Source organism: Mesoplodon mirus, assembly GCF_964341445.2.
Source record: "Mesoplodon mirus genome assembly, chromosome: 20".
Taxonomy (NCBI): Eukaryota; Metazoa; Chordata; class Mammalia; order Artiodactyla; family Ziphiidae; genus Mesoplodon; species Mesoplodon mirus.
Window position 1 is genome coordinate 18461 of NC_138996.1, and position 144179 is coordinate 162639.

Sequence of the window (144179 nt, forward strand, 5' to 3'; positions counted from 1 at the left end):
CCCCTTTATCATTATCTCCTTCTTTGTCTCTTATTACAGTCTTTGTTTTAAAGACTATAATATTTTGTCTGATAAGTACAGGTAACTCAGCTTTCTTTTCGTTTCTGTTGCATGAAATATCTTTTTTTATCCCTTCACTTTCAGTCTGTGTTCTTACAGATGGAGTGTCTTGTGAGCAGCATAGATGGGTCTTAGTTTTTATGTGTGTTTTTTAATGCATTTAGCCACTCTTTGTCTTTTGATTGGAAAATTTAGTTCATTTACATTTAAAGTAATTATTGATAGATATGTATTTATTGCCATTTTGTTAATTGTTTTCTGGCTGTTTTGTACTTCTTCTCTGTTCCTTTCTTCTCTTGATCTCTTCCTTTGTGGATTGGTGACTTCCTTTAGTGGTATACTTAGATTCCTTTCTCATTATCTTTTGTGTATCTACCATAGGTTTTTGCATTGTGGCTACCATGAGGCTTATATATAACAACTTATAACAGTCAATAAGTTGATAATAAGTTTGAACATATTTTTAAGTTCTACCTTTTTATGCACCCCCAACGTTTTATATTTTTGATGTCACATTTTACATCTTTTAATCTTATGTATCCCTTAACTAATTATTATAGTTATTTTTACTACTTTTTTTCTTTTTAGTTTTATAAGTGAATGATCCACTACATTTACCAGTGAGATTTATACTTTCATATGTTTTTCTGTTACTAATTAGTGCCCTTCATTTTCAGCTTAAAGAAATCCCTTTAACATTTCTTTTAAGGCTGGCTTCATGGTAATGTTTCCCTTTAGTTTTTGCTTGCTTGGAAAACTCTTCATCTCTCCTTCAATTCTGAATAATAATTTTTCCAGGTAGAGTATTCTTGGTTGGAACATTTTTTTTTCTTTTAACACTTTAAATATATTGTGTCACTACCTTCTAGCCTGTGAAGTTTCTGCTGAAAAATCTGTTCAGAGTCTTATGGGAGGGTTCCCTTGTATGTAAAAATCTGTTTTTCTCTTGCTGTTTTTAAGATTTTTTCATTGTCTTTCACTTTTGAAATTTTAATTGTAATGCGTTTCAGTGTGGATCTCTTTGGGTTCATCTTTTTTGGAACTCCCTAGGCTTTCTGGATCTGGATGTCTATTTCCTTTCCCATGTTAGGGAAGTTTTAAGCGATTATTTCTGCAAATAAGTTTCCTGCCCTTTTCTCTCTCTCTTTTCCTTCTGGGACCCCTTTAATGTGAATGTTAATATGCTTGATGTCCCATAAGTCGCTTAGGCCAGCTTAACTTTTTTCATTCTTTTTCTTTTTGCTGCTCTGATTGGGTGAGTTCCATTGCCTGGCCTTTGAGTTGATTGATCTTTCTTCTGCTTCATCTACTCTGCTGTTGAAACCCTTTAGTGTATTTTTCAGTTCTGTTACTGTGTTCTTCAGTTTTGTGACTTCTATTTGGTACTTTCTTATATTTTTCATCTCTTTATTAAAGTTCTCACTAGGTTCATCCATTGTTCTCCCCAGTTTGGTGAGCCTTTTTATTACCATTATTGAACTCTTTATCAGCTAAATTACTTATCTCTGTTTCATAGGTTTTATCTTCTTCCTTTATTTGGAACATATTCCTCAATTTCTTCATTTTATGTGACTCTGTTGGTTTCTATATAGTAGATGAAACAACTACCTCTCTGTCTTGAAGGAGTGACCTTGTGTAGGAGATGAACCTTATCATTCAAACCTGCCCCAGCTCTTCGTTGTCTCTCAATCCTTTGTGACTGTCCATACGGCCTATTTTATTTTTAATAGTTCCCAGTAGTTGAGGGTGTGCCAAGACCTGTCAGTGTTCCAAAGAGGGGTATTTCAGTCAGCACCTTGATTCAGGAAGATTTAGAATCCAGACCTTCAGGCAGCAGCTTTTAAAGCATGCAAATATATACAGTCCTGTGGAACTGCAAGCATAAATCCTGCTGGCCCCTAGAGCCAGGTGATCTGGAGGTGTTCCCTGGGCAACAGCTGCAAAAATCAAGGCTCCAGAGGAGTGTATAAGTTCCTTTTCTGGGAGTGAGGCAGAGGGAGAGAGTGTAGCTGGTGTCCTCTTGCCCATATTTCTTGAGAGCACCTCCACATGCCTCTAAATGCATGCTATACCTGAATCCTGTCCCTTAGGCCAAAGCTCCAGGATAAGTAAATACTTCTTTCACAGAAAGACCAAAGGTGTGTTTCAGGCTTCTGTCTGTGCAGTGCCCTGGGGGTGGCAGTCTGCCAAGAATTCTCTCTTCTATTGTTACAGTCCTGTGGAACCCAGGAAGGTGAGCCCCTGTGGCTACCAGAGCCAGATGATAAAGGGATGTTTCCTGGGTGGCAGCCACAGAAACCAGGGCACCAGAGGTAAAAACTGGGGCGCTAGACATGTGTAAGAGCTCCTGCCCAAGCAATACTGGCATTCTGGAGTGCAAGTCCCTGCTCTGGAGGGAGAGCATGAAGGCTGTGCCTGCCCTCTGCAGTCTCTAGAAAGGTTTACAGTCAGCCCTTGGTGTGTTTTTAATTAGAAGCCTTGCCCCTATGCTGAATCAGTGATGCTAACCTTTTAGGCCTCTTTCATAAGAAGACTGAGCTCCTGGCTCTCCTGAGCTACTTGCCTCTTGCTGTGCCCTAAGGGTGGTAGCTGTTTAAGAATTCTTTCTCCTGGCTATAGTTCTGTGGGACCCATAGTGTAAGCCACCAGAGCCAGAAAATGTAGAGGTGTTCCCTGGTGGCAGCTGCAAAAATTGGGGCACCAAACAAGGGTATAAGCTCCTTTCTGGAATATACCAGCAAGCTGGAGTGAAGCAGGGGGAGAGCACAAAGATTGTGCCCTCCAGCCTGTCTTACCCAAGGTCACCTCCTAGAAGCATGCCAGACCAGAAAAGCCTGCCGCTCAGGTCAGAGCTCCTGGACGAGCAAATAGGCCTCTTTCTCAGAAACACTGTGAGTATGTTTTAGTAGGCTATCTTTGCAGTGCCCTGGGGGTAGTAGTCTGCCAAGAACTGTCTCTGATTGTTACAGTCCTCTGGCACCCAGGAATGTAAGCCCCCAGGCCTCCAGAGCCAAGTGATCAAGGGGCATCCTGTGGGCGGCACCCACAAAAACCAGGCACCAGATGCATATAAAACCTCCCCTCTGGGAGATGCTGACACTCTGGAGCACAGTAGAGAGAGAGCACAAAGATGGAGCCCACCCCAAGAAGAGAAAACAAAGGTCTAGAGTGGGGAAAAAAGATGGCACCTCTAGGTTTAACAAAATTAAAGTTTTAGTGAGGATGGCATTCCCTGGTTGGAGGGTAGAGATGACACCTGCCAAGGGGTGAGAAAAAAAGGCACCCACTGGCTTTAGCAATGCAGAGGGAGAGTGTGAAAATGGTGCCCCCCATCCTCCGTCCCTGGAGAGTATTGCAGTGCATCCCACCCTTCTGATGGATGCTTTAAGATTAGCAGTTGAATCTCTTTCTTGTAAAGTCGAAGTGCTTTTCAAATGGCTGCTTCTGTGCTGGGCCCCGTGGTAAGTGAGTTCATGCAAGCACTTCAAGGGCCATTTCTCAGATTGTTGCAGCCCTTTGGGTCTCATGGACATGAGCCCTGTTGGATTTCAAAGCCAGATGTTCTGGAGGCTTGTCTCTCATGTGCAAATCTTAAAAGTTGGGGTGCCTTTTTTTGGGTACAAACCCTTCACTCCTCAGGGAGAAACTCTGGGTTTATGTTTCCTCCTGATTGTGGGTTGCCATGCCAGGGATGGAGTTTGTGATGAAATTGGATCTCAGCTTCTCCTACCGCTTTGATGTGGCCTTTTGCTCATTTTCCCCATGTAGAGATGCTCAGCTAATTTTCAGAGGAAATTGTTCCATATATAGCTGTAGATTCAGTGTGTCCGTAGGAGGAGGTGGGCCCAGAATCTTCTTACATCATCGTCTTGAACTGCCTCCCTTGCTTGTACTTTTTAAAAAGCTGTTAGTCCAGTTTCCTTATTTAACCTTTGGCTATCTGGCTTATCAAGTTTTTTTTTTAATCCTCTAATGCCCTCCTGTGGCCTACATAGCATTATTCTATTTTTGTATTTCCTTCTAATTTTTGCCATTTGGTAGTTGCATTTCTGCTTTGTCATAATATGTAACATTTGTACATCAGTTTTCCATTGTCATTCCGACCTTTGCTTCATATATTGCTTTATATATTTTAAAATGCTCACACCATCAGTCCTTTGCCTGAAATTTTCCGTTATCACTTGGTTGGATGAGGCTCATCTTTAATACAGAGGTTGTTCAAATAAGGCCCACAGGCCAAATATGGCCCATAGCCCATTTTTATATGGCTTATGAGCTAAGAATTTTTCTCCTTATTTTTAAAGGATTGTATAAAACACACACACACACACAAGCCAAAGAATAATGAGTGACAGAAACCGTATATGACCCTCAAAGCACATAATATCTACCATCAGGCCCTTTACAGAGAAAGTTTGCTGACCTCTGCTCTTGCAAATTCCTTAAGAAGGGCTGATGGGTACAGAATTCTCTAAGTTTTTATATGTTTCTAACCAATTTTCTTAGTCTTGCTATTTGAAGGACAATGTATCTGGATATAAAATCCTTGGTTCGGGCTTCCCTGGTGGCACAATGGTTGAGAGTCCGCCTGTCGATGCAGGGGACACGGGTTCGTGCCCCGGTCTGGGAAGATCCCACATGCTGCGGAGTGGCTGGGCCTGTGAGCCATGGCTGCTGAGCCTGCGGTCCGGAGCCTGTGCTCCGCAAGGGGAGAGGCCACAACAGTGAGGCCTGTGTACCGCAAAAAAAAAAAAAATCCTTGGTTCACACACATTCTTTGAGGGTTTTTTTTTAACACATTCTTAGAGTTTTTTAAAAAATGCTACTTGTATTAACTTTTTATTGCTGCTACCTTAAACCCTTAAAATAATACACACTTATTATTTCATAGTTTCTGTGCATCAGGAATACAGACACAGCGAGGCTAGAGTCTCACTCGGGGTTTCATAGGCTGAAAGCAAGGTATCAGCAAGGCTCTGCTTCTCTCTGGAGGTCTAGGGAAGAATTTGTTTTGAAGCTCAACCTGGTTGTTGGCAGAATTCAGGTTTTTTTTGCAGTTTTAGGACTGAGGTCAACATTTCCTTGCTGGTTTTCAGCCGGGGGCTGCTCTCAGCTCCTAGAGGACACCACCTGCATTCTTTGCCATGTGGCCTTCTCCATCTTCAAGGCAGCAAGGGCATGTGAAATCTTGTGCTTCAAATCTCTGACCTCCCCTTCTGTAACCAGGTGGGGAAAAGTTTTTAAAAGACTCACGTGATTAGACCAGGATACTCTTCCTTTCTTAAAGTCAATTGTAACATATAATTGAATCATGAGTAAAATCACCATTTTCACAGTCCCAGGGATGGTGTAGGCATGCATATCAGAGTGTAGGAAATCTCAGGGCCTTAGAATTCTGCCTACCACACTGCTGCACTGTTGCTTTGCTTGGTGTGTTGGTTTTTAAATGTCTATTGCCAGTTTCTTTTGCCTTTTAAGTCATTTGATTTTTTTGCCTGTAGACTTTGATAACATTTTGTCTTTGAAATCTAATAGTTTTATTAGAATATGTCTCAAAGTTGATCAGTTTTCCCAGGGTACCCACAGCGTCCTTATAATGTAGATTCAGATATACATTTTTTTTCTATTTTTGGAAAGTGTGCTTGGGCTGTAGGTTAAAATATTACTTCTATTCTACTGTTTTTTCTTCCTCAGGGCCTCCAATAAAACAATTATTATTCCTTCTTTGCCTATTTTCCATTCCATTTACATTTTCTCTGAACTTCTTTATACAATTTTCATTTTCTTGGTTGTTTTCCTGCCTTTCTTCAATGACTGTTATTTTCATCTGAATCTGTTCTCCCTTGAGCATCTTGTAACTTATTCCTCATTTCTGAGACAATTTTGTCTTTTTCTTCCATTTCTTTCCTGAGTTTAAACAACTCTCCTTTTACTTCTGATTTTTGTCCATTTCTGGTCTGTTTTTGAATTTGTTTCCCAGTGGTTTATCGTGTCCTCAAAAGTTTGTCTGAAATACATTTGTTTGGAATGTTCACTTTTCGTGTCCTCCTCCATGAATGCTTATTGGAAATTTTCCTCAGTTGAAATGTAGGGAATTTCACTTCCTGACTTTCTGCAGTAGCTCTGTACGGACTTAACTTTCCTCTTGTTCACACGTATGGTATTTTATGCTTGTCTTTTTTCTTACGGGCCCTAAAATTTTCCTTTTTTCTCTTTCCCCTTAACGCTTTCGAAAGAGGGCTTCTCCCTTTTGCCTTTATTACTCCTCCAGAATCTATGCATTTTGATGACTGCCCCCTTAAATCATGCCTGTACCTTTTAAATCATGTATGTACTTTGAAGTCCCTTTCCTGTAGTTCATGCTCTGCTCTGCCTGCACGCTTTTTAGTATTTCCAGATATAGGGTGCATTTAGTCTTTGTGGTGGCAGTTCCAGATCAACCTTAGACTCCTTCCCTAGTTTCCTTTTTCTGTCTTCACTGCAATTATTTTGGTCTACCTTTGTCTGCCACAGAGCCTTTTATTGAGGGAGGTGGGGCAGAAGTGTGAGAGAGCCATGCATGGGGATTTGGTGATTTTTTTTCCTCCTCATTTTACTTAATTATTTTGAAGATTTGACATTATCTGCCTTCGAGTTATATATAGTAGGGTTTTGTATAGAATTTACTTTTTCTTTCTTGTTTCATATTGCTTGTGAAGGGAATATTAGGAGGCAGACAGCTAAGTAGCTGCCATGTCTTTAGTTACCTGAAAGCCCCTATACATAGGTTACTAACAAAATAGTTTTAAAAGCTTCAGGAAGAACTTGACAGCTTGTGGCTATCCATTAGTGCTCTGGAGGAAAACGAGTGTCAGTATGAGGACCCTATCCGCTACTCAAAGCTTTCTGGCTGCAGTGTAAATGAAGTTCACTAGTGACCTTGGTGTATTTTCTCCACTTACAAACTTTTGACATCTATGGTTTTGATCTGGTCCACCTCCATTTCCCCTTTCTTCTGGAAATATCACTTAGATTTCCTTTGGGGACCACCCTCAGTTTCAGAGATGGACACATCTCACATAGAGACCTAACCAGTCAGTATACAATTCATCTTTTAAGTCACAGTGATTGTTTGAGGGTGGCATTGAACCAATCCTTCCAATGAGACTCAATCCTGATCTCTTATTAGAACTATATAAGAAAAGAAAAACACTCTGCTGGGGTTGGTAATCAGGAAATATTACAGTCTGTTTTAGTCTTCTATATATTGTTCATCGTTTCTGACCATTTAGAAAAGGGATTACATTAGCAAATGGTTTACAGAATCCCTATTGCCCAAAGAAATCCAAGGGGGAGAAAATATTATAGTGTGGTGCCACCATAGAGCCATCTCACTCAATGAAGTGAGAGATCACCAGAGATAAAAGCCCAGAATAAACACTCTTGAGAAGAGAGATGTCAAATATTATCAAATAGTCAAATTTCTTAGAAAATCTCCTCTTTTTTCGAAAGTATTCTGGGGTAGACCCCACAGCTGAAGTAAAGGAGGACTAGTCCTCCTTTTTTTTTTAACAGGCTCAAATATAAACTAGGGAAGTTATTAAGAAAAAATTGAAATGTGAAACTATTTTTAGAAAATATATAATATGTGGTCAGAAGTTTTTAGAGAGGCTTAGAGAGTAAACAAGCTATGGCTCTCTAGATAAAAATTGACCCCTGAGATAAAAACTAGACCAAAAGGTCTTCTGTTAAGAATTGGAAGCCTGTAGGTAAAGAAGCCAGGAGAATAGTGCAAGTGAAAGGAGCACTGAAATAATAATTGTTCAATTCTGGCTAAGAAGCTGAAGGACAATCCAAAATCTGTCTAATCATGGCCACTCTGAGGGAGACCTGAGTCCACAACAGTTCCTCGTCCTTCCTCTAAACTCCCAAGTGGAACAATATGGCATTCTTGTTGATATTAGTGTTCTCTATCCTTAATCCTGCTACTCTGGAACATCAGATCCTCAGAGGAGTTTTGAGGGTGTCTAAAAAGCAAAATGACTTACAGTGAGAGAGAGAGAAAGAATTTTGTCTTAATGTAAAAATGACTGACAGGATAAAAGATGATGAAGAATTTGAAAATGTAATCATAGAAGCTTGAGAAGAAATAACCTTTATTTGATTTGGTCTACTAGAACCACTCTGAAAACTGAGAATTTACAACAACTCTAAGTCTCAACCCATATCTGATACTTTGGGATCTCTGTTGGAGAAATATTCCTTTATTCTTTGTGGCACCTACAGATTTAATAGGCAGGATCTACTTCCAGAGAAAATATACTGCAGCCCTTTCATATTATCAGATTATAGCTGATGTGACATTAGATTACCTACACTAGCCTAAAGAAATGACTCAAGGAATTACCAAAGATACTTACATGTGGAATCCCCCCCAAAAAAGTCAAACTCATAGAAATAGAGGTTAGAAAAGTGATTTCCAGGGGCTGGGAGGTAGAGGAAATAGGAAGCAGTTGGGAAAAGTGTACAAACTTTCAGTTATAAGATAATGTATAACATGATGATTGTGGTTGAAAATACTGTCTTGTATAACTAAAATTTACTAACAGAGTAGAAATTAAATGCTGTCACAAATTTTTTTTAAAAAAGATGTGAGGTGATGGATGTGTTAATTAGCAAGATGAGAAGAATCTTTCACAGTGAATATCAAATTATTAAAATGTATACTTTAAATATCTTATAATTTAATGTCAGTTATACCTCAATAAAGCTGACCAAAAAATTACCAAAGAAATAGCTATGGTCTCAGAATCCCCAAGGGTAAAAGACTTTACAGACAGGCTAACTGGAACAAAGTCAATTAGAGTTCAGATGGATTCTTCCTAGATTTTCATAAATCTCTTTTTGTACTGACGTGAAAAGTTTAGGCCATGCTCTAGGGGTGTTAAAAACATGGCACTCCCTGTCCCTTAAATCAGTAGAAGCCGTGGCTTAGTCTCCTTGCTTCAGAACAATTACAGTCTTCAAGAAATTAGTCAAAGCATCTTCAGATCTTGTGTTAGGCTCACCTTTAAATCTGATGTTACCACAGGCAGTAAATCTCTATTGCTAAAGGAAATCACTCATCATTTTCTACTAGTTAACTAAATAATTATAAACTATTGCCACTTTCTTTTTCTCATATTACCATCTACTGGTATAATATTCTTTGAATATACAGAATAGTTACAATAATTGTTTTAATGTCCTTTTCTGTCAACTCTAATGTTTGTGTTAGTTCTGGGTCAATTTTGATTTTCTCATTATGGGCCCTATTTTCCTGCTTCTTTGCATGCCTGATAATTTTGCCAGAAATCGTGATTCTACCTTGATGGGTACCATATTTTTTTGTATCCTTCTAAATATTCTTAAGCTCTGTTTTGGAACACAGTTACTTGGAAATGGGTCATTTGGGGCCATGCTGTTAAAATGTGTTAGGAGAAGAGCTGTGTTGACTCCAGGGCTCACTATTCACTACTACTGAGACCAGGCTCTGTTGTATACTACCCAGTGCCCGTAAATCACAAGGTTTCCAATTCTGGCTGGTGAGAACTGGTACTGCACACTTGTGTGTGTGTGCACGTATGTGTGCGTGCATGTGCATGCTGGGCACTGTCACTTCTAACTCTTTTGGATGGCCTTTTCTCCAGCCTTAGGTAGATTCCTCAAAGGCATGTGCTGCTCAGTACTCAGCTCAGTACTCAGAGAGGACCTTGTGGGCGTCTCTGATGTGCTCTCTCTGTGCGGCTCTCTCCTCTCCCATCCTCTGTCCTGGAATGCTTGCAGCCTGTGTCTCCCTGGACTCTCAATTCTCATTCCTTAACCCAGGGAAACCATCCTGATTTCCATTCCTTGCATCACAGCCTGAACTCCCTCAAGGCTGTAAGTCGAGGCAACAATAGGGCTCACCTCACTTGTTCCCTTTCTTTCAGGGATGAGAGTGCTTTGTTGCTTGATGTCCAGTCTCTTAAAAACCATTGTTTCATATTTTGTCTGGTTTTTTTTTTTTGTTATTTCAAATGAAAGTAGAGAGTCACAATAGAAGCTAGTATATATGACAGACACTCTAAACGTACTATAGAAACACTTCTAAAGTATCATAGAAATGCTTTAACAAATCATCACACTATATAGGCTGTTTTAACTATAATCTTGACTAGAAATGATCACCAGTCTAACTCTATAATTCTCCTCTTGTTCCGGATGAGGATATTAATATTCTTGGCATGTGACTGTCACGACAACACTCATTTGCAACCCATTAAGATTGATCATCTCTCCTGTTCAATTGGGATCTTTGTTCCTATGCATAATTCAGGACAAAGGTTTTCAGTGCCACCCCAGGACCAAGGCTAATTGTTCTCTGGGGCTCTTAGTTAGGCTGTTTCAAGATTCTGACTCCCCAATACCATCAAATTGACAATACCTCCTTACCTCCAAAGGGATAAATACTATAGGAGTTAGACAACTTAAAGAGGCTTTTACCAGCCTGCCAATCAGTGAGTCCCTCACTCTTGAAAGTCAGACACAGAAATGGATGCCCTCCAGGAAACTTGCCTCCGAATGTCAATTAATCAACAATAGTCTCACTCAAGTACTACACATCTGCAGATGATGTCAACCCACTTAAACCTCTGAAACTCTTCCAGTGCTTGAACTCCATGCTTCCTCAAAACCCTATATAAGTTCAGTAGTTTGCTCTGATCAGGGAGGCCACTGTCTAACTTATCTCTCCCCTACCACAGTAAGCAATAAATTCAGCTGTGTTTTTAAATTTTTTAGTATTTTGTTCTATTTTATTTATTTATTTATTTTGGGCTGCATTGGGTATTTGTTGCTGCGTGTGGCTTTCTCTAGTTGCAGAGAGCAGGCACTACTCTTTGTTGCAGTGCGTGGGCTTCTCATTGTGGTGGCTTCTCTTGTTGCGGAGCATGGGCTCTATGTGCGCAGGCTGCAGTAGTTGCAGCATGCCGGCTCAGTAGTTGCAGCACGCAGGCCCTAGAGTGCAGGCTTCAGTAGTTGTGGCACATGGGCTTAGTTGCTCTGTGGCATGTGGGATCTTCCTGGACCAGGGATTGAACCTATGTCTCCTGCATTGGCAGGTGGACTCTTAAACACTGCACCACCAGGGAAGTCCCCAGCTGTGTTTTTTTATATTAGATATTGAGTGGTGGGCTCATCAACCTCTGAGTCTTATATTTGATATTCTAATTTTATAATTGCTCATTTGATTTAGGTCCTAATACTATTATCAGCAGCTACCATTACTTGAGCATCAATTAAGCCAGGTATTATGCCAGCTGTTTACATACTTTAAATCTGGATTACTTAATCTGAAATGAGAATATAAAGCTGAATTTATTGCTTACTATAGTAAGGGAGAGCTACATTGGTCAGGCATAATCTCCTGGAACAGAGTTGAATAAACTTCTTTGTAAATGTCCAAGGAACCTGCAAATACAACCTCTGAGATATCTTATATACGAATAGAGATATGGTCTTATAAAAGGTGTGCTAGTAATTACCCAGAATAGAAGGGTATATGTTTACTAGACAGTGGGAGAGTTTTTACCACTTTTCAGGTGATCGTATTTCCAGGGAGTATCTACTAGATGTTAGACTAGGACATTTCACTGAAATAAAGTATCATATCATTTAGTTGCCAAATCATCCAGTACCTCATTAAATGCATTTTGATAAAATTTACTTAAAACAATAGCCAGGTATCATGCAACAGCATCTCCTATCATACAACGCATTAATATAAATTTACTGGGTGGAAAATGGGGAAAGGGACAAAAAAGATGGGGTGGTTCTGTATTGATATCAAAGAGTTCATAAAAGGATAAACTCAGGTCCAAAATCTTCAGTCCACATCAAAGACTTCATGTCCTGATGACAGTGGAAACAGCCCAGCACTAGTTGCTGGGCTCAGGGAATCAGGGTGATGTAGATGTTCTAAGCGAAGAAGCTCCTCTGTCAAGGACACCACCTCTCTTTAGTTCAGAATGACACTTCTTGGGCACAAGCCTAAGATTCTGTATATTCTCCCATCGATGTAGAGCAGACTGATCAGATATGCTGCTGTGCCTTTTATCTTGGTCCTATTGGAAAGAAAACACACCCCAAAACTGTTAGAAACTAACTGCAGAGCTGAGAACCTATTTTGTCTTTATGGACGTCATTTTTTTTTTTTTCAAGATAGGTGGTTCTAAACTAGACAGCTTGGGAGAGGTAGAACTTTTAAGAAAGAAATTCAGTTCATTGGTTTTCCAAACAGTAGTTTAAAGAGATCTACAGATTAGTGGAGAGTAGCTGGATGAAGAGAGAACTTGTGTAATTAGAAATCTGAGAAGGAACAAATCCAGAATTGCTTAAGACAGACAAATATTCCACCTCTTTCCGCCACCTGTCTTCCCTCTGCAATGGGTTTTTGGTCAGCTCAAGTTGTAGGCCATCGCATTTGCACTTAAACCAGCGCCAAGCTTCTTCCAGGTTAGCTGTTATCTGCACATACAAATGTTCTCATTAAAATTTACAAGGAACACTTAATCTTTTTGTGTATTAGTTCAAGAGACTCTTTTTTTTTTTTTTTTGTGGTACACGGGCCTCTCACTGTTGTGGCCTCTCCCGTTGCAGAGTACAGGCTCAGGACACACAGGCTCAGCGGCCATGGCTCACGGGCCCAGCCACTCCGCGGCGTGTGGGATCTTCCCGGACAGGGGCACGAACCCATGTCCCCTGCATCAGCAGGCGGACTCTCAACCACTGCGCCACCAGGCAAGCCTGAGACTCTTTTTACACTGTATAATTTAAAAGCTTTATTTCCCCCCACAATTAGCAAATGGGCTTCATATTAGTTAAACTGGAAGTTTTCTTCCCATAGTCGCCAGTTCAAGAGACTTTACGTAGATATTAAAAGACTCAAATTCTAACTGCATGGTCTTTGCAACCTGTTTGCATAATAAACATCCTCCTATAGATGAGAGAATAATTTCTGAATATGGAGTTAAACAATGAATGCAAACCTGCTGATTTTCATGCATTTGTTAATATTTCCTGGATGTGAACTGAGGTGAGAGGGCTCGGGAGAAAGTTAAGATAGGAGTGAAAGTACAAGATGGCATTGAAAATTCATGTGGTAGTTCAAACCACACTTTGAGTTCTGTTCTCTAAGACTAAACACTTCTCCAAAGTCCCTGAACTGTAAAGCCTAGAATTTCCTGCTGTGCTTTATAAAGGTAATAGAATGAATTAGTAAAAACACTGGACCAGCTTAGTGAAAATGGTATTTTTTATTTCCTTTATCAAAATATTTTATACTTTAGCTCCTAAGCACAAACTTCCAAATGATCTGTTAAGACTTGAAAACAGTCCCTCTAATAGTCTGCCTTTGAAGATGATCTAGAATCAGTATTCATTTACTTGACAAATATTTATTGAGTGCCTATATGTGCCTAGCACTTTTCTATGTATTTGGGATATTTTGTTATTTTGAAGGTAGAGCCAACAGGTTTTTATTATATATAAAGGTTGCTTCAAAATAGCTGCAGAACATATCCTCTAGAATAAAAAGTAAAATGACTGGTTTTCCCCCTTTGATTATTTATGTTTCATGGACAGCATTTTCATGTTTTAACTCTGAGGTCTCAGAGACTAGTGTATTTCTCTCTTGCTTGGGAGAAGGCAAGTTCGATGAGACGAGGGGCTTCTTCTGGCTTATTCACCCTATAGCTCCGTCACCTAGCACGGCACCAGCCATATAATAGGTCCTTTATAAATTTGTGCTACTATGTACTTGTCCCATATTAACCAGGTCACAGTGTGAGTAGAAAATAGTGAGATAAGAAAATAGAGCTCTGCTTGTCATTTAACTTTTAGAAAGCTACAAAGCTAAAGTATTTTCCAGGTCTGTTTGTGCATCCTGACGACAGACACACTCCCATCCACCCCCAAACCAAACCCCACTTTTCTCTTTATCAGAAGTGGAGGGAAAGATGCTTGAAATGACATTCATTGTACAGCATGTCTCCTCTTGTATGGTGAATGAGAACGGAGCCAACATTTATTGAAACTTACTCCAAGCCATCTATCAGAGTAACAGTGGTAGGTAATAACTTCCTGACTATTATAGAAGTGGTAACTGATGAGCTACAGAAAGTAAATGTAACTTCCTTAAGGGCCCAGTAAGTGTCATTGTTGGCAAACTCACAAGAGACGAGTCCATATTCCTTTTAATTAATTACTTACTTACTTAAACATCTTTATTGGAGTATAATTGCTTTACAGTGGTGTGTTAGGTTCTGCTTTATAACAAAGTGAATCCGTTATACATATACATATGTCCCCATATCTCTTCCCTCTTGCATCACCCTCTCTCCCACCCTCCCTATCCCACCCCTCCAGGTGGTCACAAAGCACTGAGCTGATCTCCCTGTGCTATGCAGCTGCTTCCCACTGGCTATCTATTTTACGTTTGGTAGTGTGTATACGTCCAAGCCACTCTCTCACTTCATCCCAGCTTACCCTTCCCCCTCCCTGTATCCTCAAGTCCATTCTCTAGTAGGTCTGTGTCTTTAGTCCCGTCTTGCCCTTAGGTTCTTCATGACCATTTTTGTTCTTTTTTTTTAGATTCCATATATATGTGTTAGCATATGGTATCTGATTTTCTCTTTCTGACTCACTTCACTCTTTATGACAGACTCTAGGTACATCCACCTCAGTACAATAACTCAATTTCGTTTACTTTTATGGCGAGTACTATTCCATTGTATATATGTGCCACATCTTTGTCCATTCATCTGTTGATGGACACTTAGATTGCTTCCATGTCCTGGCTATTGTAAATAGAGCTGCAATGAACATTGTGGTACATGACTCTTTTTGAATTATGGTTTTCTCAGGGTATATGACCAATAGTGGGATTGCTGGGTCATATGCCAGTTCTATTTTTAGTTATTTAAGGAAACTCCATACTGTTGTCTATAGTGGCTGTATCAATTTACATTCCCACCAACAGTGCAAGAGGGTTTCCTTTTCTCCACACCCTCTCCAGCATTTATTGTTTGTAGATTTTTTTTTTTTTTTTGCAGTACGCGGGCCTCTCACTGTTGTGGCCTCTCCCATTGCAGAGCACAGGCTCTGGATGTGCAGGCTCAGTGGCCATGGCTCACGGGCCCAGCTGCTCCGTGGCATGTGAGATCTTCCCAGACCGGGGCATGAACCCATGTCCCCTGTATCGGCAGGTGGACTCTCAATCACTGCGCCACCAGGGAAGCCCAATTGTTTGTAGATTTTTTGATGATGGCTATTCAGACTGGTGTGAGGTGATACCTCATTGTAGTTTTGATTTGCATTTCTCTAATGATTAGTAATGTTGAATATCTTTTCATGTGTTTGTTCGCCATCTGTATCTTCTTAGGAGAAATGTCTCTTTAGATCTTCTACCATTTTTGGATTGGGTTTTCTGTTTTTTTGATATTGAGCTGCTTGTATATTTTGGAGATTAATCCTTTGTCAGTTGCTTCATTTGCAAATATTTTCTCCCATTCTGAGGGTGGTCTTTTCATCTTGTTTGTGGTTTCCTTTGTTGTGCAAAAGATTTTAAGTTTCATTAGGTCCCATTTGTTTTTGTTTCTATTTCCATTTCTCTAGGAGGTGGGTCAAAAAGGATCTTGCTGTGATTTATGTCATAGAGTGTCCTCTAAGAGTTTGATAGTGTCTGGCCTTACATTTAGGTCTTTAATCCATTTTGAGTTTATTTTTGTGTATGGTGTGAGGGAGTGTTCTAATTTCATTCTTTTACATGTAGCTCTCCAGTTTTCCCAGCACCACTTATTGAAGAGGCTGTCTTTTATCCAATGTATATTCTTGCCTCCTTTATCAAAGATAAGGTGACCATATGTGAGTGGATTTATCTCTGGGCTTCCTATCCTGTTCCATTGATCTATATTTCTGTTTTTCTGCCAGTACCATACTGTCTTGGTAACTGTAGCTTTGTAGTATAGTCTGAAGTCTGGGAGCCTGATTCCTCCAGCTCTGTCTTTCTTTCTCAAGATTGCTTTGGCTATTCAGGGTCTTTTGTGTTTCCATACAAATTGTGAAATTTGTAAGTTGCTTTGGGTAGTATAGTCATATTCACAAATGTTGATTCTTCCAATCCAAGAACATGGTATACCTCTCCATCTGTTTGTATCATCTTTAACTTCTTTCATCAGTGTCTTATAGTTTTCTGCATACAGGTCTTTTGTCTCCTTAGGTAGGTTTCTTCCTAGGTATTTTATTCTTTTTGTTGCAATGGTAAATGGGAGTGTTTCCTTAATTTCAATTTCAGATTTTTCATCATTAGTGTATAGGAATGCAAGAGATTTCTGTGCATTAATTTTGTATCCTGCTACACTACCAAATTCATTGATTAGCTCTAGTAGTTTTCTGGTAGCATCTTTAGGATTCTGTATGTATAGTATCATGTCATCTGCAAACAGTGAAAGTTTTACATTTTATTTCTGATTTGCATTCCCTTTATTTCTTTTTCGTCTCTGATAGCTGTGGCTAAAACTTCCAAAACTATGCTGAATAATAGTGGTAAGAGTGGGCAACCTTGTCTTCTTCCTGATCTTAGAGGAAATGGTTTCAGTTTTTCCCGATTGAGGACGATATGCCTACTTCCTGGAGGGTTTTTATCATAAATGGGTTTTGAATTTTGTCAAAAGCTTTCTCTGTATCTATTGAGATGGTCATATGGTTTTTCTCCTTCAGTTTGTTAATATGTTGTATCACATTGATTGATTTGCATATATTGAAGAATCCTTGCATTCCTGGGATAAACCACACTTGATCATGGTGTATGATCCTTTTAATGTGCTGTAGGGATTCTGTTTGCTAGTATTTTGTTGAGGATTTTTGCATCTATGTTCATGAGCGATATTGGCCTGTAGTTTTCTTTCTTTGTGACATCTTCGGTTTTGGTATCAGGGTGATGGTGGCCTCATAGAATGAGTTTGGGCGTGTTCCTCCCTCTGCTATATTTTGGAAGAGTTTCAGAAGGATAGGTGTTAGCTCTTCTCTAAATGTTTGATAGAATTCATCTGTGGATCCATCTGGTCCTGGGCTTTTGTTTGTTGGAAGATTTTTAATCACAGTTTCAATTTCAGTGCTTGTGATTGGACTGTTCATATTTTCTCTTTCTTCCTGGTTCAGTCTCGGAAGGTTGTGCGTTTCTAAGAATTTGTCCATTTCTTCCAGGTTGTCCATTTTATTGGCATAGAGTTGCTTGTAGTAATCTCTCATGATCCTTTGTATTTCTGCAGTGTCAGTTGTTACTTCTCCTTTTTCATTTCTAATTCTATTGAGTCTTGACTCTTCTTCCTTTTTTTCTTGATGAGTCTGGCTAATGGTTTATCAATTTTGTTTATCTTCTCAAAGAACCAGCTTTTAGTGATATTGATCTTTGCTATTGTTTCCTTCATTTCTTTTTCATTTATTTCCAATCTTTATGATTTCTTTCCTTCTGCTAACTTTGTGGTTATTTTGTTCTTCCTTCTCTAATTGCTTTAGGTGTAAGGTTAAGTCATTTATTTGAGATGTTTCTTGTTTCTTGAGGTAGGATTTTTTTGCTATAAACTTCCCTCTTAGCACTGCTTCTGCTGCATCCCATAGGTTTTGTGTCATTGTTTTCACTGTCATTTGTTTCTAGGTATTTTTTTGATTTACTCTTTGATTTCTTCAGTGGTCTCTTGGTTATTTAGCTGTGTATTGTTTAGCCTCCATGTATTTGTATTTCCTACAGATTTTTTCCTGTAGTTAATTGATATCCAGTCTCATAGCATTGTGGTCAGAAAAGATACTTGACATGATTTCAATTTTCTTAAATTTCCTGAGGATTGATTTGTGACACAAGACATGATCTATTCTGAGTGTTCCATGAGAACTTGAGAAGAAAGTATATTCTGTTGTTTTTGGATGGAATGTCCTATAAATGTCAATTAAGTCCATCTTGTTTAATGTATCGTTTGAAGCTTGTGTTTCCTTATTTCTTTCCAGTTTGGATGATCTGTTCATTGGTGAAAGTGGGATGTTAAAGTCCCCTGCTGTGAATGTGTTGCTGTTGATTTCGCCTTTTATGGCTGTTAGCATTTGCCTTATGTTTTGAGGTGCTCCTATGTTGGGTGCATACTTACAATTGTTATGGCTTCTTCTTGGATTGATCCCTTGATCATTATGTAGTGTCCTTGTCTCTTGTAATAGTCTTGATTTTAAAGTCTATTTTGTCTGATATGAGAATTGGTACTCCAGCTTTCTTTTTCTTTTCATTTGCATGCAATATTTTTTCTATCCCCTCACTTTCTGTCTGTATGTGTCCCTAGGTCTGAAGTGGGTCTCTTGTAGACAGCGTATATATGGGTCTTGTTTTTGTATCCATTCAGCCAGTCTGTGTCTTTTGGTTGGAGTATTTAATCCATTTATATTTAAGGTAATTATTGATATGTATGCTACTATTACCATTTTCTTAATTGTTTTGGGTTTGTTATTGTAGGTCTTTTCCTTCTCTTGTGTTTCCTGCCTAGAGAAGTTCCTTTAGCATTTGTTCTAAAGCTGGTTTGGTGGTGCTGAATTCTCTTAGCTTTTGCTTATCTGTAAAGGTTTTAATTTCTCTGTTGAATCTGAATGACATCCTTGCTGGGTAGAGTAATATTGGTTGTAGGTTTTTCCCTTTCACCACTTTAATTATGTTCTACCACTCCCTTTTGGGTTGCAGAGTTTCTGCTGAAAAAGCAGCTGTTAACCTTATGGGGATTCCCTTGTATGTTATTTGTTGCTTTTCCTTTGCTGCTTTTAACATTTTTTCCTTGTATTTAATTTTTGATAGTTTGATTAATGTGTCTCAGCATGTTTCTCTTTGGGTTTATCCTGTGTGGTACTCTCTGTGCTTCCTGGACTTGATTGACTATTTCATTTCCCATGTTAGGGAAGTTTTCAACTATAATCTCTTCAAATATTTTCTCAGTCCCTTTCTTTTTCTCTTCTTCTTCTGGGACCCGTATATTTCGAATGTTGGTGTGTTTAATGTTGTCCCAGAGGTCTCTGAGACTGCCCTCAATTCTTTTCATTCTTTTATTCTGCTCCCTGGCAGTTATTTCCACCATCTTATCTTCTAGATCACTTATCCATTCTTTTGCCTCAGTTATTCTGCTACTGATTTCTTCTAGAGTATTTCTAATTTCAGTAACTGTTTGTTTGTTTGCTCTTTAATTCTTCTAGATCCTTGTTAAATGTTTCTTGTAATTTTTCCATTCTGTTTCCGAGATTTTGGATCACCTTTACTATCATTACTCTGAATTCTTTTTCAGGTAGCTTGCCTATTTCATCTTCACTTATTTGTCTTTTAGGTTTTCACCTTGTTCCTTCATCTGTAACATTTTTTTGTCATTTCATTTTTTTTTGATGGGTGGTGCTGTATTCCTATCTATCTTACTGGTTGTCTGGCCTGAGACGTCCAGCACTGGAGTTTGCAGGCAGCTGGATAGAGCCAGGTCTTGGTGCTGAGATGAGGACCTCCAGGATGCCTCACTCCCCTTAATATACCCTGGGGTTTGAGGTTCTCTGTTAGTGCAGCAGACTTGGCGCTCCCACCACAGGAGCTCGGGCCTGACCTCTGTCCTGGGAAACAAGATCTTGCTAGTTTTGTGGCATTGTAAAAAATAAAAAGAAAAAGGAAAAAAAGGACCAGAGCAGCACAATATCAAAGAATAAAAAAATAAAATAAAATTAGAAAGATAAAAAATATATTAGGAAATATAAAACTATAATTGAAACAACTGCAACAAGGTAAAATAAAACTGCAACAGAAAAAAGAAAAAAAGGGGGGGTACAAGCCAAAAGGAGAGAACAATAACAAAGTATAAAGAATAAAATAAAATTAGAAAAATAAAAGATTAGGAAATATAAAAATATAAGAGAGTCAACAAGGTAAAACAGAACCCCAATCTAAGAGAGGGAAAAAAAAGCCTTAGCTATGGGGGGGTGGAGTTTAGGCAGGGGTGGAACTTAGGCAGGGGTGAGGTTTAAGGTGGGGCAGGACCTAGACTCAGGACCCCCATAGCAGGAAAAGGCCCTGGGGGTGGGGCCTAGGTGGGGTGATGTTCAAGTGTGGGGCAGGGCCTCTGCTTAGGACCTGGGTGGAAGGAAGGGAGGGCCTCTGCAGTGTGGAGTTCTGGAGTTTGGAGGTAAGGCCCTGAGTGAGGGTGTGTGGGTGGGGTTTAGGCCCAGTGCCTTGGAGGGGATCTCTGAGTGTAGAGGTGGGGCCCTGGGTGGGGGGCATAGGGGCAGGCCTTGGGCTCTGCATAGTAGGAGGGAGGATTCGAGGATTAGGCCCAGGAACCCAACAGGGAAAGCGCTGGCCCTGTTTCCTTCTATTCCTCTGTGCCCTCCCCCACTGTCTGCTCCAGGGTATCCCCCGTCACTGCAGGACCCCTAACCATGGGTGCATCCCGCTGGGTGTAGGAACTCCTCCCCTGCCCCAGCCACCACTCAGGGGTGCCAGTCCAACAGGTCCAGCCTTTACTTTTGCTCCCTCAGGACCCGCAGAGCTGGAGGAGGCCTCAGTGAGTAGAGGGTCAGGCCCAGGATCTCAGCAGGCTCCCAGGGGCCAAACTGGGCAGGAGAAACCTGGCCCTGGTCCCTTTTGATCCTCTGCCCTCCCAGTGGTACCAAAACTTCCCCCTTCAGGCATGCAATCCCTTCCCCTCCCCTAGCTGCCGGTCAGGTGGCAGTCCAGTCCCACCTCAGCTTCTACTCCCACATCACTCCCCCCCACGCCCCATGTCCTACCTGGCCTCTGGGGGTTCCTCCCGTCCCATTAGGTGTCCGTGGTCCCCCAGGTGCCCTCGTTGTGAGGAGACGCGAATTCCGCATCCTCCTAGTGCACCGTCTTCACCCCGCCCCGCCATATTCCTTTCAATATACCATTCTGACAGCCATATTATCATGTAACTTAATGGCTACAAAAGGGATAAACTGGCAGCAATGTCACTGAGATACCTTTAGCTTAAGAATCTCTTCTTTTTTGAATTTTATTTATTTATTATACAGCAGGTTCTTATTTGTTATCTGTTTTATACATATTAGTGTATATATGTCAATCCCAATTCCAGGGATTTCTGGAATTTCAGAGGCTTGGATTACCAAGTTAATATTAGTCAATGTCAATCAATATTTTAGCATTCTATGATGTCTCATCAAGACACAGAATTTTAATCTAAAACTATTCTTTATAACGGAGGCTGTACTAGGGTATTGGTTCTTGCCTTTTGCACTCCTGACAACTGTGTTACTGAAGGATATTACACGGACTTGTGTTTCAGGGTCATCGTGTCTGAGGAAGCTTGTCTAAGTCTTCATGTCCGTGGGTCTGGCTTACCTGTTCTGATTCCACACTAGCTTCTTTCAGTTTATCCTCTGTTGCCTCTTTACATTTCTTCAGGTGTCTGTTTCTTCCAATTCCTGAAAACGTGATACAAAGATTTTTTACTAACTCCCCATGTACTATATATGGAAGAAAAAGCTTCAATATTGTAATAAATGAGCAACCAAATTATGAAAGTATGATGGGGTACTTTCTAACTCCAGGTGCTACCAGACTATAGGATAAAAACTATTATTTTCAGTTTAACCTACAGTATACATTTGTGTATATGATTATAGATTTGGATTTACAGATTCTCCTGAGAAAAGATGATTAACATCTCTTTCCAGAACTGGGGAATACTTTTCATAGCAGACAATCTCTGTTGGAAGGCAAGAGCTTGATGGTCTCTTGAAGTCCCTTTTCCATAATAAAATGTGCTTTTCATGAGGTTGGGAGTAGATAAAAGTCCTGTAACGGCAACAGATGTATCTGAGCTACGGGGAAGAACCAAGGGGTGTAAAGTTCCTGAAAGACTATGAAGTTCACAAGTCTTACTTAGTAACTAGTACTTTGCATATGTGAGCTTTAGCCGTTCTTCAAAAATGAGTATCATTTTTATTAAGTTGAACATGAAGACGAGGTGCCATAGTCAAAGCTCCAGGCTTCATTCCTAGATATGATTCTAAGGACTTAGCTAAGATGAACGACTTGTAAGTTTGTCTTCTTCTATAGAGCCTAGAAAAGCCAGGTGCCCTCATGCTGGGTTTTGCACATGGCCTTTGCTGGTAATCTCTGAGATGAATCTTAGGAACCCTTTTACCTGGCACCGATGCTCCAGCTCCCACCTCCTCTTCTGCTCGGCCTCGAGCTGCAGCTCTTGCTGTTTATTCTGAACTGACAGATCATGTTGGCTCTTAGCCAACAGCTGTATCTCCTGATGTAGGTGAGTCATTTCAGATACACATCTCTGGATACTCAGTGACTGGTAGGGCACAAAGAGGGAGACGGTTGGTGAACCTGTCCAAGTTTGGGATTTCATGTGAATGGTAAACAGAGTGTGTGGAAATCATCTACCCGTTCATAGCTGTTTTTCTGATACTGATCCTTAATTAGCTCCATTTGCCTCAATTCTGTTTCTATTTGCTGAAAGTAAAGGTGGAAATAACATAGAAAGATGATCAGTGGAAAAACTGGCTTGCTCTTTTTGCCTATAGGCTGACAGAAAGAATCCCACATGAGATCCACAGTTACCAGTTCCTACTGGGCTCTCCTTCCCATCCAGCCCCCTGACCCCGAAAGAGCAAAGTCTTGTACAATCACTGTGGAAGAGACAGCTGGGGAGCCAGAATGTGACACTGGCAGCTAACGAGAAACCAAACATTGATGCAGCAGTATCTCTGTGGGAAAAAGTGTCTCCCCCCACCTCCCCCCAGGCAATCTGCCCACTTCCCAGGTGTAGCTGTAATTCCCAGAGAACACATGGTGGTGGTGGGGCTCTGAAACCATCTTCCCCAGACACCACTGCCTGCCTGGATCCTCATCAGATACTAAGGAGGAGAGGAGAGTTAGGCTTTCTCATACAACCTTCCTCTTCTCTATGTTCTGAGCATTATTCGCCTTAGCTGATAAGTGGAACTTAATTTGGGCCTTTTGATCCTTTATTTTCTCCTTGCTGCTGTTCAGTACCTTTTCCAACTCTGTAAGTGTCTGCCACAGCTCCCGGTTGGTCCGGGATACTTCCACTGATCTGAAGTTGCTTTCATCAAGGGCTTTCTTCAGCTGTGGGATACAAAGGGAAAATTAAAACATTTTAACCTTCCATTCAGTAAGAGAAGCTTATGTTTAGCTGTGTCCCTATATTTTGTTCTCTTTGGACCTTTCTTTTAAAAAGGAGGTTAAGTGATGGGACTTCCCTGGTGGTCCAGTGGCTAAGACTCTGTGCCCCCAATGCATGGGGGCCGGGTTTGATCCCTGGTCAGGGAACTAGATCCTGTGTGCCACAACTAAAGATCCTGTGTGCTGCAACTAAGACCTGGCACAGCCAAATAAATAGATATTTAAAAAAGGAGGGTAAGTGAGGCAATAATAATAAGGAGATTTGTGGAGAAACACTCTCAGTGATTTTCATAAATTTTAACACTAAAGAACACAATTTTTCTTAGAACAGATAATGTAAATGTATGTTCTCCATTTGCTTTCTAAGAGCATGGCTTTGGAATCAGACAGAAGTTAAAATCTCAGCTTCACCACACACTAGTCAAGTAATTTCAGATAATTAACTTCCCTAAGCTTCAGGTTCATCACTGGAAAAGTATGAGAATAGCCTACTTCATAGGATTCATGTAACAGTTAAACAAGAGGAGGCAGAGAAGGAATATAGAGCCTGGCACACACTAATTGCTCAGTGCTCATTGCTGTGCTTTAAAGGTTTTTTTGTTTTTTTGTTTTTTTTTTAAACTTAAGCTCGTCTCTTTCTGTCACTTGTGACCTCATGTATGGAGAAGCGAAAATAAATTATATGGAGTTTATGTAAATACACCTGTCAGTTATTGACTATCCTTGCATGTATTTTTATAATATTGCTTTTTGTCTATTGAGGTCTAGCTGATTTATGATATTATTAATTTTAGGTGTATGACATAGTGATTAAAAATTTTTATAGATTATACTCCAGTTATTATAAAATACTGGCTATATTCCCTGTGCTGTACAATATGTCCTTGTAGCTTATTTACATAGTAGTTTATACTTCTTATGAATATTGCTTTTGGTTTAGAAAGTTTAATAAACTTGTCTAGTGGGAAAATAACATAGTGATTACTATTCAAAACAAGACAACAGGCCCACAATGAAGTCACTTATGCTAAACCTTATGTCACCAAACTGAGACTTAATTACAGTTTTGGCTCTCCCAGAAAAGGACTCTTAAACCAGTCAATCAGGAATGGCCTGATCAGCATTAGGTTAGTAATCTGCCTGACAGACCCCTGCCATCCCTTAAAGGAAGTAACTCTGCTCCTAGTAACTAATCTACTTTTTTGCCTAGTATAACTTCCTTGTTCCTGCTCCCCTCTGCCTATAGAAGTCTTTCATTTTATACAACTCCTCAGAGTGCCTTTCTATTGCAATCGATTGCATACTGCCTGATTCAAATTGATTTTTGTTCAAATAAACTCTTAGTTTTATTATTCCTCAATTTATCTTTTAACATTACTTAAATCATTTTACAGAGTTCCCCCTCTTCCTCATATGCCCTTAAATGAGTACCACGTGATTTTTAGGAAGAAGACACGGCAGCTGAGAAGGGAGACATTAGGAGGGTGATATTCTCTGTGGCTGGTAAGTATTTAACATGTCAAAGAAAAAAGTCAAAATTATTTGTTACCTTTTCTCTTTATAGTAGCTCATTCCCTCACATCCTAACCTCACAGTACAGTGTTAGTCTTTTATTATCACCCAACTATATTTCTGTTAGATATTCCACCATTACCTCAATTAGAGCTTTGTCAAAACTGGGTAAGCCCTAAAAACTAACTCTCAAACCCACCCTCGAAAGCAGTTGTGATGATTTCCATTTTGATTGAGGAAACTGAGACTCAGATGTCAAGTCATCTGCACAGATAGTAAATTTACACATTGCTAATAAGAGGCAGAGCTGGGAGTCTTAAACAGTGCACCCTGAGCCCACCCCTGCCACTAACTGCTCAAGACATCACACTCATACTGTTCCTTGGTCTCTCCTGCACAAGTTCACCATCTTTACTGATCCCTGTTAAAAGGATTTAAACTTTTAAATATTCTGAACCTCTCTGAATAAAAGTACTTTTAATTTCAGTGCCCATTTTTGTTTCCCCCAGAAATTATTTTTATAATATTTTTAACACTTATACAGTGCTTTTTCAATTTACAAAGCACCATATAAACGGTTGAATCTGATTTTGTGACTGTGCACTATCAAGTACAATTGCTAAATACACTGAATTTGGCAAAATACAGACTGGCCACCCCAACCAAGTCTTGGGATTATTTTAATTACTCCCTCCCCTTTGCTTATGATATATTTAGTGTCTGATTTTTCTATTAATTAAAATGGATTTTTGACTTGATCGTTCTCTATTTTCAACAGAAACACTTTGCTTGGCTCTAATCATCTGAAGCCCAAAGTTACTGCTCTAGTTCCCCTTAGCCTCCATGTTTCCAGTTTCTCTTCATTCTTACCTACTCTCCACTGCTAACAGACTAACCTACCTAAAATTGTGCTCCCAGCCTCCTCAGAAACCTACAGTGCTCTACTTGTACCTAATACTTTCCATCCAACATTCTGGTAGTCAAGGCCATCTACCAGCTGGTCTCATCTAAGCTAACCCCTTTTTCTCAGAAATTTCCTAAAGTCTCTGCTCTGATCAAGAGAGGCAAATCCTTTTTCTTTGCTCACATGTCCTATTTATTTCTGTAACTAAGCTTTGTTCATCCTCTTACACAGAGTGTCACAGCCCTGTCAGCTCTGCCAGCCTCAACCCTGTATAATTTCGTCAAGCTTCCCCTCTTCTTCGATCACGCAACCAGCCTAAAACAAACTTTCCCTTACTTTTGAATTCCTTTAAAATTGTACACAGATTCTAGCTATCCAGGAAACATCTTCTGATGTCTTCCTAGTTGTCTCATGTAAAGAGTGGAGATGACAATTAAATAAGGGGTAATTTAGCACGGACCACATCTTCTTCTGTTTTTACTTGTGCCTCTCAGGAGGAGGTAGGTGCATGATGGATGCTAGTTAAGTGAATTGAGGAGACAGGTGATTTGCCATCTGTTTAGCAGATGGCGGTCTCCTTCCCACTCAGTTATTATTCTCCAATGGGAAGGCTGTCACCAAGGCATTCCTTCATTGGGCAGATAACTGTATACCAGAAACTTTTTGTGTGTTAATTTACAAACGGCATAGAGATGTGTCTGGCTTTCTGGCAAAAGGGGGATTAGAAGAACCAAAGAACAACTGTAGCCATTCTCGGAAATCCTGTGGCTGGTTCTCCTCTTCAAAGGCATTCACCTAGAGGGAGACTTTTGTCACTTGCCTCCATACCTCAGTCACTTCCCGTTGTGCTGCTTTCTTTGCAGTTTCTCTCTCAATTTGAAACTGCTTTCTTAGAGCATCTATGCGTTCAGCATGCAATTCTGCTTCTATTTTGGATTCTTCACTCATCCATTCTCTGTTTTGAAAAAGAGACATGATAAATCACCTTTAGAAAACATCTTAGTAGGCGTCATTTACCAATGAGAAGCAGATCAGTCACCAGGTAAAAATCACTGATCTGGAACTCATTAACAGAAGAAGAAATAAGCATTTACCTACAGCATTAAAAAACAAAAAGTTATTCAATATAAAGAGATCCACCCAAAAGAGTGAAACACATACTCTTGTTTTAACCAATACTGAGTAGTCTTGAGCCAGCAACATTTCACCAGAATATAAAATTTGTACAGATTACAAATATGAAAAATACCTTCTTTGCTTTAGCTTATACTTGTCTGCTATATCAGTATGTTCACTACGTGAAAGGAATAAAGATCCACGTGCACAATGCATTTCCCTTGGGTGTAAATTTTCATGGGATGTTATTAATATCTAAATCCTATTTGCCTAGATAAAGTTTAACAAAAAACTTTAGTGCCTTGACCTGAACTTGATGGGTTTGACCTAACTAATCTCAGGAAAAAAGTTGAAAACAATGAATGGTTTAGCAGCTGCTTAAATGGAATTATCCCACCCCTGGAGGGATTATTCCCATCCATGCTTCTGTTTCTCCTTTTCCAAATCATTCTTTTAAAGGACACATAAGCTTCTGATAGAAAAGGTTTGGCAGAAACATGTAAGTATCCCTTCCAACTTGGTTTCAACCTTCATGTACAGAAGAAGACCGACACTAGATGAGGGAAGAGCTGAGAAGGAGCGTACCTCAGCCAGCTAATATCTGCTCTGCACAACTATGCCTGCTTCCTTCACATGGCTCTGCTGGGAGTACTAGCTCAAAGTACGGAAAAAGGGTTTAACTGGTTTATGTTAATTAGCCAAACTTTCTCTCCCAGAGGCTCTTCCCTAATTCCACTGTGACTATACTTCCCTTACATGAAGGTTTCCAAATTCCGTTGCTCAAGTTCTTTGCTTTCCAATTTCTCTTGAACAGGATCAAGCTTTGTTTGCAGCTGATGATTTGTCTGGAGAGCTTGCTCCAGGCTCATAGCCAGTTTCCTGTTTTCTTCTCTAGCTACATCTAGAGCTTTTTGTAGAGCCTCCATCTAAAAGAGAGAAGAAAGAAGATTGTTTTTAATTCCACTTCTTGTAACAGATACAAGAAGTCCATAACACTGTATATTCACTCTTTAAACTTTGAAACAATAATTATTTGGAACCAGAACCAAAGACTCCAGATGCCTGGAATATATATATGCGATAACTTATTACAGACAGTCCTTAGGTGACTCTTAGAAGGTGATGGGAAGGGTATGCTCCACTGGTCACTAGAGAGTTTTGGAAAATAGAGCCAACTTATTTATCCTAATTTCTAAGGTTTTAAACCAGTTAAACTCCCCTTCCTGATCCTATGACCCTCTGGTCTCGCTGCCTAGAGAGATAAGAACTGGTAACTGTTCCTTGTATATCCTTCTAGAAAAAGCTTTTTATAGGAAGTATCTCTATTTTATATGTGTGCATACGTGTAGATACATATTCATGTGTGTATACACCTATAAACATGTGAGTATGCCTCCTTATTAAGTGGGATCACTCTAGCTACTTCTGACTAAAGTTATGTTGTTTTCTAAGCCCTTTAACTTCACTTATGCATTAATACATGAAAAGAATGCAGACCATATAAGACAAAGAGAGTTAGGCATAACTATGGTCCTGGTTTGCCAATAAATGGTTCACTGTAAGATCACAGACCCATTTCTCATTTGGAAATATGTCACTGTTCAAAACTCAGACTTGAATGGAAAGGAAATTTACCTGATTGTTTTACTCCATTTTTCCAAAATAGCAATATCCCAATAAAATAAAAAAATATCAACATTATCATCTATAAAAACCTGGCTTCTACCTTACTGTTGTGCTGGGCATGCACGACAAGGATTCTGGTCCGCCACTGGTCCACTTCTGCTTCCAGCTTCTGTACCCGCTGTTGATTTAGAGCCCTGTAAATGAAGGGCACAGGGAGAGTGACCATAGAAAAGTACCATCTAGGAGTGATACCACTGGGAGTTACAGGGCACCTTCCAGGAAGCCCAAATGGCATATGTAGTGGGCTACAGATGCTCAGAATATCTGAGAGTTGGCAGGTGACAATTAGTAGCCTCAGCTTCAGGTTAAGAAACTAATTTTCCTATGGATTAAAAACTTGTCCCATTTATGATTCAATTTGGCTTTATATATTAAAGTATTAGCACATGTTAATGACTAACTTATGGGCTGGTAACTTTATACTATATATATATTACTAGTACAAAAATATATCACCTCTGTATGGACTGGCTTGCTGTTGAGATTTCTGCTTTTTACCCAGAATTTTATTGTGAATAGTAAACTATTTTTAATACCATCGCCTTGACTTTTTTTTAAGTTCAGAGGTAATACAGATCCATAATATGTAAAAAAAAACAAGCACAATGAAGAATATAAAACTCACTTGTTCTCCCATAACACAGAGGCAATATGCACCACTAATGTGTTACAATATGTCTTAGAGGTCTGATTAAACTCAAACCATTTGTTCATTAACCTAAAAGGAAAACTTTTATGTAATTTTTGAAACATTTAAAGGAGTTCACTTACAAAACATGGCTAAAAGTAGTTCTCAGAATGATTCATCTAAAATAAATAGGATACTAATAAATGGATAATTAATTCAAACAGAAGTAGACACTTGGCTTTAATTTTGACAATTACCATTCTGTAGACCCAAGGGCAGGTATAAATGGTGTAGAAAACAGCAAGGATAAAACAGCATATAACACATGAATTTCTAGAATACATAATTATTTACATCACTACAAAATATGAGAATTTTTGGATATCATTTTTATTTATAATTCCAGATTTTCCTGAATTTGCTAGTTCTTTAAATTCCATTTTACTACTTTATTTTCACAAGGGAATCAATAGAAAATGACTGTTTCTTGACTGCACTCTGTTCTTTACTACAAGGCAGCAGAAAAATACAAGTACAAAGACAGAAAAATAATCTCTGGTACCTTTCTTTCTTGAGGCCTGCAGTCTCTGCATCCCTCCGCCCAAGCTCTATTTGCACTTTTTCCAGAGCGCCTTGTATCTTACTGTGAGAAGCCAACACATTCTCCAACATGACTGTAACTTTGCAGTTGTCTTCTTTAACTTCTGCCAGTTGTTGCTGAAAGTTTCCCACCTAATAGAAAATGAAATAAGACAAAGATATTTGATCCTTTCTGGTTATTCTTCTGCTGAGTCCCATGACTTCTACAAGAGTATGGAAACCAGGTCTGGTAGAATGCTAAGAGGAATAATTAAAGTATATTTTATATTTATTTTGTTTCTTAAGTTATTCTGACTTTGAGAAAAAGAAAACTAGACCCTAGATCATATGGATCCTATGAACAACTCTGCAGTGCATCCTAACTATTGTCATGTCACAGAACATATATTAACTAGAGACATAAGGACCAATAGCTTCTTGGGTCTAGAGGTGGTCCCAGACTGGCCTGTGCTAGCGCTCCTCAGCTATCTTACCATGGGGTCCGAAGAAGATAACACATTTGAAGCCCATCAGAATTATCTGAGGAAAGAGGACCATAAGTGGAATCTGCTGAAGAATGATGTGACTCACAGCCCTCTTCAGAGGGGCAAAATCTAGCACCTGCTGCCAAGAATTTTGGGGGGCCCCCGGAGGAAGATGGGGGCCCCCGGAGGAAGATGGCGGAAGAGTAAGACGCGGAGATCACCTTCCTCCCCACAGATACATCAGAAATTCATCTACACGTGGAACAACTCCTACAGAACACCTACTGAACGCTGACAGAAGACCTCAGACCCCCCAAAAGGCAAGAAACTCCCCACATACCTGGGTAGGGAAAAAGAAAAAAAGAATAAACAGAGACAATAGGATAGGGATGGGACCTGCACCAGTGGGAGGGAGCCGTGAAGGAGGAAAGGTTTCCACACACTAGAAGCCCCTTCGCGGGCAGAGACTGCAGGTGACGGAGGGGGAAGCTTTGGAGTAGCGGAGGAGAGCACAGCAACAGGGGTGTGGAGGGCAAAGCGGAGAGATTCCGGCACAGAGGATCGGTGCCCTCAGGCACACACCAGCCCGAGAGGCTTGTCTGCTTGGCCGCCGGGGCGGGCGGGGATGGGAGCTGAGGCTCGGGTATCGGCTTTCAGTTGGAGAGCAGGGAGAGGACTGGGGCTGGCGGCAGGAAGAGAGCCTGAAGGGGTTAGTGCACCACGGCTAGCCCGGAGGGAGTCCGGGGAAAGGGTCTGGAGCTGCCGGAAGAGGCAAGAGACATTTTTTGCTTTTGTTTCCTGGTGCAGGAGGAGAGGGCATTAAGAGGGCTGCTTGGGCCTCCCTGGTGGCGCAGTGGATGGGAGTCCGCCTGCCGATGCAGGGGATACGGGTTCATGCCCCGGTCCGGGAGGATCCCATATGCCGCGGAGCGGCTGGGCCCGTGAGCCATGGCCGCGGAGCCTGCGCATCCGGAGCCTGTGCTCCACAACGGGAGAGGCCACAACAGTGAGAGGCCCGCATACCGCAAAAAAAAAAAAAAAAAAAAAGAGGGCTGCTTGGGGAAGTGCCGGAGACAGGCGCAGACCTCGGAGACAGGCGTGGGACGCTGGGGCTGCTGCTGCCGCCGCCGCCGCGGGGCCTGTGTGCGAGCGCGGGTCACTGTCCGCCTCGCCTTCTGGGGGGCCTGTGCACCCCGCCACTGCTGGGGTGCCGGGACCCGGGGACGGCTTTCCCAGGAAAGCGCACGGAGCGCCTCGGGCTGCTGCAACGTTACGCCGGCCTCTGCCGCCGCAGGCCCGCCCCACACTGCGCACCCCTCCCTCCCCTCTGCCTGAGTGAGCCAGAGCCCCCGAATCAGTGGCTCCTTTAAACCAGTCCTGTCTGAGCTAAGAACTGACGCCCTCCAGCGACCTACGCGCAGAGGCGGGGCCAGGTCCAAGGCTGAGACCCGGGAGCTGTGAGAGCAGAGACAGGGAAATCTCTCTGTGCAGCCTCGGAGGCAGCGGATTAAAGCTCCACGGCCCATTTGATGTGCCCTGCATCTGTGGAGTGCATAAATGGACAGCGAATCATCCCAAATTGAGGAAGTGGACTTTGAGGACAAGATTTAAGACTTTCCCCCCTTTTCCTCTTTTTACAACGAATTATCCCAAATTGAGGAGGTGGACTTGGAGAGCAAGATTTTTTATTTTCACCCCTGCTCTCTTTTTGTGAATGTGTATGTGTAATCTTCTGTGTAAGATTCTCTCTGTATAGCTTTGCTTCCACCATATGTCCCAGGGTTCTATCTGTCCGTTTTTTTTCAATAATTACTTTTTAATTTTAATAACGCTATTATATTTCATACTTTATTCTATTTTACTTTACCTGCTCTTTCTTTCTTTCCTACCTTCCCTTCCTCCCTCCCTCCCTCTGCTCCTCCTTTCCTTCTTTCTTTTTCTTTCCTCCCTCCCTCCCTCCCACCCTTCTTCTTTCCACTTTCTTTTTCTTTCCTTCCTCCCTCCCGTCTTTCTTTCTTTCTTTCCTTCCTCCCTCCATCCCTTCTTCCATTCACTCTTCCTTTTGCTTTCATTCCTCCCTCCCTCCCTCCTTTCTTTCTTTCTTTCCATCCTTCCTCCCTCTCTCCCTTTCTTTCTTTCTTCCTTCCTTTCTTCCCTTCTTCCTTTCTTTCCCTCTTTCTTTCTTCTACTAATTCTTTCTTTCTACTTTTTCTCCCTGTTATTCTGAGCCGGGTGGATGAAAGGCTCTTGGTGCTGCAGCCAGGAGCCAGTGCTGTGCCTCTGAAGTGGGAGAGCCAACTTCAGGACACGGGTCCACAAGAGACCTCCCAGCTCCACATAATATCAAGCAGCGAAAATCTCCCAGATATCTCCATCTCAACACCAGCACCCAGCTTCAGTCAACGACCAGCAAGCTACAGTGCTGGTCACCCTATGCCAAGCAACTAGCAAGGCAGGAACACAACCCCACCCATTAGCAGAGAGGCTACCTAAAAACATAGTAAGGCCACAGGCACCCCAAAACACACCACCAGACGTGGACCTGTCCACCAGAAAGACAAGATCGAGCCTCAACCACCAGAACACGGGCATTAGTTCCCCCCAACCAGGAAGCCTACACAAACTACTGAAACAACCTTAGCCACGGGGGACAGACACCAAAAACAACGAGAACTACGAACCTGCAGCCTGCAAAAACGAGACCCCAAACATAGTAACATAAGCAAAATGAGAAGGCAGAAAAACACACAGCAGGTGAAGGAGCAAGATCAAAACCTACAAGACCTAACAAATGAAGAGGTAATAGGCAGTCTACCTGAAAAAGAATTCAGAATAATGATAGTAAAGCTGATCCAAGATTCTATTTCCAAGATCCAAAATCTTGGAAATAGAATAGACAAAATGCAAGAAACAGTTAACAAGGACCTAGAAGAACTAAAGATGAATCAAGCATCAATTAAAAACACAATAAATGAAATGAAAAATACTCTAGATGGGATCAATAGCAGAATAACTGAGGCAGAAGAACGGATAAGTGAGGGGGAAGATAAAATAGTGGAAATGACTGATGCAGAGCAAAATAAAGAAAAAAGAATGAAAAGAACTGAGGACAGTCTCAGAGACCTCTGGGACAACATTAAATGCACCAACATACCAATTATAGGGGTTCCAGAAGAAGAAGAGAAAAAGAAAGGGACTGAGAAAATATTTGAAGAGATTATAGTTGAAAACTTCTCTAATATAGGAAAGGAAATAGTTAATCAAGTCCAGGAGGCACAGAGAGTCCCATACAGAATAAATCCAAGGAGAAATACGCCAAGACACATATTAATCAAACTGTCAAAAATTAAACACAAAGAAATCATATTAAAAGCAGCAAGGGAAAAACAACAAATAACACACAAGGGAATCCCCATCAGGTTAACAGCTGATCTCTCAGCAGAAACTCTACAAGCCAGAAGGGAGTGGCAGGACATAATTAAAGCGATGAAGGAGAAAAATCTGCAACCAAGATTACTCTACCCAGCAAGGATCTCATTCACATTTGATGGAGAAATTAAAACCTTTACAGACAAGCAAAAGCTGAGAGAGTTCAGCACGACCAAACCAGCTTTACAACAAATGGTAAAGGAACTTTTCTAGGCAAGAAACACAACAGAAGGAAAATACCTACAATAACGAACCCAAAACAATTAAGGAAATGGGAATAGGAACATACATATCAATAATTGCCTTAAATGTAAATGGACTAAATGTTCCCGCCAAAAGACACAGATTGGCTGAATGGATACAAAAACAAGACCCATATATATGCTGTCTACAAGAGACCCACTTCAGACCTAGAGACACATACAGATTGAAAGTAAGGGGATGGAAAAAGATATTCCATGCAAATGGAAATCACAACAAAGCTGGAGTAGCAATTCTTATATCAGACAAAATAGACTTTAAAATAAAGACTATTAGAAGAGACAAAGAAGGACACTACATAACGATAAAGGGATCGATCCAAGAAGAAGATATAACAATTGTAAATATTTATGCACCCAACATAGGAGCACCTCAATACATAAGGCAAATAATAACAGCCATAAAAGGGGAAATCGACAGTAACACAATCATAGTAGGAGAGTTTAACACCCCACTTTCACCAATGGACAGATCATCCAAAATGAAAATAAATAAGGAAACACAAGCTTTAAATGATACATTAAACAAGATGGACTTAGTTGATATTTATAGGACATTCCATCCAAAAACAACAGAATACACATTTTTCTCAAGTGCTCATGGAACATTCTCCAGGATAGATCATATCTTGGGTCACAAATCAAGCCTTGGTAAATTTAAGAAAACTGAAATTGTATCAAGTATCTTTTCTAACCACAATGCTATGAGAGTAGACATCAATTACAGGAAAAGATCTGTAAAAAATACAAACACATGGAGGCTAAACAATACACTACTCAATAACGAAGTGATCACTGAAGAAATCAAAGAGGAAATTAAAAAATACCTAGAAACAAATGACAATGGAGACACGACAACCCAAAACCTATGAGACGCAGCAAAAGCAGTTCTAAGGGGGAAGTTTATAGCAATACAATCCCACCTTAAGAAACAGGAAACATCTCGAGTAAACAACCTGACCCTGCACCTAAAGCAATTAGAGAAAGAACAAAAAACCCCCAAAGTTAGCAGAAGGAAAGAAATCATAAAGATCAGATCAGAAATAAATGAAAAAGAAATGAAGGAAACGATAGCAAAGGTCAACCAAACTAAAAGCTGGTTCTTGTAGAAGATAAACAAAATTGACAAACCATAAGCCAGACTCATCAAGAAAAGAAGGGAGAAGACTCAAATCAATAGAATTAGAAATGAAAAAGGAGAAGTAACAACTGACACTGCAGAAATACAAAAGATCATGAGAGATTACTACAAGCAACTCTATGCCAATAAAATGGACAACCTGGAAGAAATGGACAAATTCTTAGAAATGCACAACCTGCCAAGACTGAATCAGGAACAAATAGAAAATATGAATAGGCCAATCACAAGCACTGAAATTGAAACTGTGATTAAGAATCTTCCAACAAACAAAAGCTCAGGACCAGATGGCTTCACAGGCAAATTCTATCAAACATTTAGAGAAGAGCTAACACCCATCCTTCTCAAACTCTTCCAAACAATATAAGAGGAAGGAGCACTCCCAAACTCATTCTACGAGGCCACCATCACCTTGATACCAAAACCAGGCAAGGATGTCACAAAGAAAGAAAACTACAGGCCAATATCACTGATGAACATAGATGCAAAAATCCTCAACAAAATACTAGCAAACAGAATCCAACAGCACATTAAAAGGTTCATACACCATGATCAAGTGGGGTTTATTCCAGGAATGCAAGGATTCTTCAATATACGCAAATCAATCAATGTGATACACCATATTAACAAGTTGAAGGAGAAAAACCATATGAGCATCTCAATAGATGCAGAGAAAGCTTTCGACAAAATTCAACACCCATTTATGATAAAAACCCTGCACAAAGTAGGCATAGAGGGAACTTTCCTCAACATAATAAAGGCCATATGTGACAAACCCACAGCCAACACTGTCCTCAATGGTGAAAAACTGAAACCATTTCCACTAAGATCAGGAACAAGACAAGGCTGCCCACTCTCACCACTGTTACTCAACCTAGTTTTGGAAGTTTTAGCCACAGCAATCAGAGAAGAAAAGGAAATAAAAGGAATCCAAATTGGAAAAGAAGAAATAAAGCTGTCACTGTTTGCAGATGGCATGATACTATACATAGAGAATCCTAAAGATGCTACCAGAAAACTACTAGAGCTAATCAATGAATTTGGTAAAGTAGCAGGATACAAAATTAATGCACAGAAATCTCTGGCATTCCTGTACACTAATGATGAAAAATCTTTAAATGAAACCAAGAAAACACTCTCATTTACCATTGCAACAAAAAGAATAAAATATCTAGGAATAAACCTACCTAAGGAGACAAAAGACCTGTATGCAGAAAATTATAAGACACTGATGAAAGAAATTAAAGATGATACAAATAGATGGAGAGATATACCATGCTCCTGGATTGGAAGAATCAATATTGTGAAAATGACTCTACTACCCAAAGCAATCTACAGATTCAATGCAATCCCTATCAAACTACCACTGGCATTTTTCACAGAACTAGAACAAAAAATTTCAAAATTTGTTTGGAAAAACAAAAGATCCCGAATAGCCAAAGCAATCTTGAGAACGAAAAATGGAGTTGGAGGAATCAGGCTCCCTGACTTCAGACTATACTACAAAGCTACAGTAATCAAGACAGTGTGGTACTGGCATAAAAACAGAAAGATAGATCAATGGAACAGGATAGAAAGCCCAGAGATAAACCCACGCACATATGGTCAACTTACCTTTGATAAAGGAGGCAGGAATGTACAGTGGAGAAAGGATAGCCTCTTCAATAAGTGGTGCTGGGAAAACTGGACAGGGACATGTAAAAGTATGAGATTAGATCATTCCCTAACACCATACACAAAAATAAGCTCAAAATGGATTAAAGACCTAAATGTAAGGCCAGAAACTATCAAACTCTTAGAGGAAAACATAGGCAGAACACTCTATGACATAAATCACAGCAAGATCCTTTTGGACCCACATCTTAGAGAAATGGAAATAAACACAAAGATAAACAAATGGGACCTAATGAAACTTCAAAGCTTTTGCACAGCAAAGGAAACCATAAACAAGACCAAAAGACAACCCTCAGAATGGGAGAAAATATTTGCAAATGAAGCAACTGACAAAGGATTAATCTCCAAAATTTATAAACAGCTCATGCAGCTCAATAGCAAAAAAATAAACAACCCAATCCAAAAATCGGCAGAAGACTTAAATAGGCATTTCTCCAAAGAAGATATACAGACTGCCAACAAACACATGAAAGAATGCTCAACATCATTAATCATTAGAGAAATGCAAATCAAAACTACAATGAGATATCATCTCACACCAGTCAGAATGGCCATCATCAAGAAATCTAGAAACAATAAATGCTGGAGAGGGGGTGGAGAAAAGGGAACACTCTTGCACTGCTGGTGGGAATGTGAATTGGTACAGCCACTATGGAGAACAGTATGGAGGTTCCTTAAAAAACTAAAAATAGAACTACCATATGACCCAGCAACCCCACTACTAGGCATATACCCTGAGAAAACCATAATTCAAAAAGAGACATGTACCAAAATGTTCATTGCAGCTCTATTCACAATAGCCCAGAGCTGGAAACAACCTAAATGTCCATCATTGGATGAATAGATAAAGAAGATGTGGCACATATATACAATGGAATATTACTCAGCCATAAAAAGAAACGAAACTGAGCTATTTGTAATGAGGTGGATAGACCTAGAGTCTGTCATACAGAGTGAAGTAAGTCAGAAAGAGAAAGACAAATACCGTATGCTAACACATATATATGGAATTAAAAAAAAATGTCATGAAGAACCTAGGGGTAAAACGGGAATAAAGACACAGACCTACTTGAGAATGGACTTGAGCATATGGGGAGGGGGAAGTGTAAGCTGTGACAAAGCGAAAGAGAAGCATGGACATGTATATACTACCAAACGTGAGGTAGATAGATAGTGGGAAGCAGGTGCAGAGCACGGGGAGATCAGCTCGGTGCTTTGTGACCGCCTGGAGGGGTGGGATGGGGAGGGTGGGCGGGAGGGAGATGCATGAGGGAAGGGATGTGGGAACGGATATATATGTATGACTGATTCACTTTGTTATAAAGCAGAAACTAATAAAAAAAATTTTTTTTAAAAGAATTTTGGGATGTTACCTCTCTTCCCACTAAGTACACATACTGTTAAGCAGAAAGCATTTGGTAATTTGACTTAACATAAAATCTTAACAGTGTTATATCACATTAATAATACATAAGTAGGTGGTTATTATTACCAAGGTCAGATGTGTTTCAACAGAAAAAAATAGGACTTTTGATTATTTTAAGACAGGAAGAAAAAAAAAATTGGGAGTTAAATCATGTATTTTTAAAGGAAATATTTTAGAGCTCTTCTAAAGTTATCCTTTCTTTAGGAAAAAAAAATCCTCCTCTGATCAATCCTCATTCTTTTTTACTAAAGGTAACAAGAAAAGAAAGAATATGGCTCATGAAGGATTTCAGAAGCGCTTCATTTCAGTAACAGACTTCAGAAAGGATTGATGTCTTGCCTTCTTGTTCTCCCTGTCCTGCAAAGCTTCGAGGTCATGTTTCAACTTCCTACTCTCTTTCAGGGCTGCAGCCTGACCCTTCACAACTCGTGAGAGCTCCTTTTCTTTCAAGAATGGATTTCGCCTTAGTAGAAAAAAGGAAATGATAAATGATTCGCCCAAAGCACAGTCAATCAGCAATTAGAATAAGACACAGCAATTTAGAAACCAAATTTAAAATGTTTAATTAAATATGCTTACATATTATGGTAAATAAAAACTAGCTTTAGTAGCTGTTTTTCCCCTTAAAACTACAAAGCAAAAAAAAATCTGTTAATAAACATGGGCAAATCTCTAATATATGTAAATCTCAATGAAAGCACAGAATGAAGATAAGGGAGATAAGACAATGATGCTAAGATGAAAAACGGGGGAGAAATTGATTATCACAGAATTTGAAAATACAACGTAAATTAATATCATAAAAGCAAAGGTGAATAAGTACTAAATAGTGTCAAGAAAATAATGTTACAGAAGTGTTCTAAATAGTGTCCTAATCCTAATTAGAAGTATTAGAATTTTACATCTCTGAAATACTTTTAGTATATCTACACAGTTGTTTCAGATTCATCATACTATTCTAAATACTACTCTTTTAAAAAATACTTTATCTTGAAATACAGAGTCACGGGAGTTCACAAAATTAGTGCAGAGTCCCCATGCACTCTTTTCCCTGCTTCTAATGATGACATCTTATATTGTAGTTCAACATTAAAACCAGGAAATTGACTTTAATGAGATTAACTAGACTACAAAACTTACAATTTTCACTTTTTTTTTTTTTTTGCAGTACACGGGCGTCTCACTGTTGTGGCCTCTCCCGTTGCGGAACACAGGCTCCGGACGCACAGGCTTAGTGGCCATGGCTCACGGGCCCAGCCGCTCCGCGGCATGTGGGATCTTCCCAGACCGGGGCACGAACCCATGTCCCCTGCATCGGCAGGTGGACTCTTAGCCACTGCACCACCAGGGAAGCCCTTCACCATTTTTTTTAACCTGCATTCATCTGTGTATGCACACATGCACATAGCTCTATGTAATTTGACCCCATGCACATATTCCTGTGATCATGACAATCAAGATACAGAACTGCTCCACTGTCGCAAAGAACTCACTTATGCTACTTCTCTGTGTTCACACCCTCCCCCAAACTCATCCCATGTCCCCTGGCAACCAGTAATTTGTTCTCTATCGCTACTGTTTTTGTCATTTCAAGAATGTTATTTTAAACATTTAAAAATAATTAATTTTAGTATAATACATTCACATTTTTAAAAACAGCCTTACTGAGATATAGTTGAAATACAATAAGCTATGTATATTTAAAGTGTACAATTTTGATATATGTATAAACCATAATCATGATAATGAACACTTCCATTATCCCAAAGGTTCCCTTATGCCTTTTTGTAATTTCCCCCACTTCTACATCTCCCTGTTCCTACACATCCACCCAAGGCTACCACTGACCTGTTTTCTGTCACAATCAATTCACTTTTATTTCCTAGAATTTTATATAAATGAAATCATATTTTATGTACTCATTTTTGAATGATTTTCCACTCAGCACATTTATTTTGAGATTCACTCACTCTTCTTTATATATCAATACTTCGTCCTTTCTGTTGCTGAATAGTGTTCTGCTGAACACTTGAGTTTTTCCAGTTTTAAGCTATTACAAGTAGAGCTGCTCTGGGCAGTTGTATACAGATCTTTGTGTAGATATATACTTTCATTTATCTTTGGTGAATGCATAGGAGTGGAATGGCTGGGTTGTATGGTAGTAGTATGTCTCACTTTTAAAGAAACTACCAAACTATTTTCCAGACTGGCTGAGTGATTTTACATTCCCTTCAGCAATGTATGAGAGTTCCTCCACATCTTCACTAACACTTGGGGTAATCAGTTTTTCAATTTTAGACATTCTAATAGTGTGTGGTAGTATCTCACTGCAGTTTTAATTTGCATTTCCCTAATGACTGATGTCTAACATCTTTTCAGGTGCTTATTTATCATCCGTATATCTTTTTTGGTGAAACGTGTGTTCACCAAATAAATAAAATACTTTGCGCCTTTTTTTTCAGATTGTTTTTCCTTCTTAGTGAGTTTTGAGAGTTTTTAATAAACTGTGGAGACAAGACCTTTATTAGATATGTGATTTGCAAATGTTTTCTCCCCCAGCCTGTAGCTTTTCATTTTCTTAACAATGTCTTTGAAGAGCATACGTTGTCAATGTTACATTTTTTCCTTTATGGATCATGCTTTTGATGTCAAATCTAAGAAATCTTAGTGTAATCCAAGATCACAATGGTTTCATCCTATGTTTCAGAAGTTTTACAGTTTTAAGTTTTACCTTTAGGGCTTTCATCCATTTTGAGTTAATTTTTATATATGGTAAGAGGTATGGATCAAAGGTATTTTGTTTTTTGTTTCTGCATATGATACCCAATTGCTTTAGCACATTTGTTGAAAAGACCATCCTTTCTCTACTTTTACTTCTGTTGAAAATAAAATATTCATAAAATTATTCTGGATGGGTAGCACATTCACATTACTCTTAAGGTACAAAAGGATAAAGTGAAAAATCTCCCAGCCACCCAGTTTCCTTCCTCGAAAATAATGTTGCCAATTTATTACGATTCATTTTAGAGAGACTCTATTCAAAAGTGAATACATATGTATACTTCATCACCCCAACCCTTTTGCACACAAATAGTAAAATACTCTGTATACTCTTCTGAACCTTGACTGTTTTAACCTAATAATAGATATGTTATGATTAAGATAAATATATCTTCAAACAGTATTCCAAACTATGGATATACCATGATTTATTTAGCCAGCCTCTTACTGATGGAATTTTGGTTGTTTCTAGTATTTTGCTAATAACAAACAATACTTCAGAAAGTAACCTTGTAAACATGTCTTATGTACAAGCTAGTGTATCTGTAGGAAAAAGTACAACTGTGGGTGTAAAGTGATAAACAAAGCCAAATTGTCCTCCACAGGAAAAGGGCACTCCAAACAGCAGCAAAGAAGAATGCCTGTTCCCCACATCTTCCTCAGTATTATACTTCCTTATAACTTTTAACCTGTAACATTAAAAATACTTTAACGTCTTCTGTAAGGATTCAAGAATAGTACAAAAGATGCTAACTTATAAGGTTTTGAAAACCTATTGGATTTTGTTCTAGAAAAGTATATTAGGAAGAATATAGTTTTTATAATTTTACCAGTGCTTATAAAATATTTATAAAAATGAAAAGGCCACTAGCAAAAGTGCTTACAGAAAGGGTCTAAATTGTAGTTAACTCTAGAAGACAAGCTATAGTACTTTCTATTTTTAAATACCAAACAAAGATGTATGCTCTAGTAAGTTTTCTTTGGAAAGTATTTTCCAGTGTTCAAGTTCTCAGGGCTTCTATTTATGTATTTCTACTTTAAAATCAGGCTTTACCCATTTTACTGTAAATGTTAAGACTATTAGCATTAATTTTTAAGGTGAAAATTAGATTAAAAATCTCAATGGTTACTCTTAAGCCAAATATGACATTTCTGTGTCCAAAACAAAAACTAAGTATGCAATAGCCAGAATGATGGTTTTGATCTACATCATCAGTTTTTCCTGTTTGTGAAGAAGTTCTTTCCTTGTTGTTCCTCACACCTCCAAACGTTATCTTTCTAGATGTTACTACTTTTCTTCATTGTTGTATAAATCTGAAATTTCCTTATGATTTAATTTGTGGCCTTCACTTACTGAATCCCGGTGAAGAAAATTTGGTGACTCGTAATTTTTTAATGGTCTTGAGGCAAGAATGTCTATTTTACCTTCCAGTCTTCCCTCCATGGTTTTAATGGCATTAAAAAGAGTCTTTAGAGAGATCCCAGAGTCTCCGATCTTCTGAGAAGACCTCACAGAAGTTAGGGTAGGTGCAAAGGTCACATGGTGTGTAGGGTTTGGCCTAACACTGGGCAAAACAACTGATGAACTTCATTCCTTTACATTGTTGACACAGGGTCTATGGCTTTAAAGTAATTTTGAAGATGCAGGCCTCTCTGGAGATTTCCTTCTTCTTGGAAGCATCACCAATTTAAAAAGACAAAATCAACTAAACCTAGAATTATTTTTCAGTGAGTGCCCCCTTTACTATGAGAAACAACACAACATTCTAAATGAAGCTGGGATGGAAAATATACTTAAAAATGTGTTCCTTTGTTTACAGAATGAAGAAAATACTAGTGTAAAGTATGTCCTCATGAAGAAACAAAGCATATCTAATGAGGTCCCCTTTACCAGTATAGTCAGATTGTTAGAACCCTAGCAGCATTCCATTTGAAGACACATTCTAGTTGCTTGGTTACCAAGGGTATACATACACAAACGTTAGAGTTAAAGAAGTTACACATGCTTAAACTGTTAAAAATTAAAAATAAATAATGTGATAAATCTGTAAATCATTGAAATGAATCACTTTCTTTTAGTAACATATTCCTGGATTATTTTCTTCACTAAATGTTTTAGATATCTTCTTTGTCTAATTTTCTCTGTTCATGTTAAATTGTTATGTGACCTACGAACAGTTTTAGTAGTCTCAATAGTCTCAGTCTCAATAGTCACCATGCTAACAAGTAAGCACCTTCACTACTAATACCTCTTTCAAGTGCGCTATTGCAGGTATATCTTGTTGGCAACAAGTTCTGCATTCGCCTGTAATTAAAAACCCAAAGATACTTGTTCCTCACGTCTGCCAAAAGTTTTAAGGTTCAAATTAAAAAACCACTTCCTCTATGATAGAGATTCTCGATGCTTTCATCATGATGATGTTCCCTATGCATGCTCACAATACAATCTATTTTGTTTCTGAAAGGCATAACCTTCTATTCTATAATAAAGTCTGCCGAGTACATTCCTAATCCTGCAATTACAGCATGCAAGTTGAATGTCCCAATACTGCTTCAGGCATCTTTATGAATTCTTCTGTGGTTGAGTGGAACCTTGTACATCGAGGGTGTTTAAAATATTTTTGATAAATTGAGTCAAGTGAGAGAATATTCATCTTTCTGGGATCATACGGTGAGGTGGGGAGAAAGCCACCAATTTCTTAAAAGCTAATTAAAACAACATAGAAGCAATCTGTTTTATAGCTATTAATCACACCTGAGCATATTTGCCCTCTAGTGCCTTATTCAACTTGCGTAGATGGTCATTCTGTGAACTGGTTTCAGTAAAAGAATGTAGTTGTTCTTCTAGCTGCTTAACTTTTATCTAGAGGGAAAACAGAAGAATAAAAAAACAAGTCTCATTAACGAAATATATATATATACTCCAAAACAGAAAAAAAAAGATGTCACAAGTTTTGCAGAAAAAAAAAAATCACAGAAAATCCTTAAAACTTGTAAAAAGCGATCCTGTTTTTCTAATGATGCTATTTCAACTAAAATAGCTATTTCAACAAATAAAATAGGCTATAGCCCTATACATGTACTGAGATAATTCATTTGGTTTATAGCATTTATGGAAACTCCAAATTAACATGACTCATGAATATAACAGTGAGACTTTGTGGGTAAAATATTTCAATTTTAAAGAAATTGTGGTATCTAGTATTCAAAACCCTTTCTGAGTACGGATAATTAGAATTGTCAATATGTAAGGAGACAAGAGTCTTGTGTTTACCCACAGAGAATTACGAAAGTTGAATTAACAGAATTCTTATAGGCTGAATTATATTTGAAAACTAACTCATAAAGCTGACTACTCACATCTTTCACTTTAAAGAAAAGATGATTTGGGGGAATAAAATCATTAATATTTACTCACAAATCTCCAAATTGTGTGTTTGTCTACATTTTCTTCCTCTTATTCCCAACCCTCTCAATACAAATCGACAATTAACATTACTGAGCTTATCTCTGAATCAGAAAAAAATTCATCCAAAATTTTTAATTTAAATCAACTTTTTCCTCTCTCACTATCTTTTCTTGTTTCCCACCTCTGAAGGGCAAACTCCTCTTGGTTGTAGCCACTGATTGTTTTCAAGAACTGTTAAAATTTGAGTGCTAATACTTAGTTTTTTTTAGAAAGGCTACATGAAAACACGTTTTGTCTTAGGAAATCTCTCTTGTTCCATCAGCAGAATCCTTTTTCTCATCTTTGCCTGTTTCTGGTGCTCTTTTCCACAGTGTACAGTATAAAACATGTTCCATGGCTCCCCCTTAAGTGTATTCACTTAAGGTTCAGAATTAGAATGGCTGCCTCTAAAGAGAGGTATTGATGCAACACTTATTCTCATTTTAAATGTAAGCAAACTGCTGTTAACCTTAGAACTCAGTGGAAAATACTGATGAACACTCAAGAATTTTAGATTTGCCTCTCTTCAAACAAAACACAGAATATCTTTATTCCACAATATTTCTCAGGTAACTTACGCTACCCCCAGCCTCAGAGTACTCAATAAAATGCCCTGCAACTTGTCAGATGGCATGTTCTCATCTATAAAGCACTTTACTTTTTATACTGGGTTTCTTTTTTGGAAGAATTTCTAATTCAGGACACTGAAATGGGGAAGAACACAGAAGGAAATAAATCCTGCTGCCCTCAGTGATCTGATGTTTCTGTGTCATTAAAATCCAAGTAGCTTCCACAGCTAGCTTACCAGGCAGTCTCAGAAATACCAGTATTTAGGTCAAGGTCATATCCTCCTATTGTTTCAAATGATCTAAATATATATAGATACATATTTTTAAAAATTGAGGTATAGTTGATTTATAATATTATGTAAGTTTCAACTATACAACAAAGTGATTCACAATTTTTAAAGATTATATTCCATTTATAGTTATTATAAAATATTGGCTATATTCCATGTAATGTACAATATATCCTTGTAGCTTATTTTATACACAGTAGTCTGTACTTCTTAATCTCCTACCCTAATATTGCCCCTTACATATATTTTCTAATATAAAACTATAAAAACATAACACTATAGAAACTGTGAGACACCTAAGAAATGGATGAAAAGGAACTTTTTTTGTGTGTGTGTGTGTGTTACACAGGCCTCTCACTGTTGTGGCCTCTCCCATTGCGGAGCACAGGCTCTGGATGCGCAGGCTCAGCGGCCATGGCTCATGGGCCCAGACACTCTGCGGCATGTGGGATCTTCCCGGACCGGGGCACGAACCCGCGTCCCCTGCATCGGCAGGTGGACTCTCAACCACTGCGCCACCAGGGAAGCCCGGAACTTATTTTTATGTGTTTTATAATGCAAGTATTCTAAATTAATGCTATTAATAAATTTCCTAGGTTTTTTCTTCTTTGATACACATGATAAGTTGGAAATAAAGTAGGACAAGCCTACAACATTACCCCAAAGTTTGAAATGAGCTACAGAGTTGAAACAACCTAAACTGCCAGAGTTATGTATTTTGACTAGAAGTATGAAAATACATTCATAAAACTGATAATTTCAGCACAGCACCCTTAATAATATTCATATAATTCCATGAAGCAATTCAAATCAAAGAAGTACAACAACAATCAACATGGATGGATCTCTCAATTATAATGCTGGGTGAAAGAAACAAGACACACAAAAACTATATACCGTATTATTATATAAAGTTCAAAAATTAATCTGGGGTATTAGAAGTCAGGATGATGGATAGTAACATCATGGGGGACAGTGACTGAAAAAGGCTATGAAATGGGTTCTGGGTGCTGGGAATATTCTGTGTGCTGGTCACATGGTTACCTCTACTTTGTGAAAATCCATTAACTGTATCCTGTGTACTTTTCTGTATAATATGTTATAGTTCAATAAAAATTTATTAAAACAAAACAAACAAAACCTTTAAATAATCTCTAAATTAAGGTCACAAATGCAGCTGCTCCTAAGGGGCTAGGCAGCTAACATAATATTTGAATCCAGTTGGTATAAGAGTGATGGGGCCAGTGGTAGATTAAAGCGAGCATAAAGCACTAACTAACATATGTTTAAAGACAAGAAAAAGATGTTGGGCTTCCCTGGTGGTGCAGTGGTTAAGAATCCTCCTGACAATGCAGGGGACACGGGTTTGATCCCTGGTCCAGGAAGATCCCCTATGCTGCGGAGCAACTAAGCCTGTGCACAACTACTGAGCCTGTGCTCTAGAACCTGCGAGCCACAACTACTGAAGCCCGTGGGCCTACAGCCCATGCTCTGCAATGAGAAGCCACCGCAATGAAAAGCCCACGCACCACAACGAAGAGTAGCCACAGCTCACAGCAATTAGAGATAGCCCTGCATGCAGCAATGAAGACCCAATGCAGCCAAAAATAAATAAAATAAATTTATTTTTAAAAATGTTGGAAATCTTTCAGGCATATATAGCAACATCCCTTCTATTCATCACTCAACTTAAAAAGAATAAAACATTACTAATATAGTTGAAACCCTCTGTGTAGCCTAATCCAACTAAATCTCTTCCATCCTGGAGTTAACCACTATCCTGAATTTGGTGTTTTATCATTCCTATTCCTTTTTAATAATTTTACTATAAATGTATCCCTCAACAGTATGTAGTATTATTTTATGAGATTCATCCATGTTAACACATGTCACTCTACATCCTCTTATATAGACTGCTTTCTAAACTGGTATAATTACTTTTAGGAGAAATTTGAAAAACTCCAGTAAATTTCAATTTATGTACATCATACAACCCAGCAATTCTCCTCCTAAGAATTATACCTAGAATAGAGAATATTTTGGATGAGTACAAAGACATGTGCAAGAATTCATCATATCAGCATTATTTGCAAACAAATGAAAACTGCCTAAATTTCCATCGACATAAGAAAGGATAGTTTTTTAAGGAACCTCCATACTGTTCTCCATAGTGGCTGTACCAAAAATAGAACTACCATATGATCCAGCAATCCCACTACTAGGCATATACCCTGAGAAAACCATAATTCAAAAAGAGACATGTACCAAAATGTTCATTGCAGCTCTATTCACAATAGCCCAGAGCTGGAAACAACCTAAGTGTCCATCATCGGATGAATGGATAAAGAAGATGTGGCACATATATACAATGGAATATTACTCAGCCATAAAAAGAAAAGAAACTGAGCTGTTTGTAATGAGGTGGATAGACCTAGAGTCTGTCATACAGAGTGAAGTAAGTCAGAAAGAGAAAGACAAATACCGTATGCTAACACATATATATGGAATTTTAAAAAAATGTCATGAAGAACCTAGGGGTAAAACGGGAATAAAGACACAGACCTACTTGAGAATGGACTTGAGGATATGGGGAGGGGGAAGGGTAAGCTGTGACAAAGCAAAAGAGAGGCATGGACATATATACACTACCAAACGTAAGGTAGATAGATAGTGGGAAGCAGCCGCAGAGCACAGGGAGATCAGGTCAGTGCTTTGTGACCGCCTGGAGGGGTGGGATGGGGAGGGTGGGAGGGAGGGAGATGCATGAGGGAAGGGATGTGAGAACAGATGTATATGTATGACTGATTCACTTTGTTATAAGGCAGAAACTAATTTAAAAAATTAAAAAATTAAAAAAAGAAAGGATAGATACATTTGGGCATATTTAGATAATGCAATAGTATACAGCACCATATATGAAACTGAAATCATGTTTGAGTGTGAGGCGACAATTTCTGACAGTCTGCATTAACACATAAAACCAGGTATTTACATCATTAAGTCAATTTTGACAATGCAATATTTTATCTAATATGGTTCATATGTAATATTTTAATCGATTATAATCCAATTGAGAGAACACACAGCAGACTATTGTTTTGATTACATTTAATATGTAGCTCTTCTTTTAGATTATCTTGTGAGAGTAATATGCTATACATTTACAATAGCCAAGACATAGAAGCAACCAAGATATGCATCGATAGAGGAATGGATAATGAAGATGTGTGTGTGTGTGTGTGTGTGTGTATATATATACATATATACACACACACACAATGGTCTATTACTCAGCCATAAAAAAGAATGGACTAATGCCATTTGCAGCAACATGGATGGCCCTAGAGATTATCATACTAAGTGAAGTAAGTCAGACAGAGAAAGAAAAATACCATATGATAGCACTTATATGTGGACTCTAAAATATGATACAAATGAACTTATTTACAAAACAGAAACAGACTCATAGGCATAAAAAAATAAACTTATGGTTACCAAAGGAGAAAGTGAGGGGGAAGATAAATTAGGAGTTTGGGAGTGGCAGATGCAAGCTACTGTGTATAAAATAAACAAGGTCCTACTATGTAGCACAGGGAGCTATATTTAATATTTTTAAGTAAAGTATAATGGAAAAGAATATGAAAAAGAGCATATATACACACACACATATATATAAAACTGAACCACTTTGCTGTACACCAACAACTAACACAAGGTTGTCAATTAAAAAAGAAAATAATGTGCTATATAAGAGCACTTTCCCTTGGGCTGATGAGGTCAGTGCCTTTTGGAATGTGCCAACCCAAGGCATGACATAAAAACACCAGTGAATCAATAGTTTCAAAAGTGTTTCACCTTTCAAAGGCTATCAAAAAGCTTCAGCCCTTATTACAGGAATATGGACAGAAAAAAAGGCACGTATTTTCCTTAAGATTATAAGGATGATCTCTAACATGTAATCAAGGTTTAAAAGGTTAGATAGGTAACATCAGACTCACTAATAAATCTTAAAATGTATTCCACTCCCAGCTAAAGTTTGGCATCAAGGGTTTAAGATTTGGCTATGAGTATTTAAGAGTTTTCTCACACACTTAAAAATATACTTCATTTCTCTTGGGAAAGCTAAAAGTAGGTCAAAATCATGGGCCACTGCTTCTACGAGATGATTAGTTTCACAAAGGAGAAAGTATATACCCAGCCTATTACACTGATCACTTTTCCCCGTGAGAAGTAAATAAGAGAGGTGTACTTCCCCAGCTCATTTCATAGGTGAATAAGATGAAACAAGAAAATTAAGACTTGTGCAAGGTTACACAAGTATAGATGATTATACTTAAGTGCATCACTGCCTCTGGAAAATATTAATTAAAAGCACACAAATAGTGGCCAAATAGCTTTATCTATTTTTTTTTTTTTTGCGGTACACAGGCCTCTCACTATTGTGGCCCCTCCTGTTGTGGAGCACAGGCTCTGGACACGCAGGCTCAGCAGCCATGGCTCACGGGCACAGCCGCTCTGAGGCATGTGGGATCTTCCCGGACCGGGGCATGAACCCGTGTCTCCTGCATCAGCAGGCGGACTCTCAACCACTGTGCCACCAGGGAAGCCCAGTTTTATCTTTTTACTGGACAACATACTGTTTCACAACCATGGTTTATCAACTGCCTTTCAGATCACCTGCCATTTCTGGGCTGGATCTTGTCTGCTAACCCTATGGTAAGTCCCTTGGGAAGATGAGATAAGATTAACACTGAGGTTAATCTCTAGGGAGATTACTTATTCAGTCAGCTCTATAGCTGCCAAGCCTAACCAGACTTCACTTCATACCATTCAGTCCAGTGGTGCTCAACTATGGGTGCACATTGGAATCACCAGGGATTTAAAAATTTTTGAAGCCTATGACTTATTTCCTGAGATTCTGATTTAATTGCTCTGGGGTGCAAGCCCGGTCATGGGGAGTTTTCCCTTTATATTTTATTATGAAAAAAATTAAATATACAGAAAAATTGAAATGTGCATACACCTGCCATTCAAATTCAACCATTAACATTTTTATACTTACTTATCATATATCCATCCATCATTTCCTGTATCAATCTACCAAACTATTTTCTTTTTTCTTTTTTTAATGATTCATTTCAAAGTAAACGGCAGACATCATATACTTCCTAGCATGAAGAGTTTTTAAAATTTTCCAGGGGAGCCTACTGTGTAGCTAAGGCTGAGAACCACTAATTTAGACTTCAATGTTTCTACTGAAGTTGGTTTAAGGCAGGTCTAACCTTATTAGTGGCAAGCTTCCTGCTCTGAGGACACTTTAGGGACAAAACTCACATGGAGTGAAAGAACAGTATCATCTCATGCACAAGTCAATTCTATTGCCTTGCATCTCAATTTCCAGGGTTACTTCTTTTTAGGAATGTTATAAAAATTCTGCAAAAAGGAAAACATATGCGATGGAGGGAATCGAGATGGTGGAGTAGGATGATGCTGAGCTCACCTACCCCTACAAACAAATCAAAAACACATCTATATGTGTAGCAGCTCTCAGTGAAAACAAACTGGAGACTGGCAGGAAGATGTCTACAACCAAGGCTGCAAAGAAAGATCCACAGAGTTTGGTAGGAAGGGAGAAGTGATCAGGTCGGGACCTATGTCTCTAGGAGGGATACAGAAGAGGAGGGGATATCACAGGTTCAGAGATCCTCCCTGGGGATTTTGGGGCTTGAACCACATGTTAGGAACCCCAGGCCTGGGGACCAACAATGGAAAGATGAATCCCCTAGCTGGTTTGAAAATCAGTGGGACATACCAGAGAGCTGTAAGAACCTGAGACTCCGCTCCTGAAGAGTGCACACACGCTTGCTTACTCCCAGGAACAACGGAGAGGAAACAGATTAAAAATGGCCTGGGGCTCTGGCCGGTTTCCCAAGACCACCCCAACAGCTGCCCTAGCCTGCACGGATGCCAGCTCCAGCCCCTCTTGCTCTGGAGCAGCTCCCCACTAGGTAAAGGCTGCCACTGTCAAGGAGGATAAGCACTTGGGGGAGATGGAGCAGTTCAGACTGGGCCCTGCATCTGAATAGGGTGAGGGCAATCATTACCAGTGTGTGCAGAAGTGGTGGGGCAGGAGCTACCTGGAACTCCTACTGATGTGCTGGAACCATCCTAGTGCATACCCCAGCCCACACCAGGCACCTACTCTGGACCCTTTTGCTCCGATGCAGCTGCCCACTAGGGCGAAGGCTGCCATTGCTGGAGGGGAGAAGGAGTGCACACTTAAGAGGGAACAAAACCAGCCTGGACCTGACCCTTAGGGCTTCTGCTCCAGCACCTTGATACCTGGCCCTACACCTGATAGGGTGGCTATAGCCATTGAGCAGAGGAGAAATGCCAGCTCACACCTGGCTCTGGCTCTAGCCCCTCTGTCTCTGGCCCTACCTCCCACCAAGGTGGTAACTGCCAGCACACCCTGGGGGAAGATGTAACCTGTGCTCACTTCAGATTCAGCTCTCCCAACAAAGCTACTGGACACGAGCAGACTGAACAGGGACACTCCCACACAAGGACACCCCTTTAAGTTTGGGATAAGTAACTTTTTTTTTTTTTGTAGATGCCCTTTATTGGGTTGAGGAAGTTCCATTCTATTCCTAGTTTGTTGCCTATTTTTATTATGAAGGGTGTTGGGTTTTGTTTAGTGCCTTTTCTGTGTCTATCGAGATTATCATGTTGTTTTGTGCTTTATTCTCTTGGTGTGATATGTTACATTAACTTTTAGATGTAAGCCAGTCTTGCATTCCTGGGAAAAATCCCTCTTGGTTATGACATATAATCGTTTTTATACGTTGCTAAATTTGGTTTGTTAATATTTTGTTGAGGAATTTTGAATCTACACTCATAGGGATAAGTAACTTTTACCTAGAGATACAGAAAGTAAAACAAAATGAGAAGATAAAAGAATTTATTTCAAACAAAAGAACCAAAAACACCCCTGAAAAAACAACTAATGAAATAGAGATAAATAATTTACCAGATATAGAGGTCAAAGCATTAGTAATAAGAATGCTAACTGAACTTGGGAAAACAATAGATGAACAGAGTAAGAATTTTAACAAGGGACTAGAAAATATAAAAAAGAACCAGTTGGAGCTGAACATCATAATAACTGAAATGAAAAGTACACTAAAAGGAATTAATAACAGACTAGGAGATACAGAACAATGCATAAGTAATCAGGAAGATACAATATTGGAAATCACCAATTCAGAAGAGCAAAAAGGAAAACAAATTTAAAAAATGAGGATAGTTGAAGGAACCTCTGGGACAACATTCCCATTTTAGGGGTCCTAGAAGGAGAAGAGCAAGAGAAGAAGGTTAAAATGTATTTGATGAAATTATGGCTGAAAAAATTTATTCCTGAGGATGAAGAAAGAAACAGATTTCTAGGTATAGGAAGTACAAAGAGTTCCAAATAAGATGAACCTAAAAAGACCCACACCAAGACATATAATTAAAATGGCAAAAGTTAACGAGAGAATTTTAAAGGCAGCAAGAAAAAAAATAAAGAGTAACATACAAAGGAACCTCCGTAAGGCTATCAGCTGATTTTTCCATAGAAACTTGGCAGGTCAGAAGGGAGTGGCATGATATATTTAAAGTATTGAAAGGGAAAAACCTACAAGCCAGAATACTCTACCCAGCAAAATTATTATTCAGAATTGAAAGAGAGATGAACAACTTCTCAGAGAAGCAAAAACTAAGAGAGCTCATCTAACTGATGTTACAAGTGTTAAAGGGTCTTCTCTAAGTGGAAAAGGCTACAAGAAGAATTTATAGGAAAGGAAAATCCCACTAGTAAAGGCAAATATAAGATAAAGGTTGTGGATCAACTACTTAAATAAGCTAGTACAAGATTAAGAGACAAAAATTATAAAATCAACCATAACTACAATAAATAGTTAAGGGATAGACAAATATGTAAAATATGACATTGAAAACACAAAATGGGGGGGGAGGGAATAAAAAATGTAGCTTTTTAAAAGTGTATAAATGTATCTGAACTTATATGACTATCGGTTTAAAATAAGCACATAAAGTTCTAGGTCAACATATATGAACTCCACAGTAACCACAAATAAAAAACCTACAACAGAAACTAGAGAAAAGGATACAAGCACACCACTAAAGAAAATCATCAAACCACAAGGGAAGGAAGTAAAAGAAGAAGATAACAGAGAAGAACTATAAAAACAACCAGAAAACTAGTGACAAAATGGCAATAAGTACACACTTATCAATAATCACTTTAAATATCAATGGGCTAAATGCTCCAGTAAAAAGACATAGGGTGGCTGATTGGATAAAAATGAAGACCCATCTATATGCTGCCTGCAAGAGACTCATCTCAGAGACACACACACAGCCTGAAAGTGAGGGGATGGAAAAAGACAGTTCATGTAAATGGAAGAGGAAAAAAATGCTGAGGTAGCAATACTCATATCAGACAAAGTAGACTTTAAAATAAAGTCTATAACAAAAGACAATAAACAGCATTATATAATAATAAAGGGATCTGTACAAGAATAGGATTAACTTTCATTAACATATATGTACATAAAACAGGTGAACCTAATCAGGAGCATCTAAACATATAGAGCAAATATTAACAGACATAAAGGGAGAAAATGACAACAATACAATAATAGTACGGGACTTTAACACTCCACTTGTATCAATGGACAGAAAATCAATAAGGAAACAGTGGTCTTAAATGGCACATTAGACCAGTTGGACTTAATAGATATCTACTGGACTTTCGTCCAAAAACTGAAGAATACACATTCTTTTAAAATGCATATGGGGGTTTCCCTGTTGGCACAGTGGTTGGGAGTCCACCTGCCAATGCAGGCGACACAGGTTTGAGCCCTGGCCTGGGAAGATCCCACATGCCACGGAGCAACTAAGCCCATGCACCACAACTGCTGAGCCTGCACTCTGGAGCTCACGTGCCACAACTACTGAAGGCCGTGCACCAAGAGCCCGTGCTCCACAACAAGAGAAGCCACTGCAATGAGAAGCCTGTGCACCGCAATGAAGAACAGCCCCTGCGTGCCACAACCAGAGAAAGCCTGCACACAGCAATGAAGACCCAATGCAGCCAAAAATTTTAAAAAATAAAAAATAAATAAAATTTAAATGCATATGGAATGTTTTCCAGGATAGATCACATGCTAGGCCATAAAACAAGTCTCAACAAATTTAAGAGAACAGAAATTATATCAAGCATTTTTTATGAACACAATGGTATGTAACTAGAAATCAACTACAGGAAGAAAAATGGGAAAACCACAAACATGTGGAGCTTACACAACATGCTATTAAAACCTATGGGTAGGTAAAGAAATCAAAGAGGAAATCAGAAAATACCTTGAAACAAATGAAAATAAAAACACAACTTTCCAAAATCTACGAGATGCAGCAAAAACAGTCCTAAGAGGGAAGTTTATGGCGACACAGGACTACCTCAAGAAAAAAGAAAAATTTCAAATGAACAACCTAACATACCATCTAAAGGAATTAGAAAAAGAACAAAGCCCAAAGTCAGCAAAAGGAAGGAAATTATAAAGATCAGAGAGGAAATAAATGAAAAGGAGACTAAAAAAAACACCAATAGAAAGGATCAATGAAACTAAGAGCTGGTTTTTTGAAAAGATAAATAAAATCAATAAGCCTTCAGCGAGGCACATTAAGAAAAAAAGACAGAGGACACAAATGAACAAAATAATAACTGAAAGAGGAGAAATTACAACTGATATCACAGAGGTACAAAAAAACATCAGAAGAGAATACTATGAACAGCTATATGCCAACAAATTGGACAATCTAGAAGAAATGGATAAATTTCTAGAAACATACAATCTTCCAAGACTGAATGAGGAAGAAAGAGATAATCTGAACAGACTGATCACTAGTAGTGGAATTGAATTAGTAATCAAAAAACTCCCAGCAAACAAAAGTCCAGGACCTGACAGCTTCACAGGGAAATTCTATCAATAACAAACACATAAAGAAGAGCTGATACCTATCCTTCTCAAACTACTCCAAAAAACTGAAGAGGAGGGAACACTCCCAAATTCATTCTATGAGCCTACGATTATCCTGATACCAAAATCAGACAAAGACACCACAAAAAAAGAGAAAATTACAGGCCAACATCTCTGATTAATATAGTTGCAAAAATCCTCAACAAAATATTAGAAAACTGAATTCAACAATTATAAAAAAGGATTATATACTGTGATCAAGCGGGATTTATTCCAGGGATGCAAGGATGGTTTAATACCTACAAATTAATCAATGTGATACACCACATTAACAAAAGAAAGGATAAAAATCACATGATCATCTCAACAGATGTAGAAAAAGCATTTGACAAACTTCAACAAACATTCATGATACAAACTTTCATCAAAGTTGGTATAGATGAAACATATCTCAACATAAATAAAGGCCATTTATGACAAACCAACAGCTAACATCATACACAGTGTTGGAAAGCTGAAAGCTTTTCCTCTAAAATCAAAAACAAGACAAGGATGCCTACTCTTCCCATTTATATTTTACACAGTATTGGAAATCCTAGACACAGGAATCAGACAAGAAAAAGAAATAAAAGGCATCAAACTGGAAGGGAAAAGGTAAATCTGTCACTATTTGCAGATGACATTATACTTACATATAAAACCCTAAAGTCTCCATGAAAAAATTATTAGAATAAATTAATTCAGTAAAGTTGCAGGATACAAGATTAATATACAGAAATCTGTTGCTTTTCTATACTCTTACAATGAACAATCACAAAGAGAAAGCAAAACAATCCTGTTTAAAATCACACCAAAAGAATAAAATACCTAGGAATGACCTTAACCAAGAAGGTGAAAGACCTATACTCTCCAAAACTATAAAACACTGGTGAAGGAAATTAAAGATGATATAAGGAAATGGAAAGATATCCCACGTTCACAGAAATTTTGGTAAAATGTCATTACTACACAAAGCAATCTACAGATTTAATGCAATCCCTATCAAAAACCCATGGCATTTTTCACAGAACTAGAATAATCATAAAATTTATATTGAACCACAAAAGATCCTGAATAGCCAAAGCAATCTTGAGTAAAATGAACAAAGTTGGAGTTAACATATGCTCCCTGACTTCAGACTACACTACAAAGATACAGTAATCAAAATAGTATGGTACTGGAATAAAAAGAGACACATAGATCAATGGAACAAAACAGAGAGTCCAGAAAGAAACCCACACATATATGGTCAATTATTTTACAACAAAGGAACCAAGAAAATACAATGGGAAAAAGGTAGTCTCTTCAATAAACTGTGTTGGGGAAATTGGACAGGCACTTGACAAAGAAAGAAAATGGACCACTAACTTATACCATTTACAAAAATTAACTTGAAATGGATTAAAGACTTGAATGTAAGACCTGAAATCACAAAACTCCTAGAAGAAAACACAGAACACTCTTTGACATACATTGTAGCAATCTTTCTTTGGTTCTTTCTCCTAAGGCAAAGGAAACAAAAGCAAAAATAAAACAAATGGGACCTAATTAAGCTTAAAACCTTTTGCACAGCAAAGAAAACCATTGACAAAATGAAAAGACAACCTATTGAGTGGGAGAAAATGTTTGCAAATGGAATGACTGATAAGGGGTTAATATCCAAACTACATAAACAGCTAATACAACTCAGTATCGAAAAACCCAAACACCCCAATTAAAACAATGGTCAGAAAACCTGAATAGACATTTCTTCAAAGAAGATGTACAGAGGGCCAACATGCACATGAAAAGATGCTCAACACTGCTTATCATCAGGGAAAAATAAATCAAAACCACAATCAGATATCACCTCACACCTGTCAGAATGGCTATCATCAAAAAGACCACAAATAACAAACATTGGCAAGGATGTGGAGAAAAGGGAACCCTAGTGCAATGTTGGTGGGAATGTAAGTTGTTGCAGCCATATGGAAAACAGTATGGAGGTTCCTCAAAAAACTAAAAATAGAACTACCATATGATCCAGCAATTTCTCCCAAGTATATATCTGAAGAAAATGAAAATACTAATTCAAAAACCCCAATGTTCAATAATAGTGGGGGGCTTTAACACCTCACTTACACCAATGGACAGATCATCCAAACAGAAAATTAATACGGAAACACAAGCGTTAAATGACACAATACACCAGATAGATTTAATTGATATTTATAGGACATTCGATCCAAAAACAGTAGATTACACTTTCTTCTCAAGTGCGCATGGAACATTCTTCAGGATAGATCACATCTTGGTTCACAAATCAAGCCTCAGTAAATTTAAGAAAATTGAAATCATATCAAACAACTTTTCTGAGCAAAACGCTATGAGATTAGACATCAATTACAGGGAAAATTATATAAAAAAAACACAAACACATGAAGGCTAAACAATACGTTACTAAATAGCCAAGAGATTACTGAAGAAATCAAAGAGGAAATCAAAAAATACCTAGAGAAAATGACAATGAAAACATGACGATCCAAAACCTATGGGATGCAGCAAAAGCAGTTCTAAGAGGGAAGTTTATAGCTATACAAGCCTACCACAAGAAACAGGAAAAATATCAAATAAACAATCTAACCTTACACCTAAAGGAACTAGAGAAAGAAGAACAAACAAAACCCAAAGTTAGCAGAAGGAAAGAATTCATGAAGCTCAGAGCAGAAATAAATGAAATAGAAACAAAGAACACAATAGCAAAGATCAATAAAACTAAAAGCTGGTTCTTTGAAAAGATAAACAAAATTGATAAACCATTAGCCAGACTCATCAAGAAAAGGAGGGAGAGAACTCAAATCAATAAGATTAGAAATGAAAAAGAAGTTAGTTACAACAGACACCACAGAAATACAAAGTATCCTAAGAGACTACTACAAGCAACTCTATGCCAATAAAATGGACAACCTGGAAGAAATGAACAAATTCTTCGAAAGGTATAACCTTCCAAGTCTGAACCAGGAAGAAATAGAAAATATGAACAGACCAATCACAAGTAATGAAATTGAAACTGTGATTAAAAATCTTCCAACAAACAAAAGTCCAGGACCAGATGGCTTCACAGGTGAATTCTATCAAACATGTAGAGAAGAGCTAACACACATCCTTCTCAAACTCTTCCAAAAATTGCAGAGGAAGGAACACTCCCAAACTCATTCTATGAGGCCACCATCACCCCGATAACAAAACCAGACAAAGATACTACAAAAAAAAGAAAATTTCAGACCAATATCACTGATGAATATAGATGCAAAAATCCTCAACAAAATACTAGCAAACAGAATCCAACAACACATTAAAAGAATCATACACCATGATCAAATGGGATTTATCCCAGGGATGAAAGGATTCTTCAATATACGCAAATCAATCAATGTGATACATGATAGTAAAAATTTGAAGAATAAAAACCATGTGATCAGACAGGACGGGTTTAAAGGAGCCGCTGATTCAGGGGCTCTGGCTCACTCAGGCACAGGGGAGGGAGGGGCGCGCAGTGTGGGGCGGGCCTGCGGCGGCAGAGGCTGGCGTGACGTTGCAGCGGCCCGTGGCGCTCCGTGCGCTTTCCCGGGAAAGCCGTCCCCGGGTCTCGGGACCCCGGCAGTGGCGGGGTACACAGGCACCCCGGAAGGCGGGGCGGACAGTGACCCGCGCTCGCACACAGGCCCCGCGGCGGCGGCGGCGGTGGGCGGTGGGCGGCGGCGGCGGCGGCGGGCCGCGGCGGCGTCGGCGTCGGCGGCGGCGGCGGCGGCGGCCGCGGTGGCGGCGGCGGCGGCGGGCGGCGGCGGGCGCCGGTGGCCCACGCCCGTCTCCGAGGTCCGCGCCTTACCCGCGGCTCACGCCTGTCTCCGGCGCTTCCCCAAGCAGCCCTCTTAATGCCCTCTCCTCGCGCACCAGGAAACAAAAGGGAAAAAAGTCTCTTGCCTCTTCAGCAGCTCCAGACCCTTTCCCCGGACTCCCTCCGGGCTAGCCGTGGTGCACTAACCCCTTCAGGCTCTCTTCCTGCCGCCAGCCCCAGTCCTCTCCCTGCGCTCTCTAGACTGCTTAAACTAATGTATCATAACTTTCCCTTAAATTGCACATTCTTTTTAATCCAGTAAGAAGGTAAATGAAAGACTTTTGTAAGTTTTAGTATGGAAAGATCTATGGTGCCATTAAAGCGAAAACCTTGGGGGAAAAAAAAAGAGTCATGTAGCAAAATGTTCATTGCAGCTCTGTTTACAATAGCCAGGAGATGGAAACAACCTAAGTGTCCGTCATTGGATGAATGGATAAAGAAGAAGTGGCATATATATACAATGGTATATTACTTAGCCATAAAAAGAAATGAAATTGAGCTATTTGTAATGAGGTGGATGGACCTAGAGTGTGTCATACAGAGTGAAGTAAGTCAGAAAGAGAAAGACAAATACCGTATGCTAACACATATATATGGAATTTAAGAAAAAAATGTCATGAAGAACCTAGGGGTAAGACAGGAATAAAGACACAGACCTACTTGAGAATGGACTTGAGGATATGGGGAGGGGGAAGCTGTGACAAAGTGAGAGAGTGGCATGGACATATATACACTACCAAATGTAAAATAGATAGGTAGTGGGAAGCAGCCGCATAGCGCAGGGAGATCAGTTCGGTGCTTTGTGACCGTCTAGAGGGGTGGGATAGGGAGGGTGGGAGGGAGGGAGACACAAGAGGGAAGAGATATGGGAACATATGCATATGTATAACTGATTCACTTTGTTATAAAGCAGAAACTAACACACCATTGTAAAGCAATTATACTCCAATAAAGATGTAAAAAAAAAAAAAGAATCTGCCTGCTGATGCAGGGGACATGGGTTCGAGCCCTGGTCCAGGAAGATCTCACATGCTGTGGAGCAACTGGGCCCATGTGCCACAACTACTGAGCCTGCGCTCTAGATCCCACGTGCCACAACTACTGAAGCCCGCAACCCTAGAGCCTGTGCTCCACAACAAGGGAGGCCACTGCAATGAGAAGCCCGCACACTGCAAGGAAGAGTAGCCCCCGTTTGATGCAACTAGAGAGAGCCCACGTGCAGCAACAAAGACCCAACACAGCCAAAATAAAATAAATAAAATAAATAAATAAATAACGTGTTGGTGAGAATGTGGAGCAACTGGAGCCCTTGTACACTGCTGGTGGGAAGAAAAAGTGGTTCAGCACTGTGGAATACAGTCTGGTGGTTCTTCAGAAAGTTAAACATAAAATTACCATATGACCCTGCAATTCCACTCATAGTTATATATCTCAAAGATATGAAAACAGGTACATACAAATACACATACAAGTGTTTATAGCAGCACTAATCACAACAGCCAAAAGGCAGAAACAATGCAAACATCCATCAACAGATAAACAGATAAAGAAATTGTGGTATGTGTGTGTGTACATACATATACGTGTGTGTGTGTGCGTGTATACACACACACATACATATATTGGGTTGGCCAAGAAATTCGTTTGTGTTTTCTGTAAAATCTTACAAAAAACCCAAACGAACTTTTTAGCCAACTCAACACACACACACATACACACACACACACACTAAATGAATATTACTCAACCATGAAAAGGAATGAAGTACTGATACATACTGATACAAAAACATGGATGACCCTCAGAAACATTATGCTAAGTGAAAGAAGCCACATACAAAAGATCCCATATTATATGATTATATTCATATGAAATATCCATAATAGGCAAATCCATAGAGACAGAATGCAGAGTAGTGGTTGTCAGGGGCTGGGGGAAGGAGTGAATAAGGAATGATTGCTTAATGGGTATGGGGTTTCCTTTCAGGGTATTGAAATGTTTTGGAACTAGACAGAGGTGGTGGTTGCACAATATTGTGAATACTGTACTAAATGCCACTGAATTGTTCGCTTTTAAATGGCTGATTTTATAGTATGCGAATTTCACCTCAGTTAAAAAAAAGAACCGCAATGAGATACTTCACACCTACTAGGATGGGTGTAATTTTTTTAAAGTTTTTTTAAACAAGTTTAGGTGAGGACGTAGATAGTGGAATGCTCATACATTGCTAGTGGGATTGTAAAATGGTGCAACTACCTTACTTGTGAAACAGTTTGGCAGTTTCTCAAAATGATAAACAGAGTTATCACATGACCCAGTAGTTTTGCTCCTGGAGAACTGAAAACATATGCTCACAAAAAGAACTCTACACAAATGTTCATAGCATTATTCTTAATAGTCAAAAAATGGAAACGGCTTAAATGTCTATCAACTGATGAATGGATAAATGAAGTGTGTTATATTCATACAATATTATTCAGCCATAAAAGAAACGAAGTACTTATATACACTACAAAATGGACAAACTTTGAAATCACCATGCTAGGAAGCCAGACCCAAAAGGCCACATACTATTTGACTCTATTTACATGACATGTCCAGAACAGACAAATCCATTGAGGTAGAAAGTAGAATAGTAGTTGCCAGAGGTGGGCAGGGGTTAAATAGTGAGTGACTCCTAATGGGTACTAGGTTTCTTTTTAGGATGATAAAAAGGTTCTAGAATAAGATAGTGGTGGTATTTGTGCAAACTTGTGAATATACTAAGAATTCACTAACTTGTATATTTTAAGAAGGTGAATTTATGGTATATTAATTATATCTCAATAATAAAAGGTACTAAAACAATCAGATGATCCACCTAAGAATAAATGAACCTTGGACTACATCTTGCATGATATACAAAAATTAACTTGAAGTGGATCATACACCTAATATTGAACAAACAAGTTCTAGAGAACAAAGGAGAAAATCTATGTAATCTTAGATTAGGCAAGAATTTCTTAGCTACAACACAAAAAGTATCATCCATAAAAGTTGAAAAATTGATAAACTGGACTTAATCAAATTATAAAACTTCTGCTCTTTAAAAGAGCATGAAAAGGCATAATACAGAAGAAAAGTAGGTAAAGCTCATATAAAATTTGTTTATATACAAATAGTAATAACTATTACATGAGGATTAATATGACACTATTTTTAAAGCTCTGAAATATAAATTATAAGAAAACAAACAATTGAATTAAAAATGGTTAAAAGATTTGAAGAGACACTTTAAGTTGCTGATGGCAAATAAGCAGATGAAAAGGTACTCAATGTTACTAGCCACTGGAGAAAAGCAAAGTACACCACAATGACATACCCCTACACACCAATCAGAATGGCTGAAACTGAAAGAACTGACAATGCCAAGTGCTGGTGAGAGTGTAGAGAAACTGGAACTCATATATTCCTGGTAGGAATGCAAGATGGCACACATCCTTTGGAAGACAGTTGAACATATATTTACTGTAGGATCTAGAAGTCCAATTCCTGATATGTATCCAAGAGAAATAAAAATACATGTTCACATATGAATATTTATACAGGTTTTTTCATAACTGCCAAAATCTGGAAGCAATCCAAATGTTCTTCAATTGGCAAATGGGTAAAGAAACTGTGATATAACAGAACATAAACTACTGATATATACAGTAACATGCATGAATCTCAAATCTCAAATGCTTTATGCTAAATAAAAGAAGCCAGACTTATAATGCTACATATTGTATGATACAATTTATATGATATTCTGGAAAAGATATAAATACAGGGATAGAAAAACAGATCAGTGGTTGCCAGGGGATGGGGATGGAGGAAGAGGCTGACTACTAAAAGGCACAAGGGAACTTTCCGGGGTGATAGAAATGTTCTATATTTTGATTGCTGTGGTGGTGGTTACATGATTGTGTTTATCAAAGCTCACAGAACTGTACAGTAAAAAAAGGGTGAATTTCACTCTAAATTATAACTCAATAAGCCTGACTTTAAGAAAACATAGCTTTACAATGAGTACACATGTAAAAAATAGCAAGTTAGACCAAAAAATGGAACTCTGTAGAAGCACTGTCATTTGGCTTAATAGAACCTCTTTCAGCCCCATGAACATACACTTAGTCTACATTAAAACAAATGAAATAAGACAAGCAAAATAATAATACCATGTTTTAATCACAAATAGCATTTGCCTCAGCCATGAAATATTCACTAGCATTTTAAAGCAAAACATATTAATGAATTTAATAGTATCCACCAAATTCCCAAATTTTAAAAAACATATTTGAGGCCACATTGACACCAGCAAAGTCCTTGCCACAGGAAGTCAGCTTTATCTAAAAGATATTTTGGGTGGACTGTTTTCAAATCACTAGATATGAGTGACTAAACCACAGAAGGTACCTGCCAGCTTAGTGAACTATCTTTGAGCTCCAGCTCAGAATTTAGCTTTTCTTCTCTCCCCAGTTCTTAAACTAAAAGTTCACATATATGGTACTAAGAATGCTATTTAGTTGAGCCAAGAAACAGTCAAGGCTTGATGACTATATCTGACACCTGTTGCTGGGTTTACTGAATGGGGATGGGCTGAGAGTCCTTGATGCTCCAGATATATTCTCTAGATGATAGTGATACATAATCTTTACCCTGTTCAAATTTTGAAATGCAAACAGCAATGTCTGAAAGATTTTTTTTGTTTGAATAAGGATTGTATTTGTTTCTCTGGCCATTCTACCTTCACAGAACCCAGAAAGGGGTATCTCACAAATAAAGTGGCAAGTGCTAACAAGTTAGGAAGCTTAGTTTAAAACAAACAAACAAACACCAGCATCGTCAGCAATCATCCCTTTGCAGCCCACAGGCCCATTAGCTCACTCTCAGGGGACTCCGTGGCTAAACTACTCGGTGAACACTAGGGTCCGAGGCAGTGATGACTCACTGGCAAACACGAGATGCTCAACAAGCAAACATTCCCCAGACGCAGCCTTATGCTGAAGTGACTGGAGTGCTCCAAGTGCATCCAGCTTCGCGGCTTCTCTATTTCCCCCATGTTTTGGTATTCAACAAAATAACCCATCTCCTCATTAAGATAAGCTGATACAGGAGGCAGCAATACAGAAGGAATTAAATATAATGACATAACAACAAATAAAATGTGGAATACCTTGCTTTTAGCTAATTCCTTTTCCAAGCTGCATTTTTCTTCTGCTATTTCTTTCTCAGTTTTATTAACCTGCCCAAGAGAAGAGAAAAAAAAGAAATGGGTCATTTTAAAAACAGCAGACAGGCTCTATTATAGCAGATACACCCTGCATGTCAATTAATACCTACACTGCAGAGATAGCACATCCTCTCAGCAAAGGGGCCACTCGCGGAGTCTCTGAGGCAGAGCAGACTTCACAAAGGGCCCTGAAATTAGAAAGACACGTCTGCATGTCAGACTCTGCCGGTTCTTTCCTAACTAGGAAGACAGGGCTGTTTCCCCTTACATTGTTTCCGCTACACTGTCCCACTTCTACTGGGAAAATCGAGTTTTAAATCTGACTCCTTAACTAACATGAGGATGTGTGAATGGTTAACATTCACTCACGCTATATAAGGGCAACTATTTGGCACAGTGCACTCACGTGCTAAAAGACACAGATTAGCCACCCAAAGGTTTCTTTCATGGGCAACTCAGACAAACTGCATCTGGGTTGTATTTCTTGTCTTTTGCACTTACAAGAAAATTTTAAAACAAGATCATCACCACAACCAGGAGGTAACATAAATCTGCCTCTACCTACCTCTCCCTGAAGTCCTTCTTTCTCCTCTAGCAGAGAGGTCTTCTCTTGCATTGATGCTTCCAGTTCACTTCGCAATCTTGCAATAGTTGATTCTAGCAGCTCTTTTGGGACAGCTGCCCTCTTCTCAGCATCCTGTGCTTTCTGGATACACTGGTTATTCTCAAGGACTAAATGGTCCCTGCAGGAAGAGAACAAGGAGATATGAAAGCTGAACGAGAGTTCTTCTTTAACAGAAAGACTAAATGTTTTTGCAGAACATATCTCCTGCCTGAGAGCAGTTACCAAAATGTTCTAACAAAACTAGTTCCTTTAGGGCAGAGTCTTTATTTTTGTGACTGGCCCAGCAAATGCAGAATTAAACATTTTCATTAAAGATAAGAAATACAAATGCAAAAACAAAAGTTGCCCACAGTTTACTTACAGATGCATTTGGAGTTGTGTTTTCTCATTCTGAACAGTCTGAAGCTCACTTGTGATACTGACATGGGCTGCATCCAGCAGTAAGTTTTGTTCTTGAAATGTCTGTGTCATCATTTTCTGTTCTTCCTGAGTGTTAGAAGCAATATTAAAAGTTGAGATGCCAGAAGTCATTTGATAGAGTATCACTCTAAACAACTGATCGAAGATACTGATACTTACAAAAGACAAATTTAATTTATATAAATAGAACCCCTTTTTAAAAGAATTTATCTTAATGTCCAGCTTGCTCTTTGTACCTACCCTGGCCTGACCACAATTCTATCATTTTATAGCTCTTCTAGCCAATAATCAAGAGGCATTATTTATCCAGCTTGCTGCAAAATTTATAAAACTCCTAACATGAACAAATTTTTAGATACCATGTACAAAATAGACAACTGATAGGAACATACTGTATAGCACAGGGAACTCTACCTAATGCACTGTGGTAACCTAAATGGGAGGGAAGTCCAAGAGGGAGGGGATATCTGTATGTGTACGGCTGATTCATTTTGTTGTGCAGTGGAGGCTAACACAACATTGTAAAGCAACCATACTCCAAAAAAAAACTATATTAAGTATATTTTGGTACTTCAAAATTTCAACATGATACTATATTTTAAAAAGTAAAACAATATCAACGTATATAAAGTGAAATGATCGCTCCACCTCTATCTCCCCCACATCTCTTCCAAATAATTCCATTCTCCAGGGACAATCATGTTTCATAGTTTAAATTCTTTTGACAGTATCTGAAATTGCACTCAGACACTGCTACAGCAGATGTCTATAACTGTTCTGCACAATTTCCTCTTGCTTACTATTTTCAATTATCAAACCAGCATTTTTATGCACACCTCCTCTACCTACAATTTATAAAGCTTTTGTAAATATAGTACATATTAATAATTATATTTGTAAACATATTTTAAAACACTTCTTTTTGAACAATATTTGATTGCAAGGTAAACCTTCACACCTTCATACTTGGTAAAATGGGATCTCACTTGTGTCATATTCCAAGGTTTTAAAATGTTTGTGAAAGTGTTACATACATAAGTCACATTCTTCAGTCTACTAAATTGTAAGTTCCATGAAAGTAGGGACTTGTCTTGTTCACTGCCATAATTCTATCTAGATCTAGCAACATACTTGCATGAGGTAAACACTAAATGCTTGCTGAATAAAAAATACTTATTGAGTACCTGTTATGTGCAAAACACGCTTAGCCCTATAGGTAATAACAAAGGTATGTAAGACAATGACCTAGGAATGTAGTACAGGAAATGAGCCATGCACATAAACTACTACTATAGAATGCAGAACAGGAGAAGCAACATAACATAAATGATTAAAAACACTGAGTCTGGAGTCAAGTCTAGATTTAAATCTGGCTCCATCCTATACTAGCTGGGTGATTTGGGGCAAGTTGATTAACTTCTCTAAATCTTATTTTTATTATCTGTAAAACGAGGATGATAAATATCCCTTTATGTAACTGCTAGGATTAAAGGAGGTAATATATGTAAAATCCTTAGCACAATGCTTGGTATATAGTAAGTACGCTCAAAAAAAGAAAAAAAAAGAGAGCCTTATTATTACAGCCTGTTTAGTGTCCTAGAAGTAGAAATTAAAAGACAAAACTGATTTTTTCTGATTGGAGTGATCAAGCTTCTGGGTGAAAGTGAGTCTTAAAGAATGAACACAATCTCAAACAGTTGAAAATGAAGTAAAGACCATTCTCAGCAGAGGGAATGGCATAAGCAAAATGGGAAAGCACAGGTCTTTGGGGAAAAGATAAATACTTTAGGGTCAGTCATAAGTATTCTCCATAATTCTATCAATACTGGGACAGGTAATTACTTTTCCTAAAGTAATGATATTTGAGAAGAAACCATTAAGAAAGCTCTGAGTGTAAGGCCAAATGACCCCTCTGATGAAAACAGAAAACAACTAATTAAAAAATAAAATAATTCAGAAAAATCCTTGAAATTAATTGCTAAAATATTTTATGTATCCAGTTGGCTATTTGTATTTCCTGATCTCTTAGCCAAGGAGGCTTCCTGACGACTCTACCAGCAATTGACTAGTGTTAAAAATGAATACTTGCAGAATGGCTTGGTGGTCAGCAATGATTCTGGTATTTTCCATTCAAACAGTCTGAAGCATTCTGTTCAGCTCTGAACACTTTCTAGTCAGTTTGTCATTCAAAACCTAAGACAACATATACAGCAAAGCACAGATCTCTCCAATAAATAAGTCTTTTTACTTATGTATCATCATTTTTAACAATGGCATAGTATTTCACCATACATGTGAACTTAATTTATTTAACCTAATCTCAATTGATATTTCATTAGATTATAAAATACTTTCAAATATTTGGAGTCATCATCCTAAACAACTGTAAATTAAAAGGGGAAATTTGGTGATACAGTGGAACAACTGAAGCATTTGGCAGTTTACCAATCTTCCATTCTTCATAATTTTGAATGCTGGTCAATTACAGCAAGACATCTACAGAATGGAATTTACAATGTAGATGCAGGGCCAATGTTATAGAAATCCTTTCTCAAAACTGGATGATGAGCTTTCAGAACTGTTTAGCTGATAACAAAATATCTAAGCTCCTTCATCACCAATTACAGTATTCAAAAAAGCAAAATACAGATCACTGTGCCATTTCACAAGATTAACCTTCCAAAATAAAACAAAAATCTTTTCTGTAACATACATGTAGTTAGTTTATAATTCTCTTGTCCTTTTGGTATTTTGAAATTTGTATTCCTGTGGAAAATATTTATCTTAATTCTCAGTTATTTTTGCAAAGTATATTTGGTAAGGATCTTATGTTTTAATGTATAAACTCTTTAAGGATGGGGCAAATAACTCTGAAGGGTTAATAGAAAAATCCCTCAAAAAAACAGTAACAAGAAAGGAGAGATAAAGATTAATAAGTGGGACAGCATCATAAGACAGGAATACATTCATGGGCATCTTAAAGTTATAACCAGATGCACAAACTACTTATCAAGGAACACTTGGGGGTAAGACAGAGGAGAACTCTTGCTCCTTGAAAAGAAATAGCTCATTTTCTTTACAGCTAGATTGCTGGGCTCAAATTCCAACTGGGTCACTTACGAGCTATATATATATATATTTTTAATTTATTTTTGGCTGCGTTGGGTCATCATTGTTGCACGCTGGTTTTCTCTAGTTGCTGTGAGCAGGGGCTACTCTTCATTGCAGTGTGTGGGCCTCTCATTGCGGTGGCTTCTCTTGTTGCAGAGCACGGGCTCTAGGCTTGAGGGCTTCAGTAGTTGTGGCATGCGGGCTCAGTAGTTGTGGCTCGCAGGCTCTAGAGAGCAGGCTCAGTAGTTGTGGTGCACAGGCTTAGCTGCTCTGCAGCATGTGGGATCCTCCCAGACCAGGGCTTGAACCCTGTTCCTTGCATTGGCAGGTGGATTCTTAACCACTGTGCCACCAGGGAAGCCCTAGCTATATTATTAAACTTCTCTGTATATCAACTTTCTTATCTTTAAAATGGGAATAATAATAGTTCTAAAGAAGTCCTATTGAGAGGATTACAATTTGTTAGTAACAGGAAGTGCTTAGAATTGTGCCATGACTGTAGTATGGACTCAGTAAATGTTAACTATCATTTATAGTAAGAGGAGTAGTAGTTACTGTTATCATTATTTTATGAAAGAACACATTTTGTATTTTCTTTATCATAAAAAGAGCATAACAACACTATGATCCTAACATTGAAATAATCAAATTGTACTAAGAAAAAGTTCTTTTAAACGATCGATACTATTTCTTTGGGCCCTATGAGAAATAACTCAGTTGCTTGCATATGTGGTGACTCCTCTCCATATATATGCATATACAGAAAACATCAGCTGAATGTGGGAACCACCATCCCACATAAAATGATTACACATAACTCCAAAATCAGCAAGTATTTATTAGGTTCCTACTGTGCTTTGCCATAGAAGATACAAAGAAAGTATAAGATAGCCCTTGGCATTGAACTGCTTAGAGTTTCATAGGGGGAAATAAAAGGTATACATTTAGTGAGTAAATTAGAAAGCAAACAAGGCAAAGTTTAAACTAGTGCATGGTTTAGCAGCATATCTCAAATACCTACGTATCACAGGAATTTAGAGGGTGAAATGGGAAATGTGGTTAATTTGATGATGTTTCACAAATGAAGTAAATCTTATGGAAATAAAAATTTTGGATGATGGCAATGGATGAATTCATGTAACCAGGATTAATCTTGGTTCTTGGTTCTTTAAGTGAACAAAATTAACATCTAAACACTAGAGAAATGGGAAGATTTACCTGTGCTTTTTCTGATGCTTCATGAAGGGATATTATTTCAGACCTCAAATATGCATTTTCTTCATGGTCCTTGTTGAAAGACAACTGTATATCCTACAGGAAAAAAAAAAAGAATTTCTCTTTTTCTACATGTAAGAGCTATTACATGTATCTCTATCAAAATACCTGTTCTGTATTGTGGCTAGTACCAATTCAAGTTCTAATATACATAGATAAGTGTCTTATAAAGGATTTTTTAAAATCTTGATATATCCAACTCCCAAACTTCTCTTAATTTATAAATTATTTATCAAAACTATTTATTAAAAATATTCTCATACTGGGACTCCAATTAGAAAGAATTTGCCTAAAAACAAACCTTGATATTTACCTGGTATCCTTATGTCAAAAAAATTCTACTAAGATGAAATATTTTTAGTTTATGCTACATACACATTTCTTCCTATTAGTAGTATGAGCTTATTATTTCAAAGAAACACATGCAAGGATCTTTTAAAATTATAAGTAGGGGAAGAGATTTTCATCAAGGAATACCTGAGGGTGGAGCAGAAGAAAGCACCTTTGCTCTGTGAAAAAAAAATGTTCTCTTTGAGATGAGGGAAAGGTGATAGGGAGGTGAGTTTTGGGCTGGGTTTTACCTAATAGGTACTTAGTCAAATGGGGAAGAACAAAGTCTAAGTCCTCTTCCTTCAGAGAGAGAACCACTTTTCTAGCTTTCCAGAAGAAGCATCTCAAGAAAAGTTAACATCATATAACATCTACACCATGAGATTGATTTAGAAATGTCTTGATATAAAAGTAGTAACATTTATTCTATTTTTTATTTTTTATTGTGGTAAAATACACATAACAAAATTCATCATTTTAACCATTTTTAAGTCTTTTTAATGAAATGTCTTTTTTATTGAAGTATAGTTGACTTACAATATTGTGTTAGTTTCAGGTGTACAGCACAGTGATTCAGTTATATATAATAATAATAATATTAATATTATATATTATATACAAATATACATTATATTATTATATAATTACATATAACAATATGTATTCTTTTTCAGATTCTTTTCCCCTGTAGGGGAAAGGGGCGGGGAAGGATAAATTAGGAGGTTGGGATTAACATATACACACTACTATATATAAAATAGATAACCAGCAAGGGCCTACTGTATAGCACTATACTCATTTTAACTATTTCTAAGAGTACAGTTGACTTAAAACTATTTAAGTGTTAAGTGTTAAATTCAGTGGTAGTAAGTACATACATTCATGTTGTTGATAAACCATCACCAAAAATAGTTAATATTTCTTACATTTCATTAAAAAAGCTTCCCAGCAATTCATTTGCAATAGGTATAAAATGCAAACAAGTCTCATTAGTTTTGCCAACTCACCTTTTTTCAAACTATACTAACCTGAATGAAATGATTTATTTCCTAATACCCAGTTGACAACAGTTCTGGATATACACTCATTTACACTGAAACTTTTTTTCATAAAGATTTTAGGAGAATCAGGAGGACTGTAAACCAACATGAGTGAGGAAATACTATTTAGTGAAGAGATGAAAGAAAACCTCTGTACTCAAAACCTCAAAACCTACCTTATTTTCTTCAACCAACTTGGAAATGAGGTCATCTCTAGAAACTAAAAACAAAAAAAGTCCACATAACTATGATGATAATAACTTACAAGTACATTGAAATCACATGGTATTTTCCCTGAGAAACTTTGATTAAAAAAAATTGTTTTCATCTGTAGTTTGCAGAAATAAGCAGAACGTAAGTATTTCTATCATATTTTTATAGACTGGAAACTAAATCCTGAAATTATCAAGAAACTAGTCCACAGTCACGTACAATGGTAAATGAGGTCACGTTTTACTCAATGCACAGATGATGATGAGTCTGAGGGATTTCAAGACAGAGAGGCACACAATCAAAAAGATCAAAAAGCCTTTTGTTAGATCACTCTGACAAAGGCTCAATAAAGACAGGGAGATCAGTTTAGTAGCTGTTGCAGTAACCCAAGTGTAAAACAATGAGAGCTGGCTCTGAGGTAATGATGCAGAAGGAAAAGACTTGTGAAAAGCAAGCAAGGAGAATTGTCAGGACTTGGTGACTGACCGGTGGTGTAAAGGAAATAGATGAGTCAAGGAAAATATCTAGTGTACAGACCTGGACAGTGGGGGTGGTTGGTGGATTCTAACAGGGAATTCAGGGCAAGGAGCAGGTTTGGGGGATATAATGAGTAAAGATGACTGCAACACTTAAGCTTTCATCATGTGTTTTGAGGTATCTGCAAAGCATCTAAATATAGATGATTAGTTGGCAGTAAGATACCATCTGGAGCTCAGGAGGATGATGTGGTGTAGGAAAAAAAAAGATTTGAAACCACTCAGAGTATGTATATACAGTGAAAATAAAACCAAAGGCAGAAATAGGAGAACAGTTTGGCACTGTATACTAGTAGCCAAGAGATATAAACTTTTCTGAGGTTAATGTTTGGCTTCATAGAAAATTCATAAAGATCTATTAGTTTTGTTTCACTTAAAAATTCTAAAGCCAGAAAATTATAAAACATATAAAAACTCATTTTATTTATGATATACTCAGAAAAACTGTACTTCTTGAAAATGAGTCCAAGACTTATTTTAAGTAAATTCTAATTTAACATATGTGAAGGATCAAAAAGATAAACTACATGATCTATTTTGAAAATTCCACTAACCAAAGAAAGACTAAAAGGGGAATGTTTATCCTACTTTGGAGAACAATTTAATCACTTTAATTAATGTGTGTATAATACACACACATATACACGCACATATATACATATAATGTTTATTGCTAATAAACAATTATTAATAAATAAGTACATTTTAAAATTCATTGAAGCAAATATCTAAAGACATTCCTTTTATTAATATAGTTAGAATAACTATTTGTACCTTAAAGTAATAAAATTGCATGCATGTAAAGCATTTATTATTCACTATGAAGCATATAGCTGGTATTCAGACAGGCTTCCTTTTTTATGTTAATTTGAATTACTGTTATTCTAATCTAAATGTTTTTAATGGTCTTCCATATATTCTTACAAAATTCAAAAAGCATTAATCCATTAAGAAAGTAACATTTTAAAAAATCACTTAGGGCTTCCCTGGTGGCGCAGTGGTTGAGAGTCCGCCTGCCGATGAAGGGGACGCGGGTTCGTGCCCCGGTAGGGGAGGATCCCACATGCCGCAGAGCGGCTGGGCCCGTGGGCCATGGCCGCTGGGCCTGCGTGTCCAGAGCCTGTGCTCCGCAACGGGAGAGGCCACAACAGTGAGAGGCCCGCGTACCGCAAAAAAAAAAAAATCACTTAATCAGAAGGACAACTAATATAATAGAAAGATCTGTGTTTAGTCCCAGCTATTCTATTTACTGTGGGTCGTTCACTATAGATCTTTTCATCCTTTTGTAGAATGGGGTACATTTTCTTATCTTTCTCACTAGTTTGCTGTAAGGCTCAAATGGGATAATGTGGTAGTACAATAAAATGTAACATGTATTTTTGTAGGCATGCAGTCACAGGAAGACAGAAAATTATTTAGGGACATTATCAGTGAGAATTTCACAGAATAATTCATTACTCAACAACTATATGGAAAAAGAATACTTTCTGCTAAAAGCAGTAAGTAAAAGCATTGAATGGGTTACCCTTTATGGTTTCTTTTTTCTAATTTTCATTTCCCATTTGGTATTCCCTGTCTTCATTACAGCCACAGAGCAGGCGGGCCACAGTGGCAAGAACATTGGGTTTGTAGTTAGAAGATCCAGGTTGAGGCCTCACTTCACCATTTATTCATTTTGTAACTTTAGGAATTACAGATAGTTTTGTGTATTACATGAGATAATGTATGTGAAAGCCCTGTGTAAACTATGAAGTGTTATTCATGCGTAAAGCACTGCACTGGAACTCTGTGTGATCTCTATAGTGAGATCTACCTGAAAACTGCTGTTACAATTATATATTAGCAAACAGTAGTCTGATAAGGGCTGTTGGGTTGGAAGAAGCATGTCTCTGAGCAGCCTGGGATCAAGTCTAGACACTTCCATTTCCTAGCTCTGTCACCTTTTAGGACTATTTTTTTTTTAAAACAGATGCTTTTTCCTCCTCAAATGAGTAGTTAATCTAACCTCTCTCTATGGTACCTTACAACTATCCATTTCTACAAATACCAGTTGACCAAAATAGGTTGATAACCTGAAGAATGGAGAGTCTGACATGATAAATTGTTAGAATCAGTAGGATAGCAAGGATTAATGACCTCATTTCCTTATTAGCATTCTATTATCCAATATTCAATCTAGATTTATAGAACCCAAATGTTCCCAAGTCCACAGTTAAATAAACCTGAAAAAAATCCACATAAGTTTACAATTAAGAGGGTCAAATTCTATTTTATTACCAACATTCTCTGTCTTTCTCAGTGCCACAGATAAAAAGGAAATCAGCAACTTTTTACATTCAGGTCTGTGGGAAATACCAGTAACACTGGCCACTTCGAGAATTTGGAGTCTTAAGAGCTTTCGCATGAAATCTCAAAAAACTAACAAAAGTGTAATTTCTAGCATCTGTTTTCATACCTAGATCAGACTTGAGCTGTGAGGTAGCGGTCTCCAACTCTCCTTTCTGTTGTCGCTCCTGTGCCACTAGTTCTTGGTGGTCTGAAAACAGCAACGCAGTTTTGCTGCAAAATTTGCACCTGAAATCGTATAAGAAAAACTCCTTTTCTGTAAGGTAAAGATTTCTACTAAGCTAACTTATAGCACAGGTGTAAGGCAGATTTTTCTGATCTTAATGTTCCTGGAGGAAGAAGCGGTGTTTATGTGTTACAGTTAAAAGATCTCAACAGAGTGCAGTGTCTTACAGCAGTGCTGTCCAGGAGAACTTTCTGTGCACTGTTTAACAGCACTCAAAATGTGGCCAGAGTGAGTGAGGAACTGAATCTTTAATTTTGTTTAATTTTAACAAATAAAATTAATTTTCATTTAAATAGCCACATGTGGCTAGTGCCTACTATATTGGCAGTATAAAGTGTAGCAATAAAGGATCATTTGCAAATTCTTTAAGTAGAATCCTCTTTATTCTACTTAAGGACATTGTAGAAGGACAGCACTCATTAAAATAATAAAAATTATGTAATCTAATAATAGGTATTATGATTTGAAACTACTAATTGCCTCGGTACTTAGAATTTAAAATATTCTAAATTACATATAGATATTTCAAATAACAACTTTGATGAAAGCAAAAATATTATGCTAAAATAAATAATGAGACTTGAAAACAGCAATGTAAACACATTCCTGATTATCTGACTTATTCCTTGCTTCAAATGTCAGCTCAGTTTAATCTTTCTTTTCTATGCACATCATATACAATACATATAGCATGAGACTAGGTCAGTGCCTTCCAAAATCAACTCTTGTAACAGAGATTATATGGTGTAGAGGGAAGGATTCCCTCCCAGGAACTAAGAGTTCACTTCTGTAAAGCCTGAGATAATATAACCTCTCTGTCCTTAGCTCCCTCATTCATAAATTAAGAGCGCTGGACTAAATGGCATCAGAGTCCTTTCTTATTTTGCACTAAAATTTTTTAAATTGTAGTAAGAATGTTAATAGAGGAATACTAAAGAAAAGAATTTAATAAATCTAGAGGAAATAAGCAAAACTATAGGTTTGTAGGTAAAACATTAGCTTTTACCTTTTGGTTTCACTTTCCCAACATAAACAAGGAGAGAATCTCTCTACCTGTTTCCGTTCCACCTCCACTGTTGATCCCATTTCTTGAATTTTGAGTAGCATGGCTGATCCAGATTTCTCAAGAGATTCCCTTAGGTGCTTCTCTTGAGACAGTTGTCTCCTTAGCTATAGAGCAACACTGCAGTTAGGCAAGACCAAGGGAACTTCATAGCAGTTTAACAAAGATCAAAGTCACCATGAAAAGTTTACCAGACACGCCATCTCACCCCCATTCTTTGTTCATTTATGACTACTCAGAAACATGCTTTTGTTTCTCCCTAACGGATAACCTTCTAGAAAAAATGCAGAGTCAAATTTGTAACCCTCATCTTCCTACTGTGTAAGTCTGTTTTCCAAACTGTGGGTCAAGATGCATTAGCAAGTTGCAAGAAGCACTTGAAAAAGGGGGGAGAAAAGAATAGAAAGAAAATATCAGAGCACATAGCAAGTAGTAAGGAAGGGTAAGTACTGCTTCATTAAATGTTTGTGTGTATGCATGTATGTATGGTGTTGCAGTGTAAAATATGTCTTACAATGTATTGCTGTCAAAAGAAGTTTGAAAAACACTAATATGTCTTAGTATACATATTTTCTGTATTTCTCTATTTTCTAACTTTATTTTTTAACTCTTTATTTTCCTGTATTTTGATTTCTTCACCTATATACATATATATATATATATATATATATATATATATATATATATATATATATATATATATATATATATCTTTTTTATCCCTTAGTATTATAAACATTCCTCTGAAAGCTGTTTCAATTATGTACTGGAATTTTTTTTTCCTGTATTGGAACTTAAAGATCAAAACAAATAATGAAGTAGTTGTTAAGCAGCAGACAAAAACAACACTCAAGAATTTGCGTACACTGACCTTATTTCTATCAATAAATGACTATAAAATGAGTCAGATAAAGATACAAAGAAGGTTAAGAGTCTCTTTTATCATGAAGTAAAGAAATCCTTTCTAATTTAAATGGGAACTGAAAAATGCTGTTCCTTTTATGAAGTGACGTTAAATTGAAAGAATTTCTTTTTTAATTTATTTACTTATTTATTTATTTTCGGCTGCGTTGGGTCTTCGTTGCTACACGTGGGCTTTTTCTAGTTGCGGTGAGTGAGGGCTACTCTTCATTGAGGTGCACGGGTTTCTTGTTGTGGTGGCTTCTCTTGTTGTGGAGCACGGGCTCTAGGTGAGTGGGTTTCAGTAGTTGTGGCGTACGAGCTTAGTTGCTCTGCAGCATATGGGATCTTCTCGGACCAGGGCTCGAACCCATGATCCCTGCATTAGCAGGCGGATTCTTAACCACGGCGCCATGAGGGAAGTTCCAGAAATTCTATTTTTAAACCCCAGTAAACATGACATAAGAGTACACTTTATAACTTCTCTACATTGTACATATGCACTTTATATGTGTTTTCTTGAAGGATGATATATTTAACAATTTAAGAAGTTTTTAAAAAGTGAAATGAGATGAAAAATATGTTGACATGAAATAGTTACAAGATAGCCCATTTTGGAAATGTTCTATGATTTTCTTAACCATATACCTAATATTGAACATTTGGATATTTCCAATGTTTTGCTATTCTAAATACTGTTCTGCTGAACATGCTTGTGAATAAATCTTTCACTGAATTTCTGATTATTTCCTTGGGATAAATCCTACAAAAGGAATCACTAGGTTAAAGGTATAAATTACACTTTTGATACATTTTCTAATTCTACTTCCAATTTTACCTTATCAGTAGTATTTGAATAAATCTCATCAGCACTACAGATTATCACTTTCTTAAATCGTTGCTAATAAATGAAAAACAACACCTTAATATTTTTGCATTTCTTTGGTTCCTAGTGAGATTAAACATTTTCTAATATGGTTATTAGTTCTTTATATATTTTCTGAACTGTTCTTATCCTTTGCCCTCTGTTTTTTTAAGTCAATTTAAGTTCTTTAAAAGGGAAGATTATTAACTGTCTAGTTTTGTTATGGTGTATTAGTTTTGCTTTTTTTATACATATATAAGATTTTAATTTTTATATGGTCAAACTTATCGAGCTTTTTATAATCCTGTTCTTTTCAAGCTTAGAAATTCCTTCCTTATCCAATAATCAGTTAAATATTAATATTAGAATCTTATTTAAGAATGAGCTATAGTTTTTGTTTTGGGCTATATTTTTCAGGTTTTATTTTAGTATCAGATTATAATCACTTTATAATTTAGAGTAGCATAATATACTTTTCTAAACTCTACATCGAATTATATAGTATAATTTGCTCAAGATATAATTTAAGTGCCTTATAAAGGGAATCTTTATTTGATAACTATACTACTAAGATATTCATCCCAAAAGCATTATGAAGGGCTATCAGTTAATCTATTTCATGTTCATCGGAACCAGATTTCATTCATATATATATATATTTCTTATCTCTTAGAAAGATATATACTGCATTTACTTTATCTTTGTATAGTCCTTTGTTATGGGCTGAACTGCATCCCTCTGAAATCCATATGTTGAAGCCCTAAACCACAGTATCTCAAAATATGACTGTGTTTGGAGATAGGGCCTTTAAAGAGTTGTTTAAGTTATGATGCCACTGGGGTGGGCCCTAATCCAACATGACTGTTGTCCTTATAAGAAGAGGAAATTTGTACACAAAGAGACACCAGGGATGTGTACACAGAGAAAAGACCATGTGAGGACACAGAAAAAAGGCAGCCATCTGCAAGCCAAGGAGAAAGGACTCAGGAAAAAACCAAACCTGCTGATTATATCTTGATCTTGAACTTTTCACCTCCAGAATGGTGAGACATAAATTTCTGTTGTTAAAGCCAGTCTGTGGTACTTTGTTATGGCAGCCCCAGCAGACTAATACATCCTTCCTGCCTCACATACCCTCAAAATGTCCCTATTTGACTAACACAGTCCTTCTTCAGGTCCTTGACAAGTTCCATGAAAATTCAACATTTTACCACAGCACCAAGAATTAAGACTTCCCCAATAAAAAAATAATGTTAAGTGGCAATCCAAAGGATAGTCTTTTCAACAAATGGTGCTGGAACAACTAGACATACACATACACAAACTCACACAAAGAATCCTGATACAGACCTCACACCTTTCACAAAAAATAATTCAAAACCTAAATGTAAAATGCAAAGCTATAAAACTTCTAAAAGATAACATAGAGAAATCTAAGTGACCTTGGGTTTGGCAATGATATTTTATTATAGATATAATACCAAAAGTACAATCCATGAAAAAAAATGGGTAAGTTGTACTTCATTAAAATTAAAAGCATCTGGGGCTTCCCTGGTGGTGCAGTGGTTGAGAGTCCGCCAGCCGATGCGGGGGACACAGGTTCGTGCCCCGGTCTGGGAAGATCCCACGTGCCACAGAGCGGCTGGGCCCGTGAGCCATGGCCGCTGAGCCTGGGCGTCTGGAGCCTGTGCTCCGCAACGGGAGAGGCCACAACAGTGAGAGGCCCGCGTACCGCAAAAAAAAAAAAAAAAAAAAAAAAAATTAAAATCGTCTGCTCTGCAAAAGACACTGTTAAGAGAATGAAAAGATAAGCTAAAGATTGGGAGAAAATATTTGTAAAACACATACTGGATAAAGGATTCGTATCCAAAATATAAAAAGAACTCTAAAAACTCAACAATAAGAAAAAAAAAACCCAGCTGCAAAGTGGGCAAATGATCTAAGATACCTCACCAAAGAAGATAGACAGATGGCAAATAAGCATATGAAAAGATGCTCAATATCACGTCTGTAGAAAACTGCAAATTAAAACAAGATACTGTATATACGCCTATAAATTTGGCAAAAATTCAAAACACTGACAACACAAAATGCTGGTGAGGATGTGGAACAACAGGAACTCTCATTCACTGCTGGTGGGAACACAACATGGCATAGCCACTGCAACAGGTTGGCAATTTCTTAGAAAGCTAAACATAAGCTTATCATATGATAAGTATGAATCGTACTCCTAAGTATTTATCTAAAGGAGTTGAAAACTTATGTCCATATAAAAAGCTGCATATGAATGTTTACAGCAGCTTTATTCATAACTGCCAAACTTGGAAGCAACTAAGATGTCCTTCAGTAGGTGAATGGATAAACCACGGTACATCCAGACAATGGATTATTGTTCACTGATAAAAAGAAATGAGCTATCAAACCATGAAAAGACATGGAGGATTAAATGCATATGCTAAGCGAAAGAAGCCAGTCCAAAAAGGCTACATGCTGTATGATTCCAACTAGAGAGACAGTGAAAAGATCAGTGGTTGCCAGGGGCTTGGGGAAAGACAGGGGTAGAGGAGAGAGGCGCGGGGTGATGTGTATGTAGAGCACAGGGCATTTTTAGGGCAGTGAAGCTATTCTGTATACTGTGATGACCAAAAAGTAAAACTTAATCTAAACTGTGAATTTAGTAATCATGTATCAAAACTGGTTCATCACAGACTAATACAGAATGTGAATAACAGAGGAAGCTCTGGGGGTGGGGAGAAAGGATATATGGGAACTCTGTTTCTGTACAGTTTTTCTAAAAACTTAAAATTGCTCTAAAAATCTACTAAAATAGCCAAAATATTTTTTAAAGCATGAAACAAGATACTCCAACTAACAATGAACAATCATGCTTTTATCAGTAACTATTGGCAAAAAAAATACTCTACATGAGAGAATGTCCCAGATAGCTACACTTACCACCCTAAACACACTGAAATTCATAACTTTTAAAACAGTATATCTATTTCTGTTTTGTATAACAGAATATTTTAAATATAACTTGATCCTTTTGGTTTGGACTAATGTCAACTATTATTCTGTCAAGGAATACTGAGGTTTTTAGGCCACTGTCAAGGTGTATTGAATTGGTAATTCTTCTGACTCTTCCACTGCTTTCAGCTGCAAATTTTTAGTCCAAAAACTTTTAGCAGCCACCTACTCCATAATTCCAATCTGTTATCTACTTAAATTTAGACTGAAATGAAAGTGTTAAGGTAAAATTAGATGAGCAGACTTATTAAAAGCTTTTTATTTTAAACACAACTTTAGTGTAAAAGGTCTTTTTATGTCCACTTAACTCTAGTATATGGGCAACTGCATGAGTTTCATGGTAACTGTTTCCCTCCTGGCTCAGAGAGCATTTATTTTTTTATTTCTGGTTTTGTGGCAGTACTGAGGTGAAAGGAAGTCTTAATGTCACATACGGGCAGGTATAACTTCATGTGGCATATTTTTAAAATCTTCCTAATAAACAGCCACATATTTACTTCTTCAATGGTTTCTTCTCATTCTATCCACTACCTTGACTTCCCCCTCTGCAATTCCAACGCCCCCTTCACCTTCCAGCTTCCTTTTTATCTTACCTCCTGAATTTTAAGGTCCATTTTATGTTTTATGGTCTTCAGTTCCTCTTAAATACTGCATTCTTCTAAAAATAGAAGGAGAAAAGGTTCTAAATAATCTGAAATGAGAGGAAGAAACTGTCTATGGTATATCACAGTTCAAATCTAGACTTTTTGGGGGCAACCTATAAATGCTATTCTGAATACAGTTATAAACACTTCTTATTATGAGTCTAAAGTAATTATTACAATGAGATATTTAAAGTTATTTTATTACTTTCATTCATGACTTCTATCATTTTCCCTTTCAGATAATTAAAAAATGATTAGTCACATGTACCTCCTATGTAAAATTCAATAATCAGAGGAAAACCTGGTAATTGCTAGACATTTTTCTTACAGGGTATAGTCCTATTTTTTTAAGTACTCCATTTTTTCTAGCCTCAAATATTATCTATGCTTAGGAGTTGAGGATGAAAAACACAGCTTTCACTATTCATCCTCTTTTATATTATTATTAATGGCACTATAATCTAAGATGTAAAAACTCAAAGCTGTCCTTGCCTTCTTCTCTACTTTCAGCCCCAATCCAATACCACATTCTAACATATCTTTCCTCTCAAAATGCCACAACCATAGTTCAGACCTAATAAGGTCTATGTCTCAAATAAGGCAATGGATTCCTAATGGATTTTCCTATCTCCAATCTCTTCTCCTATAATTGATACTCTACACTACTGCTAGATTAGTTTTCTTGTTTTCAAATATGTCACTTTCTTATCAAAAATTTAATCACTCCCCATAGGATCAAGCCCAACTACTTAATTATTCTTGATTTTGAGATCCTCTATGACGTTATCCCTTGCCAATTTCCAACTTATTTTACACAAACAAATCCTCACTCCTGTCCAGCTAGTTTATGCATTGCCTCCTAACTGCACCCAAGGGAAAGATCTAGGTTCAAATCTGAGTTACAGGAAGGAAACAGGCAAGTGTGATCTCAGAGAGATGACTTCTCTCTGAGCCCCAGTACACTCATCATTAAAATAGAGACAGTAGGGCTTCCCTGGTGGCGCAGTGGTTGAGAGTCCGCCTGCCGATGCAGGGGACACGGGTTCGTGCCCCGGTCCGGGAAGATCCCACATGCCGTGGAGCAGCTGGGCCCGTGAGCCATGGCCACTGAGCCTGCATGTCTGGAGCCTGTACTCCACAACGGGAGAGGCCGCAGCGGTGAGAGGCCCGCGTACCGCAAAAAAAAAAAAAAAAAAAAAAAGAGACAACAATATCCTACATCTTGAGGTTTTTCAGAGATTAAACAAAACATGTTTTAAACAAAATAACATCTGTTACACTGCCTGGCCTGTGAAGGGAAAACAAAATAATTAGTTTTTTTCCCCTAGTCTTATTTTTTGCTGCTTCTGTGTGAGGTCTTTTAAATGTCCTCACCTCACTGCTTTGCCTTCTAAAGTCTCATCTCAAGTCCCATGTCTTCCTTGAAGCCTAGCCTAATCTGTTCTAGACAGGACATGCACACCTTCACAAACCCACCTGAATACAGAACACTTAGTTGGCAATATTTGCTTATTGTCCTACACTGTCCTTTAATATTTCTTATACCCTTCTTTTCTCTCTTTTCTCCTGCTGTGCCTTGTTCTCCCAGCTAGCATACAAGCTCTTGTAGAGCACAGACTCCCTCATATCTCTGGATCCACACAGTCACAGGTAGAGGGTAGGAATCTATAAATACTCAATTACCGAGAGCACACAATGTTATATGCTATCAATGTAGATAAATTTCAGATGTCAAGAATCCTCACAACAACATCACCTATTTTTAAAAGTCAGCTTTATGGGTCTGTTGCCTCCTCCAGCTAACACATTAACAGTGAGTTTGTATTCCAGAACACTGGACTCAAACCTTTTTCTCTGAGGCAAGCTGCAGAGTCACAGTCGACCTTTGCACCTCATCTTGTGCCGTGTCTTCTTTCTCTTTTACATCTCTTAGTTGCTGGCACAAATTCATCACTTCCAGTTGCAATAGCTTCAGATGCTTGGAATGCTCCTCCTGTGTGGTATTCAGTCTTTCCTTCAGAAAATCTATCAAACAGGACAGGAGGGTCATCAAGCAGTTTAAAGAAGGTCAGGAAAGGAAAAGAATCATGAACTCATCAAGCACCCACACAGGACCGAATTTCTGATGACTCTCTTCTCTCTATACCTGTTTTCTGTGGGTTCAAATCTTTTTCAGTTTGCAGACGAAGATGTTCATCTTCAAGGACTGGATGAGGCTTTCCAGGTGGCACATTCGATTTACCAGAAACTCACAGTTCTTCCATAAAATATCTATTTTTCCTGAACAAATTATTTCATTCCGGATAGGGCTAATGATGTTCTGGCTCACAGGCTCTTCTAAATATTTTGGAGTTTCCAAGTGGCCTCTGGACAAAGATCCCAATATAACAATATTATAGGGTAATCCCAACCATCGAATCAATGTAACACTTCTACTGAGTATAAAAACTATAGTCTTTAGTTAACCAGTATCTGATAGCCCCTGCAAATTTAAACATAGAGAGCACTATTAGGTAAAGAGGATGAGACCAATGTGGGATGGGTAAAGACCACTGATTTTTTTTTTTGCAGTACTCGGGCCTCTCACTGTTGTGGCCTCTCCCATTGTGGAGCACAGGCTCTGGACACACAGGCTCAGTTGCCATGGCTCACGGGCACAGCCACTCCATGGCATGTGGGATCTTCTCAGACCGGGGCACGAACCTGTGTCCCCTGCATCGGCAGGTGGACTCTCAACCACTGCACCAGCAGGGAAGCCAAAGACCACTGATTTTTTAATGGTTATTTTAATCGGAATTTTTTGTAAACTTATTTTGTATGTAAAAGCAAGTGATATATAAAACAGGTTAAATGCTAATTCTATAATGGTAAACTAAGAATTAAAGTTAGCATGGAGGCAGTATTTCACATTCTTTTTAGAAAAATTTTAAACAAGGTGATAATAAATATTCCCATTTTGTTCTAACATACTCAACACTGGTACAAATTTAATCTTTGCTGAAGAGTTATTTATTCTACATGTGCTATAATACCAACTATACCAATTTTAGGTCTTCATAAGAGACATTCAGGAAATACATACATAATTTTAAAGAAAATCACACCAGTAAATTCAACATTGGCCACTTAAGCACCCAGATTCCTCAAGGCCTTTTGACAATCTAACTTTTAATGGCAATAACTTCTTCAGGAGCACAAAGGAAAAACAGTTCTTCTTTTGAGTACTTCATTCTAAACTATGAATTTTTTTAAGACTTATAACCTTTCTTTTAATTTACAATAAATTTGGAGAAAGAAAATACAGACCATATTAATGGCATGAATCAAGTTGTAGATGTTCACCTTAACTAATATCAAAGTCTATTTTTATTTTTAAAAAAGGCCCCCAATTTTTTTTCTAATTATGTAAAAAATTACATTTGTTTCTAATCAAGTATTGAGGGCGAATAAGATATCAAAGTTTGTGCACCTAATTAACACACTTTAAAAATCTGTTTAGAATAGTGGTAGTAGCTCCATTACAGGAGGACAACTCTTTATCTTGCAAATATTTCCTAATTAGTATTCTAATGTTATTTCTCAATTCTTTTCTAAGTACCTATTTCACCTGCCAAACCACCCACACTGTGACTCCTTATTAGTAACCAGTGAGGCAAAATTTCTTCAACCTACAAAGATATTGTAACACAATTTTTTAAATTGTTACCTTTTTTCACCAAAGTCCAACATTATTAGGTCATCCCTCAGAGAACTGGTCTGTTCCTCAACTATTCTCATCCTTTGCTGAAGTACCATGAATGTTTCAGAAGCTGTAGCATTGAAGCGGGCTGGAGAGAGGACTGGTCTGGACATTGTAGTTTCCATATGCACCTGAGATTAAAGTCACAATATTAGTGTAGTCGGTTCTATTATTGTTCAGAATAGCCACTGCCCCTTCCTGTGGAGGATTATACATCCCTGTCCTGTTGAGCTTGGAAATGGCCATATGTCCTGCCTTGGTCAATTAAATGTGGGCAGAAGCTTTAAGAGCCAACTTGTCATTCATCATCTCTTTTCCCTTCTCCATGCGATGAGCAACATCCCAGATAGGGCCTGCTCCATGTGCCAAGATCCCAGAGTAAAGATTACATGAGCAGAGCCATGGCCCACCCTTGACATACAGTATGAGTGAGCAAGAAACTAATGTTGTTATAAGCCACAGATTGTTAGGTAGTTTGTTACTGCAGCACAGTCTAGTCTAACCTGTGTGCTACTATTAGACATACACTAGGACCTATGACTTGGCTGAAGGAGTTATTACCTCTTTTCATTGTCAGTCATTTTCATTTTAACATATTCCCATCCAACCTTTCTGAAAACTAAACAAAACAACACTCTACAGTACTTGGATCTCCGAGCAGTTGTCATAAAATAGGTTTACCAACTACCTTGAAGCAGTGACTTTTAAAAAGAACTTGAAAACATAACTTCGTAGCAAAGACTCTTTTACACTTACTGACATCAAATTTCCAGACTCCTCCCGCAAGACCACATGAGAGTAAATGGGAGTAATGAGACTACTCTTTCACGTATTAGTGACAGAAGCAGAATCAGCTTATAAGAAGTCCCAACATTTAAACCAATCATGTGCTCAAAGTTCAATGACAAGATCATTGGTGGAAACTTTAAGGACATTTTCCTGCAACTCTATCCTGTACAGACAGTTCTATACTAATCAAACCATAAACCTTAAGCATCACTAGCAATAGTGTATCTGTGGGAATGTGTTCACAAAGGCCCCACCTGGGATATTCGTAATACAACTTTCTCTCCCACTTCCTGTGTGATTAGATGCCTCCCCGAGGTATCCCAGGCAATGGAAGTGGGGACTCCCTTAGGTTCAAGTCACTGAAGGTGGTCCCCAGGACCCAGGGAAGGAATTAAGGAAGTCTTAAAACTGGTGGCAGGATTTAAGGGGGCACCAGCGGAAAGGCTGAGCTTCTTGCCAATGTAACACTGTTACAGCCACTGAGGACAGCTCTCTAACCACCTTCTGTCTTTCCCCCACTGGTCCCAGAGAACGGCCTGTTTCTCTCTTTTTACTTAAAACAAAACAAAACAAACCCCAAACAAACAAACAAATACTTTACTGAGGAATAGTTGACAAATATAATTATATACATTTAAAGTGTACAACATGATGATTTTATAAACATATACCTTGCAGAATGGTTACCAAGATCAAAATAATTAACACATCCACATAATTAACAACCTCACATAGTTAATGTAACTTTTTTTCTTTGTGGTAAGAATACTTAAAGATCTACTCTCAGCAACTTTCAAGTATACAATACCATATTATTAACTATAGTCACCATGTTATACATTTGATCCTCAGAATGTCTTATTTGAAAAGGCAACCTGCAGAATGGGAGAAAATATTCGCAAACCATATATCTGATAAAGGGTTAATATCCAAAATATATAAAGAACTCATACAACTCAGTAGCAAAGGAAGAAATAATCCAATTAAAAAATGGGCAGAGGGCCTAAATAGACATTTTTTTAAAGAAAATATACAGGTGGCCAACAGGTACATGAAACGATGCTCAACATCACCAATCATCAGGGAAATGCAAATCGAAATCACAAGATAGTAGCTCACACCTGTTAGAATGGCTAGTTTTAAAAAGACAGATAACAAACGTTGGCAAGGATGCGGAGGAAAGGGAACCTTATGTACTGTTGGTGGGAATGTAAACTGGTACAGCCATAATGGAAAACAGTATGGAGGTTCCTCAAAAAATTAAAACTTGAACTACCATATGATCCAGCAACCCCACTCCTGGGTATATATCTGAAGGAACTAAAATCAATATCTTGAGATATCTGCATATCCACGTCCACTGCACCATTATTCACAATAGCCAAGAGATGGAAACAACCTAAACGTCCTTCAGTGGATGAACAGATAAAGATGTGATATATAAATATATATGGAATGTTATTCAGACACATGAGAGGAAATCCTGCCATTTGCAGGATGAATCTGGAGGGCATTATGCTAAGTGAAATAAGCTGGACAGAGAAAAAACAGTGTGTGGTTATCACTTATATATGGACTCTAAAAACCAACCAAACAAAAAAATCTGATTTCATAGAAACAGAGAATAGAATGGTGGTTGCCAGGGGCTGGAAGATAGGGGAAATGGAATGATGTAGGTCAAAGGGTACACATTTTCTTTTTATTCTTATTTTATGCTCCTGACCAAGATTTCTCTCCTTTGTGCTCCTCTATAAAACAGAATGCATTTCCGACGCACATAACCTTTTTGAATTCTTTAGATTTTCTGTTAACAATCAGCTTAAGGACAGGGGGTAAAGAAGTTCTTTTCTATTAACTGCTTTTCATGCTTTCAATTCATTCTTGAAGGGAATGACAAAAGTAGATACAGATATTAATAGAGTCTCTGGATACACAAAGATGTGAAGCAAGGTTCATCTACATTTCTGAAAAAAGCCAGGTTTGGAGTTTCCTGCTCAGGTTACCACATGGGCCAGGATAGTGTGCCTCAGGTAACAGAAAGAAGAGCCTCGAAGACAAACCTTAGGGCTGGTTCTACTGCCATGAAACCAGGGCTAGGGTTGGGGTGACCACCAATAGTGTGGGGTGGGAAGAAAAGAGAGAGGTAACAGTGAAGAAACACCAGATAGGTTTACCCTCCATTCCATTTTTGGTCACCTGCTGTCTGGCTACTGCCAACATAGAAATAAACCAGGCCTGGGGTTGGAAGAAAAAGTACGGAAAGGGTGTTTAATGGGGTTTGTGACAGGCAGTTGGCTCCTTTGTCCTACCTCCAAAAGAAGTTGAAAAGTTCATGTCTCCACCCTCCCTTACAGCTGGCACATCCATGTCACATATCCTGGCCAGTGAGACTTTAGGCAGAAGTTTGCAAGAAGCTTCTGGGAAGACTTTTTTTTTTCTGATAAAAAGAACAGAAATGATGGCACCTGTCCTTTCCTTCCCCTGTATGATGCCCAGAGCTCTGAGGGCTCTCTTTAAGTCAGCCATGCAGTACCTCACTGTTAAATATAAACAAAGAGTCGGGGATCACCAGCATCTGAGAAACAAGGAAAAGGCCAGAGAAGCTCAGATTAACCTGACTTTTTGAAATAAAACTAGTAACCTCCAAACTTTGCTTATGTGAGAAATATAAACTTCTGTTGAGTCACACATTCCTGTTGCTCGCAACAAAAGCAGTCCTGGAATACATAGTCGTCCCAGATAATAGTTGGTAGAGAAATAGGAAGAAGGAGGAGGTAAAGAAAATGACAAGCGGTGCCGGAGGTGGGAGGGGAGGGCAATTTCTGTGGCAACTTGTTAGGCCCAGGGAGCTGGTTATAATATAAAGGACTGTCTAATTAATTTATGTCAGAAGTCAGATACATAATACTAACACAAATATAAAAGTTCATTTTTTGGAAAAAAATACAGAAAATGGAGTACAAGTTTCCCACATATTTTTAATAAGATGCAGATTCCCACCTAAACTTTTTTCGTGTAATTGTCGAAATGTCATAATTTTGCTGTTATTTCCCCAAGGTACCCAAAATAGATATAAAAGGCTTACATAACCTTACAAGGTATGTGTGCGCATTCAGCCATAAAAACAAGATGGAAAACAACGCAAATTAAATGGCTTCATTTTCTCAGAAAAGAGAAAGTAAGTCTATATATGTTTAGGTAAGAACTTGATTGGCATCATCACTCACACCCACCTGAACCTGGTCTATACTTCAGTGTCTCGGGCTTCTGGAGAGAAAAAATACTCTCAAACAAAAAGGAAGAAGAAACTTGGCCCCCAGCCTCTGAGGGAGAGGAGGTTTATAGAAAATTCATCCTAAGGAGGGAGAGATCGAGGTGCCTGGGGCACTGACTGACGGTGGGCAGAGGATAAAGCTTTTGAGTGAAATACATGGTGTTGTCCTTGAAATATCCTCTTAGTCAATCAGTGAGGTTCAGGTCATCAAAGAAGTGGATTCAAAAATGAAACAAGACAATCTACCCTTTGAGGATTTATTACAAATAGGTCTCAGGGTTAGTTGAAAATTCTTCCCTACCACCTCTCCACATGGGGAGAAAAACAATGTCAAGGTCAGGAGAGCCCTCAGAAACAAAAATGGAAGCAATGGTGGCCCAGTAGCGAGAGCAGGACAGCCTTAATATCCACCAGGAAGTCCCTGAGTACCTGCGAGCCTGTTAAAGGAAGAGTAAAGTAAGAACTTGGGATCCAGTGAACCCGTTGAGTTGAGGTTTAGAGTCAGGAGAGATTCTCATTTTCGTTGCAGTTGCTCATACCCCTGCCTCTCCTCCCTCATCCGGCAGGTCCAAGCAAGGGTAACAGAAACACCATGCCTCCACACACAATCCGCAGGCCACCTGGAGGTCAGTGGCCGTAACTCTATGACTTCCATGCTCAGTAAACTTATAACTCTATATGTTATTAAGAAGTTACAGACTTTCAACTCTATCTATAACTTATGGGGATAGAAGCCATAACTCTTCTTAAAAGAAGAGAACTTAGCTCTAATTGCTAATATTCCAGCAAAGAGACTATAGCTTGAACATATCTGTGCTTTGCTGTTTTTGAAAGAGAGTAAATATCATTCATTGAATGCAGCCTTGAACCTAAGCCCGGATGCTTGATAGCAACGATAATAAAAATAGGAAGATATAAGCTTTTATTTTTAAAAAAGTTAATTCACAATTACTTTCCTAAATATATCATTATCAAATTAATAGTGCTGTCTCTATGTTTAGGGAAAGTATTTCCAGAGAGCTCAGGTTACCTCACTGAAAGCATGGCATGAATAAGACAAATGTCATAAGTAATATACTAGTAAAAGCCAGGTGGCTTTGAAAAGGCAACACTTGCTTCTGTAGGCACAGGCTCCATTCTTATATCTGGCAATAGCTACAACTAGATGCTCTTGGTTCCAAAGTAACAGGCCAGGAACCCAGTGTTGCTTACCACAATCACTGGAAAATAATTTGGTCAGAAATATTTTCTTCATTCACTCATATGTCCAATAAACGTTTCCTGAATGCCTACCATGAGCCAGAAACTGTTTTGACACCAGGGAATACAGCAATGATCGAAAGAGACTAACTCCCTGCTCTCCTGGAGCTTATATTCCAGTTGAAGAAATAAGTAAAATATATAGTTTGTTCACTGGTGATAAGTACAATGGAGAAAAAGTAGGAAAGAGGATGGGAGGGAGGCTGTGGTGCAGGCTTCCATTTTAAACAGAGAGGTCAAAGGAAACCTCACTGAGATGATATTTAAGCAAAGACCTGGGAAGGAGGTACAGGAGTGACATCTGGATGGGACAGAAAGGTCCAGAAAGAGTGAACAGAGAGTGCAAGTCAGAAGGTCTGATGGGTCCACAAACAGTAAGGAGGTCAGTTTGACTGGGAAGCACAAAGTGAAGGAGAGAATAGTGGGAGGTAAGGTCAGAGAGTAATAACAGGACAGGTTACATAGAGCCTTAAAGGCTATTGTAAAGGTCTGCCTTTACTTTCAGAGCTATTGGAGGGTTTAGAGTGGAGAAGTGTTGTGATCTACCTTAACTTTTAACTGGATCAGCCTGCCTAGATGGTAGCCAGGCAGAGATGGTAGAAAGACAACAGCAATTTAGGAAGACCAGTTGTAAAGCTACTACGATAACCCAAGGGAGATGCTGCTGGCTAGGACCAGGGTGCTAGCAATGGAACAGTAAGAAGTGGTCAGAGTCCAGACATATTTTAAAGATAGGTTTGGTTGATAGATTAGATGAGAAAGGATGCATTGGAAGGATGCATTGGATGCCATTAACTGAGACAATGAAAGCCTTTAGGAAGAACAAGTTTCAGGAGGAAAGATCAAGAGCTGTTTTGGAAATGTTAAATTTAAAACACGAAAGATGCCCAATACCTGACTGAACTTGTAGATTTGGAGTCAGGGGAGAAAGGTGGACCTTTCTCCCCTGACTCCAAATAAGGGATATAAATTCTGAAGTTGTCAATATATACATGGCTTTTAAAGCCACGGAGACTGGATAACAGAGAACAGAAAAGATTCAAGGACCCAGTCCTGGGCGCTCCAAGATCAGTGTGGAGCATTCAAGCCAGACTAACCCGAGCTTCACCTCAGTAAGGTCAGATTCTTAATCATTTTCTATCTTCAGAGCCCAGACAGTACATGGGACATTGTGGGTGGCAAACAGCGGTATAGTTCAACAAAAACTTAACGTTGTTCCAGCTTAATTGGTAGGAGCTGGGGAAACAGCAATGAACGAATGTAAATTCCTGACACCTGCATTCAAACGAGTGGGCCAGGGAAGATAACCGGTGGCAAAACCATAAAATTAACGAAATGGCTTTCCCAGGAACCTATAACGCCAACCTCACATATAAATAAAGAAAAGTCGGACTGGGGCTTATGCGCGGCCCTCTCTGGTGGCTATCCTTCCCCCGCTGGAGCCAGGTCAATGCAAACCTCGCTCCTAAACGGTTTTCATCGGCATCCAGCGCAGAAGCGCCATTAATCAGGGTCCTGAGGTCCAGAGGGCAAGAGTAAACTCCGCCAGCTAGGGGAGAGGGCGGCAGGGAGAGATGACTGGGACCTTATCTGAACTGCCGACCCGCCCCCGCGGACTCCGGACCTCCCAGGGCCCCGCAGCCTCACCCCACAGTCCATCTGTCCGCCTGTGGCTCTGTCCTACAGCAGGTGGGCTGGTTTCTATGGAACTAAGACAGCGCTTAAACCTACCCGCTCTCCCGCGCGGTAGCTCCCGTACGCAGGCGCACCCGTGGCAGGGCATGCCGGGAATCACAATTTTCCCGGCCCTGGAGGGCCCTCCGCCCCGGGCGGGACCCAGGCCGCTACCCGGGGGCGCGCACGGAGCGCGCAGCCCCGTGACCCGAATGACAACAGATCTTCGTTGTGCTCGCGAGCGGGGCACGCCGGGATAGGTAGTTTCAGCCCACTCACGTCCCTGAGGTCCTGCAGCGTCCGCTTTGCGGAATTACCCGTCCCATGCCGGTGAGCGTGCGGAGTTTGGGTCATTTGACACATACCCTGCATCCAGTCAGAGTCCAAGAGAAGAAAATGTTTTGAGTTTTAGAAGGATGAAAGTATGAAGTAACTTGTGAACGACAGGAAAATAAGATTTTGTTAATGAGCATAAAAAATGGTAAAAATACCGAGCTCAAACATTCTCATTGAAGAAAAAAACAAGCCCCTCTTCATCCTCATTCATCATGGCCAGACCGAGAGTAAAACACATGTCTGCTCCCTGGATTTTTGTCTCTTCAGCATAATTTATTTCTTGCTTTGTCTACAGGTGAGTAGGTATTTCTGTTTGACTGTAAGTAGCTGCGAAATGAGAGAAAGCACCGAGAATAAAACTGCAGTCGTTTCTGAGTTTTGCTGTAAGACTGGGAATCCACACTTACCGGGAAGTCTTCTACAGTGAAAAGGCAACACGTCTTTGCTTTAGGTAGCTGGACAGAACACCTTTTACCAGCACCAGGGCAATAAATGTATTCTTCTCGTCTCTCTGGGGTTGCAGCTGAGAATAACTTTAGCCCTCAAGTGAATGCAGTCAGATCCGAGATGAGTCCTCCTTTGCTTAACGAGTGGCTGGCTGAATTGATCTGGCAATTCTTATTCTGATAGATGAGACTCACGTGAGATGGAGAGACTGTCCAAACCACAGCTGTAAGGCATATTCATCGGTGAAGGAGAAACGAGCACCGCAAACGTTATTCAGGTGAAGGGGCCAAATAAAGCTTTTAATATGAAAAGTGGGAGAGTATTTTAGAGCGTCAATGCAAAGAGCCAATTACTCGTAAGTTTTCTCTTGCAGTAACCTCTGATTTATGGATGAAGATGGGGGATATGTGTATGCACCTGGTAGATAATCTGCACACTTCAGTGTAATGAGAGTTTTCACCTTCTCCTTGACTCTCCATTTTAAACAGCAGTCAGGGAGCCAAATTGATTAAATTTAGTGTTTTTAATTTATTTTCCTCTGTCTACCATTTGGTAAACCACATTAGAACTTAAGTCAGGCAATTACAGAGTTAAAGAATCTGAGGTCGTCAATAAACTAATTCATCTGTTAGAGAAGGGGTTTCTGGACACCTGAGAATTTACTATATTAAAAGTCTGTTTTTTTTGTTTTTTTTTGTGTGTGTGTGTGGTATGCGGGCCTCTCACTGTTGTGGTCTCTCCCGTTGCGGAGCACAGGCTCCAGACGTGCAGGCTCAGCGGCCATGGCTCACGGGCCCAGCCGCTCCGTGGCACGTGGGATCCTCCCGGACCGGGGCACGAACCCATGTCCCCTGCGTCGGCAGGTGGACCCTCAACCACTGCGCCACCAGGGAAGCCCTAAAAGTTTGTTTTTATTCTAAGTGCCTGAACATATTGATTTTTTTCTGATTTCCCTCTTGATTTTCAATTGATAAATAGTTTCACACTTGTTGACCCCACTCAAAAACAAGGTCTTTTCAGCCATGGAAATCCTAGGGATTCCATGAGGACCATCCTCTCTCATGACTACTATGTTAGCCTTCTAACTGGTTTTCTGATCACTCTTCCCAAAGCATCCTTCATATAGCTACTAAAATGATCTTTTGAGAAAGTAAATCTGACTATCTTATTGCTTTGCTTAAAAACATTTAGTAGTTCCCCACTTGAACTTTTAGTTTCCCATTGAACAGTATGAAGCCCAAATTTCTAATGGCTTCAGCCTAATCCACCAGCCTCATCTGCATCTGGCCCCCCAAGGGAACCTTGAATTCAAGCCTACAGGCACGTCTTTGTGCTTGCAGGCTCTGTGCCCTCTGCCAGGCATGCCCTGCCTCTTATCAGTCTGGTGAATTCAACGGAAATGTAACCTCTTCTGTAGAGCCATTCTGTTCCCTCCCAAAGTATTTATTGTACAGCATAATTGTCAGTGTGCCTTACCTCCCCTTGATTAGGCTGTAAGCTACTTGAGGACAGGATCTTTGTTCTCTTTTTTTTGATTTTTAAATTTTCAACAGCAAGCACAATGCCTGGCAGACAGTAGAGGCTTGGTAAGTTCTTGTTTAGTGAATGAATTAATGAATACATTTTGAATGCTTCTACAGAGGTTATGTCTCACTCTCCTGACTAATCTTATATAATCATGGTACAGTGATCAAAACTAAGAAATTAGTACTGGTATGATACAGTTAATGAAACAACAAACTGCATTTGGATTTCATCAGTTTACCCACTAATGTCTTTTTTCTGTTTCAGGATGCAATCCAGGAGCCTACATTGCATTTACTTGTCCTGTCTCCTTCCTCAGCCTTTGTCTTTCATGACCTTGGGATCTTTGAAGACTACTGGTCAGTTATTTTGTAAAATGTCCCTCAATTTGGGTTTGTCATGATTTCTCATGACTAGATCGAGGTTATGCAATTTGGGAAAAATACCACAGAAGTGATATTGTGTACTTCTTGGTGCCTCATATTCGGGGGGACATGATATGCCTGCCTTATTACTGTTTAAGTTAATATTCATCCCTTGCTTATGGTGATGCCTGTTAGATTTCTCCAGTAATCTTACTGTGTTCTTCTCTGTAACTAATAAGTATTTGGGGGGAGACACTTCAAGCCTGTGCAAATATCCTGTTTCTCCTTAAACTTTCACCCACTAAAATTAGCTGGTTTTTCTTGCTAACAACTTTTATGGTGTGTTAATTGTGGCTTTCTATTTTCCTCATTTACTAGTTTGAGTTCTTTTGTAGAGACAAGTTGTATGTTTTCTCCCATTTATTTATTTATTCAGTTATTTACATCAGTATGAGCTTATGGATATTTATTTTATTCTTTGGGTTATAATTCAATACCATTATTCTTTTATTTCTGAAATCGTTCCAGCTTTGGCCATTCAGAGACCATTAAGGAGCCACTGTGTCTCATTTTTTTTTCTTTAAGCACTACCCTACTTTCTATCATTGCAAGATTTCCAGGCTCATCTTGTATTTTCCTGGCCCAGCCCTAGATTCAACCACTTCTCCAAGGAGCTCTGTTTCTTTTTATTAAAGAATGGTATTTAAAATCTGAATGCTAGGCTATCACTGCTTCTAGTTCCTCTCAGAAGACAGAGATAGGAACTATATGTATAAATACCACCCCATGCATATACATTAATATATCTATATTTCTGTATCTATCTGTGTACATATATATGTTTTACATGTATGTAAATGTGTGGATATATAAACAAGACATGAGTTCATACTGATATTCCCACTCAAATCCAGCACCACAGTTTATTCTAACTTTTGCCCTTTTCTTTTAACTTCTTTCTGTGACTGTGGGAAACCTGGCTCTCCTTATCCACAATACATCTACTTGTTTGTTCAACCCTAGTACACATATAAAGCAGTTTTAAAAATTGCTAATCCATACCGGATAAGAAACACATTTAAAACTAGAGCATGTTGCTTGGGCACAGATCTTTTTGTCTTTAGCCTTATAGCACCCAGTCCAAACACCATTTTCCAAAGTTACTTGGGTCACTCCTTTCTTCTCCACCTGCTTCAGGGTGGCTATTTGATTTACTTGTAATACAGTTAGATTCATATGTCCCAGTCTGCAATCCAGCTTGTGTTCTGTCCAAATCCTGGTTGGTTTTATCTAATTTCCATATGGTAAAATGGACTATGTGTGGTGTACAGTCCAATGAGTTTCAGCAAATTATTAGAGTTTTCTATCTCCCACCACAGTTGTATACAGAAGTTCCCTCACCCTCAAAATTCCATCATTCTACCCCTTAATAGTCAACCCCTCCCCCCACCTCCCAGCCTCTGACAACTACTGATATGTTTTCCATACCCATCATTTTGCTTTTCCAAAATGTCAATGTTAATGCAGTCATACCCTTTGGGTTTGACCTCTTTCATTTAGCAAATGCATTTAAGATTTATCCATGTTGTTGCATGAATCAATAATTCATTTTTGGGCTTCCCTGGTGGCGCAGTGGTTGAGAGTCCACCTGCCGATGCAGGGGACATGGGTTCGTGCCCCGGTCAGGGAAGATCCCACATGCTGCGGAGCAGCTGGGCCCGTAAGCCATGGCCGCTGAGCCTGCGCGTCCGGAGCCTGTGCTCCGCAACGGGAGAGGCCACAACAGTGAGAGGCCCGCGTACTGTAAAAAAAATAAAAAAATTCATTTATGTAGCTGACTAGCATTCCACTGTATTGATATATCAGTTTGCTTATTCATTCACTGGTTGAAGGACATCTCAGTTGTTTCCAGTTTGGGGAGGTGGTTGTTAATAAAGCTTCTATAAATATTTGCATAGAAGTTTTTGTGTAAAAATAAATTTTTCATTTCTCTTGGATTAAACACTTAGGAGTGGGATTGCTGGATTATATATTAGGTATATGTTTAAATTTGTAAGACACTGCCAAACTGCTTTCCACAGTGGCTCTACCATCTTGCATATACATCAACAATGTATGGCATTCCCAGTTGCTTCTCATCCTTGTCCACACTTGATAGTGTCAGTATTTTTTTTCTTTAGCCATTCTAGTAAGTGTGTAGTGGTATCTTGTGGCTTAGTTCACGTCTCCTCAGTGACTAATGATGTTGAACATATTTTCATATGTTTATTTGACATGAATGTATCTTTTATAATAATTTGTCTGTTCATACCTTTTGCCCATTTTAAAAATGGGGTGGTTTTTTTCTGATAAATTTTTTGAGATACAAGTCCTTTATCAAAATGTGATTTGACAACATTTTCTCTTAGTCTGTGGCTTGTCTTTTCATTCTCTGAATGGTGTTTTGCAGAGCGATTGCAGAGCAAAAGTTTTTAATTTTGATAGAACCAACTTACCAGTTTTTTTTTTCTTTTATGTATTGCTCTTTAGGTGTCATACCTAAAAATTCCTTGCCTAACCCTAGGTCATGCAGATTTTTTCCTATGATTTCTTCTGGAAGTTGTACCATTTGGTGTTTTACTTTTAGGTCTATGATCTAGAGGTTTTTTTTTTTTTTTTGCGGTATGTGGGCCTCTCACTCTTGTGGCCTCCCCTGCTGCAGAACACAGACTCCGGACATGCAGGCTCAGCGGCCATGGCTCATGGGCCCAGCCACTCCGCGGCACGCGGGACCCTCCCGGACCTGGGCACGAACCCGCATCCCCCGCATTGGCAGGCGGACTCTCAACCACTGCGCCACAAGGGAAGCCCTAGAGTTATTTTTTTAAATTAGGTATGAGGTATAAGTTGTTTTGTTTTTGGTTATGGACATCCAATTATTCTAGCACTATTGTTGGAAAGATTATCCATCCTTTCTTCTAGTGCAACACTCTCTTTGGTTAGTGTAGTTTACAGTATTTCTTGAAATCAGAAAGCGTAGTCTTCCAACTTTGTTCTTCTTTTTCAACTTTATTTTGGCTATTCTAATTCTTTTGCCTTTCCCTAGAAATTTAAAAATCAACTTGTTGATACCTACAAAAAATTCTGCTAAGGTTTTGATGGGGAATATGCTGAATCTGTATATCAAGTTGGGGAGAATTTAGGATTAATATTATTGAGTCTATCAATCCACGAACATGATATATCTCTCTACTTATTTAAGTCTTCTTTGATTTATTTTATCAGTATTTTGTAGTTTTCAGCATATAGATCCTATTCATAGTTTGATTTACATCTATGCTTTCTTTTTTTGGTGCTATTGTAAATATTGTTTAAAAAATTTTTAAATCCAAGTTAGTTTATAGAAATGTAATTGACTTTTGTATTTATCTCTTATCCTGTGACTTTGGTAAACTCACTTACTAGTTTTAGGAACTGTTTTTGCTATATTTGGGGGGATTTTCTATGTAAAAATCCTGTCATCTGTATATAGAGTATTTTCCCCCCTTACAATCTGAAATGACTTTATTTTTCTCACCTTGTTGCACTGGATAGGACTTTCACTGTGGTGTTGAGTAGGAGTGGTGAAAGGAGATTATCTTTACCATGTTCCCATTAAGTTTGATATTAGTTGTAGGTTTTTTATGGTTATCCTTTATCAGGTTGAGGAATTTTCCTTCCATTTCTAGTTTGTTGAGAGTTTTTATTATGAAGAGGTGTTGAATACTGTCAAATGCTATTGAGATAATCATGTTTTGTTTTGTTTTGTTTCTTCTTTGGTCTGGTAATGTGGTGAATTACACTGCGTTTTCAGAAGTTGAACCAACCTTGTATTCCTAGGTTTTGCCCGACTTGGTCATTCTGTATTATTTTTGTTATATATGCCTAGATTTGATTTACTAATAGTTTTTCTTTTAATTTTTATTTTATATTGGACTATAGTTGATTTACAATGTTATGTTACTTTCAGGTGTACACAAAGTGATTCAGTTATACATATACGTATATTTATTCTTTTTCAGATTCTTTTCCCATATAGGTTATTACAGAATATTGAGTAGAGTTCCCTGTGCTATACAGTGGGTCCTTATTGATTATCTATTTTGTTTTTGTTTTTGTTTTGTTTTGTTTTTTTGCGGTATGTGGACCTCTCACTGTTGTGGCCTCTCCCACTGCGGAGCACAGGCTCCGGACGCTCAGGCCCAGCAGCCATGGCTCACGGGCCCAGCCGCTCCACGGCATGTGGGATCTTCCTGAACTGGGGCACGAACCTGTATCCCCTGCATCGGCAGGTGGACTCTCAACCACTGCGCCACCAGGGAAGCCCTGATTATCTATTTTATATTTAGTAGTGTGTATATGTTAATCCCAACCTCCTAATTTATCCCTCCCTGCAACCTTTTCCCTTTGGTAACCATAAGTTTGTTTTCTAAGTCTGTGAGTGTTTCTGTTTTGTAAATAAGTTCATTTGTATCATCTTTTCAGATTCCGCATATAAGTGATATCATATGATATTTGTCTTTCTCTGTCTGACTTACTTCACTTAGTATGATAATCTTTAGGCCCATGCACGTTGCTGCAAATAGCATTATTTCGTTTGTTTTTATGGCTGAGTAATATTCCATTTATATATGTACCATATCTTATTGCTAATAGTTTATTGAGGATTTTTGTATCTATGTTTGTGGGGGGGATACTGGTATTTATTTTCAGTTTATTATAATGTGTTTGGTTGTGATATTAGGATAATCCTAGCAGTATAAAATACATGAGAAGTGTTTCCTCTTCTTATATTTCTGAAAGGGATTATTTAGAATTGATATTATTTCTTCCTTAAGTGTTTTTTAGAATTTTCCAGTGAACATTTGGGCCTGGAGTTTTCTCTGTTGAAAGGTTTTGAACTACAAATTCAGTTTCTTTAATAGCTATAGGACTAGTATTTTTATCTTTTTTCTTTCTTTTTTTTCCTTGGTATTGCAGTGTTTTTTAGTGAGTTTAAGTAATTTTTGTCTTTTAATAATTGGTCTCTTTTATATGAGTTGATTTATAGTCATAGAGTTGTTTGCAGTCTTCTTTTATTATCCTTTTATTCTCTATAGGATCTGTTGTGATAGTTCCTCTTTCATTCCTAATATTGGCAATTTTTGTCTTCTGTCTCTTTTCTTGGTCAGTATGGCTAGAGGTTAATCAATTTTATTGATTTTTTTTCAAAGAAAAAGCTTTTGGTTTCATTGATTCTCTCTATTGATTTTCTGTTTTCAAATTTATTGATTTTTTCTCTCATGTTTATTGTTTAAACCAGAACATTTTCAAGAATAAAATGGGGGTACTATTAATAATTAAACCAAGATAAAAAGCACAAACTGGAAATGTTCCAGGAAAACCAGGGTGTATGGTCACTCTGCCTATAGGATATGTGGGATGGGGAAAATGGTAGCTGGGAACCTCTGTGGGAATAAAACTTTACAGTGTATACCTTTTAGTATTATTTTCATTTTTAATCATTTGAATGTATAACCTATTAAAAATAAAATAAATGTACTTCTTTAAATATCTGGCATAAAGTAAGATCTCAGTGTATGCTGTTGAATAAATGAATGAATCAGTCAATTAGTTAGCATTGGTGATTACCTGAGTTTCATTGGAGAAAATGGGATAATCATTATATATCCAACTCTGAAAGTCTACAACATATGTATCAGAATTGAATGATAAGTTTGCTCTGTATTCCTAACCTGCAGGATTGGTGACATCGCAGGCTTGGTTATATTGTTCTCATTATTTATATCTTTCTTTGCCTGTTTTTTTATTTATTTGCCTTTTTTTAATTTATTTGAAACATCTTACATATGAAGAAAGAGTAAACTGCAACTTACTGTAGAAAATTGGGAGAAAAGAAAGGGGCATCACTGAGGTCCTGCAGAGGGCATCACTGAGGGTTTCCTCAGCACTGTTCCTTTTCCTCAGAACCTGTGCCTCATCTCCAGCGTTACTGTGGGTATTTCCATTTTCATACTTTGTTCTGTATATATGTCTCCAGCACAGCCAGAGTCTTTTCCACATAATTTTTGGACAAGAGAAGCTGCACAGTAATGGGAAAATTGATGAGAAATAAAATTTATAAAGTGGTTGTTTAGAATTGAATGGGTGAAATGTTATAACTGCAGCAAGGACCTTAGTTCAGTTGTTTCTGAAATTTAGCTGCATTATTGTATATTCAGTACCTCCTTGAGTTCCGTGAGTCAATAAATCATATGAATAGAATAAAATTTGTATTTATGTAATGAAAAAGTTTCTTAAAGAACTGATCTGATAAGTTAAATGTAAGTAGTGAATTCACATAAGTGTTCCTATAAATAATAAGAATGCTCCTATTTTTAATAATCAAAGATTAACTCAGCCCTTCAAAACACAAGGCTCTGGAATAAGCTACAGGTCAGTATTACAACAGGAATGTGTCTCATCTAAAATATAGGAAATTTCAGGTGGGTGAAAAAGGTGGAAATCAAAATAATGTTTTACCCAGACATTGAATTCTAAACAGCCAATTTATAGATATTATTTCTCAGAATCTGTTCCATTATTGCTAAAGTTCTATGATTCCTTTATAGACCTCTCATAATTATATTTGGACAGAGATGACACCTTGTTACAATAGTGATAATCTCTACAGAATATAAATATATGTATTCCACTAAAAACATTCAAATTGATATCAAGGTATCACTTGGATATCTCAGTGAAACAATGATCAAATGGTAAAAGGTTAAATCTTTATAAAACATTATTTAATAAGATTATACGACAAAGTAGAACTGTTTCTCCTCTGGCACTCAACAAACAGAAAAATCCATATTCACATTGCTTTCTTCTTTGTTTCCTCCATAACAATCAGTACTGAAAACCCACAAAGATAGTAAATTCAGTCAAACATATTGATGATAAAATCAAGCTTGTATATTAGCTCTGAAGTGCATACTGTCTCTTGAAACCTTTGACAACTTGGCTGGTTTCACTTTCTACCCCCATGTATTCTCTTCCTGGAAAGTGTCCTGGCTTCTTAAAATAACTGTTCATGGAAAACATTCTCTGTAGATACAGTGCTATGAAGATATAATATGTTTCCTTATATAAACTCAACAGCTTATTAAAGTCAAAAGGACTACTATTTAATATGATAATGAAGAAATTGAGTTCATATATTCCTTATTCTAGAATTACATTATTAAAGATTTTTCTTAAACAGAAATCTATCTTTGTTCTAGAAATATTAACCAATATGCCTGACTCTTCAGCTGTATGATCTTGGGAAATTTACTAGACTCTCCGTACTTTAGTTTCCATATTTGTAGAGTAGAGAGGATTAAGTAAGTTTATAATACCACCAGGATACAATTGTCTATAGGTCTCTCGCATTTCTCTATGACTTGTGAAGAAAGGCACTGATTGCCCTTTCTCTGGACTCTCTTCTCAAGAATATTTTTAGAGGGAAAATAGAGATAGAGTCTGCCTCTGGAGCAAAGGGAAGGCTTGCTTACTGTCCATTATAAAAGATTTGGATACCCAAAGCTCAGGGATCCCTTCCTGTAACACCATCCACTTCATATGCAATGAGGCCCCTCTGGTAATTTGAGGAAAAGGGAACTAATGCAAACATGCTGATCCTTATGCTGCTTGCTGTGTCCAGAGTAACAAAGTCCTTTGTCTCTTACCCGGGAGTCTCGTGTCTCTGTCAGCATCCATGAAACTGTGGCAGAATAACTTGTTAGCTTGAAAGTAGGGTAAAATCTGAGACCCTTTACAGTTTTTGGCACATATGACAGTCTTGGAGTCTGGAATGTAGAAAATGTTCAACAAATATTAATATTTATCACCATCAACATTATTTAGCATCAAAAATACTAAGATTTGACCTAGCAATTATACTTCTGGGAATTTGTCAGGCTGAAAGTTGTGAGATATGTGTAAAGTGCTAGATATTAATTGTAAATTTTTAATAAAAATTGGAATAAACATAAATGACCATCCTATAAAAATGCTATCACCACAGTAATACCATCAAACACAGCCATTCTAAAACTCAGTGTCATAAAGCCAAGCATTAATTTTCACACTCGTGATGTCTGTAAGTTGGCTGGGAAAACTCTGCTCCATGTGTCCCCTTCTGGGGCCCAGGCAAAAGGGGGCAGTGACTATCTGGGGCATACTCTTCTTGGGAATGATGGAAGAACAAGAGGGCAAGCCCAATTGCACAAGCACGTTTCAAGCCTCTGCTTGTGTCACATCTGATAATATCCTAATGGTCAAAGCAAGTAACACAGCCAAGCCCAAAGTCAAGACATGGGAAATTATACCAAGACCACCACAAAGCCATGGTAAGGATGTTCAATGTACTATAGAAGAGTGAAGGATTGGAATCCACAATTTACTCTACCATAATCAATAGGAAAGTGGCTAACTAAATACAGTGTATTCATACTAAGCAGCCGTCAGAAAGAATGAGTGAATCTGAATGTTCTAAAATGGAAAATGTATACAATACATTACTGAATGAAAAGGACAAATTGTGAGATATGCATACGATCCTATTTTCATTTAAAAGAAAAACCTTTGAATACATGTATTTATTTTATATGGACAATAAAGAGCTTGCATAGATGCACAAACCATTAGTATTTATCTTCAGGATTGGAATTGGGAGATGAGGGATAAATTCCTTCCACTTTATGCTTTATGCACTTTTGTATTATTAGAAAAAATGTTTTATGAATATGTTTTACTTTTGTAATTAAAAACCTGATAAAGATAAGACAAAAATACTAAAAGAAAATGACAAAAATGTTTTTAGCTTCCACGTATTTTTTAGTTGATGACTCATTTTCCATTCCCTTTCCCCAGTATACATAAGAATAAAATAATTCTAATACCTAGAAGATTTTGGTCTCAGATCCTGCCCCTACAAAACTTCATTCTGCTTCAGAAATGATTTGTTTCATTCCACATAATCACCTTTAGACTTATATGATACATTTTGATACTGTTGGGTCTCTCGGTAGAGCAGAGAATTCCTAATAATATTTAAGGATTTTCTGAGTTTCTTGACATTTATTTCAGATATGTAGTTTTTCTGTTTTAAAATTCCCATTTGGTTCTTTTTTATTATTACTATAGTTTCTATTTCTTTATTTTTTTAAATAAATTTCTTTATTTTTGGCTGCGGTGGGTCTTCGTTGCTGCACCCAGGCTTTCTCTAGCTGTGGCGAGTGGGGGGCTACTCTTCGTTGTGGTGCATGGGCTTCTCGTTGCTGTGGCTTCTCTTGTTGCAGAGCACGGGCTCTAGGCGCACGTGCTTCAGTAGTTGTGGCACGTGGCCTCAGTACTTGTGGCTCGCAGGCTCTAGAGCTCAGGCTCAGTAGCTGTGGTGCACGGACTTAGTTGCCCCACGGCATGTGGGATCTTCCTGGACCAGGGCCCGAACCCGTGGCCCGAACCCGTGTCCCCTGCATTGGCAGGAGGATTCTTAACAACTGCGCCACCGGGGAAGCCCTAGTTTCTATTTCTTAGTTGAGAAGATCTCTATCTTTTCATCCATTTCAAGTGTTTACATTTACCACATGGTGTATTGTTAAAATAGCTACTTTAGAATCTTTGTCTGATGTTTCCACCATCTGTATCAAGAGCCAGCAAGCTAAAGCCTGTAAACCAAATCCAACCTATTGTCTGGTATTGTTTGGTTCATGAACAAAGAATTGTTTTCACACTACAGTTTTAACCAAAGCTAAACTTTTAAATGGTTGGGAAAAAATTTTTAAAGGCTAATATTTTGTGATGTGAAAATTACATGAAATTAAAATTTCACTTTCCATAAATACAAATTTATTGGAACACAGCCATGCTTATTCATCTACATATTGTATGTGACTGCCTTTGTACCACAATGACAAAGCGGAGTTGTTGTGACAGAGATCATATGGCCCAAATAACCGAAAATATTCCTTCCATTTGGCTGTTTACATAAAAAGTTTGCACCTGATCTGGGTTATCTCAGGCTTTGCATCTGTTGAGTGTCTTTTCCATTAAGAATTGGCCACATGTTCCTAGTTTTTTGTATGTTGAGTAATTTTGGATTGTGTTCTGGACATTTTGAATAATATATAGTGAGACTCTAGGACCTGTTAAAGTCCTCTGGAGAATGTTGATTACTTTTTGATTTAACAGAAATCCACCTAGTTAGGTTCACACTTTAAGCTCTGTCTCAACTTCTGTGGGAGTGACTCCAATATCATTTCAATTTTTGAAGGCTTTTCTATGCTACTTTACATCTATTTCATGTGTGTACAGCTCGGTGGTGAGCTTGTGACTTATGTTGGTTCATACACAGAACCAAATGATCTCCTTTAGCTCTCTCCTCTCTGATATTTCCATCATTTTCTCCAACTTTTTAGGGCCCATTTTCCCAGTCTTCTGACTAGAAAGATGGTATTTCTCTCAGAGTTATAGTTGCCCATGGTACTGCACAGTTACACACAGCTGGAGTTTTCCTTAGGTTAACACCAGCAGATAAAAGAGAAAAAGAAAAAAAGAAGAAGAAAGGAAAATTAACCCCTGCACAGACCATTCTTCAAATTTTGAGTCCTCTCCATGGTCCACCTGTTATTTTTCTCCCTGAAATCCCCAGGTAGTTGCTATTCATATACTGTCCATGGTTTATATTTGTATAAGGTTTTAGCTCCTGCATGGAATTAAGGGGTTGAGATTTCCAGGGCATAAACACATCCTAAGCAATATCTTAATAATCCATATAGCACTATTTGGTAATAATTTTGCTCTAAAATTTTGGACTTCGTGAGATTCAGAATATGCAAAAGGCAATATCATGTTTGATTTACCCAAGACCATCAATCCTCATGAATCCTGAGAATTTATACTAGAAGATAGCATGAATCCTGAGAATTTATACTAGAATGTCATGAATCCTGAGAATTTATACTAGAATGTAACAGGTGAATGAATTCCCATGATGAATCCTCTTTGACCTGGGTGAAGAGGTTTACAGACCATGATAAATCCAAGTGGACTCAAACTATTTATTCTGGAAGATTTAATATGAGGAGTTTTGTGGTCAGTCAGTGAGGCCAGGACTCTTATTTGCAAGTGACAAGAGGAAGAGAAGAAGAAAATAATTTTTTACAAGTCCAGGGAGGATTTAGTGTGGTAGAAAGACCAATGGCCCCCCCAAAGACGTCCACATCCTAATCCCCAGCACCTGTGAATATGTTACCGTGCATGGCAAAAGGAACTTCACAGATGAAGATCTTGTCATGGAGAGATTCTCCTGGATTTTCTGGGTCCAAGTAATCACAAGGGACTTTATAAGGGAAAGAGGAAGGCAGGAATGTCAGAATTACAGAAGAAGATGACATAATGGAAGCAGGGGTCAGAGAGAGAGAGAGAGAGGGAGAGCTTTGAAAATGGAGGAAAGGGCCATAAGCCAAAGAATTCAGGTAGCCTCTAGAATCTGGAAAAAGCAAGGAACCAGATTCTCCTCTAGAGTCTCCAGAAGGAATAAATCCTGTCAATAACTTGACTTTAGCCCAGTGACACTGATTTTGGATTTCTGCCCTCCAGAACTGTAAGGTAATAAATTATATTGTCTTAAGCCACTAAATTTGTAGCAATTTGTTATGGCAGCAATAGGAAACTAATACAGTTAGCTCAGCCACAAAATGGATCCATTGACTTAAATTATTATTAGCAAGGCTAGGGCCCAACTCCTCCTTCTCTCTCCCTCCCTCCCCCCCAACTTCCACCAACTTACCCTTCCTTCTGTTTATCTCTACTTGACCTCACTTCTATTGCAGATACAGGCTTTTCCCACATGGTAAGGATCATGGCTGTAAGCAGCACCAATTTCACCTCTTTCTAGCCCCTGTGTCTTTGGAGTCAAATGGGACTTTATGCCCTAGAGCCATTTAGAATCTCAGAGGAGGACTTTAATTGGCTTGGCTAGGGTCAGGCGCCCAACCATTGAACCAATTATCCCAATAAATGGAAGAGGGAATAATGATAAGCCAGAACTGCCTGAGTTACCTGCAGAGCCCTCCCCCACAACTATGTGAAAGGTAATGAAATGGCAGTCCCACTAGAAGCACGTGGAAAAAGTAACAAATTCTTCGAAGGAGAAAGGGGTGCATTCAGACAAAGTGAACAAATGTCCATGACAGCTAGTCATTTTACTAGCTAGACCCAGCAAGGATAATGTCAATACATAAACCTGAATTTCCATTGAGATTACCAACTAAGACCACAGTCCATCTCCTTTTCTATCAACGTGGCTGCACTCACTTGCTCACATCCCCAGATGCTCAGTTAATGTTAGATTTTGTGTTAATTGAAAGTAAACTGAAAATAACAGTGGCTTAAATAAGATGGTGTTGGGGGAGGGACTGTTTCTCGGTCATGTAAATGAAATCAGGAGGTGGACAGTTCAGGGCTGGCAGATGCTCCTTGGTGCCAGGGTTCTAGACATTTCTTGTCTACCATCCTTAAAAGGGACTTCCACGTTATGGTTCCAGATGGCTTCTCAGGCTCTAACCATAATTTTTGTACCGCACAAGGCAGAAAAGAAGAAATAAAGAGGAGCACCTCTCCTTTCTAAAGATATTCCCTGGATGTTAAACACATCCAGTTGATCAAAATATAGTCACATAGCCTCGTTCTCAAGCCACAGGCTTATTTCCTGAAAGCTACTGGAAAATATTTTTTAACATCGTTATTGGAATATAATTGCTTTACAATGTTGTGTTAGTTTCTGCTGTATAACAAAGTGAATCAGTTACATGCATACATATATCCACATATCCCCTCCCTCTTGCGCCTCCCTCCCACCCTCCCTATCCCACCCATCTAGGTGGTCAAAAAGCACCGACCTGATCTCCCTGTGCTATGCAGCTGCTTCCCACTAACTATTTTACATTTGGTAGTGTATATACATCAATGCTACTCTTTCACTTTGTCCCAGCTTACCCTTCCCCCTCCCCATGTTCTCAAGTCCATTCTCTATGTCTGTCTTTATTCCTGTCCCGCCCCTAGGTTCATCAGAACCATTTTCTTTTTTAGATTCCATATATATGTGTTAGAATACGGTATCTGTTTTTTTAACAACTTTATTGGAGTACAATTGCCCCAAAATGGTGCATTAGTTTCTGCTTTATAACAAAGTGAGTCATTTATACATATACACGTATCCCCATATCTCCTCCCTCTTGCATCTCCCTCCCATTGTTTTTCTGTTTCTGACTTACTTTACTCTGTATGACAGACTCTAGGTCCATCCACCTCCCTACAAATAACTCAATTTTGTTTCTTTTTATGGCTGAGTAATATTCCATTGTATATATGTGCCACATTTTCTTTATCCATTCATCTGTTGATGGACATTTAGCTTGCTTCCATGTCCTGGTTATTGTAAATAGTGCTGCAATGAACATTGTGGTACATGTATGTCTCTCTTTTTTTAAAAAAAATCTTTATTGGAGTATAATTGCTTTACATGTTGTGTTAGTTTCTGTTGTACAACAAAGTGCATCCGCTATATGCATACGTATATCTCCATATCCCCTCCCTCTTGTGTCTCCCTCCCACCCTCCTCATCCCACCCCTCTAGGTGGTCGCAAAGAACCAAGCTGATCTCCCTGTTCTATGCAGCTGCTTCCCACTACCTATCTGATTTACAGTTGGTAGTGTATATATGTCATTGCCACTCTCTCACTTCGGGTCAGCTTACACTTCCCCCTCCCTGTATCCTCAAGTCCATACTCTAGTAGGTCTGTGTCTTTATTCCCGTCTTGCCCCTAGGTTCTTCATGACCATTGTTTTGTTTTGTTTTTTTTTAGATTCCATATGTATGTGTTAGCATACGGTATTTGATTTTCTCTTTCTGACTTACTTCACGTTGTATGACAGGCTCTAGGTCCATCCACCTCACTACAAATAACTCAATTTCGTTTCTTTTTATGGCTGAGTAATATTCCATTGTATTTATGTGCCACATCTTCTTTATCCATTCATCTGTCGATGGACACTTAGGTTGCTTCCATGTCCTGGCTATTATAAATAGAGATGCAATGAACATTGTGGTATATGACTCTTTTTGAATTATGGTTTCTCAGGGTATTTGCCCTGTAGTGGGATTGCTGGGTCATATGGTAGTTCTATTTTTAGTTTTTAAGGAACCTCCATACTGTTCTCCATAGTGGCTGTATCAATTTACATTCCCACCAAGAGTGTAAGAGGGTTCCCTTTTCTCCACACCCTCTCCAGCATTTATTGTTTGTAAATTTTTTGATGATGGCCATTCTGACTGGTGTCAGGTAATACCTCATTGTAGTTTTGATTTGCATTTCTCTAATGATTAGTGATGTTGAGCATCTTTTCATGTGTTTGTTGTCCATCTGTATATCTTCTTTGGAGAAATGTCTACTTAGATCTTCTGCCCACTTTTGGATTGGGTTGTTTGTTTTTTTGATATTGAGCTGCATGAGCTGCTTGTATATTTTGGAGGTTAATCCTTTGTCAGTTGCTTCATTTGCAAATATTTTCTCCTTTTCTGAGGGTGGTTTTTTTGTCTTGTTTAAGGTTTCCTTTGCTGTGCAAAAGCTTTGAAGTTTCATTAGGTCCCATTTGTTTATTTCTGTTTTTATTTCCATTTCCCTAGGAAGTGGGTCAAAAAGGGTCTTGCTGTGATGTGTGTCATAGAGTGTTCTGTCTATGTTTTCCTCTAAGAGTTTGATAGTGTCTGGCCTTACATTTAGGTCTTTAATCCATTCTGAGTTTATTTTTGTGTATGGTGTTAGGGAGTGTTCTAATTTCATTCTTTGACATGTAGCTCTCCTGTTTTCCCAGCACCACTTATTGAAGAGGCTATCTTTTATCCATTGTATACTCTTGCCTCCTTTATCAAAAATAATGTGACCATATGTACTTGGGTTTATCTCTGGGCTTTCTATCCAGTTCCATTGATTTATATTTCTGTTTTTGTGCCAGTACCATAGTGTCTTGATTACTATAGCTTTGTAGTATAGTCTGAAGTCCAGGAGCCTGATTCCTCCAGCTCCATTTTTCTTTCTCAAGATTTCTTTGGCTATTTGGAGTCTTTTGTGTTTCCATACAAATTGTGAAATTTTTCATTCTAGTTCTGTGAAAAATGCCATTGGTAGTTTGATAGGGATTGCATTGAATCTGTAGATTGCCTTGGGTAGTAGAGTCATTTTCACAATATTGATTCTTCCAATCCAAGAACATGGTATATCTCTCCATCTGTTTGTATCATCCTTAATTTCTGTCATCAGTGTCTTATAGATTTCTGCATACAGGTCTTTTGTCCCCTTAGGCAGGTTCATTCCTAGGTATTTTATTCTTTTTGTTGCAGTGGTAAATGGGAGTGTTTCCTTAATTTCTCTTTTATAATTTTCATCATTAGTGTATAGGAATGCATGAGATTTCTGTGCATTAATTTTGTATCCTGCTACTTTACCAAATTCACTGATTTGCTCTAGTAGTTTTCTGGTCACATCTTTAGGATTCTGTATGTATAGTATCATGTCATCTGCAAATAGTGACAGCTTTACTTCTTCTTTTCCCATTTGCATTCCTTTTATTTCTTTTTCTTCTCTGATTGCTGTGGCTAAAGCTTCCAAAACTATGTTGAATAATAGTAGTGAGAGTGGGCGACCTTGTCTTGTTCCTGATCTTAGTGGAAATGGTTTCAGTTTTTCACCATTGAGGATGATGTTGGCTGTGGGTTTGTCATATATGTCCTTTATTATGTTGAGGTAAGTTCCCTCTATGCCTATTTTCTGGAGGGTTTTTATCATAAATGGGTGTTGAATTTTGTCAAAAGCATTTTCTGCATCTATTGAGATGATCATATGATTTTTCTCCTTCAGTTTGTTAATATGTTTTATCACATTGATTGATTTGTATATACTGAAGAAACCTTGCATTCCTGGGATAAACCCCACTTGGTCCTGGTGTATGATTCTTTTAATGTGTTGTTGGATTCTGTTTGCTAGTATTTTGTTGAGGATTTTTCATCTATGTTCATCAGTGGTTTTGGCCTGTAGTTTTCTTTTTTTGTGACATCTTTGTCTGGTTTTAGTATCAGGGTGATGGTGGCCTTGTAGAATGAGTTTGGGAGTGTTCCTCCCTCTGCTGTATTTTGGAAGAGTTTGAGAAAGATAGGTGTTAACTCTTCTCTTGCCTTGCTGGAGCACCAAGACCCTGACAGCCACATGGCTCAGAAGAAAAGGAAGGGGCTTCTTAGTGTGTGGAAACTTTTCCCTCTTCACAGCTGCCTCCCAGAGGTACGGGTCCCATCCCTATTCTTTTGTCTCTGATTTTCTTTTTTCTTTTGCCCTACCCAGGAATATGGGGATTTTCTTGCCTTTTGAGAAGTCTGAGGTCTTCTGCCGGCATTCAGTAGGTGTTCTATCAGAGTTGTTCCAAATGTAGATGTATTTTTTATGTATTTATGAGGAGGAAGGTGATCTCCACATCTTACTCCTCTGTCTTCTTGAAGGTCTCCAGCTGGAAAATAATTGAACTTGAGGGAAAAAAACTTTCTAGATTTGTAACTTTGGGAAGTCATAATCTAAGACTCAGTTTGAATTTGAGGGTGTGACAGTTAAAATAATTTTTAACTAAAAAAAACACATTATTTCTCTTAGTTTGTAATGGAAAGGATGTTCTGAACTGATTGTTTTCCATTTCTCTTATCTCTCTTTAGATATTGTAATTGGGTGACTAGCTTCAATACTTTCCTGTAATGGCCATTTGAAATGGCACTGTTGACCTCCATTTTGCAGAATCCCAATGGCTTTTATTTGCCACCATTCCTCCCGACCTCTGTGCAGATATGACCCCATTATCACCCTTATCCTTTTGGACATACTCTCTTCACTTGAATTTTAGAATAGAGCACTCCAAATCAAGCACAAACTTAAATCCTCAAAGCTGAGCTTGAAGCTAGACTCTATGCTGTTAAAAAAAAAAAAAAAACTTCACTGAAGTCTCAGAGGATATGGAAGGGAAACCCAGTACAGACTACTGGCTACCTGGTGTGGCTGGTTTTGTAACCCTGGTTCATCCATACAGCTTCTCTTCTGCCTAGTTACCACATTGCTTCTGTGGCAGAGGCTGGTTTCCTTCTCCTCTTATGAATAGCTTCATGTACTTGGAACCCAGGCCTGGAGGGGGGGGGGAAATTCCCTTCTCACCCTATTTAAGGTCTTTATCTTCCAAAGATGATTGACAGTGACAATAATCACACCCTTCATAACAGCTCAATACCGTCCCTGACATGACAGCTCAATGCACAGTATCTGATATGAGTACGGAAGATGCACTCCCAGCAGCAGAGAAATTGCAACCTTAAATCACCCACTTCCAAAGAGCAGAGAGACAGATTTTTTTTTTTTTTTTTTTTTTTTGCGGTATGCGGGCCTCTCACTGTTGTGGCCTCCCCCGTCGCGGAGCACAGGCTCCGGACGCGCAGGCCCAGCGGCCATGGCCCACGGGCCCAGCCGCTCCGCGGCATATGAGATCCTCTCAGACCGGGGCACGAACCCGTATCCCCTGCATCGGCAGGCGGACTCCCAACCACTGCGCCACCAGGGAGGCCCAGAGAGACAGATTTTTAAAAACATTTCTCAACACTGTGTTATTATATTTTAAATAATATACGTGGGACAGCAGCAATTCAGTCTGAGATCAGCTTTGTCAAAACCAGTCTAGTTTCATTTATGACCTCTTCTCCAGTGTGAGATGAAAATATATGCACATGCTCCTGCCATTCTTAGGATTATGGGGTCTTATCTGTGATAACCACTCAAGTGAGAACACAGCCATCTCATCAGAACCCAGCAACATTCTATAGGCACAGTGCAGTTTAAATCTACTCACAGTAAACTCTTCTCCAAAGAGGAAAGAGATTGCAGAGATTCAGTTCTGGATCAAGCAAAGAGACAAAACCATGATCACAAATTCAGTTCAGCTTTTTAGAACACACAAAGCAGACACTTGGGTGCCCCATGTCATATCCCATTAGCTCATGTGATTCCAGCACAGAGGTGGTGGACAATTCAAAGCACAGTGCCAGTGTCTAGTCTCAATGTGGGCAGTGAAATCTCTCCACCTTTCTAGCTCACGGTTTTCTATGAAGCCACAGAAGGCCACTCAGAACAAGCAGGCTCAGCTGGAAAGGTGGGAGAGGGAATAGTTAACAGCCCTGTGGGCAACCATCAACCAAAGGTGGAGGGAGGTGAGAGAATAACCGGCCCCCCTCCAGTTCTTTAGTAAAATGATTCTGGAGCACATTCTACATGGTTCTTCAGAGGGTTCCCAGGGGGAATCAAACTCCAATTGCCCACAGGTCAATGAGGCACTCTTTGTTGGCTCTTCTCCTTTCTATATTTCATTATTTCCACCCTTTTATTTCAGCTTCCTGGGATCACCTCCTAAATAAACAATATGCACCCAAGTCCTGATTCTGTTTCAGGTATTGGGAAGACCCAAACTAAAAATCACACAACTCCAATTCTAAACCATTTTACGTGGGCTCCAGTTTTCTTTTGTATATTTATTTTTTTGACTTTTTTTATTAGTTTCTGCTTTATAACAAAGTGAATCAGTCATACATATACATCTGTTCCCATATCCCTTCCCTCTTGCGTCTCCCTCCCTCTCACCCTCCCCATCCCACCCCTCCAGGCGGTCACAAAGCACCAAGCTGATCTCCCTGTGCTATGCGGCTGCTTCCCACTAGCTATCTACCTTACATTTGGTAGTGTATATATGTCCATGCCTCTCTTTCACTTTGTCACAGCTTACCCTTCCCCCTCCCCATATCCTCAAGTCCATTCTCAAGTAGGTCTGTGTCTTTGTTCCTGTTTTACCCCTAGGTTCTTCATGACATTTTTTTTCTTAAATTCCATATATATGTGTTAGCATACAGTATTTGTCTTTCTCTTTCTGACTTACTTCACTCTGTATGACAGACTCTAGGTCTATCCACCTCATTACAAATAGCTCAGTTTCGTTTCTTTTTATGGCTGAGTAATATTCCATTGTATATATGTGCCACATCTTCTTTATCCATTCATCCGATGATGGACACTTAGGTTGTTTCCATCTCCGGGCTATTGTGAATAGAGCTGCAATGAACATTTTGGTACATGTCTCTTTTTGAATTATGGTTTTCTCAGGGTATATGCCTAGTAGTGGGATTGCTGGGTCATATGGTAGTTCTATTTGTAGTTTTTTAAGGAACCTCCATACTGTCCTCCATAGTGGCTGTACCAATTCACATTCCCACCAGCAGTGCAAGAGTGTTCCCTTTTCTCCACAGCGTCTCCAGCATTTATTGTTTTTAGATATCTTGATGATGGCCATTCTGACTGGTGTGAGATGGTATCTCATTGTAGTTTTGATTTGCATTTCTCTAATGATTAATGATGTTGAGCATTCTTTCATGTGTTTGTTGGCAGTCTGTATATCTTCTTTGGAGAAATGCCTATTTAAGTCTTCTGCCGATTTTTGGATTGGGTTGTTTATTTTTTTGCTATTGAGCTGCATGAGCTGCTTATAAATTTTGGAGATTAATCCTTTGTCAGTTGCTTCATTTGCAAATATTTTCTCCCATTCTGAGGGTTGTCTTTTGGTCTTGTTTATGGTTTCCTTTGCTGTGCAAAAGCTTTGAAGTTTCATTAGGGCCCATTTGTTTATCTTTGTTTTTATTTCCATTTCTCTAGGAGGTGAGTCCATAAGGATCTTGCTGTGATTTATGTCATAGAGTGTTCCGCCTATGTTTTCCTCTAAGAGTTAGATAGTTTCTGGCCTTACAGTTAGGTCTTTAATCCATTTTGAGCTTATTTTTGTGTATGGTGTCAGGGAATGATCTAATCTCATACTTTTACATGTCCCTGTCCAGTTTTCCCAGCACGACTTATTGAAGAGGCTGTCCTTTCTCCACTGTATATGCCTGCCTCCTTTATCAAAGATAAGTTGACCATATGTGTGTGGGTTTATCTCTGGGCTTTCTATCCTGTTCCATTGATCTATCTTTCTGTTTTTGTGCCAGTACCACACTGTCTTGATTACTGTAGCTTTGTAGTATAGTCTGAAGTCAGGGAGCCTGATTCCTCCAACTCCGTTTTTCGTTCTCAAGATTGCTTTGGCTATTCGGGGTCTTTTGTTTTTCCAAACAAATTTTGAAATTTTTTGTTCTAGTTCTGTGAAAATGCCAGTGGTAGTTTGATAGGGATTGCATTGAATCTGTTGATTGCTTTGGGTAGTAGAGTCATTTTCACAATACTGATTCTTCCAATCAATGGAGACACGATGACCCAAAACCTATGGGACACATCAAAAGCAGTTCTAAGGGGGGAAGTTTATAGCAATACAATCCCACCTTAAGAAACAGGAAACATCTCGAGTAAACAACCTGACCCTGCACCTAAAGCAATTAGAGAAAGAAGAACAAAAAACCCCCAAAGTGAGCAGAAGGAAAGAAATCATAGAGATCAGATCAGAAATAAATGAAAAAGAAATGAAGGAAACGATAGCAAAGATCAATAAAACTAAAAGCTGGTTCTTTGAGAATATAAACAAAATTGATAAACCATTAGCCAGACTCATCAAGAAAAAAAGGGAGAAGACTCAAATCAGTAGAATTAGAAATGAAAAAGGAGAAGTAACAACTGACACTGCAGAAATACAAAAGATCATGAGAGATTATTACAAGCAACTCTATGCCAATAAAATGGACAACCTGGAAGAAATGGACAAATTCTTAGAAATGCACAACCTGCCAAGACTGAATCAGGAAGAAATAGAAAATATGAATAGACCAATCACAAGCACTGAAATTGAAACTGTGATTAAAAATCTTCCAACAAACAAAAGCCCAGGACCAGAGGGCTTCACAGGTGAATTCTATCAAACATTTAGAGAAGAGCTAACACCTATCCTTCTCAAACTCTTCCAAAATATAGCAGAGGGAGGAACACTACCAAACTCATTCTATGAGACCACATCACCTTGATACCAAAACCAGACAAGGATGTCACAAAGAAAGAAAACTACAGGCCAATATCACTGATGAACATAGATGCAAAAATCCTCAACAAAATACTAGCAAACAGAATCCAACAGCACATTAAAAGGTTCATACACCATGATCAAGTGGGGTTTATTCCAGGAATGCAAGGATTCTTCAATATATGCAAATCAATCAATGTGATACACCATATTAACAAATTGAAGGAGAAAAACCATATGATCATCTCAATAGATGCAGAGAAAGCTTTCGACAAAATTCAACACCCATTTATGATAAAAACCCTGCAGAAAGTAGGCATAGAGGGAACTTTCCTCAACATAATAGAGGCCATATATGACAAACCCACAGCCAACATCGTCCTCAATGGTGAAAAACTGAAACCATTTCCACTAAGATCAGGAACAAGACAAGGCTGTCCAATCTCATTACTCTTATTCAACTTAGTTTTGGAAGTTTTAGCCACAGCAATCAGAGAAGAAAAGGAAATAAAAGGAATCCAAATTGGAAAAGAAGAAGTAAAGCTGTCACTGTTTGCAGATGACATGATACTATACATAGAGAATCCTAAAGATGCTACCAGAAAACTACTAGAGCTAATCAATGAATTTGGTAAAGTAGCAAGATACAAAATTAATGCACAGAAATATCTGGCATTCCTGTACACTAATGATGAAAAATCTGAAAGTGAAATCAAGAAAACACTCCCATTTACCATTGCAACAAAAAGAATAAAATATCTAGGAATAAACCTACTTAAGGAGACAAAAGACCTGTATGCAGAAAATTATGACACTGATGAAAGAAATTAAAGATGATACAAATAGATGGAGAGATATACCATGCTTTTTTGTATATTTAAATGTTCTACTTGGGTGGCTTCTTTTTCAAATTAAAAATAACTCGTATCAAAGCTGCATTCAATTCTCTATATCTTCCAATACTCAAAGACTGATTGTAGCTCTGAGATGACATTTTGCCCCATCCCCAGATTTCTACTATTTCCATCAGTGCCTCAAAGATCTTAGAAATGTGTTGAGCCAAGACTGAAGCTTAAAGAACCATGTTCAATACCCCTCCAGCTGTTTCTGCAAAGATGAAGTGCCTGTGAAGCACATGCCTTAGAAATGGGAACTTAACCTTGAGCTGAGGGCAGAGGAAAGGCTACTTTTCTCTTTCACATCTTGCTCCAAGAGTCAATACCTTCTCACTGTGTAGTTAACTGCCTTCTCTGCCAACTTCCTTGTATCTTAAAGGTGCAAGCTTATTGATTCATTAATTAAACAACAATTTATTGCTTGAGTCAGACACAATGCTAACTACAGGGGGAACAGAAATTAATAAGACAAGAATCCAGAAGACAAGGGGATCACTATCTCATAAAAGAGACTGAAATGCAAACAACCCATCTGCTGTGATCAAGCCTAATAAGGCCCAGAGTGTACATAGGAAAGGCATCTCAAGAGGACATCTCACATGGATCCAGGTAGTGAGGTCTGAGAAAATTTTCTGGAGGAAATAATGCCAAGATTAAGTAAAAAGACATGAGTAGGTGTTGTCCTGTTGACTTAAGGACAGAAAGGGAACTCCACGATGGAAGAACAGTCTGTGCATGTGTGTTTGTGGGGAAAAGTAAGATGTATACGGGAACTGAAAATGCTGTGTGAGTAGAGCAGAAATGGTGAGAAATGAAACTAGACAAGGGTAGTTGGATCAAAGTTATGCTAAGGAATTTTGTCAGTAAATATGAAGTTATTTGCCTAGGGAGTGAAATGGTTAGATTTACGCTTTAGAAAGATAGATTTGTAGTTCTATGAGAACAGATTGGAAACAGGAAAGGATAGATATAGAGAAACTGATTAAAAGGCTATAGCAATATCCAGGCAAACGATTCTGAAGATCTGAATTTATATATGGCATACTTGATATATCACTGAAAAATTTTTGTGTGTGCTGTATCTACTTACCGTCCGTGGGACAGAGTTTTCGAATTGTTAAATTAAGAAGCTATTCAGGAGGCAGAAATGGTGGCCCACAGAGACTGGTTGAATATAGAGGTGAAGAGGGAAGAATTCAGGATGGCTTGGTCAACAGGGTAGAACATATAGCCATAAGGAGACAGAGAAAAGCGTAAGTGGATGAGATTCTGGTGTATATTAGTTATTGCTGCTGTGTAACAAATTTCCATAAACTTAGTAGCTTAAAACAACACATTATCTCACAGTTTCTGTGAGCCAGAAATCTGGGCATGACTTAGTTGGGTCCTCTGCTTAATGTCTCACAATGCTGTAGTCAAGGTATTGGCCAAGTTTGCATTCTCATCTGGAGGGTCAATTGGGAAAGTATATGCTTCTAAGCTCACTCAGACTGTTGGCAAAATTCATGTCCTGTGATTGTAGAACTGAGGGCCCCAGCTTATTGATGATGACAGCTGGAGGCTGCCCTTAGCTCCTTGAGGCCCCTTGCAGTTTCTAGAGCCTGGCCACAGATCCTCACCCCTTGGGCTCTCCCAACATGACTACTAACTTTGTTTAGCCAACAAGGAGTCCCTAGAGGAAGTGTGCTAGCAAGACAGAATCTAGTATAACTTAACGCCACAGGAGTGCCATCCCACCAACTTTACCATATTCTACTGGTTAGAAGCAAGTCTCAGGCCCCACCCACTGTCAGGGGGAAAGGGTTACACGAAGGTGTGAACACTATGAGGCTGGAATCAAGAGGGGAAAGATGAGTTCAGTTTGGACATGTTGAGTTTCATGTAACATCTAAGTAAAGATGTCCAGTGGGATATGTGAGTCTAGAACCAAAAGAGAAGCTTAGGACTGAAGCTATAAACCCACAATCCATGTTGAATATAAATGGCAGGTGAAATGATGGAAGTAGATGATGTTGTCCAGGAAGAGTGTATATGTAAGGGTCTGTGGAGATGGAGATGAATTAATATCCTCTCTGTAAACTTGAGGACAGCCAAGTTGTTCCTCAGCCTTCTTCTTTTCAGAGTGAAACAATACTAAACACCCATTTCTAATTTCTCCGTACCTACTCATTTTTATAATCCTTTATTTCCTTTGTTCCCCTCTGGACATTCACTTGTTTTTGTATGGTATGCTTAAATGAAGGAACTAAAATAAGAGGCAGTACATTAATAAAGGTTATGATTAATCCCCAACAAAGCAGAACTACCTCCAAGGAATTTCAACATCTTTTTTGTTTGTCCCCATTAATATAATTCAAAGATTTTAAATAATTTATTGTATCCTAAAAGGTATTTCACTTACCATAGACAATACTGAAAGAAGCAAAAAATAATTGAAGTCTCCTCAAAGTAATTAAAAACCTCAGAGCGTATCTAATAGTAATTTAAAGAGTGAGAAGGAACATATAGTTATTGACAGGTTTGATGAATTAATTTGGGCATCTGTGTTGAAGGGTAATAAATAAGGGAAGAATGTTAACAATGTTTCCAGTACATTCAATAGGTTACTATAATATATCTGGTCTAGTTCTTTAGATTTCTGGAGTCAGAATTTACAGGAAAATTGTAGATTGTGTAAGTTAGGGAGTTGCATAAATTAGATAACAATATTACTTTTTGTAGTGTTACAGCAAGTGACCAAAGGGTTGAAAAAGAGAAAGTATTGGGGTGATGGCTAAGGGGTGTGGACTTTCTATTTGGGATAATGAAAATGTTCTAAAATTGGTTGTGATGATGGATACACAACTCTATGAATATATAAAAATAATTGAATTGCACAATTTTAATGGGTGAATTGTATAGTATTTGTATTATATCTCAAAGTTTTTTGTTTGTTTGTTTTGTTTTTAAGATGGGACAATGGTGCTTATTTGCTTATGCATTTTTTCACATGCTATATCTCTATTCTCCACTAGGGCAAGGTGAAGGGTGGAACCCGTAGTGATTCTGAAGATGCTCAGTTGACAGGAAATAAGAAACTTCTGTGCTCTTGCTGCTTCTCTAAGCCATCATAGACGAAACATAAATCTACCCCTTTCTTCAACGAACTCTGGAATTGACCAACCTCTCTGTGTCCCACCCCCGCTCCCCACCCCCCTCTCATCCCCCCTCTCTTCCCTCCCTCCACCTCAACCTCTTTTTCTCTTCTTTCTTTTTTTGATTATCAAATGCATATTGATGAATAACTGTAGTGCTCAGAGATAAAACTTGTAGTTTAGTAACTTGGTTTCTTTACTTATGGTTGAAGGAAATAGTTTATATATCATTTTAAAATTAGATTTATGTACTTTATGATAGTCTTTATGTTAACTTTTAAAATACAGAACCATTGTGTTATCTGTTTGACTTTCCAGATCGGATTTTCACCCTTCTATTCCCTGTTCTGTGCCACAGGAAACTGACCTTTATGGAGAGCATCAGACAAGCTATCTTGGCTTTTAGTTGGTTGTGGCCAATGGAAGGCACAGGCAAGCGATCAGAGGAGGGAGGAAAGAGAGCCTGGTATTGATTTTCCCTAGAAGGCCTTGGTTTAGGCAACAACTGAGATCCTCTAATTCCAGTACTGCAGGTCAAAGCTCCATCAGACCCCTGTCCTAAACTGCAGCTCACACCAGGTTCTGGAAACATGACTCCCCCCTTTGCCCTTTCAAATGCACAGGTGGTCAGGACTTCCCACCGTTGCTACTTCCTGGCTGCTTCACCACGTCTTGCTTTTCTTTATAACTGCCCATCCCTCCGTGAACAGTCCCTTTTTATCCTCCATAACCTCTCTCTAATTACTCCTTTGAGTGTGCCATCTCTTCTTGCTGGGATCCTAACTGATTTAACCATAGCATATCTTATTTCTGGACATACACACAGGGAGAAAAATGTTGCCAACCCCCTTAAAACAAAACAGAATGGGAATGATGTACATCAGCTTCAGGGTAGTGGTTATTTTTGAGGAAGAGAGGGAAGGAGGAAAGTGAGAGTTAGGGGTTTTATTAGTTTGTTTTTGTTCGTTTTTAAGCTATTTCTAAACTGTCTTAGTTCTGAAACTAATACTTAATAACAACAAAAAGTAAAATAAATATGGCAATTAATTAATGCTTGTTTAATCTCAGTCATGGACACATGGATGTCTTTTTTCTGTATTTTTGAAAAATAAGAAATGAAATAAAATTTACCTTATTTTAAATTTAACCTGTTTTTAAAAGAATCTACTCTGTATGACAGGTTGGATGTACACATGAATGCAGATTTGTGTTCATGGACTAAGGAAAGGGAAAACCATGCCTGAACATTTAAGGTCCTAGACTTGTTGAATCGCACATAAAAACTTAGCTGAGTCTATACACATAGTAACAAAGATAAGTTCCTATTGTTCCCAGGAGAAGTGATGACATTACCCATCTTAGAGTTCTCATGGAAACAGTATCTCAGGGCCACATAATCTCTTGAAAAATGTATATACAGATAAACTTGGAGCAGATTTAACCTTGAGGCTACTGCAAAGAGAAATCTTTACTGGCCCTGGCAGCTTCTGGTTTGGGGAGGAAAAGAGTCCATGAGCAATAGTATAAGCAGAATGGAAGACTGTGAGGATGGCTAGGGACTAGGAATTAAAGTTGTTTGCTGTAAATCCTCAGTTTCTAACCTAGAAACATTTTTTGCTAATTATTATATGGCTCAAATTCTTCTTCTAGGGCCTTGGAGAAGTCTCTGATGAAACTGGTGGGCTGACACACTAAGTCTTCTAGACTGCCTCTGAATACTCATTGTCTCTATAACATACACACTCCCTTGTTCTCAGCCATATTGTATGTGGGGGATGGACCCCACTCCCAGCCATAAGGGCAGGTCCAGATTGGTATAAACCAATTCAATCAGATTATCCCAACCCTCAGTCCCCACAGCGACTGGCTCAGGAATATGCACATAATCTAAACAGAAGTAATGAGGCCTAATAAGACCTTGAAGGGACTTCAAGAACAGAGAGGCTTTCACTCTTCCTCTGAGTTTAGGGAATTAAGGATATGAGGAAGATGGGATTGCTGCAGCCATTGTACCATCAGGAGAGGAACCGGATTGATGATGAAGCCCTGAGGAGGCAAAGCCAACATGGATCCTAGGGTTCTAGTTTGGCCTGAAGTCAGGCTGTGCCTGGTGCCAGCCCTAACTGAAGTTATGGGGGCTGACACATTTTTCTTTCCTTCCCTTCCCTGCACTTTCCTTCCTCCTTCCCTCCCTCCCTCCCTTCTTTCCTTCCTTCCCCCTCCCTCTTCCTTCCTTCCTGCCTTTCTTTCTTTCTTTCTTTCTTTCATTTCTTCCTTTCTTCATTTCTTCCTTTCTTTTCTTCCTTTCTTCCTTCCTTTCTTCCTTCCTTCCTTCCTTCCTTCTACATTTAGTTTGAAAGCCCTACTAGTGTAGAGGCACATAGTGCAGTGTGACTCATAACAAATACCCTCTGATCAACTGAAAAGGTAGATACAGGGAGTCAAATCAGGCAAGATTTGTATTTGGATGATAGTAACAGACACAAATAGTGACTTGTGTACCCAAGAGTTTATTATCTCATGGATAGTAAGTCCAGAGTTTGACATTTCAAGCTGGTACAGTGACCCTGCAAAGGCTCAGACTTATTCTACCTTTTTTGCTTCACTGCCCTAGTCATGGATTCCACTTCCAGTGTTAACCCTGGAGTTTATAGAAGCTGCTGAACTCCAGCCAACATATCTGTATTTGAGGCAGAAGATAGGAAGAAAAGAGGAAGAACAAAAGGAAGGGTACACCTTCCAGTTAAATCAACTTCCTTTAACCATTCTTTCTGGAAGGCCCACTTATTACATTTCATTGGCCAAATTTTGATCTTATAATTGTATCTGGAAAAGAAGCTGCTAAGTATAATATTTTATCTGGAGCTATAGGTTCCCATGGTAGACCGAATCATGGCCCCCTTAATCCCTCAAATCTGTGAACATGGCAAAAGTTACTTTGCTGATATGACTAAGTTAAGGATCTTGAGACAGGAGGATTATCCTGAATTTTCCAGGTGGGTCTAATGTATTCACAAGGATCCTTATAAGAGGGAGGCAAGAGGGTTCAAGGTAGAAGAAGGAGATGGGACAATGGAAGGAGAGGTTGGAGTGATGAGCCTTGAAAATGGATGAGGGAGTCCCAAAACAGGGAGTACAGGCAGCCTCTAGAAGCTGGAAAAGGCAAGGACATAGGTTTTTCCCGAGAGCCTCCAGAAGGTAGGCCTGATGATACCTTGACTTTTTGTCCAGTGAGGCTGAGTCCAGACTTCTGACCTCCAGAACTGCAAAATAATACATTTGTATTTTTAAGGCACTAAATTTGTGGTGATTTGTCATAGCAATGATAAGAAACTAATACACTACTCCAGATGAAGTCAGTGTTCTTTTACCAAGGAAATGTGCTCTATCTGTTTCTGCCAGAGTGGGAGGTAATATACATGTGGAGGGTTGTGCATCCCCAAACCTGTCGCTGCTTGGGTACAGCCAGTTTACAAGACAATTACCATTACATTCTTCTAATCATAAAAGCAGGCTCATCTAAAGAGAGTGCCTTAGTCGATGTACTTTAATTTGGAACCATAGTTAGCTGAAAAGAAGTCCCCACATTTTCATTTCATCAGGTCTTTAGTTCGTAAAAAGTAAGGGAATTTTTTGTTTGGTTTTGGTTTTTGTTTTGGTGGTGGGACAGGGTGTGGGGGAGTAATAGCACCTATATTTGCCACAGCTTTAGTTAGCCAAAGGAAAAAGAGCATATTTGCAACTGGGTTTCAAAAAGTAGATTAGAGTGATTTATAATTGTATTAGAAAACCTCCCACTGGAAGTCTGGCTGTCATGAGCCAGGGGCTTCTTATGAAGGCCATGAAGGTATCCTATTCCTTTTGACAGCTAGGTGGGTGAGATAAATCTTGTTATAAACACACTAAACCAAAATAATAATCAAATGCCTAAAGTAATAAACTATTATTGTTATTAGAAACAATTATATGACAGTGCTCAAAGAAAAATGATATTTTCTTTAGAGGAGTCAAGGCAAAATGGAATGAAATTCTTTATTGCAGGGTTTCTTTAATGTTCATGAGTGACATTTCTGAATGCTGTTTAAACAAAGTCCCTCTGGCATGGCAACTGTTGCCAGGTAGGGCTTAGCTTCCTAAGGAGTTCAATGAGATAAGAGGCTGCTTTTAATCAACAAGCCAGAGGAACCATATGTAGTCTGTAGGCTGAGCACCTAATGCTTCCTCCCACTAGTCAATGTCCAGATCAAATAAACAAGAACAAAAATGGTACCGTACAAATCTCTATCTACATGCAAGGCTGTGGGTCACCCTGGCCTTCAAGTAGTGGGCTGCTGGTGCCATTAGATGGCCCTTGAGTTTGATTTTATTATCTTCCTCCAATAGTGTGAACCCTTAGTTTGTTTTGGCATAAAATAAGTTAAATAAGCCTCCAGGAGAGTGTTGTGGGGGTTTTTTTGTTGTTTTTTTTTGGTTTTTTTTTTTTTTGCGGTACACGGGCCTCTCACTGTTATGGCCTCTCCGGTTGCAGAGCACAGGCTCTGGAAGTGCAGGCTCAGCGGCCATGGCTCATGGGCCCAGCTGCTCCGCGGCATGTGGGATCTTCCCAGGCCGGGGCATGAACCCGCGTCCCCTACATCGGCAGGCGGACTCTCAACCACTGCGCCACCAGGGAAGCCCAGGGAGAGTGTTTTTATTTGTGTGGTAAAATATATGTAACATAAAATTTACCATATTAACCATTTTTGAGTGTAGAGTTTAGTGGCATTAAATGCATTCACAGTGTTGTGCAACAATCACCACCATTCATCTCCAGAACTTTTTCATCTTCCCAGACAAACTCTGTACCCATTAAACACTAACTGTCCATCCTGCCTGTCCCTAGTTCCTGGAAATCACCATTCCACTTTCTGTTTCTATGAATTTGACTACTCTAAGTACCTCATATAAGTGGAATGATACAATATTTGTTCTTTGGTGTCTGACTTAGCATAATGTCTTCATCCATGTTGTAGCATGTGTCAGAATTTCATTCTTTTTTAAGTCTGAATAATATTTCATGGCATGTATATACCAGATTTTGTTTATCCAATCATCTGGTCACAGAAATTTGTTGTTTCTGCCATTTCGCTACTGTGAATAATGTAGCTATGAACATTGATGTAGCCAATATCTGTCCAAATAAGAGAGCGGTTTTTAAATAGAGAAGTGCATCTGATTCATCCAGGACACGTTTTCAAAATACATATGACAAGAAAGTGGGAGACTATAGAGGCTTTGATTCAACAGGTGTGGGGTGAGATTCCAAGGCATACATCTGATTACAAATCACTGCTCTGGTGTATCAAGAAGACACATAAAAATTGAGATTAAAGTTTTAAAAGAGGTCAGTGGAGGGCTTCCCTAGTGGCGCAGTGGTTGAGAGTCTGCCTGCCGATGCAGGGGACACGGGTTCGTGCCCCAGTCCGGGAAGATCCCACATGCCGCGGAGCGGCTGGGCCCATGAACCATGGCCACTGAGCCTGTGCGTCCGGAGCCTGTGCTCCACAATGGGAGATTGCCACAACAGTGAGAGGCCCGCATACTGTAAAAGAGGTCAGTGGAACTCTCTCCAGAAATAGCCTAATCTAAGATATTATTTCCAAGAATATTTTGTGACTAGAACCAAAGAGTTATCATTATGTTTCATCTGGAAGACATTCAGGAAGTATGAGGTGCTAATGTAAAATAGTTGTGATGTTAGACATTATTATTTGAGGTAATGTCATGATAGAAGCTTTAGTACTGACAATGACTACCCCATCCGAAAAGCAAAATTGATGGTAGTTGGTCAGTGGATCTACAGTATTGTCCAATAGAGGGAAAGCTCCATTTCTAGGAGTGGTACTGATAATTTTGAAAAATTTTTATTGCAGTATAATATAAATACAAAAAGGTGCACACCTATTATAAATGTATAACTTGATAAATTTTCACAAACTGATCCCCTTTTGTCACTAGCACCCAGATTAAAAAAGAGAACATCACCAGCTTCCCAGAATCCCCCTCGAGACTCTCTTCCTGTCATAACCTCCCACCCCACCCCAAGGTAACCACTGTCCTGACTTCTAAATGACATTAATTAATGTATTATACAATCTATACTCTTTTGTGTCTGCCTTCTTTCACTCAACTTCATGTTTGTGAGAGTCACCCATATCGTTATTTGGTTGTAACTTGTTCATTCCCATTACTTTATAGTATTCCATGTGAATACTGTTTGTTTTTTGTTGTGCTCATGTAGGCAAATGCCTGAAGTGTATAAGAGCAATTCATTGTGTTGATGTAAATACATGGGGAAAGACCTTAAAAATATCTAATGCCTCTAATTCTAACTCTGTGCTCACCATGATGCAAAACTCTGATTTGTAATTTGAGACTCTACATGATATTATCCACCTAAAAGGAGAACCCTGAGCTGATGGTCTAACAGTTCTGGTGCCAGAGATTCCCTTCTGTAAGTTAATAAACAGAAGTGTAGAAATAGAACTCTGTGTCCTATGAGTTTATTTGGCATGAACAGATTCCCTATGGTTCTGTCATCTCTAGGTGAGTTGATAAAATTGAAGTTTTTGAACCTTGAAAACTGAGATATCAACTCTCAATGAATCTAGGTCTGAAATAATCTGATGGCAGGACTTCTCTGGTGGCGCAGTGGTTAAGAATCTGCCTGCCAATGCAGGGGACACCAGTTTGATCCCTGGTCCAGGAAGATCCTACGTGCTGCGGAGCAACTAAACCCGTGAGCCACAACTACTGAGCCCGCGTGCCACAACTACTGAAGCCTGTATGCCTAGAGCCCATGCTCCGCAACAAGAGAAGCCACCACAGTGAGAAGCCTGAGCACTGCAATGAAGAGTAGCCCCCGCTTGCCGCAACTAGAGAAAGCACACACCCAGCAACAAAGACACAACACAATCAAAAATAAATAAATAAAATATATATTTTTAAACATTGAAAAAAAAGTTCCTTATGAAATTACCTGATGGCAATTGATCTGAGCTCTATTGACCTGAACGCTATTGATCTGGACTGTAAAGACCATCTAATTTAAATGTGCTTCTAACCGTGTCTAAATCTATCATTTCTCAAAGTATAAATATCCTGGAAAAGGATACCAGTTGAGAGCCCAGCAGAAAATAGAACACATGCTGAGTCGGACTGTAGTATAGAATGTCACAAAAACTCTGTTCACAGAGGCTTGGGCAGAGTTAAGAAACCTAGCAGGAATGTTGAGGTAGCTAGGGACCAGCAACAGTGGGAAGCTGCTCTTATCCATAGGCAGAAAGGGCAACGATGTCCCATAGTCCAGTGAGGGCTGGAGGAGTAGAAAGGGAACTGCCTAATGGGGGACTCTGGAACTGCATTACCAAGTCCAGGAGGGAGCTGGGGAGAAAACACTCCAACCCCTCTGTTGTCCTACCATCCAATCTCCTCCAATGCCAGGGAGCAAGGGAGCCTGTTGTGCAGTCTGTATGGGTCAGTCTTCCAGGACACAAAGCGGGGTGGATAAGGGTGGAGCATGGGTCTCCAGAGGATGTGGCTTGACATAAAAAGAAAACCAGTATAAATGGATAAGCTGTATGTGGTATATCACTGACTCCAGGACATGAGGGAAGAATAACACTAAAAAATGACACTATAATCAAACTTTTTTTTTGCGTGATTCCTATGTACTTTATTTCTTCCAATAATATGTAAAATATAATGACTTTCATGGTTGTAATCATTCTTTCACTGATTGTGGAGAGTGAGGAATAGAAATCCCTATACAGCGATGATGGACTGAAAAATCCTCTATTATTTATTTATTTTTTATTTTATTTTTTATTTTTTTTTAGTTTCTGCTTTATAACAAAGTGAATCAGTCATACATATACATCTGTTCCCACATCCCTTCCCTCCTGCGTCTCCCTCCCTCCCACCCTCCCCATCCCACCCCTCCAGGCGGTCACAAAGCACCGAGCTGTTCTCCCAGTGCCATGCGGCTGCTTCCCACTATCTATCTACCTTACATTTGGTAGTGTATATATGTCCATGCCTCTCTTTCACTTTGTCACAGCTTACCCTTCCCCCTCCCCATATCCTCAAGTCCATTATCAAGTAGGTCTGTGTCTTTGTTCCTGTTTTACCCCTAGGTTCTTCATGACATTTTTTTTCTTAAATTCCATATATATGTGTTAGCATACGGTATTTGTCTTTCTCTTTCTGACTTACTTCACTCTGTATGACAGACTCTAGGTCTATCCACCTCATTACAAATAGCTCAGTTTCGTTTCTTTTTATGGCTGAGTAATATTCCATTGTATATATGTGCCACATCTTCTTTATCAATTCATCCGATGATGGACACTTAGGTTGTTTCCATCTCCGGGCTATTGTGAATAGAGCTGCTATGAACATTTTGGTACATGTCTTTTTTGAATTATGGTTTTCTCAGGGTATATGCCTAGTAGTGGGATTGCTGGGTCATATGGTAGTTCTATTTTTAGTTTTTTAAGGAACCTCCATACTGTTCTCCATAGTGGCTGTACCAATTCACATTCCCACCAGCAGTGCAAGAGTGTTCCCTTTTCTCCACAGCCTCTCCAGCATTTATTGTTTTTAGATATCTTGATGATGGCCATTCTGACTGGTGTGAGATGATATCTCATTGTAGTTTTGATTTGCATTTCTCTAATGATTAATGATGTTGAGCATTCTTTCATGTGTTTGTTGGCAGTCTGTATATCTTCTTTGGAGAAATGCCTATTTAAGTCTTCTGCCCATTTTTGGATTGGGTTGTTTATTTTTTTGCTATTGAGCTGCATGAGCTGCTTATAAATTTTGTAGATTAATCCTTTGTCAGTTGCTTCATTTGCAAATATTTTCTCCCATTCTGAGGGTTGTCTTTTGGTCTTGTTTATGGTTTCCTTTGCTGTGCAAAAGCTTTGAAGTTTCATTAGGGCCCATTTGTTTATCTTTGTTTTTATTTCCATTTCTCTAGGAGGTGGGTCCAAAAGGATCTTGCTGTGATTTATGTCATAGAGTGTTCTGCCTATGTTTTCCTCTAAGAGTTTGATAGTTTCTGGCCTTACATTTAGGTCTTTAATCCATTTTGAGCTTATTTTTGTGTATGGTGTCAGGGAATGATCTAATCTCATACTTTTACATGTCCCTGTCCAGTTATCCCAGCACGACTTATTGAAGAGGCTCTGTCCTTTCTCCACTGTATATGCCTGCCTCCTTTATCAAAGATAAGTTGACCATATGTGTGTGGGTTTATCTCTGGGCTTTCTATACTGTTCCATTGATCTATCTTTCTGTTTTTGTGCCAGTACCACACTGTCTTGATTACTGTAGCTTTGTAGTATAGTCTGAAGTCAGGGAGCCTGATTCCTCCAGCTCCGTTTTTCATTCTCAAGATTGCTTTGGCTATTCGGGGTCTTTTGTTTTTCCAAACAAATTTTGAAATTTTTGTTCTAGTTCTGTGAAAAATGCCAGTGGTAGTTTGATAGGGATTGCATTGAATCTGTAGATTGCTTTGGGTAGTAGAGCCATTTTCACAATATTGATTCTTCCAATCCAGGAGCATGGTATATCTCTCCATCTATTTGTATCATCTTTAATTTCTTTCATCAGTGTCTTATAATTTTCTGCATACAGGACTTTTGTCTCCTTAGGTAGATTTATTCCTAAATATTTTATTCTTTTTGTTGCAATGGTAAATGGGAGTGTTTTCTTGATTTCACTTTCAGATTTTTCATCATTAGTGTACAGGAATGCCAGAGATTTCTGTGCATTAATTTTGTATCTTGCTACTTTACCAAATTCATTGATTAGCTCTAGTAGTTTTCTGGTAGCATCTTTAGGATTCTCTATGTATAGTATCATGTCATCTGCAAACAGTGACAGCTTTACTTCTTCTTTTCCAATTTGGATTCCTTTTATTTCCTTTTCTTCCCTGATTGCTGTGGCTAAAACTTGCAAAACTAAGTTGAATAAGAGTAATGAGATTGGACAGCCTTGTCTTGTTCCTGATCTTAGTGGAAATGGTTTCAGTTTTTCACCATTGAGGACGATGTTGGCTGTGGGTTTGTCATATATGGCCTCTATTATGTTGAGGAAAGTTCCCTCTATGCCTACTTTCTGCAGGGTTTTTATCATAAATGGGTGTTGAATTTTGTCGAAAGCTTTCTCTGCATCTATTGAGATGCTCATATGGTTTTTCTCCTTCAACTTGTTAATATGGTGTATCACATTGATTGATTTGCGTATATTGAAGAATCCTTGCATTCCTGGAATAAACCCCACTTGATCATGGTGTATGAACCTTTTAATGTGCTGTTGGATTCTGTTTGCTAGTATTTTGTTGAGGATTTTTGCATCTATGTTCATCAGTGATATTGGCCTGTAGTTTTCTTTCTTTGTGACATCCTTGCCTGATTTTGGTATCAAGGTGATGGTGGCCTCATAGAATGAGTTTGGGAGTGTTCCTCCCTGTGCTATATTTTGGAAGAGTTTGAGAAGGATAGGTGTTAGCTCTTCTCTAAATGTTTGATAGAATTCACCTGTGAAGCCCTCTGGTCCTGGGCTTTTGTTTGTTGGAAGATTTTTAATCACAGTTTCAATTTCAGTGCTTGTGATTGGTCTATTCATATTTTCTATTTCTTCCTGATTCAGTCTTGGCAGGTTGTGCATTTCTAAGAATTTGTCCATTTCTTCCAGGTTGTCCATTTTATTGGCATAGAGTTGCTTGTAGTAATCTCTCATGATCTTTTGTATTTCTGCAGTGTCAGTTGTTACTTCTCCTTTTTCATTTCTAATTCTATTGATTTGAGTCTTCTCCCTTTTTTTCTTGATGAGTCTGGCTAATGGTTTATCAATTTTGTTTATCTTCTAAAAGAACCAGCTTTTAGTTTTATTGATCTTTGCTATCATTTCCTTCATTTCTTTTTCATTTATTTCTGATCTGATCTTTATGATTTCTTTCCTTCTGCTAACTTTGGGGGTCTTTTGTTCTTCTTTCTCTAATTGCTTTAGGTGCAAGGTTAGGTTGTTTACTCGAGATGTTTCCTGTTTCTTAAGGTGGGATTGTATTGCTATGAGCTTCCCCCTTAGAACTGCTTTTACTGCGTCCCATAGGTTTTGGGTCGTCGTGTCTCCATTGTCATTAGTTTCTAGTTATTTTTTAATTTCCTCTTTGATTTTTTCATTGATCACTTCGTTATTGAGTAGTGTATTGTTTAGCCTTCATGTGTTTGTATTTTTTACAGATCTTTTCCTGTAACTGATGTCTAGTCTCATAGCATTGTGGTTGGAAAAGATACTTGATACAATTTCAATTTTCTTAAATTTACCAAGGCTTGATTTGTGACCCAAGGTATGATCTATCCTGGAGAATGTTCCATGAGCACTTGAGAAAAATGTGTATTCTGTTGTTTTTGGATGGAATGTCCTATAAATATCAACTAAGTCCATCTTGTTTAATGTATCATTTAAAGCTTGTGTTTCCTTATTTATTTTCATTTTGCATGATCTGTCCATTAGTGAAAGTGAGGTGTTAAAGTCCCCTACTATGAGTGTGTTACTGTCGATTTCCCCTTTTATGACTGTTAGTATTTGCCTTATGTATCGAGGTGCTCCTATGTTGGGTGCATAAATATTTACAATTGTTATATCTTCTTCTTGGATCGATCCCTTGATCATTATGTAGTGTCCTTCTTTGTCTCTTCTAGTAGTCTTTATTTTAAAGTCTATTTTGTCTGATATAAGAATTGCTACACCATCTTTCTTTTGATTTCCATTTTCATGGAATATCTTTTTCCATCCCCTTACTTTCAATCTGTATGTGTCTCTAGGTCTGAAGTGGGTCTCTTGTAGACAGCATATATATGGGTCTTGTTTTTGTATCCATTCAGCCAGTCTGTGTCTTTTGGCGGGAATATTTAGTCCATTTACATTTAAGGCAATTATTGATATGTATGTTCCTATTCCCATTTCCTTAATTGTTTTGGGTTCGTTATTGTAGGTATTTTCCTTCTGTTGTGTTTCTTGCCTAGAGAAGTTCCTTTACCATTTGTTGTAAAGCTGGTTTGGAGGTGCTGAACTCTCTCAGCTTTTGCTTGTCTGTAAAGGTTTTAATTTCTCCATCAAATCTGAATGAGATCCTTGCTGGGTAGAGTAATCTTGGTTGCAGGTTTTTCTCCTTCATCGCTTTAATTATGTCCTGCCACTCCCTTCTGGCTTGTAGAGTTTCTGCTGAGAGATCAGCTGTTAACCTGATGGGGATTCCCTTGTGTGTTATTTGTTGTTTTTCCCTTGCTGCTTTTAATATGATTTCTTTGTGTTTAATTTTTGACAGTTTGATTAATATGTGTCTTGGCGTATTTCTCCTTGGATTTATTCTGTATGGGACTCTCTGTGCCTCCTGGACTTGATTAACTATTTCCTTTCCTATATTAGAGAAGTTTTCAACTATAATCTCTTCAAATATTTTCTCAGTCCCTTTCTTTTTCTCTTCTTCTTCTGGAACCCCTATAATTGGTATGTTGGTGCATTTAATGTTGTCCCAGAGGTCTCTGAGACTGTCCTCAGTTCTTTTCATTCTTTTTTCTTTATTTTGCTCTGCAGCAGTTATTTCCCCTATTTTATCTTCCCCCTCACTTATCCGTTCTTCTGCCTCAGTTATTCTGCTATTGATCCCGTCTAGAGTATTTTTTATTTCATGTATTGTGTTTTTAATTGATGCTTGATTCATCTTTAGTTCTTCTAGGTCCTTGTTAACTGTTTCTTGCATTTTGTCTATTCTATTTCCAAGATTTTGGATCTGGGAAATAGAATCTTGGATCATCTTTACCATCATTATTCTGAATTCTTTTTCAGGTAGACTGCCTATTACCTCTTCATTTGTTAGGTCTTGTAGGTTTTTATCTTGCTCCTTCACCTGCTGTGTGTTTTTCTGTCTCATTTTGCTTATCTTACTGTGTTTGGGGTCTCCTTTTTGCAGGCTGCAGATTCGTAGTTCCAGTTGTTTTTGGTGTCTGTCCCCCGTGGCTAAGGTTGTTTCAGTAGGTTGTGTAGGCTTCCTAGTGGGGAGGACTAGTGCCTGTGTTCTGGTGGTTGAGGCTCGATCTTCTCTTTCTAGTGGACAGGTCCACATCTGGTGGTGTGTTTTGGGGTGCCTGTGGCCTTATTATATTTTTAGGCAGCCTCTCTGCTAATGGGTGGGGTTGTGTTCCTGTCTTGCTACTTGCTTGGCATTGGGTGACATGCACTGTAGCTTGCTGGTCATTGACTGAAGCTGGGTGCTGGTGTTGAGATGGAGATCTCTGTGAGATTTTCGCCACTTGATATTATGTGTAGCTGGGAGGTCTCTTGTGGATCCGTGTCCTGAAGTTGGCTCTCCCACTTCAGAGGCACAGCACTGACTCCTGGCTGCAGCACCAAGAGGCTTTCATCTACCCTTGCACATTTTGTTTCCTTCTCTAGCCATGGAAAATGTTTCCTTGAAGGCTTCTTACTCTCTTTTCCCTGAAAGACACCATAAGCAAGGCCAGTGGTGGTCGTCAGGGATGGTCCTCTTCCGTGTGCTGGGCCCACTTCTCCTCTTGAGCTTCCTTTCTCCAGGGTGCCTCTGCGTTCAGAGTTCGAGCCAGACGGCTCGTCTGGTGTGGGCACCAGCCACAGCATGAACACACTAGAAGCCCGGGCCTCTATAATCAAACTTTTAATAAAATTTATATTATTTTTCTAGGACCTCACCCTTGATTTTAATTTCACAATGTATTTTCTATGTTTCTGTTTCACTTTATGTCTTCTTTGATTAATTGCTGCATCACCTGCTACCTCTGCATGACCTTGAACTAAATCACAATATAAGCTCCTTGGCACAAGTTTCAATAATGTTACAGCTTCTGGGAAAGATGTATTTTCTTTGGCCAAAAGCTACAGCATCACTCATAGTCTTCTATCCCAACAGAATCATGTTTTGGATTGGAATTTTGAGCCAAGTGGAAATGCTGGGTTTATCCGAGATAAATATTTGTTCATCAACAAGAGAAATATGCCAACTATAGTATATATTTTGGATTTTTAAAGCATTCATCACATTTGTAACATAATCAGAATATCCTTGTGGGGGATAGATCTCTTTCTGTATCATTAAGTTCATTTTGGCCTCTCATCTCAAGAAATTGTGAAGATATATTCATTCAGAAAGCAAATTGGGGCTCTTCGTATATGAATATTATTAAAAATGCTATAAGGAGTTGTGGTATTAAGGAAGATGCTGAAAAGATGAAAACAATAAGAAAGTAATAAACAAGGAACGAGAAGTAAAAGAAAAATGTCTCTTCCAGTGCCAGCAGGTCATAGAAAAAGAAGGCAGACAGAGATAAGAGCAACCCAGATGTGTCTCTCAAACTGTATGCCCTCTTCAGGCTCTGGCCTCAAGGGGGTGAATATGTTAGGGCAGGGACTCTTGCTTTGATTTATTTTACTTTTTCATTTATTTGTGTATTTATTTTATTGGGGTAAAAGACACATAGCATAAAATTTACCATCTTAACCATTTTATATATTAAATACATTCACATTGTTGTACCACCATCACCAACACCCATCCCTATAATTCTTTTCACCCTGTAAACTGAAATTCTATACTCATTAAACAATAACTCCTCATTCTCCTCTCCCTTCAGCCCCTGGCAACCACCATTCTCCTTTCTGTCTTTATGATTTTGACTACTCTATGTACCACAAGTAAGTGAAATCATATAATATTTGCCTTTTTGTGACTAGCTTATTTCACTTAGCATAATGTCCTCTTGGTTCATCCATGTTGTAGCATATTGTAGAATTTCCTTCCCTTTTAAGGCTGAATAATATTTCATTGTATGTATGTAACACATGCTTTGAGACACAACTTTTAATTCTTTTGGGTATATATTCAAAAGTGGAATTACTGGATCATATGGGAATTCTATTTTTAACTTTTTGAGGAACCACCATACTGTTCCACAGTGGCTGTATCATTTTAGATTCCCACCAACAGAGCACAGGGGTTCCAATATCTCCACATCCTCATCAACAATTGTTGTTTTCTGTTTTTTTAAATAGTCACCATCCTAATGAGTGTGAGGTATCTCATTATAGTTTTTATTTGCATCTCCCTGATGTTTAGTGATGTTGAGCATCTTTTCATGTGCTGATTGGTCATTCAAATATCTTCCATGGAGAAATGTCTATTCAAGTCCTTTGCCCATTTTTGAATTAGGCTTTTTGTTTTCTGTTGTTGTTGTTGAGTTTTAGGAGTTCTGTCTATATTCTGGATATTGGTCCCTTATCATGGATATGACTTGCAAATATTTTCTCCCATTCTGTATGTTGCCTTTTTACTCTCTTCATAGGGTATTTTGATGCACAAAAAATTAAAACTTTAATAACAAAAACTCTGCTGCTTTACAGTTCTATTCCCGCCACATTAGGTTGTTTATGTCATAGAATTACATCTTTATGCACTGTATGCTCCAAAACATAAACTGATAGTTCTTTTAAATGCATTAGTCTCTTAAATTATATAGAAAACAAAGTTACAGTAATACTAGCTGTTTCATTATTTTTTTCTTTAAATGTATTAGTCTCTTAAATCAAGTAGAAAACAAAAAGTGCAGTGTCAAACAATTGTTACAATAATACTAGCTTTTATAATTACTCATGTATTTACCTTTATTGAGATCTTATTTATCCATATGGCTTCAAGTTACTGTTGAGTGTCCTTTCATTTCACTTGCAGGACAGGTCTAGTGGTCACCGACTCCCTCAACTTTTGTTTATCTGAGAATGTCTTAATTTCACCCTCACTTTTGAAGGACAGTTTTGATGGATATAGAATTCTTAGCTGGCAGATTTTTTTTTCTTTTAGCATCTTGAATATATTAGTCCACTCTCTACTGGTCTCCAAAATTTCTGGTGAGGAATCTGCTGATAATCTTAGGATTAATCTGAGAATAGCTGATATGTGATGCTTTGCTTCTCTCTCTTGCTACTTTCAAGATTTTCTCTTTGATTTTTGATAGTTTGATTATAATGTATCTTGGTGTAGGTCTCTTTTTGAGTTGATCTTGCTTGGACTTTGTTAGGCTTCTTGGATGTTTATATTCATGTATTTCATCTTACTTGGGAGTTTTCAGCCATTATTTCTTCAGATATTTTCTCTGCCCCCTTTTCTCCCTCTTCTTCTTCTGGGACTCCCATGATGCATATGTTGGTTTGTTTGATGGTATCCTACTGATTCATTAGGCTCTGTTTATGTTTCTTCAATCTTTTCTCTTTCTATTCCTCAGACTCAATAATTTTCACTGTCATATTTTCAAGTTTGCTAATTCTGTCTTCTGCCTGCTCCAATCTACCTTTGAATCCCTCTAGCCAATTTTTCATTTTAGCTATTGTACTTTTCAGCTCCAGGATTTCTTTTTTTCCCCAGGTTTTCTATCTCTTTATTGATATTGATATTTCCATTTTGTTCACAAATCATTTTCTTGACTTTCTCTACATCTTCCTTTAGTTCTTTGAGCATCTTTAAGACAGTTGTTTTGAAAACTTTGTCTAGTATATTTGCCATTAGATCTTTTAAAGGAACAGTTTCTGTTGATTTATTTTTTTCTTTTGAGTGGGCTATACATTCCTGTTTCTTTGTATGCCTTGTGATTTTTAGTTTAACCTTGAATATTTGAATCTAATAACGTGGTAACTCTAGAAATCAGATTCTCTCCCTTTCCAGGGTTTGTTGTATTTATATTTATATTTATATTTATATTTATATTTATATTTATATTTATATTTATATTTATATTGTTGCAGGCTGTCTCTGTGCCAAGGATCAGACTGAGATGTAACTTAAGGTCTTTGCAGGTCTTTTCTGAGCCTTTCCCTGGGAATACACAGTCAGTTTCTAATTTTCTCCATAAAGGCAGTAGTGTTTGAATGCCCTAGTCTTTAATGTCTGCCTCCAAAAAGGGAAAAAAATGAAAAATGAAGGGGGAAAATGGTACCAGCTCTTTAAATCCCCTGGAAATCACTTCAGCTGGATGGGGAGGGACTTGCATAAAGGAGAGAGTAGGTACAGCAACAATGGCTACCCACCTCTTTGTCTGCACCTCTGTGATCAGAAGCAGCAATCAGTGATCAGAGTACAGATCCCTGATATTTGGAGGACATAGTCTTTTTTGACCACCCTGTTTCCTGTAAGCTGTGTGCAAGCTGCTCTAAGAACATGTATATAGCTGCCAGACACATGTCTGGGTGTGGGAGTTGGGTAGCTGCTACTGTGCTAAGAACCAAAATTAATCACAATTTGCCATCCAAGTCTCCCCTGGAAGTTTCAAGCCTTCAACAGACTCCAGTGCTCTAAAATAGTTACATCAGACAGATTCTGATAGTGGAATCATTGTCTAGGTGGGGAGACAGATTCCTGGTGCTTCCTACTCCACCATCTTCCCAGAATCTTCTTCAATTTATATTTAAGGTTTAGTAAGGAGATTGCCTCACAGGTTGCTCTGGCACCAACCTGAGGGCAGCTGCATCAAAGTAAGTTCAGGGGGGTCTTCCCTGGTGGCGCAGTGGTTGAGAGTCCGCCTGCCGATGCAGGGGACACGGGTTCATGCCCCAGTCCAGGGAGGTCCCACATGCCGTGGAGCGGCTAGGCCTGTGAGCCATGGCTGCTGAGCCTGTGCGTCCAGAGCCTGTGCTCTGCAGTGGGAGAGGCCACAACAGTGAGAGGCCCACGTATGGCAAAAAAAAAAAAAGTAAGTTCAGGGGTACAGTGTAGTTAGACAGAGGGAAACCCTGAGTTTAACCTTACTGAGTCTACCTCAGTTTCCTTGTTGTGGATAGGCCTCAGAACTAACCACATGCTGATGAAAAACATGAAAGCAGCTGCACTGAGAATAGAATGAGTGTCGTAGGGCCAGCAGTGATGAAAGATGAGGTGATTCCATGGTAGAGCCCAAGGGAGGCATAGCCTAGGCCATGGAGTAGATAGCACATATGACAGATATTTAGAAGCGTCTATAGCAGTAGCAGCAACTGGGAGGAGGCCTAATCAGCCAGGGAGCAATGCTGGGCCTACCAGAACCTGAGAGATCAGATGATGAGTCACAGTAGCCACAGGCTTCAGCAGACTCCATCAGCTGAATACCCAGAGGTGGGACCAGTTGGCTTTCCACAACCCAGGCAGTCCAGATGGCCGTTCCCCATGAGAGGCCAGCATAGATCCAGAGGATGCCATGGATCCAGCTCCCCAGCTGCTGACACATGATCACATAAGCCTCCACTGCCACCTCTTTTCACGGGCACTATCCTGGGTGTGGGGGGAAGAATCTGGGAAACTGAGCTTTTTTAAGTTAAAAAGACAGAATTAATCTAAAGAGACTTTTTAAACTTATCAGACTAATTTTCCAGGTAGGATTTCTTTCTTAAATCTAAAACAAGATTTTTGTTACCAAGAAGAAAAGATCAAATCAAGGACAAAATAAAGAAATATAGAAGTATTAATGATAATAATATCTTTGCAATGGAATCACAAATTTACTCACATTTTACACTCACATTTTATATTAGTCCCTGAAACACTTAATTCTATGAATGAAGCTCATAAAAATAATATATTAAACAAAATAATTTTGGGATGGGGAAACACTACTGTAAAATATCTTAAAAACAAGGTGATTATCAACATAGTATCTGACACAGTAAGATACTATTTATCAATCTCCCATTTCAGCACCTCTATACTTACTGTTCCTTCTTCCTGGAATGTTCTTCCCCGAAATGCCTGAGTGGCTGAGAATTTACTGCTATCAGATCCTTATTTAAGTCATTTTCTCAGGGAGGCTGTCTTCCTCCCCTATATAATATTCCACTCCCTTCAAACCTTCTGTACAAGTAACTCCCAAATATGAGTGCCTTAACATGAGAAGTGTTTATTTCTTACTCCTGTCCTGGTCTGGGCATAGGTGCTATTTTCCTGGGTGGCTTGTCTCTAAGCACTGCTCAGAAAGCCAGACTTCTTTTATGTTGTAATGCTGCCATCTTTCAACATGTAGCCTTCATGGTCTAGGGAAGGGAGAAGAGGTGATAAGGAAGGTACATTGTATAATAAATCATCTCAGTCTAGAAATGACCAACGTTAGTTCTGCTCACATTTCATTGGATAGAACTAGTCACATGGCCACTTAATCATAAGGCAGCCTGGAAAATATAGAAGCACATAGTGATTGGTAAAAACCAATATATTTGCCTTCTGGTCACCAAATATCTATTTGTTCCCCTTTTCCCTGTGGCAGACAATGAGCTAAGTCCCCTTGTAAAATATCTTTCCTTGAGTGTGGATGAGATCTGTGACTTGCTTCTAACCAATAGGATATGGCAAAAATGATAGAACGTTACTCAATTGATTAAGGTATACTGTATAAGACTCTGTCTTAGAAGACTGGAAAGGTAGATTCTCCTGCTAGCTTTGAAGGAATAAGATGCCATTAGTTCTAGAGCCATAAGGAAATGAATTTTGCCATCACATTGAGTGGGTAGATTTTTGCACAGTCAAGCCTTCAGATGAGAATGTAACCCAGCAGACACCTTGTGAGATCATGAGCAGACATCCCAATTAAGCTTTGCTCAGATTTTCAACCCACAGAAACTGTCAGGTAATAACTGTGTGCTGTGTTAAGCCACTAAGGTTGTGGTAATTTGTTATGCAACAATAAAAAACCAATACATTCCTATATTTTAAAAAAACATTCATTTTTTCACTAAGGAAGAAAATACAGTCATTTCCCCTAGATCTTTGGGTGATGTGCAGTTCTCTCCATCAAGTCCAGATGTGGTGACTTCTGGTATAGCAACTTAGGGTATATGGCAACCCATGGTCAAAAGGACAAGAGATCTGCCTCCTCTGAAATCCAATAGATAATGGACACCCACAATAGATATTCACATTTGGGAAAAAAAGGAATGGAAAACACACAGCAGTCTCTTGTCCAGAGTAATTCTGAAACCCTGTGAGTAGGCACTGTGATATATCCCCACCTGCCCTGGCAGTTTGGGAAGTTTCATGATTAAATTCTGGTTCTGCCCTCAGGGAGGACCACCCTTGTACATTGTTCCCTCTACCTCCATCCTTTCCTTTTTCTCCTCTGTGAGGTTCTTTCTTTCCCATTACTCTCCTTGAGATCCTTTGAGGGATCTCCTTGGTGGGGTGTGTATAGCATTCAAAACCTTCTTCCTCACATGGAAAATTGTTCTGAAACTTAAACTGATAAATAACTTTTTAGTCTGGGTGGGCTAATAATTTCTGTGGTAATATAATTTCTTCTAAAATAAATAGGTTTCTGTCTCGACCTTCAAGATAGCAGAGGAGTAAGACATGGAGATCACTATCCTCCCCACAAATACATCAGAAATTCATCTACGTGTGGAACAACTCCTACAGAACACCTACTGAATGCTGGCAGAAGACCTCAGGCCTCTCAAAAGGCAAGAAATTCCCCACGTACCTAGGTAGGGCAAAAGAAAAAAGAATAAACAGAGACAAAAGAATAGAGATGGGACCTGCACCAGTGGGAGGGAGCTGTGGAGGAGGAAAAGTTTCCACACACTAGGAGCCCCTTCACGGGCGGTGACTGCGGGTGGCGGAGGGGGGAAGCACAGCCACAGGGGTGCAGAGGGCAAAGCGGAGAGATTCACGCACAGAGGATCCAAGCCAACCAACACTCACCAGCCCAAGAGGCTTTTCTGCTCACCTGCCATGGCGGGTGGGGGCTGGGAGCTGAGGGTCTGGCTTCAGAGGTCAGATCACAGGGAGAGGACTGGGGCTGGCTGCGTGAACACAGACTGAAGGGGGCTAGTGCACCACAGCTAGCCAGGAGGGAGTCCAGGAAAAAGTCTGGACATGCCTAAGAGGCAAGAGACCATTGTTTTGGGGTGGGCTAGGAGAGGGGATTCAGGGGACCGCCTAAATGAGCTCAAGAGATGGGCACAAGCCACGGCAGTCAGCACAGACACCAGAGACACGCATGAAACGCTAAGGCTGCTGCTGCAGCCACCAAGAATCCTGTGTGCAAGCACAGGTCACTATCCACACTTCCCCTCCTGGGAGATTGTGCAGCCTGCCACTGCCAGGGTCCCGTGATCCAGGGACAACTTCCCCGGGAGAACACACAGCACGCCTCAGGCTGTTGCAATGTTATGCCGGCCTCTGCCGCTGCAGGCTCACCCTCCCCATGGCCTGAGTGAGCCAAAGCCCCTTAATTAGCTACTACTTTAACTCCATCCTGTCTGAGCGAAGAACAGACGCCCTCAGGTGACCTACACGCAGAGGCGGGGCGAAATCCAAAGCTGAACCCCAGGAGCTGTGCGAATAAAGAAGAGAAAGGGAAATCTCTCCCAGCAGCCTCAGGAACAGCAGATTAAATCTCCAGAATCAACTTGATGTACCCTGCAACTGTGGAATACCTGACTAGACAACAAATCATCCCAAAATTGAGGCAGTGAACTTTGGGAGCAACTGTAGACTTGGGGTTTGCTTTCTGCATCTAATTTGTTTCTGGTTTTATGTTTATCATAGTTTAGTATTTAGAGTTTATTATCATTGGTAGATTTGTTTATTGATTTGGTTGCTCTCTTTCTTTTTTTAAAAAAAAATATATATTTTTTCTTTTTGTGAGTGTATATGTGAATACTTCTTTGTGTGATTTTGTCTGTATAGCTTTGCTTTTACCATTTGTCCTAGGGTTCTGTATGTCTGTTTTTGGGTTTTTTTTAGTATAGTTTTTATTGCTTGTTATCATTGGTGGATTTGTTTTTTGGTTTGGTTACTCTCTTCTTTCTTTCTTTCTTTCTTTTTTTTCTTTTTTATTACTTTTTAATTTTTTAATTTTTAATAATTAAAAATATTTATTTTAATAACATTCTCCTTCCTTCCTTCCTTCCTTCCTTCCTCACTCCCTCCCTTTTCTTCTGAGCCATGTGACTGACAGGGTTTTCGTTCTCCAGCCGGGTGTCAGGCCTGTGCCTCTGAGGTGAGAGAGCTAAGTTCAGGACACTGGTCCACCAGAAACCCCTGGCTCCATGTAATATCAAATGGCGAAAGCTCTCCCAGGGATCTCCATCTCAAAGCTAAGACCCAGCACCACTCAACGACCAGCAAGCTACAGTGCTGGACACTCTATGCCAAACAACTAGCAAGACAGGAACACAACCCCACCCATTAACAAAGAGGGTGCTTAAAATCATAATAAGGTCACAGGCAACCCCCAAACACACCACTGGACATACTCCTGCCCACCAGAAAGACAAGATCCAGCCTCATTCACCAGAACACAGGCACGAGTCTCCTCCACCAGCCTACACAGCACACTGAAGCAACCTAAGCCACTGGGGGCAGACACCAAAAACGATGGGAACTATGAACGTGCAGCACTGGAAAAGAATACCCAAACACAGTAAGTGAAACAAAATGAGAAGACAGAGAAACACACAGCAGATGAAAGAGTAAGGTAAAAACCCACCAGACCAAACAATTGAAGAGGTAATAGGCAGTCTATCTGAAAAAGAATTCAGAATAGTCATAGTAAAGATGATCCAAAATATTGGAAATAGAATGAAGAAAATACAATAAATGTTTAACAAGGACCTAGAAGAATTAAAGAGCAAACAAACAATGATGAACAACACAATAAATGAAATTAAACATTCACTAGAAGGAATCAATAGGAGAATAACTGAGTCAGAAGAACGGATAAGTGACCTGGAAGATAAAATAGTGGAAATAACTACTGCAGAGCAGAATAAAGAAAAAAAGAATGAAAATAATTGAGGGCATTCTTAGAGACCTCTGGGACAGCATTAAACACACCAACATTCGAATTATAGGGGTTCCAGAAGAAAAAGCAAAAAAGAAAGGGACTGAGAAAATATTTGAACTGATAATAGTTGAAAACTTCCCTAATATGGGAAAGGAAATAGTCAATCAAGTCCAAGAAGCACAGAGAAACCCATACAGGATAAATCCAAGAAGAAACACAAGAGGACACATATTAATCAAACTATCAAAAATTAAATACAAAGAAAAAATATTAAAAGCAGCAAGGAAAAAACAACAAAAATACAAGGGAAGGGCTTCCCTGGTGGCAGAGTGGTTGAGAGTCCTCCTGCTGATTCAGGGGATGCGGGTTTGTGCCCCAGTCCAGGAAGATCCCACATGCCGCGGAGCAGCTGGGCCCGTGAGCCATGACCGCTGAGCCTGTGCGTCTGGAGGCTGTGCCCTGTGGCGGGAGAGGCCCCAATGGTGAGAGGCCCATGTACCGCAAAAAAAAAAAAAAAAAAAAAAAAAAAAAAAACCACAGAAGGGAACTCCCCATAAGGTTAACAGCTGATCTTTCAGCAGAAACTCTGCAAGCCAGAAGGGAGCAGCAGGACATATTTAAACTGATGAAAGAGAAAAACCTACAACCAAGATTACCCTACCCAGCAAGGATCTCATTCAGATTTGACAGAGAAATTAAAACCTTTACAGACAAACAAAAGCTAAGAGAATTCAGCACCACCAAACAAGCTTTGCAACAAATGCTAAAGGAATTTTTCTAGACAGGAAACACAAGAGAAGGAAAAGACCTACAATAATAAACCCAAAACAATAAGAAAATGGTAATAGGAACATACATATTGATAATTACCTTAAGTGTAAATGGATTATATGCTCCAACCAAAAGACATAGACTGGCTGAATGAATACAAAAGCAAGACCCATATATATGCTGTCTACAAGAGACCCACTTCAGACCTAGGGATACATACAGACTGAAAGTTAGGGGGTGGAAAAAGCTATTCCATGTAAATGGAAATCAAAAGAAAGCTGGAGTCTCATATCAGACAAAATAGACTTTAAAATCAAGACCATTACAAGAGACAAAGAAGGACACTATATAATGATCAAGAGATCAATCCAAGAGAAGATATAACAACTGTAAATATTTATGCACCCAACAAAGGAGCACCACAATACATAAGGCAAATGCTAACAGCCATAAAAGGGGAAATCTATAGCAACACAATCACAGTATGGGACTTTAACTCCCCACTTTCACCAGTGGACAGATCATCCAAAATGAAAATAAATAAGGAAACACAGCTTTAAATGATACATTAAACAAGATGGACTTAACTGATATTTATAGGACATTCCATCCAAAAAAAAACAGAATACAGTTTCTTCTCAAGTGCTCATGGAACATTCTCAGAATAGATCATATCATGGGTCTCAAATCAAGCCTTAGTAAATTTAAGAAAACCGAAATTGTATCATGTATCTTTCCTGATCACAACGCTATAAGACTAGATATCAATTATGGGAAAAATTCTGTAAGAAATACAAATACATGGAGGCTAAACAATACACAACTAAATAACCAAGAGACCACTGAAGAAATCAAAGAGGAAAAAAAATACCTAGAAACAAATGACAAAAAACGATG

At 38.6% G+C, this 144179-nt stretch overlaps 1 pseudogene across 1 annotated transcript; it reads right to left on the minus strand.

Annotated features, from left to right (window-relative positions):
* Window positions 1–11746: 11746 nt before the first annotated feature.
* On the minus strand, window positions 11747–91872 carry LOC309796011 (coiled-coil domain-containing protein 150-like; annotated as a pseudogene). The gene is made up of 25 exons (XR_014296236.1): window positions 91789–91872; window positions 84786–84949; window positions 83226–83445; window positions 82926–83104; window positions 81029–81093; window positions 75634–75750; window positions 74464–74582; window positions 71436–71479; window positions 69833–69925; window positions 67589–67696; window positions 65445–65569; window positions 65024–65201; window positions 64402–64470; window positions 43694–43801; window positions 38497–38620; window positions 29729–29898; window positions 28579–28672; window positions 27609–27778; window positions 26565–26691; window positions 23069–23263; window positions 22559–22627; window positions 22305–22466; window positions 21497–21579; window positions 12475–12585; window positions 11747–12182 (listed from the first exon to the last, which is right to left on the minus strand). The product of XR_014296236.1 is annotated as a coiled-coil domain-containing protein 150-like (transcript).
* Window positions 91873–144179: the final 52307 nt, after the last annotated feature.